Here is a 144,179-nt window from a genome sequence, read left to right as displayed (position 1 = left end):
GACTTCTGTACGGGAAGAGTTGCAATTATTTGTCTTTAAAATCTCCCTCATCCCTTCTTCTTGAGAGACACTTCAACATTTTGCCTATATATATATATATATACATACATACATATACACACACATATTCAAGAGTTACTATGAGTTGCATTTGTGTTTTAAGCAAAAGGAAGAAAAGGCCCTTGCGTTGACCTATGCATTACATAAGTGAACCCCATGCTATTCCTTTATGCTTAATTTCCCTGCTAATGACAATAATTTGGCCTCTAACAAGTAGAGCCATGAAAATTTAGCTGATTTTTTTTTTAAAGACTATAGAATGATGAGGGAGAAATAATCCATTATTATTATTTTATCACCTGTGAGCTGCTACTAATTATTCTCCTTTTGTGCTCGGCACTATGCTGGCATAGGTTAAATTAAAAATGTACACAGCCCACAGAGTATTTTAGATAGCTTAAAAAAAATAAAAATAAATTAAAAATCAGAGCAAATATAATTTCTGAGTTCTGAAAATGAAGTATTGAGTCACAAAGAGGCTTTGTGATTTACTCAAGGTCACCCTGGCGATCTGTAGCACAGCCACAGGCTGCATCCGGACCTCTCATAGTCAATACCTTTTCATCTGTGACCCATCCTGCAAATTATGAAACAAAGGAATGTAGCCAACAAGCAAGAATACAAGATCTGAGCAACTCCAGTGGGTGTTCAATGCTTATAAAAGTACATATATATAGAGAGAGCTCCAGGTTCCTACACTCTGATTCATTTCAGATCTATCACCGTTAATAAACCTCAAGGAGAGTACTAAAATATGTGCCTTGATTGCTACAAGGCTGGGATTCCTCTGTTGTTTTGTTCAGTTAAATCATTTATGAATTCAGATCTGGTTAGAGACGCTTTGCATCTGATTTATTTTCTTTAAGAGGAAAAACCCAAAACTTTCATGGTGAACACCACCAAAATTATTGATGGTCACAAAGGAGAAACTGAGGCACGGAGCAGTTAATGACTTAGCACTGTTATGTGAGCATCCTGAGCCTGGACTCAGACTCAACCTCAAAATGCTGCTGCTTGCTCAGAACCCCAAAGCAGATGGCGCAGCTGGAACATCACCATACAATGCCCGTTTTTCATCTTGAATTCCACTTCTTCCATTTTAAAGGAGCAGGAGAAGAAATATAAAGAATAACAGAAAGTTCCTTACAAAATAAGCAGCCCTGCTCTCACATACACAAGTGATAGCTGGCAGTTTATGTTAAAGATGAAGAGTGTAGAATTTGGTTTCCCTTTAAAACCAACTTTGGGAGATCTTTATGTCATTTTAAGTTCGTTATTAAGGGATGGTAGGAACAGATTTTTTTTTAATTAACTTTATGTCCCCTGACTCCTCCTCAACTGCTCCATGTACTTTATTACTCACGTTGACTCCCTGTGACCATGACCCAGATTCTCACCAATGCAGAGATTTGATCGGGCAGAGCTGAGACCATGGAGAAGCAAGGGGAGCCTCCCAAAGACACATTGGGCAGCCGCACCAGGCTTGACTTGATGGCTTAAGTTAGAGCAGCCCAGTGGATCCTCCAACTCCATTAAGACTATCAGTCTGATTGAGACCCAACAGCACATGAAAATTTGGTGCCATCAGGTTTTCCATCTCTTATAACACGCACCTGTACAACAATATACTCACTTGGAATTCCCCTGTGCAAATAACTGCCATTGATGGTTAAAACCTTACTGCTTTGCATCGTCTGGGAGAGGTAAAATGGAAGAAACATGGGAAAACTTTGCTCTGCTAGTGTCCGTATTAAATAGCATTTTAATCATTAAAACTCAACCGAATTACTAACAAATACCACCTAGCATAAATACAGGGAACAAGACTTGGCCCAGAAATAACACCCTCATTTAAATGAGCTACTGAGAAAATAGAGATGGAGAAAACCCTCCATCAGATTGCTTTCTAGCTCACGCTAAGAATCACCAAACAAAATGCCAAATGGAAGATCAAATCTGAACTGCTATATTTAAATAAAGGAGACAAAAAGAAATGCTGAGGGAGGCAGAGAGATCTCAGTGTTTAAGGAAAAAAAGAATGACTGAGGTAGATAAACAGCCTGGGTATTTAATGCCAAAATAATGTTTAAGGTTGCAGCCCAGAAACAGTTAACACACGGCAGAACACGCTTTAGAAATAAATAAATAAATGAATAAATCCGAGCCTTCCTATTCTTAACCAAGACAGCTCCCATTCAAAAACGTTTGTTTCGTGCCATTGCTTTGCTGTACTTTCTCTAGGTAGGGTCATAAAAAAAAATATATATATTGTACCTTAAAAAAAAAATAAATAAATGTACTTGAATCTATTGATTTCTGCTGTACTAAAGCCCCTGACATTCCAGCGCGATGAAGATATTGCTCTGGACCCTGTGTGCCTCCTCATACTTCTCCTCTGCTTATGAGGGTCTCTAAGGATGGTATTAAAGATATTGTAGTTCCCACTTTCCGACTCTGGGATATCAGCGAGATTCTCCTGTGTAAAGAATAATTATCAGCACTGCTGTTACCTCTAGTAAGTGTGTAATTACATGCTCTGTTTTGTGGGCTGTAGGCTGTGCAATTTTAAATTATACAGTAATGACAAATTCTCTCTTTTTCACCACCTTCTTCCAAATAATAATAATAATCATCATCATCAACATTGCAATGAAAAGAAAGAAAACCTTCTCATGTTCCGATTGGCAGCTTGCATTTGGTTGTGGATTTTTTTTCCCCCCTTAAGATAGAAAGGGGCATTGAAATCTAAAGAATCTACCACAAAACAGAAGGAAAAAAGCTGATAGAAAGGGAATGAATAAAAGCAGAGAGATGGGGAATATAGAACAAACCTTAAGAGAGAGGGGAGGCACAGAAGAATATTCGATTCAATTCATCCAACAGAATTTAGCCTGCTTTTATTGGAAAATCTGGTCGATAACAGGAGCCAAATGCACACTGAAATCCTCCAGAAATGGAAAAAAATTTCTCTTTACAAGCCCTAAATTGAGATTTCTTTGCAAGAAAGAAATCGGCACTCGGTGAAGGAAATTAGCCTGACCATGATAAACAACATGTAGTGCAAAGTGCGTGTAATCAGTTCAAGAGATCAGATGTCAGAGTGCTCCCTTGTCTGTCCCTGGATCATCACACCAATTAGTGATTAAATATTAAAACAAGAGCACTGTATACATGCAGAGATCACTAGAAGCTATCCTAAGAGTGGTTCTATGCCCACACAGACAAAGGCAGAAGAGATGTTCAGCAGTACACTGAGCCTGCTTGGAAAAGAGGGACCACCACCAAAAAGCAACAAAACCCATCAGCAGCAATGCCAAAGCATCATTTTTTCCTGTGCAACAGGGAGAAGCTTTCCTTCCTGAACACAGCAGCAGACCTTCAGCTTGTTTGTTTGGCTTCAAGCAAGTTAAAACCAGTTTATACTTGCTGAAAATTTCTAAACCTATTTTTATTTCCCTGCTCTGACTCTATGGTTTACACATACAACCACATTCCCTTTGGGATAAGACTTAGGGAGATTACCAGGGAGAAATGCAAAAGAGAGGCATACAAATACCCCTCTGAAACCTATAGGATTTGAATTAGATCACTTCCATAGGTTATTCTAGGGATGAGGCTTGCAGGCAATTCTATGGAACTGGATGGTTAGGAGACAGTCCTCACTGAAGCTGGATAGGAAAGCTACAAGATAGAAGACTCATTATGATATTATCCATTATGCAGGCTGCTTTTTATTTCCAAGAGTAGGATGCTGGTTTTGCTCCCATGCAATCACATATATCCACATACCGTGTTGCTGTTTACAGTAGTGTTTCCAATGATACTATTCACATGAGGAAAGCACCTTGGGTCAGATCCTAAGAGCATTCAGGTATTGGGGCAGCTGTCCATCACGATAGCCCTACAACAACGGAAACCAATGGGAGTTTCAGCATGCAAACCATCAAAGAGTCTTTAGAAGTAGAAACTCACAGTTTCGTTTGCAGAACAACTACAGAAGCCTATCTGGGACCCTTAGTCTGTGTTTCAATACTCAATATACTGAGAACAACTTGGGCTTTACTTCAACTCCATCCCAATGTCTTATTAGGAAATCACTCCTCCACTGCAGCACAATTATATTACTATTAAAATAATAATTTTAATGTTAATTATTTTTTTTCTTTTCTTTAGTAGGGGGAAGTAGTAGAAAATGATTTCCTTTTGCTCTATTTCTTGTGCATCCTGTAGGACTTAACACGGGACTCCAGAATGAGCACTAAGAGATTTCTTCTCCTCCCCAATGTTATAGGTCTTTTAGTGGCTGTGTCGAAATACTGCTGACATGGGAGGCAAAGGGCAGCTTGGAATCAAGTCCCATTGAAAGTCAGTTGGATTTGGGGGGCTAACGTGCCTTGGAAAAATACTCTGCATTAACATCTGTGGGACTAGTTATATACTTATGTGAGTTATTGGATCAGACTCAAAAGACAAGCAGCGAGCCCTAAAAGAACAAGGTGAGGGATATGCACGACTGGGACATGAAAAATAGGAATTAAGTCAAGCGTGCAAAATTGTCATTAAAATTTACCAGTCCAGGGACTAAATATATGTCTCTCCCTTACAAAGCCTCATGGAGAAAGTCTTGTAAAAATTAATAGGCACTGAGTCAATAGCAGTCTACAGGAATAAAATAGGGTGCTATATAAATTACTCTAAAATCTACAAGGAAATGTGAAGTTTGAGACTTCTATTTTCTTAAATAACAATATTTTAAAAGCTTTGCAATCACAATAAAAGCCCAAGGTAAGTTTAGAAGAGGAAATAATTTACAATTAAATATCTTGGAGATACTGGAAAAAGTACTATTGTACTTGCCTTAAAATAAAACATAGCTCGCCTATAGATAGGATTTTACTCTCAAGTTTGGTCTCACTTAAATTTGCCTGGTATTCTACCATTCTTGATGAATTCTGGAGGAAACGGCATCTTTAAGCCATTAACATAACCTTGTTAGTTCTGTTCTGTGACACAAGAGTAGTTCTGCATTGGTTTACCAATGGCTACTTCAGACCCGTGATAACGCTAACATTTCACTATAATTAATGGATGAGACCACAAGGAAAATGGTTCAGATCCACTGCAGTAGATGCCCACATCCTTTCCAACCAGAAGTCTGACAAAACTACGGTGTGCTGTGAAAAGTTACCATGCCACACAAATGGAATACCTTTCCCATGAGAGCTTGTTGTCTGTCGCAAGAGCTATTTGAGAACTCTCTGGATGATGCACTGGAAAATAATCTGCTGGGAGTGCTGCCGCATCAGTGGGAGGGAATGGCCTGATTATCTAACAGGTGCTCTCCATGTCTAATAATTAAACTCGGGCAAGGGAATGAAGGAAACAAAAGGAACACAGCAATATATATTTCAACCTGCCCACACTTCCAAAAGGTTCCATGCTCCAGCAAAGGCTGCCTTGACTGAATGCCCAACCTAATGCCAGCCAAGGACGTTTTGATAGATATCGTATTTGAGCATTAAGTACTTGAGTGTTTGGAGAATCATAAGCAGGCAGTAAATGGAAACCAAACCCTAATGAGGCTACAAAAAAAATATGAAAATTACTTCACCTGGTGCCTCATTTCCCCCTTTCTCAAAACAAGCTCGACTCCCTTGTGTCTTGGCTGCAAAGCAATGAGATTAAAGCACAAGTTAGAAGCCGTGATTCGTTCTTGCAGTGAATGAATTGCAGACAAAGCATGCTTTTGGACTTGTTCTGCATGGCCATAGGTTAAGTTATAAGCAGCTTCTGTTCAAGGTAATCTGGAGACTCAGCAGCTTTCATGATCAACGATACATAAAGACATCACTTGCCTCTATCTACCTACCTATATAGTTTGACCATTACAACAAGCACAAAGCAGTGATTTGTTTCACTACATCATCAAGAGGTTAGTTAGCGTACGTGGCACATTCGAGATCCTGTTGAAAGATGTCCCATAAATGCCAAACATTATTCACTAATAAATACCTTCTATATGCACAAGAGTTGTTTTTTTAACTCTTCAAAAATAATAAGCTGTTTCCCTGCCTGTTCTGCCACATAACCATAGAGATACTGGGTGAGTTTTTTCTATAGCACCTCTTCAAAACTTGTTAGGACAGATTTGGCTCCTCTATTTCAGCTCAGTTAGGAGGAAGGCTGTGAAAGTTCAGCCACGGTTGAAATTTTTTCCTTTCAGAGGCTGAACGTGATCTGATCTCTCTACAGAGAGTTTCAAAAACCATCATCATTCTCCCCATCCTCTACCTGGAGAGATTTTTGAATGGATCTCTTCACATAGATTTTAATTGTCAGTGAAAACCTGATTTCTGAAGCCAAGGTAAGGTACTGAAGGTAAGTGATCAAAACACTGCCCCTGTAATAAATCACTGTAGTCCAGGTCACGGTTTAGAGTGTGAATGCAGCGTTCAATAAAGAAACACACTCCACCTTTCAGCTTCAAGCCGACCCCAGCTAATTGACCTCATTGTGGTCCCACCATTAATCATTCTGGCACAAAGGGGCAAGAGGCTGCTCCACTGCATAGACTTGCACAGGGTGGGGGTAGAAATAAAAGGTAAGAGGAAATCATAGACAATTCTTCCTTAATTAACTCATTGGATTTCCTGCTTTGTTGAATGTCACTATTTTACCAGTAGGATATGAAGAACAATATGAGTTGTCTGTCCAGTTTGTGTTTGCTTAGCCCACAGATGCCCAACACAGCAAATGAGTAGATGGGGCCATCTGCCCGGCACCAAGTGGTACAAAGACACAGGAGAGCAAAGCAGTGCTACACGGTTGTTTGAATACCCAGAGAAAAATCACACCCCTCACTCACAAATCCTTCAGATATTCCCAGCTCAGTTCTATGCATGATCCTGCTGTCACATTATGGCTAAATCTGCATAGGGTTTCTTGTAAACCCTGTCAAGGAGTCTTGTGCCAGCCCACAATGGGAAACAAAGGATCCAACCCTGCCCTTGCCAACACCAGGTCTTGGCAATTCAAGATTTAAAGACATTTTGTTTGCAGCTATAAGATATAATATATATATATCTTATAAGCAGCTATAAGATATATAAGATAAATTTATCTAATAAGTTGGAATAATCATCTGGAGACCTGTGGCCACACTCATGTGACCACACTCTATGATTCTATGAACACACAACTGTTGAACATTTGGGGGGAAACAACCCAACAAAACATCTCACTGAGCTTGCTCAACTGAACAAGCGTTATGATACTGCAGACATTTCACAAGCCTTAGAGCCCAATGAATGCACAGATTTGGAATCATCTTCTATCTCGAGCAATTGTTATGGTATTGGGGTATTAGAAAGTCACAAGTCAGTATTTCTGCAATGTCAGATCCCTAGTCTTAGCATTTCTGAAGATATGCTCCAGCCTTTCCTGAAACACTCTTCTTTCTTTCTTCATCTTTCTCCATTTACATTGAGTGAATGCTTGAATGCCTCCCCGCTAGCAATTCAAAAGAAAGGACAATCCCCTTGGAGTGTGAGACACAGAACCTATTAATAAGCAAATGGAAAGAGCTGGCATATATTCCTCGTTGTTTAATTCGTCAGCCACTAGAGTCTGAAGCATTTCTCTCCAGGGCCTCAGCCACGTAGAGTCAGTGTGGGAGATGACTTAATGCTATTGTCTTGAGCAAACTATCTCAAAGTCTCACACACAGCAAGGATTCGCAGGATGAAGGCACTCATTTAAACAGACAAGTCTATGTTTTAGGGGAAACAAGCCTTTAAGCCTATACATGCTGCCCACACCTGTGCAAGATTCAATTGTGTGGGTGAAAAGGAGTGCAGAGCTTTAGGGAAATGACACGCTCTGCAGAACTGATGAACTGTGTGAGGATGACTGGTGAGAAGATCAAGCCCTTATCCCCACCTGGAAAACTATCACTTCAGTTTGTGCTTCTGGAGCTGTCTTAACCCTCTCCTCTCTTTAATCTGATTTTCCCCTTACCTTCCTGCAATACTGAACTGTCTGAGCTTATTACAAGTCAATGCTGTCTGATACTTAACTTCCTCACTCCCAATCTCTACTTCGGAGGTAACAGAGCCAACTTTTCTATTGCATTATAATGTGCTAGATTATTTTCATTTGGGGAAAAAATAGAAAGGAGAGATTTACTCCACTTATGGCAAAAATTAATAATTTCTTTGCCCTCATGCTTCACAGATTTTGAATAACTACATCTAGGATCTGATCCAGAGAAACATCACTCGCAGGGGAAGGAATGCTGGGTTTAAAATCAGGCAGAAGGAGAGACATTGCATTAAGTCCTGCTCTCAAAGAGTTTTCCAGCTTACAAGAACTTTCACTGCCCTATATGAAAAAGCCTTTTTCTACCAAGCAACAGGAAATGTCAACACTGGTGGAGCAAAATTATAGCACAAGAACCCACTGGAACACCCAACTGATGGGCCAAATGCATTGCATCCATCTAAGACCCAACTCCTGCTCAACAGGTTGATTACTTCAGCTTCAGTCCCTTTGGCAGTTTGCTGCATTCCTGCATCTAACAAACCCAGTTTCTCTATGGGTACTCCAGAAACCTGTGAAGGAAAAAATAAACAAACCAACACCACCACCCAAACTAACAGCCAACCATCTGGATAATTCCCCTCAGAAAACACTTCCCCCACATACTTGCTGCGTCTCCCTAAAGCTTCTGTCCTGGCTCTTCCCACTGTGTGTGATCTGCTGTGTATTTAAATTCCAGTCTCTGTGACAATACTACTGGGTATAGCCTGTACTTAAATCGTTTACTTGTCTTTCATATTGACACTTTCTCAAACACAATCCTATCACACAAGTGCTTCAGTGACACGTTGAATACATAACAGACTCCCCAGCGGACACTGGTCATTTTAATGTTGTGAACAGCTCGTCACACCTTTCATCTTCCTTCCACCTTGCTGCATTTGCTATTTCTACTGCATAAATTGGGGTGACCGCGGAATGACAATAATCTCACATTCATGCACCACTTTTCATCCCACTGGATTCCTAAGTGATTTACAGATTTCACATATGATTCACTGCATCATTTCTGTGACAGAACATGGGCTGAACCAGAGCTCAGATTAGGTGAAGCTATCGCCGTTTGAAATCACGGGTTATGTTTTAGGAAGAGAGAATTTGAATAACCCCATTGGAAAAAAATACACCAGTCAAAAAGCCCCTGAGAAAAACAAAAACCACAGGAATCAAAATTATCCTAACTCTTTAGGACTGTTTATGATTCGTGTTCAAGCAAATAATAATAAATAAAGAGCAAATAATACTCTTGGCAGAGTAGTTGAACTGACAAGAAGGAAAAGCAGATAATGAAATGCGTATACAAACACATGTGCTATTTACTGTGGGTCTATTTTATCTTTATGTTCTGCCTATATTTATATATATAGGCACAGGCATTTGAGTGAAGAAATATATCTACTTATATTAATATTAATTCATGTACTTAACTGCGTATAGCAATGGGACATGAACTGAATTCTCCTGATGGCCATTATAAAAAATAGATGTAGCTCAGATCTGGAACACACAAAGAACCTTTCATGATGAATTTGCATAGAACACTGAAAAAAAAATTACAGTTAACTCCGAGTGTGTTGATGAAAACAGTCATAGGAAACCCATACAAAAGAAGCCAATCAATCTGAGCAAGCTCCCCACTTACTACTGCTGTCTCCACATCAACTTTTGAGTTTCATTCAGTAAAATAAGCCAAAATTGTCCACGTGTAAGAGTTGTAAGGAATCAATATCATTTCAAAACTTCATGTCTGACAGAAGGCGGGCATGTTTTCAGATAAATGCTGGTGTGAGATTTATTGCCTCACGTGGCATCACCAGGCCAACAGGATAACTACACTACAACAACCTGTGGTGCAGTCCAATGAGCTGCTTTGCCATGCAAAGTGAAGCCACTAGTTTTACTACTGTTCTTGAATATCCAGAAATTACACATTTCTTCATTAAATCCAAAGACCCCAATTCATTCTGCTTAGGTATTCATGTGCCAACCTAAAGAAGTGTTTTAAGAAAAAAACCATATACTGCATACAGATACAGTCCCATTCCCAAACAAGGGCAGCTGGTTTAACACACCATTTGCTGAACTTTTACAGAGAGCTACCCAAAGCCTGGTCCAGGGTTAGCAGAACAAACTCAAATCACATTCACTTAAAGCAGAAGAGCTTGGAAATTGCCTTAGGGGAAGGCTCAGGCACTGCACGTATGTCATCAGCACAGTGGAAATAAGCAGCCTTTAATGCACTTCAGATTTTCTCAATGATCTCAATGTGCTGGCTTCATCAATGTTGGAACATGTAGATAGTTTTTAAGCCCCTCATTTCAACTTCTACAGTCAGCCAAAACAGGAAGAGTAATGAATGGCGACACTGCCCTTAAGAGGACCAAAGTTATTAGCCTAATGCATCGGGAGGAATGATGCATTAAGACATTAAGAATCAAAACAATCACATTAATGCTTGACAGCGTAAGGAGGAAACAAAAGATGAGAGCTGTAATACAAACCATATGGCTTAATAACTAATCTCTCATTTAAGCACCATTATTAAAACACCTCCTAAATGTTTAGGCCTTAACGGGACATCTCAGCATCATTATTTTACATATTTATCCTTTTATTCCCTCCTCCCCCAGTCTTCTCCATTTCTTTCCTCTCCCTAAAAATATTTTCTCTCAAAAGATCTTCGAACTGCTTCTCTTTTCACAAAGTCCAAATCCTACGTCAACCCAATTAAGCCTACACAGTCATAATAAATGAGTGTTGTCAGTTAGTCTCACTTGAGACACAAACTGTAGCTAATATTACTCAATATGCAGATGTTTTCTGTCTCTTTCTGTTGGAAAGAAGAAAAAGTATTATTCAGATGGATTAATGATAAATTGCTATTAATATGAAGAGGATATGCTACAGGATGACACAAGGTTGCAGAAATGTCAAGTGGAGATGTGTGTGAACAATGAAGTCCACTCAACATGATGCGTTCCAGTAATTTATGGATTGCTGTGTTTCTGGAACAGGCCAGCCAACCCTTCAAACAAAACAAAACAGGTTGCATACAAACATTAGACCCTCTTACGTGGGTTCCAGCAGATCCTCAGCGTGCAGATGGTGCTCAAACTGATTTCAGATGGGGACCTTTCAGATGGGGGCCCTTCCAGTGGAAACCGCTGGGCTTGTTTTCAACTCTTAGGGAAGCTGTTGGGAGTTGCAAGTGCTCTGAATTCCTGAAAACAGTTTGCATCTGATTCTAGAAAGCAAAGTGGCTGCAGTACAAACCCAATGGTAGTAGCTCAAATGAAACAAATGAAGATAAACTCTACCCAAATTATAAGAATTACCCCCGATGTGTTTTCAGCATCCTCAATGATATCAAGACCAACTTCAAATATCAAAAATTGTCTCCAAAAATAATCAGAATTTGTTTGAAAACTATTCTTTGATTTTATGCTCCTTTTTCTATAATCCTTGGGGTCCCTTCCAGCCCGAGCTGTTGTATGTTACTATGATTCTACAGCTTTCCCGATTTTTCTATCATTATTTCCCAGATCAGTGCATACCGCTAATGGCAAAAAAACTCAAAGCTGAATTTGAGGTATTTCAAAGCTTGGGAAAGCATTCAAATCCCAAGTCCAAGACTTATCTTCAAAACAGAGAATGTATATTTGAGTAACAGATGCAGAAAGAAACCACCAAAACAGGTCTGGGAAAGCACTTGGAGCAATTCTTTTTTTTTTTAAACAGTATCTTTAAATTTATTTTTAATTGAAGACATTTCTCCTTGGAGGAGGGATTTAAGAGGAAGAAATACATACCATTCTGTACTGCACTATTGCTCAGCCAACATTAAGGCGGAATGCAAATAATTCCAAGTTCTGCAAGTCTCCCACAAGAAGAATCAGAAAAGACCTTCAGTTTGCTTCCTCCTCAACTACCAGCTGCTGCATTCTGTACTTTACCAATCACATATTCCTACTGAGCAGCAATATAAATGCTAATGATTATGATCATTCTTTCCTTTGTACTCCCCCCATCCTACAGTTAAAGATTTCTGCAGTGTAACCAAATGCACGAACATGTTTACATTAGAGCCAATATTTAACTGAAGACAGAGTGGCGTTTTCATTCAAGAGCAGCTTGCTGGAAAGCACCCAGAACTTGAAATTTTGATGATGGGTGGTTTTCTTTTCCTCCCCCCACCCCCTTTTTTTTCCCTGCATTGTTTTCAAAGTAACTTAATAGGGGTTGAAATGTTATGGAAAAAAAAATATATATATATATCAAATTTTCAACAGAAACAAGCACTAAACAAAGAAAATCCATTCAACCAATCTTGGCATGAAAGCAGATGCACCAAATGTTGAAATTCCAGTTCTATCTGCTGTTCCATAAACAATAACATATTTCACCAAAAGCCAACTTCAATCAATCCTTCTCAATGAGGTTTCAATAACTACCTTGGGCTGATACTTGTGCTGAATTAGAGTTCTCCAGGCTGAAAGCAGGACTTATCATTTCGTCTCTGGATTAGGTGTGCAACTCCTCAATTGTGTAAAATTGACCATAATTTGTTACTGCAGTAAGTCATCTATCTTTCAACATTTTAAGCTTCTTTTCTGGACAGAGGGAAATGGATTTGATTACAGCTGTTGATAAATAAATACAAACTATTTGTGGTTCTAAAAATGAGATACTGTAAATCTTAAGTTATAATGGTGTCATTTGTAGCAGTTACGGGAGAGTAGGATCATTTACTCAATGCACAAGGGGAAAAGGTCCCATAGCAAATGAACCTGAAGATTACCTGCAGGGTCACAGACTTCTGCATTACTTACAAAACATTACAAAACAAGCTCCTTCATAGAATCTTCTGAGTTGGAAAAGACCTTTAAAGGCAATTTGGTCCAACTTCCCTGCAATACACAGGGACACCCACAGGCCCATCCAGCCTGACCTTGGGTGTCACCAGGGATGAAGCACCACCACCTGTCTGAGCAAACTGTTCCAGCACCTCACCACCCTTATTATTAAAGGCTTCTTCCTTAGGTCCAATCTAAATCTCCCCTCTTTCCACTTGAAATCATTACCCCGTGTCCTATCACAACAGACTCCGCTAAAGAGCCCATCCCCTTTACATACTGAAATACATACAGGAATCACAAAGGAATTATGGTTCCAGACTGCATTAAGAAAACACAGAAAAGTTTAGATCATCTTAATTTTTTCTTCACTCATTTTGCATCCTCTCTTTGGAAAGAGTTGGCTAAGTGTGTCAGTTTCCTGCCTTAATTGGAGTCCCTGTCTACTGAGATCTACAGTAAGTAATAAATAGATTCTCACCTACCTACTTTCTGAAGCTATTCAGAGCCCACCTGGGCTACCGATGTTCTTGCTTACAATGGAGAATAGAGAAGGAGCTGAAGGATTTGACACTGCCTGAAACAGACACTTAATAAATAGTGCTCTCTTGAAATGATTAAAACCAGCTGGTCTCAGTAAAAGAACGTAGAGTTTAACTTGGGAGGCTGAAATAAAGATAAAGTCAGAATAAATTCATCTTCTCTACCCAGACTCACCGTCCTCATCCTGCCATCCTGCTCCCTCCCCCCCCCCCCCCCCCCCCAGAACAGCAAACCTGTTTTTCATAACTGTAAAGAGAAAGAAATAATAATAATAATCCCGGAATTCCTACTAAAAGAGATCAGCCAAATTTCAGCTGTTCCAAAAAACATGAAAACCATTTGAAAACCTTCCGTGTCTCCAAGAGAATAGTAATTCCCAGCATTTGGCTGCTTAGCTTCAAAAACTGAAGGAGGGCGGGAGGGGGGGGGGGGAAGGAAAATTTAAAACACAGGAACAAGATTTCCAGTCATGAGTGATGATTTTCAGGGACCCAGACTGAAATACACTGAAAAACACCTGCCTGACTGATAACCAATTCCCTTTAAGAAATGTCAGATTGGAACAGATTCACCTAAAGTGAATTTTATATTTATTTCCCACTTTGGAAAAAGAAAAAAAAGAAAAAAGAAAAAAAAATCTGAGCTCTGAGATCTTCCATTAAAATAACATCAATCTTTTTTATCCCTAAAGGAGTTGCAAAGTGTTTCAGAACCGGCGCATAAGGGAACCTCTGTGCTCAAAGTGAAGTCCAGCTGCCACTTGGGTGATGAGCAGCAGCTGCCAGACAGCGCACAGCAGTGCTGCTCAGCCCATTTAGCAGAGCAGAGCGTGTCAGCTCAATGGAAGCACAGAGCAAAAGGAAGAAGTTAGAGCATCGTTAACGAGCATCAAGTTTCACCAGCACGACAGGGCCAGCACCCGTACTTATGAAAGGGTTTGTGAAGATCTTCAGTTCTACAGAGGGATCGGTATGGTGCCTGTCTTACTGGTGGGGGTCTAATACTCGTACTGGTAGAACCAGCACTGCAGTAACCCAATGCAACACTACTATCAGCTCCCCAGGTAGTGAAAGGCTGTCTATGGTCAGACTGGAGTGCATACAAAAGAGCTCAGCACACACAAAACAAGACCAAAACAAACCTTTCCATTCATGTTTATGGGAACATTCACCCTCTTGGCCAGGAGCTGAACATATCTATCAGAAGGGGCACACCTAAAAGATACTGCACAGTTAAGGAAACTCAATGGTTTTCTGCAGAAGAGGTTTCCATCCAAGGCTAAGAGAACAAAAGTTGTTTTTCAGACAGAATGCAGTGAAAAAGAAAAATAATATTCTTAGAACTTTCAGCGTTCTAGAAGCTCATTTGTCATGTAACATGTGATAACTGACTTGAAGAAACACAGACACTGGCTGGAAAAACCAAAACCAAACATTAATTTTTGAGCTTGTGTTCAGGTAGGGGAAGAATGTTAACACACGCAGGCAGAGAAGGAAGGAGTCTGATTTTTCTTAGTGATACGGAGCTAGAATGATCCCTCCAATGATTTAGCAGCAATATACTTGACATTAACCTCTTTAGGAAAGCTGCTTCAAAATACTCAGAAGTTCAGAATTTAGTTAGGATGTCTGATGGCCTTGAATACATCTCACTCCCAAGACACTGGATTTATTCTTTTATCCCTTTCCCCAAGACATCAATGAAAATTATGCACCCATAAACAAGGGAGAGGAACAGCCTGATGTAGCCTACAAAAAACACACTGCCTCCCTGCTCTTCCTTACCCATAGCATCCCTGCTTTTGCAGGACAGCTCTTCCCCATGTCTTCCAGAGTTCTTTGTTTGATCCAATGGTAACAGGATTTGTAAGAGGGGAATCACCCCCTATTTTTTCTTCAGTGCTAGATCTACTTGTCTCATTAAACTGAAGACTGCAGGAACATGGTGTGTTGTCTTAGATAACAGGAAAACGTACTTATTCTTTCCCAAAGGAAAAGAGCTACCCACCAAACCACTGCATTTTATATTAAGTTTGATTAATTATTATTATTATTTTAAATGAAGGTTCTATTAAGATACTTAGCTGAAAAGCATCAGCACCTTTCGTTACACAACCTATTTGCTGGGAAGCTCCCATATGCCTTTCAGAATTACATGGCAAGCATGAGGCTTCTCTGAAAACAACAAGTCTATGTGTGCAAAGGACCCCACTTAGCTCCATCGGCTCCATTTCCCAGTTGTTATCTAAAAAGAACAAAAACACCAGTACTAATTTTTACTGCATCCATGAGGGTTTAGGCTTCCAGTCGCATTCATTTTATTAGGAAGCGGGTGATCAAATTCCTTGAGCAGCCTGGGACATTCTGAAAGCAACATTTTCACCGCCTTATAATGAGAATAAAAATCCCAGTTGGTGAAAGTAAAATACTTGTAAAGGACGTGTCACCTCCTCAGCTGCTGGGGTTGGTTGAAGGGTTCTTTAAGGGTTCCCTTCCGCAGCCACTTAACAAAACGACGCCTTCAGCGCCATTCACTGAAGTCTCTATTGGTGCCGAAGTCTACGGTTCAACTCCTGCCAACCACCTGCTGTCGTGGTTTCTTTTCACAAGGACTCTGTTAGGGTTGTTAATCTGGGGGGCAAATTTATGACCCATTATGCACCACTGTTAGAGCTGAGAGCCAAAGAATGAAACCAATGAGGCTGACTAGGAACAGGTCCTAAACATGTATGCTTTCATTTACTTTAATAAACCAGGGTTTGGCTCTGGCAAAAATAAATAAATAAATAAAACTCTCTCTTCTGTATATTTAAAGCTGTTTGTAGGACAGAGCCCAAGTCCTTATGTCACAGATTGGGAAATTGAGGCAGAAAGCTGCATAATGACTTGCCTAGAGCCATATAGGAAGCCTGTTAAAGAAGCAGAAGTAGACCCTGACAGATCCACATCCCAGCTCTTCTTATTAGGCTGGCAGAATCTTACAGTCATTGGAACACAATAAATAAGCTGTGATGGACTTAAGTCTCAGATGGAACATGTTCTCAATGCAAGAGCAGAACAAGTGCTGAGAGAACATCCTTGTCCTGAAAAAACATCCTCCAGACAGAGAGGAAGTGGGGAAACCGAGGCAGAAGAAACGGTGAATGCAAAAAGCAACTGCTCTACAGGAGATGCAGAACAGAAAGCAAACTCCTCTATCCACTGCTTCATCAGAATGGCAATAATCCAATCTGAGTTCTGCCTGACTCACCAAGGGTACAAAACAGAAAGGAAGAAGGGGGAGAAGAGCAAGAAAAAGAGGAGAAAACACAGAGCAAAGAGAAAGAACTTCCACCCCCCCCTCCAGAAAACAAACGTATAGAGCCTCACTAGTGCTGGTGAGAGCAGCACAGCTGTCCCAGCAACAGGGCAGACCTCCCACACCTGACGTGTTGCAGAGCTTACCAGCACTCCATAGGACTATCAAGAGACTGCAAATCATGATGCCAGCAATGCTCAGCCCGACAGGAGTGAGCCCCCTGACATGCCATTAACGGTATGAAATTAGAACACCAGCCTTGATTTATGGAGGCTGGATGATTCTGTGTCACTCACTCACTGTAAATCGATTAGGAGACAGCGAGGTCCTATTAGAGAGATGTCATATTCATGCAGTATTTATTGCCTGATCTCACAGAAGCACATGGGGAGACCGCTAATTGGGATCAGCCTTCCCAGGGACACAAGCCCTCAGAGCCACCACAGCTCCTAACAGAGGGCTGGGACACATGGGAGGGAGGTGCTCTAAGGTGGGACCTGCAGACAGAAGGACCTGGGCAGCACGAGCCACTTCAGATCTCATTGCTAATTAGCAACAAGCTTCTAATTGCTTTCAGTAGGCTTTGAATCAGGATGAGCAGGTAGAGCTGGCAGCTCCCCAGAGCCAGAAACCTGAAATAGTCACCGGAAGGTGGAATCCCAGCGTGGCTCGTGCATTGCTGCAGCCACATCTCTGCTTATGGGGAGAAGCTTTTCAAACCCATTTCCCATGTGTTCTACCTGCTTACCGCTGTGCGCGAGCGCCAAGAGGATCTGCACGGAGATTTTCATCTTCAAAGAATTTTGCAAACCTGCATCTCTTTGCCACGGCTATGGAAGGATAATTACCATCAAGCAGACAGCACGGATTTGCTTAAGTGAAAGACTCTCAGTCTAATTTTAGGGATTTGAACAGAAGGCGACACTCCAGCTGGGAGAAGATTTCCACCGAAAAGGATTTTTTTTTATGATGAAAACCAGAGGGTGAAGGGGGAGTTTCACAACATTATTTCCCTCCTTTTCCTAACCTGCTCAGTGAAATACACACGGGACACCCATTGGTAACAGCCATTATCACTGAGGGAACTGCGATGGTCCCCGCAAAGGCTGTCAGCAGAATGTGAACCAAAGACCTTCTGGAACAAATACAGATCCCTGCCAGAGAGTTTAACAGAAAGCTGGTGAGCCAGGCAGCACAGACAAGAGCACACTTTACAAGTTGTTTCCATGAGGAATGGTTCAAACTGGTGGCCAAAAAGTAGAGAACCTTTGGGGACAGCAAACGCAACCACAGCACCTCAACCTTGCCTTTCCTATTAGTGAACAGCCCAGCACAGCATAGTGAGGAGCAGCCATTGCCTTTATGTTGTTGATCATCCTGGGTTCTGCTTCACACAGTCCATTAGTAATAAAGTCCACTTTTTAAGGGCAAGACAAAGGTAGAAAATTCTCTTGCCAAGGAAGGACAGTTATTCATCCTAAATCACTGAAATCAACTCTCTGTGGACTGCACGCTTAAACTACAAAAATAAAGTGAAATTAAATCACCAAAGTGCAAAATACCGAACAACTCTGAGTTACACTTTGAGTTGATCATCTAAGAATAGCTACACCAAAGCAGGGAATGCTGGAGGAAATGCTGGGCAGAATTCACCCCCTCCTTCTCACATGCATCGCAGCAATGCGCCCCTTTGCTTTCCCTCTCCTTGCAATGTATGCCAAGAAGAAATGAGACAATGGACCCAGGGCAAGTGTCCCTTGGTGCCCATCCAGCTCTGTTCCAACTCGAAGAAAAAAATATATATATATAAATTCAAGTTGCTTAAAAAACCCCAAACGAGTATTTATAGCTTCCTGACAGACTGGATTGCATGAAGGTTTAAAATCACTGCAGTCTGCCTTCCCTTCTGCTTCTTTTCCCCCCTCCTAGATGATGAAACTTGCAGCTCTTCAGGGACAGCCATTGCTCCCCCCAGATCCAGAAACAATGGCTGGCATCTGAAGACACCCCTCACTTTTAACAGCACCTTGCTGTCAGCATCCCGAGCTGTCAAATCACTCTGCCTCTCCCGTGGCCATCTCAGGGCTCTGAGTTCCATTAGCAAGTGTTTCTTGAGCAGCCCTGATTTAGAAGATAGTGGAAGGCACAAGAGGAAAGCCTTCCAAGTAGTAGTTTTAAGCGATAGAATGAGCATGAATCCTGGCAAAAGCCACGGTGGGACTGCCAAGAAATTCTATATGATGCAGGTGCAAATAGTTTTTTTTCTTTCCCCCCCCTCTTTTAATTCAGACTCATTAAAATATGTATTTTGCAAAGCAAATTAAATTAAAACATCTGGTATGTAGGGGGAAAGGCTGGGGAGGAGGTTGAGAGAACAAGGCTAGGCATGCGTGTGCACACACATACACACACACACATACTATCTTTGTTTCCAGTTAAAAAGTGGATTTGAAGGCCCCGGACTTCATCAGGATCCATAATTGTGGGAAAGTAACCTGAAGATGCCAAACAACAGGAAATTACCAGAAGAATCTGTCAGCACAATCAGATGCTATTTTCATTGTTCTTTGGCAAATTTATACACAGTCGGGAACACCTGGGCTGGCATGCAGCCCGGCTTTGACTAATTGCCAGGGGAGAGGAGCAGTCATTTGTCTTCAGTGGGGTTTCCTACGCTCGCTCCTCAAAACATGTGGTTTCACTTTTCCCCCTCTCTCTGCAGGAAATGGCAGGACAGTGAAACGCAGAATAAATGAGTTCGATTCCAAGAGGTTGCCTCCTCAGAGGCCACTCCAAAAATAACTGTCTTGTGAGAGGCTGTTAATAACCAAGATTCTATATACTGTCTTCAGCAAACAACATTTCAAAGGCACACTGTTCCTTTCCTCTCCCCAGACCCTATGTGCATTAAAAATGTTGTGGGGGGAAAGAAAAGGGAGGGAGAAAAGGAAGAACCTCAGCAGTTAAGAGCCCTGTATATATTTTTGTGGGGAACTCGCACTCTCTTCAAACTGCCCTTCAAGACTGCACCAACCTCAAGGAAGTTGTTTGGGTTTTGCTTCGTAGCTGAGCAAAACATCACTACACGTTTCCAGCATTGCTTTTGGATGAGCACGTGACTGTTTGTAAAGCAGCCACATCCATCCCAATGGCCGTTTGTTGAGGCACTCCTCTTAGTTTTACATTAAGGATGTCTCCCTCCAAGTCACGCCTGCCATCCCTGATCTCAGTAGGGTCACACCTATTTTCAACAGGCAGTTGTTCAGACCCACGGCATTTGGTGGGTCTGAACCCACCAGGTTATCAGCATGAAGCCACCAACCCCACCAAGGACTCTGCTGAGATCTGCAAACCCACTGTTTCCATGCCCTGCACTTCAAGGATCCATTTCCAACTCGCTACTTCTCCAAACAAATACTTGGCGCATGTGTCTCGTATTAAAACACCAAGTCCCTTTCCAAACGCAACTTTTGAAACAGATTTTAAAGCGTTATGACAGACAACAGGAGAGTCCCTGCAATCACCTGCATTATAGCTTTATCTCTGCCGAGACGTCGGCTTTGACATGCTAAGACTGCACTTTAAAAGATCACCTCTTTACAAGAACCACCTGTCTAAAGCGACAGCTTTTCCCTTTAACCTCAGAACACGTTTTTAAGGTTAGCATACCACTAAAATAAATAAATAAATAGAATCCCACCGATTCTTAATAAATCCAGGCCAAAACGTCCCCTCCACACAACAAAAGCATTTTGTGCATCTCTCTTCTCAACCTGATTGCTTTCTAATTTAAATCACATCACGCTTCACTATTTTGGATGGCGTTATAGCAGCGCGCTTCGTATTGAAGCGTATATTCAGGTTTGGTATATTTTCACCTGCATCTTTGTCCATATCCCGCAATGATTTTGCATCTTGGCACTCTGACAGCAAAGAATCAACTCAAAGGGAAAAAAAATCCTTAAAAAAAAAAAAACATTTAAAACATACAGCAGATGATCATTAGATTGGGCAAAGGAGCTGAAGGGGAACATTTGGGTTTCATTTGGTTTCGGTTGCAGACTCCTTAGCAGGGCAGAACTGAACTGTAATTCTAAACTGACCCACCTCTCCTTTCCTCTCCTCCACAAAAGGTGAAAAAAGCAATAGAACGCTTTACGATACGCAGCACATTGGTTACACTGCAGCACTGATAGAGTTCAGACTTGGCTTATTTTCTCCACGACTGAGATGTTTTGACATGTTTATTTGTTTAATTTGTTTATTTTGACTAGCTCTGATTATAATTGGCAGCAATGAGCAGAACTAACATTAGACAGTGTCTTAGGCTTGTTGGTAACAATAATGCAAAAGGCACGTGAAGGCAAATTCTCCAAAGAAGTGACAATAGAGAGAGTTTGGTTCAGCTGCATTGTGGCTTTGCTAATAGGTGCTGAACAACAGGCAGAGCAACGCTGGAAATACACACTGCCCACTGACTTCAAATCCCTACTGAAATGAACAGGAGAACCTCCAAAGCAACAGGATTTGGACCAGAGCATCACTGTGAATATTGCAGTGCAAGGACAGTGAGTGCCTTCACCCTGTGGTGTGAGGTACACTTGCACTCACAAGCATTACAATAAAACAAAAGCTCCTCAACTCCAGAACCAGACCCTCCATTGGCTGTTTATTCCTATCAGCAAAGGGAGCCTCATCAGCTTCATGTGGCTTTGAGCTTCATCATCACTACTCCCTTGCACCAGAGCTATGATTTTTAGGATAACAAACTTCTATGTTTCGTTGTTGTTCATATTTGTAGCCACTGAAATGAGGGGAGAAGGGATTGATCTATTCAAGACACTGTGAAGCATTTACTTCAAGCCATAGCAATCCAAGTGTTTTGCTTCCACTCAGTTATAAACAGCATGTATTTAAACTGTCAAAAGCAAGGATATTTTCTGAGCTGCTGCATCCTTCACACAGGCTATTCTGCCATGATATTGCAGCCCATATGTTCCACGATATCACACTTCTCAGTGCTACCTAGGTAAATGAACATGCTAACAAATCCCCTTCTGTGCATGTAGACAATACAGCACGTGGGGGAGAAATCTGGACCCAACCGACAGAGTTTGCTTTCCATATCTTAAGGTGCTCTGTGCAGGTGAAAGCACCCTACCCTTCTAAGCTTCTCCCCTGCTCCCTACCCTAAAACAGTATGGCAGACCTCAAGACACAGCCACATTCTCAGCATCAGAAGATATACTGAGTGCAAATGCTATTAGAACATCAAGTCATTGCCCTGCTGAGCAACCAAAGCATTTCCTGAGCTGCTGAACCTTAGGCAGCATTCACAGTCTCTACCAGTTGGACCCAATACACCATCCACACCCTTCCCATGGCTCCCCCATCTCTGATACTCCAGAAAGGTGCATTGATATCCAGCTAGGAGCCTGACACTTAAATTCAGAGTCCAAACGTCGTCACAGCACAAAATGTGATGTCAAACATAAGAAAAGACCCTCGAATTCAGTACATTTCTTGGTCTCACGAAATCATTGCTTTTCTTTTCCTAGAAATAGGCATTATTGCTAAGCAAGCCTGCTGATGCCCACTGGTAATAAAAGATGTAGAAAATAAAGGTAAAAGGCAACAACTAGCTTGGTAACCACACTGTTTAAATACAAAAATTCATGTCCTGACAAAGGTGGTAATAGCATGGAGAAAAAGCAAACAAAGCCTTTGAGCAACTGACCGGATTAAATCTGTATTTACCATATTGAACACAAAGGTAATTTCCCCCCCCCCCACAAGAAACCTCTCCAAGAAAAGCAAATCATCTACATATCCCACCACTAATTAGCCAGGAAAAGCAAAGATGCTGCTTTACTCATATTTTCAACAAAATATTTTCTCAGTGTGCAGCATGTCACATTATTATGTGTGAGACCATATGTGTGGCAGTGCAGGGGGCCAAGTTAAGGTTCTCACGTTCACACCGAGTGCTACAGAGAGTTCACCACATGGAAAGGGGTTGCTTTTGATACCTTTGCTCACTTGCTTTGTACTTTCCAATTATTTAAAAGGGGGTTGAATATCTGCTTCCCTCTCCACCAAGCCCTGTCTTCAGTTTTGGGGTCCCTCCAACCACTATTTATAATACCACCACCACCTGGAACTACACCAAACAAGTGCAGTTTGCACTTGGAGTCAGTTGTAGCAGAAGGCAACAGGCGTGAATACAACAGAAAGATGAAATTAAATTACTTTAGACTCAAAAAATAGCAGAGACACCAAGAATTTCTTCTCACATTAAGACAGAAAGATGAGGGCCTACTGAGGAATATACTGTGCTTATTCACCTATAAGCTGCTTGTATTTGGAATAAGAGAAACAAAATGGAACTAAACCTTAACATGTTTTCTGTCTATTTTTTTATGACAGCCACATTCCTCTTGCAGCAATTATTGTGCCTGTTGGTTAAATATATAACAAGTTTATTCCTTCTCTTTAAAGCATTTGTGCAGAGCTAATTGGAAGGTAACCATTTTGCAGTTATCAGAGCAGTTCTTTGTATTGGGGGAAGCTTCACCATAGCTGTGAAACTTGATGTTTCAGTTATGAAGTCAACACTTGTACAGCTCTGGTCCTATTGTGGCACTTCCCAACCACAGTCTGTGCATTTACATGGCAACTACACTTCTTACTCAACAATTACCTCTATTCCATGTAACTGGAAGGTTAACAACATTAGAAAATAAGGTACCTTGTTTTCTTTCTCAAGGTACCTTGGAATCTTGTCTTTATACCCCAATAAAAGATGATGTATATGCCAAAAATCACACTTGCTCATAACGTCAGTGTACCTGTACAGTTTCAGAGTGTACCATTACTGTGAGCTTCCATTAATTGCAACATATGTACAGACTCTGCAAGGACAGTGCAGTTGTAATGCTGGAACCCATCTGTTAAGGGCCCTGAAGGCACAATGTTCTTCTTTAGAGATAGAGGAGGTGGCTTCCCTAACTCAGCCTGCAATCACAACTCTATGAGAGATTATACCTGAGGTAGAAAAGCCAAGAAAACCATATTCATCCACTTCCAGATCTCCAGCAAGAGCCCTGTAGAGAAAAGATGTGCTATACACATAGGTCTGGAGTGAGCCCTTCCAAAGCAGCTCCTGGAAGAGCATCAGGTCTCCAGCTAGAATCAGGCTATTACTGCTAAAAGGCTTGAGAGTCCCTCATAACTTCCCCTGACCACTACAGTTCTTCAGACTGGACAGACTCAATCAAGTAAATGATGTTTTGATAGCAAGATGATTCATACCTCCCTCCCATCACTGCCTGTGGCAGAAGGGTTGGAACTTGTGACTCTTGAGGTCCCTTCCAACCCAAGCCATTCTATGACATGCCAGCAGATTTAGGTTGGAAGTTAGGGGGAAGTTCTTTACTAGGAGAGTGGTTAGGTCCTGGAACAGGCTGCCCAAGGAGGTTGTGGATGCCCCGTCCTTGGAGGTGTTCAAGACCAGGTTGGACAGGGCTCTGGGCAACCTGATCTAGTAAAGGCATATGTTTGGTGGTCCTGCTAGGCAGGGGGGTTGGAACTACATGATCCTTGAGGTCCCTTCTAACCCGGGTCATTCTGTGATTTGTGATAAGAGGCAATGGCCTCAGGCCTACACAGAGGATCCATTGCACAGACAGCTATCGCTCTATAGAGGACAGTGCTGAAGTCCACCTGAAGACAGAAGCACAACAGCTTGGAGGATGTACATCCCTCAGTAGATAAATACCTTTCAGAGGAGTTACAGAGAAGCTATTTCTCATATCGTTCATGCTTTTGATCCCTCAATACCCACTATGGCATTTTGCCACCCTGCAACATCTTTCCAGAATCGATGTTTTTACGCTCCCTTTGCATATGACCTTCTAAAAAGGCAAGCTTACAAACAAGCTAAAACCCCAACATCTGCTCAGAAACGGTGCTCGTATAACAACATTATGGTGCAGGTCTCCTAAAGAGTTTCCACAAAACTTTCATCCTGTTTTTGCAGGTAGGAAATGGGGACTGAACAAAGAGGCATCCACCAAGGTCGTATCTTAAACTGCTGATGAGCTGGAAATGCATCTTTGTCTCAAAACATCAGATGACAGACCTTTCCAAACAATCCTACATGTGCAAAGGGGATAAAATACCTGTAAGAAAATTTGTTCTACTGGTGAGCTTCCCAAGGGGGTTTGAATGACAGAGCATACAACACCTTGACAGTGCCTATTTAAACAAAGGAAGCACATTGTACATGTCTCAGACATTTCTCCATAGAGTTCAAGGCAGCAAAGGTCACTGTATTCTATACCCTTAAATAAAGTAACTGAGATAAAAGGAAGGAGCCTAAACTGGAGGCTGCCTGCTGCGATGACAGAGCTCTGTAAGTAGCTGTCTGTTGCCATCTAGTGGATTAAAAACATTCGACCAAAATCAGAGCAATGAGGATCCTCCTCTCAAGGAAGTTCAGTATCTTTCCTTCAGACAACCTTTGAACCCCAGTTCCACCATCCCTCCAGCTGCTTGCTGTTTGCTTGAAAGCTAATGAGCTTTTTGTTGTTGGCTGAAAAAAAATCCAGTGAAAGAACAGCTTGGATCAAGTAGAGATTTCCCATAATTTGTTTGAAAGAGGTTGGGGGAGAGAAGGGGAAAGGATGAGACAGAAGGATAAACCAGATTAAGCTCTTACACTGCATGGCAAACAAAGGGTCTGCTTTACAATTTCATGGGTCAAGCAGTGGTAAAGGGACGAACACTCAACGAGAAGTTTAAAAAGGCACTAAATTAATGTATGTTGGAAAACCAGATAGAAGTTTTCCTTTGTCATTAACAGTTGTGACTCAAGTTACCTCCTGGCTCTTCCCCTCCCGCTACAGTTTACCCAGAGGTGAAAGTGCTCAGTGTGATTTATGCAATGCCAAGCCATGGGACTACGTTGACTAACGCTGTAAAACAGGATCTTTTTATGCCTGGCAGCCCTTTTCGAGTCACAGGTTCATAAGAGTGAACAGCAAGAGAAGGAACCGGGAACTCTGCCTGTAGGAGTTGTTATTCCTAATCCCACCCTTTGAGATTTATGCATATTGGCTCAGATCATGAGATCGGACGAGCTCAGCAGCCTGCCAATAACAACAGCTCATATATTTGCATGGCTTGCCATGCAATCCAGAAAAAGCCTGCCTCAGTTTCCCCACAGAAGCAAACACTGTTCCATGCCCAAGTCTGAAAATCAGCACTTCAAAGCAGTAATTTAGCAAAGTTTTGGTGATCTTCGCTGGAACATCTGCCCTATAACTCCATGCTCTGCTCAGAATACAAACACACACAACCCCTAATTCTTTACCTGGCAATACTAAGCAGGATTGGCTCATGTGGTTTATTTGATATTTCTAAAGCACTTCTGGCACCGATTACCAGCATAAAAACTGGAGAAGCCCTTCCTGAGTGCTTCACTACCCTCAAACGACATGCTGAGAACACACAGCGTGGTACCATTAAAGACAGACCTTAATTTGAAATGACCTGATCAGCACCACTACCTATTAGCCAAACACTGAACACCTACAGATCTCTAATAAGTGTATTGACATCTGACACTGATCGTCTTTTCAACAGAACTTCAGTTAAGGAAATTAACATCCAGTGGACAATATAGAAGTAATAGGGAAAATGTTTTCCTGTTATACTAAGTCCCCAAGCAATGGTGGTGATCATTTTCAACCCTGCTAACTGAGGGCATTACTCTATGAAATGAAGTCTGTGGAATCAGTTTCCTTCCTTGGCTTTGATGCATGGCAGAAGGAAGAAAAGTCTTTGTGTTCTCAGCATCCTCAGTCACACATCTTGAGGTGCTGAGCTGTTTGGGTAAGAAATACTCCCCAATTAACATACAAAACTGCACTTCCTCATTGCAGACTCATAAAGAGGCACTGAATCTACTCCAAAGGCACCAGCTGGAGAACTAGAAGCAAAAAACAATGTGATGTTGTGGTCCTACAGCAGCATGTGTTCCATGGAAGAAGTTGAACCGTGAGCCCAGACCGCTGTAGTGAGCTGGATGAATAACCCAAACCTTCCCCCATACTCATTTGCCTTTCAGATGCTGTTGTCTGTTTGGCAAACCAGGCTCTGACTTCTTAGAAGGGCTCCTGACTTCAGATCTGGTTCCTATAGTCTTACTGCAGAGATCTCCAAGTGTTCACACAGCAGCTGTTGAACCAGTGCAGTTTTCAGCTGACCGCACATAGAATAACCTTCAAGGATTCCGAATTACCCTAATGCTTAAGATTACACAGTTTGAAAAGGGAATTGCCACCGATATTTCAACTTAAATTCATCAGTCAGATTCCTCACTTTGCTTGGGATAGATTGCATTCCTGGCATGCGTATTTCCACGTGATTAAAGTGTCCAGGAACATTTTCAGCTGGTAAATCAGCAAGGTTTTCACATTGCTCCCAGAGCTCAGGGAGTTCTGTCACCCTCAGCCTAAGCTGACACAGGAGCAGGAACCCAGCTGCACAGCATCTCAAGGGAGCAGACCACGAAGTAAAACATCCTAAGGGAAATGCTTTTTTGTGACCATAGCGAGTTCCTCGTTGATGATGCATTCAATATATACAGGGGTCAAATGCACAACCGGATCCATCAGCATCAAATGAAGTAACTCGCTTGAATCAGGTAAGTCAGTTTGCACTGCTGCAGGATATTAACCTCAAAAACTTTAACCTGGTGTTTGTGCACACCAAACAGAGCTCTTAGCAGTGCACGATGGCCATAAGTTCCACCAGTTGACTTCCCACATGCTGGCGAGTACAAGAAATCTAATAAGTAAACCACTGTGGCGAGACCTCCAATGCAATTTCTGCAGATGTCCTGATAAATATCCATTTAGGCAGTTCTCCAAGCATACGCTGCATTCAAAACCTTTGCAAGACCTGCTCTATTGTTATTCTTCTAAACTTCATCCAGTTTGGGACACGAGGCATTTAAAGACCTTTCCTTCCCCCTCACCCCCCCCCCCCTCCTTTTTTAAAGTGCAAAGTGAGTGATGTGAAGGGGGAGAGATACATTAGAAACCCACCCAGCCACATTTATTCTGCTTTGTATCATTGCAAAAAGGAGCACTAAAAGGCCGAGTGGAGCTCAGCCGACTTTTTTTTTAATGTACTGTAATTTCTCAGGAAAACGCTTTGTGAAAAGTAAGCAATATATCCTGATGTATAAGTATGTAACCATAGTTTTCCCCCACCATGCAAAACATCTGTGACCTTACATAGAGGTCATCACTGCAGCAGTGTTTCTCTTTACTTTTAAAGAAATGTCAGGCCATTTTTTATACAAGACTTATGACAGGGTGCTGTTTATTGTATCACAAAGCCACTATAACTCCAGCGCAAGGAAACTGCTATTATTTGGAGAGTATATATCTTTTTGACTTGCAGTAAAGATGAAAATGAGAAGGGTCTTTTCCAGAGAGGGCAAATCAGAAACCCCCCCACCCCCCCTTAATGATACCAGCATCTTCCCCACATCTGAAAGCAGAATCATTACTGGACTGCTGGGTCTGATTCAAGCTCAGATTTTATACTGGGATTTTTCTATTAGGCCATGCAGGGTTTGTGCCCATCCTTCATTTAAAAGAGCACCCAATTCCTAGTTTTTTGAGGTTTCTAAATAGACAATATCATTGCTTCAACCATCAGACTTAAAATCCCAGCTCCCTGCAGCACCGTTTGTTTCCCTCCCACACTACCTTACATTGAATCAAACTTTTTGTTTCACATGGAAAGCAATGGAAAAAATAAATGCCAAGGACAATTAGGGGCAGAAAGGGGGGAGAAAAAAAAATGATTCCCAGTCACCTCTATTTCCTTTTCACCTTTATCATGATAAATTGCTTGTGGCTTTTTGTGGTAGCTCTGATTCGGTCTTAAGTGAGCAGCACACAGGGGGGCACCAGGCTGGGAGGGCTGCATCTTTTAAATCAGGAGTCTAACTGAGATCCTAACTAGTTGTGTTCATTGAAGGTCCCTCGGTACTTTTTGCAAGACTAACCTCTGTATCCTGGCCAAATTCCAGCTCAAGTAATTACAATCCACTTTCCTAAATACCCCTCTTCTTTCCCTGCAGCACTTTCAATTGCATATGAAATTATTCTATTATCTAATTATAATAATGCCCACAGACTCCTGTCAAGCTTAGGGATTCTGTGAAGTGCTATAGAGAGAACAGATGCATACACAGTCCTCTGGTTTCCCAGCAGCACAGCATGCAAGTGCTGAGTGCTGGGACCACCTTACCATGACACTGAAATGCAAGAGTGAAGAGCAGAGTTCAGTCTGAAACACAACAGCAGAACAACTGGAAAAGGTGGAAAAAAGGAGAAAGTTTCGGGGGGAAACAAAAGCAAAACAAGGCCAGATCCCTGCTGGTGGTGTTATTTCTGCTCTGTATCTCCCTCCATAGTAGTTAGATGAGAAAGTTCTTCCTAACCGTTCTCCATCACCTTTGAGATGCTAAAACAGAACTAACTGCAGAACATTCATGACAAAACAACCCAGTAACACAAAGGGCAGGATGAAATAAAACAGACAGAGATATGTCAACAACCCTATTAAAATGTGGTTCATTGTTATTAGAGAGACTCATTTATGCGGAGAAGAATCACTTGTTTGCTGTTTTCTACTGTCATTCACCCTAAGTCTTATGTTTTTGTAGTGCTATGAAGATATCCCAGCTTAGATTTTTGTTGCTTGTGTACCTTTAAGCACAGGTTTTGAAGCGCGTAGGCTTATAATGCTATAATTTAACTTCAACATTTTAAAATAAAAATGGCAGCAGGATGCAGCCAGCATATGCTATGTAGTCCATAGAGGGCAATTATTAATTTCCCAGTGGATACCTTTTCTTATGGTGACTGGCAGCACTGGGGCTTTTTTCTTGTTGTTTGCTTTCTTATATTATTATTATTACTTGTGCCTTTTATTTAAAGCATTACTAGATGTCTGTATCTCAATACACCTGCTGTGCCAGTGATTACACTGTGTTTAATGGCATGTCTATCTGGGGAGAGCGTAGCCAAGCATAAGAGGGGACTGCAGAGGACAGTAAAATGGCTGTTGAATTTGTACATCCCTGCATTCCATTAGAGGAGCTGTCACCAACCTGCTAGGGCCTGGCAAGAGCCACGGTGATATCTGAGCTCCTGCCCTGATTCTGACATTAATGAACTGCTGGGTAACTAAAGGCTGAAACGGTGCAGGAAAGAAACCAATGTGAACTCTTGAAGAGGTAAAACCAGACCTAATCTTCTTCTGTTGAACACAATGGATATAAGGATAACACAACAGGAATTACAGCACCTTCTTGTGCTAATGAAAACATTTCAACAATGAATTTCCAAGGTACAGCAAGCTCATCCATAAAGATGTAAGTCATCATTACAGGGCAAAATTCACCAGTGTCTGAACAGATTCTGGCACTCAGCAAATATGAATGAGGAGAAAGGATGCAGTGTCAGAGCCGTGTATAACCCATGTCTACAGCAATGGCTTTGCCATTGGTCACTTCAACACTTGGGATTAGTCCCTTGCCTTGGAAAGATCAAATCTGGAGATAGATGGTTCCTCATTTCAAACAATCATTCCAGTCCTCTGTAGCTACATGTTCAACAGAGGGCTAAAAACACCACGCAGCACCAAAATCCACCATTAAAAAAATAATATATATATAATTATCTTAAATGAAAAATGAACAAATCAGTGATTCTACCATACCAAACCACTGTTACCCCAAATATTTCCTCACTGGGCATACTTTGAGTATAAATATAACACTTTGAGTATAAATAATACTTTGAGTGGACCCACTCACCTCTTCACAGTACTTCAGGTCAACTGATTTGCCATCACCGCGAACACAATCGAGCATCCGTGTTTTGATTCCATTACCACAGACAGCCTTCTCACTGAGCTGACGTGTGCTCCAGTCTGGAAATAAGGAATTCATTAGGGTAGCAGACATCTTAGATAAAATAATGACCCTATCTCTCATTTAATTCTAATTTTGTTGACATAAAATAATCCCCATAGAAACTTTTACACGTGCAATTCTCATGGAGGGAGGACGGCTGCTACTTGCTTTTGGAAGCAGGCACTGCTCATCTTCAATTCGATCTACATAGATTTTGTGGAAATAACAAAATGATAATTTAATTAATTTCCTGGTGTTGGAGCATGAGCACTAACACCAATTTCTCAACTGCAGGCAACAGGGTAAGGTCAGTAGGAACTCTACTATTTCTTTCCTAGGCTGGAGCTTCAGCTTTGCAGGGAGAGTCACACAGAGGCACATTTTTATCTCTTTAGAGCCCCACTCATTTCAACAAATAGCAAATGAGATGAAAGGATCAGTTTCTGCAGATTCACCCCAAATATTTCTCCTCATAAAGCTGTTCTTGAAAAGCAAAAGGAGACCCAAGTTCAAATATAGCAAGTCCACACAGTCGTAAAAGACAGGGAAGTCTCATAGACTACCAAACACCTACAATCAGAGCTGGGAGATAAGGTCCGCATTACAGACACCAACAAAAGTCAGTGGGAGTAAAGGTTTAGTGCTCATAATGCTTGGACAAGCCTTTATTAAATAAAGCATTCCATCAACTGCATCATTTCTAAGTGGCCTCTTGTCATACACGAGGCTGAAGTAGTTACTGAAGAAAGATCAAGGGTTAAGCTGCATGCTGCACAATAACACAAGGCTTTAAAAAGAAATAATAATAAAAAAAACTCATCCAATTTTTTCTTTTCCAAATTAAATCAAGAACATTCATAATTAGTTTTTACACCGGAGACATCTAGTGGGAAATGAAAGAACTGAAAGAGCCATAAGCTGCCTTCGCCCTTTCATTAATATTTGCTCCCAAATGCAGGTCAAATAAATCTAACTCACAGTTTGAAATGAGTAGCTTTAAAACTGATGTATTACTTTCTGCTCGGATTTATGCCACCCATTTTGGATAATTACTCCCAATGCTTTTTCCCCATTGTATTCAAAGCTTCTTCATAAGAACGAAACGAAGTCGGGCTCCTTGAGATCTCTTCTGCTTTTAATAACTTCTCATTCTCCCCCAGCCCCTCCCCACCCTCCAAGATTACTTCCACCTTTGCAGTCTGAGGCAACTGGATTTGTGCTGGCAGACACCTTGCACTCATTTATATACAGGGTTGGTTCCATTAGGATAAATTGCACCATCCAGGCACGCAGTAAAAGACAATCCTGCCCCACGTCCAAGATCCTATGAACATTTACCCATGTGCTTGAGTTTATACACTGAATAAATCCACTAAAACACGTGTGTGAGCCCTATCCTCACAAGATTTATGCACACCAATAGGGTTGCACATAGAGCACAAAGCTAAGCACGTGTTTAAGTCGTTACAAGACTAGGAATGAAGTAGGGAAAGGGTAAAAATGAAAATACATGCACAAAAAGGTGAAGTAGCTTGCCCAATGCCATCAGTGTTACATCCAGGTGGCATAAGGCAACAACTGTCCACAGACACCTGAACTAGTTCTAAAGACTGACAATACAGAAAGCAGTTTAGTCCCACTAGCATAGCAGCCTGCTCAGGCTAATATACCTACCAGGCATAAGACCTAATTAGTCTGAGCAAAGCATCATGCCAACACAGCTCTACAGCTTTTAGAAGCCAAACTAAAATAGCTATCACCGAGGAGCATCAGATTATGCTTGTTAATGGCACAGAGAGCACCAGTAGGAACAGAATTAGATCTGCCTTCCTGCTCAGTGTTTCATTTTGTGTCTACTGTTCTACATCAGTATAAGCTGTGGCGAAGCCACCCTGACAAAAATCCACCATAGCGGAATGCCTGTATGTCTCAGTGTGAAAATAAAGCGAACCTAAGGGAAATATCTACCAACTTTTGTTTGAAGCATTGCAGCGTAGAGAGGAGCAATGTTAAGAAGTCAACTGCTATAAGATTCAATATAAGATAGAGCTTACTCAGGGTGTTTGGGTGCTGCAAAGAATACAAAAGTCTTTAAGCATGAGCTGCCTATGCCCACATAGATGAACCTAAATACTCAAAGTCCTTTCCCTCTGTTGATATCTGCAGGCTTTTAGGGGTTTCTTAAATACTGTGTAGCAAAGGAGTTAAATTCTACTCTTTACACAAAGGGTGCTTCCTTTTTTTTATTGGTTTCTGGTTCCTACATAGAGAGGAAATTGAGAGGAACACAGTAATGCCTGTTTGTAGACTATATTTAGAGTTAACAATTGCATAATATTGAATTAGCCTGGTGCTGACTTTGTTTAATTATTTGACTTCCAAGATATAAGTAACTACTTAGCAATGGCTTCTCCCCCTCAGTTGCTCTCTGTAATATGTGAACCAACCTGCTTCCCTCCCCATCAAGGCAGCATAGACCCAGGTGTCTTTAATCAGAGATAACAGACCCAGACCCTTTTTGCAGCTGGTGACTTGCAGAACAGAAGGAGAAAGGAAGACAAGATGGTTGCCTGAATTCAGCCCATCTCAAACCCAGCAAGGCACAAAGAAATAATCTCATTAATGCAGTTCTTAAACTAAATCCCAAACTAAAGCCATACCTTTCCTTCAGTTATTTTACAGGCAGCACATCCTGCACAAACAAAAACACGCTCTCTGAGGGCTTCAAAACCCAATTTAGTGCTTTGCTTTTGTCTTCATTGAGCAAACACCCCAATACTCTGCTCTCCTAATTGCAGTCAGGTGCTACCAAAGTTCATCAAGTCTGTGGCTGGTATAAGTATTTCATACTGAGATCTTCCACAGAGTGTTAAGTGAAATTTCATAGGTGTTTTACAACCTTTCAAGAAGGAAAGGAGCCCAAACAACCTAGAAAAAACAACTGAAAAGGACCCAACTATCAGAGTCAGGGTTCCTTTTTCCAGATGCTTTTTAATCAGGAAACTAACTTCAATGAACACATTCCATTAAACACTAGGGTTAGACCAGACAAGGAACCACATCACTCAGATAAACTCCAGCATCCACTGAGGAGAACCATTGTAGGAAGAAGACAAGCATTATCACTGTTATCTACAGCTTTCCTTTAACACAAAGCAATATTTAACCCCATTCACTGAGCATAAAGTGAGCCCCATGGTGACAACACAACCCCCATACAGCACCCTCAACAACAGGAAGCACACAACTTCTACCGTTAGCTATCAGAACTATAATTATTAGATCATAAAGCCAAAGAAAAGACAAAAACAAACAAGAAAATCCTTGAAATGAACTTACCCTCTGCAGACCCAGTGCCAACCTGACCTGTGCTGAGGAGGAAGCAGGCTATAACTAGGGCTGACGAACAGCACCTGAGCCCAGCCAGCCCCACAGGTGGCTCCTCAGCCCACAGCTCAACAGTTCCCCTCCTTTGTGAAACAGGTGTGTTTGGGCTGATCCCATATTTGTGCAGGGAAAGAGGTATTTTGCTTTCTAAACTTCAGTATATCTGGAGCTACGGTCACTTCTGTTGTGAAGGGGAATGCTGTGAATATTTTTGCAGTCCATTTGGGGTTCATCGCAGTCATTTAATCACTGTGGTATTGATTCCCACGCACGTGTATATGTTTCTTTACAAGGCATTGCTCTTTGACCTTGCTAAATGTCTGAAAGGGACAAGCCAGTGTGTCCCATTTTTCCTTCTCTCTGTGCATTGTGCCTGCTAAATCTCTGCAAAGATTGACTGTACTGAGGTGTGGTTTTTGAGCAGCACTTGACAGAGGAAGTGCACGCCCTTGGCACTCATGAAAGTCTGATTTCTCTACTTGTTTATTTCTTTGCTTGCCTTCAGCACATTTAGCGAGTAATTGTGAAAGGAAAGCAATCCCAGAATTGGAAGCTCTATGCTATTTGAAAGGTTATATATTTGTGTGTATATTTATATAGAACAAACAACAACAAAGCAACAAAAGATCATATTTGCTTGCTTTTCTCGAGAGATTAACTGAAGTCCTGCAAGCTAACAGCAAAAAACCACGATGAGTTAGAAGAGGGTAAATGGAAGGGAAAATAGGAATGTTTTAGGTGTGCGGGCTTTTTCCTCTTGCTGAAGAGAGGAAATGAAATTAGTTCCTCTGTTTTGATTCTTCCTCCATCACGATGGGGCAAATGTTATGTATTCCTTGTCCCCACCTGCTGGTAGCAGAGCTTTATGTATTTCCTAAGCAGGAATGTAGATGTTTGAAATGGAAAACCAAGCGGTACGGTGATGTGAAGGAAGGGGAAATTTGAGATAGAGAGATCGAGCAGCTTACTGAAGTGCAGCTTTGGCTGAAGCAGGTAAGATGCATGTGGCACTTGGGCTTAATCGTGAGTCGGGCAGGCTATTTTCCACAGGCCAGAGTGACTTGCAGCTGCCCTGAATGAAAGCAGGAAATTGCATTTTGGCTATTTATAAACTGTGAGAATGAAATAACATGCATACTGTATGCCTGTCCCAATCCCCATCTGTAGGGTTTTACGTATCTCATAACCCCCAGTAGATTTTCCTTCTCATATCTTATAAGGGCACTCTCATTGTACCAACTCATATTATCGTTCAGCATAATTACACTATTATCTTCTACTGTATTAAGCTGGAGAAGTTATCTTTTGGGTCGTAGCTGCTATGCAACTCAAGTTGAAGTTGTTCAAGTAGGAGCCAAGGATTTTGGAACCAGTTGGCTGCTTCCTCTGCATTGAATTTGTTAGCAATGTAACAATGAATGGCAGACATAAAATCCTAACAGGGCTGCAACTTACTTACAAGGCTCAGTTCTCCTGGACTAATATGAAAACAAAGCATGCAGTCTTCTGTCAAGCCAATGAAGCAAGGATTCTCTCAAGTCAACCCAGTCTGCACGTAGCTTAGTATGAAAATATTTCAACAAATCTGTGACGCTGCAAGACAGGTGCTGTTGCAATCAAAGCAAATGGGTCTTTTCCCATTCTAAACATGGGGTTATTCCATCAGCTAAAGATTAATAGCACATTTAGCTTCATGCTGCAAACAAGCATTAAATTTAGGTTGGCATTACAGTAAGATGTACACATACAGGCTGTGCACCTTGTAAGGAGGGTAGCTTGGATTGCAAGCAAGATCCTACATTTTGAAGCATTGCTGTTCGTTGCTATTCCCCAAATGAGTCCCCTATGAGAGTTTACAATGAAGCACGAGTTGTTGCCCAAGTGAGCTGTTCAAACAGATTATGGCTGGTAATATTCCCCAAGTTGAACGCTGTTAACAAGAGGCTCCGGTGCTGCATTGCTGACCAGCTGGGAAAAAAATGCAGTTCCTACCAGATATTGTGAAGTTCAGCTTTTCAAGGCAGGGAAATTCCCATAGGGATGGGAAAAGCTATGGCTGATGAGCACATCCATAAAAATAATAAAGAAGTGCTTGTGATTGTGTCAAAGATAATGGCAGGGAATAAAAAAGGTTTTATACATTCAATTTTTGTGCATGCAATTTCAAACAATATTGGCCAGAAAGCTTTCAGCCCAGGGCTCTCCATGCACTGCCCAACAGGACAACCAATGCACAGCCATGAGGCTGGGCATGCTGGGTGCACCATTAAACCAGTTAGATCAAATCAGAGTCCAAAAAGAAGTGATTACCTCCCTTCACTTAAACATCTATTCTTTCTTAATAAAGTATCTCAGGCATTAAATTTCAAGCCCAGTGTTTTCAGGGATATACGGGTTATTTCCAAGCCGAGCTATTACTAGTGAATGCGGTGACATTAATATGAGTAAATGCAGGAAAAAGGATGAAATAAAACATATCCTATTGAAGGAAATGAGAGCTCCTTAAGAAAGAAAAACACACATAGGAAAGACGTGGGCATATCAGGATACAAATGGGACACTGGGGAGTGCCGGATTCCACAAGCATGATGTTATTGAAGTGTTTGATACCAGAGTAAGCACCTGCAGATATGAATTACATCCTTGTTCAGACCACTAACATCGGAGTACTGACATCTCAGGAAGTGCTTATGTTATATTTCAAATCCCACTGCCAACTGCATAAATATCAAATAAATCAATCATAGATATAAAAGACATTATCTTAAGGACTTTAAAAAGCTGAACAAGCCACCTCTCTTCTGAAAGCAGCACCGCCCTTAAATCATTGGGGCTTTTCCTGTCAGTCACACCTGAACAGCAATAACATGAATGCTGCTGACCATCAGACATTAACTACTTCACCTCTGTACACACAGATAGAACTGGTATAGAAATAGTTAAAAGCAGCAACAGTTCACTGGTTGTGCCTGAGTGGTTGGCACACTTTCCATCACCTTCAAGAGGTGGAGAACATCTCATTTTACACGTGTAGAAACTGAGGCACAAACCTATGAGATGAGCTGCCTGGTATCAAAGAGCTCCAGAATGTCAAGAGCACAACAAGTGCAGAACTCACTTGTAATACTTACCACAAGGACAGAGCAGAGCTGGCAGCCTTTATTTTCAGTGAAGCTATTCCTGATCAAGGCAGAAAATTCAATGTAGAAGTGTTCTTAAGACAGAAGAACGTTTTGTCCCATGCAAGTAAGTATTAGATCAAGAGTTAAAATGCACTACAGAGTTAATCTCATTTGAAAGAAACCTTGCCATCCAACTGAAAGCATCCATTTTGCACTGAAAAACTCAGGTCTTGTGCTTCTGCTCCAGTCTTAATACATGTAAAACAGAGTGGAAAATATACAAATATTGAAATATAAAAAGAAACAATATGCAGTGACATTAATTTGGTTTTTAATAACTCTTTGAGCTTTAATAAGATTTTACTTGTGTAAAGGAGATCTGGATTTTAAGAATGCCTTTCATTTTAAGAGTTTCCCCATAAGCTCTTATTAGATTAATTTGTTATTTTTCTTTGCTTGCCATGGGAGTCTTAATTACCATTGCTCCAAATACAGCTACCATCCATCTTAATCAAGCAGGGACTATTTGGCCATACTGCTAAATCATCTGGCTCAAGGCAGTTCTAAGAAGTTTGTTCTGCAGTGAAAAAATGGCCGAGAAGGGAAGCACAAGTAAATGTATCTTTTCCCTTCTTGTTAACAGCAGCAGGAAGATTAAGTGACCATCCCACTAAAAATTCATAGTTCAGAATTGTTAAGAGATGCATTACGAGGCGTATTCAGGAGACAAGGAAAAAAAGCATCTGCTGCAAAGGACAGTTGTTTAATTGGAATGGGTTTGTGCCTTATAACTAAAGTGTTGTAGAGCCTAAATGTCATTACTGGAGGTAATTTTACTCCTAAGGACACACATTCTCCACAAGGAGGTAATTTCTAACTAGAAACACTTGTGGGACCTCCATCCTGCAAGGATTTTATGGGGAAATGCAGGAGCTCTTCTCCAACCTCATAGCTGCTTATGCTGTGCAAGGGACTGAAATCTACTTTCAGAGAAGCACCCACACTAGAAAACACTAACATGACTTGTCACCTGCTCCAGAGATGGCATAAGACTCGCAAACCAAATACCCCCATCTGCTACTTGGATGCAGTGGGAATTGCCCTTGTCAGAACTATGCACTGTTATCAACTTTGCTGCATTCATCATGTGGCAGAAATGAGTCATCTAAATTTACATCAAGATTTGGGACAACAAGGCAAAGCACTGATGTTAAAATCACACCCTTTCTGTATTAGAATACAGTATCACTCATATATGCTCACCTGGAGCATGCAGCAGCCAACCCAAGCGTGTCCATTGATTTCAGTTTATCTCCTTTTCCAATCATCCATTATCTACTCTATGACTTCATAACCGGAATCCAGCAATAATATTCACAGAATAATTAGTGTGCACATGATTACGTAATTCCAATCTATTTTGGCAGAAGAATTTTACAATCCCATGCCAATTTCCAGTCATCAGTTTTACTACCAGTCCCTCAGCAGCTGGACCAGCTTAATGGTCCTCCTTGTTATGAACAGCTAAAGTCTGCCCATTCTGTTGGGTTTTGTTTTAATGAGAATAAAACGTCTTTTAGAAAGCACAGATATCAAACAAGAACAGGGAAAGCATTTCTAGGGCTTGACCTTCCCTTTAGCCCCTTCCAGTTATAGAGTATCACATCATTTGATAGGGAGGATACATATTTAATTAAGCTTTTGCTCCTTTTTGATTCCTAAGGAGTGATTGAAGGTGTCTGACAAAAGGCTCAGGATACAAAAATTGTCTTTTTGTCCATCAGCCAAATCCAGGGTAGCAGAACATGTTTTGCCCAAGTAACCATGGGAACATGACTCAGAAGTACTGCCTCCTTTCTAGCTCAGCTCCATGCACCATTTGGGCCACTGATGAACCACCAGCATGCCCTGCCCTGGGGCATGTTTGTTTAGGAAGTTATTCTGGTAACATCTGGCTTTTAAGTTTTATTACATGAGTTATGTATTTTCATGCCCCGAAATGTAATTGTACGAACTGAAGATGAAGAAATTGAAAGTTTCCTAATCAAACTTGCACCTTGCGTAGGCTTTCAGATGTTTAATTTGTCTGAAAAAAAAAATGCAGACCTTTTGTAGAACTGCAGGCTTACCAGGTTTAAAAGAACAATTCTACAGAGTAGAACTGATTGACTTGCATGACTTAATATAAGGAGCACATTTCTCCTCGTGCTATTTTCATTTGATAAAGGAAACCATATCAAGCGCCTCCATCTTTGATGCAGAACCATCCTATACACAAGAGGTAACACAAAACCGTTGCAGCTCAGACGTTGTTTGCAAGGCTGCCTTCCCACAAATCCACCCAAATCCCTCCATCCTCCGGTCCTTCTCTGAGGTTCCTCTCATTTTAATCCTGAAACAAAAACTAATTCCAAAGGAAACTTTCGTAATTAAGATTTTGTTAACAGTTTGCATACGAGACAAATGTTCCTTTACCCGGAACTGCAGCAGTCAAAAATGAGACGTTCCCTTATCAGAGTTCAGTTCACAAGATACAATAAGGGGGGAAAAATAAAATCCTGTAATGACAAAAACAAAGAAGTTTCAAGTTTCTTTAAAAAAGCCTAACCACCCCCTACCCTCTCTGTTCAGCTGCAGTAAGGTGAAAGGCTAAATGTGGACAGAATGGTAATATGTAAGCGGTTTCTAAGCTTTCTGGTGGGAATACTTAACAGCATAAGTATGTTTCCCCTGGAGACCTTCTCCACCATTTGGTCCAATTTCTTACTCCAAGAACTGAACCAATTCATGATGTAATGCTCCAGGGAAAACATTCCTCTCGAAAAAGAGTATCTTCCTAGGGAGAAGTTTGAAGAAAACATCTTAATATTGTTTAAACAGCTTTTGGCACAGTCATCCTACTTGCGCTGCAGTCAATACTGAAAGCAGAGAAAAGCACACTAAAAATATGGAAATGGAAAGTTTTAGGATTTAGTTTAAGACTTCTCTCCAACTACCACCTCAAGTGTCTAACTCTTGCTGATCCTTAACGGAATAAGAAAAAAAGACATTTTCAGGAGCAGAGGTTTTCTTTGTAATAAAAGAGGAACAATTTGTAGCTTTGGCTATTCTGTGTGTTAGTGTGAAACCACATAATTAATTCTGCCTGTGGCCTTATCATTTGCTTTAACTCCTATACAAGAGTGCAGTCCCAAGGCACTTAACACCCAAACTCTGGTTGTGCCTTGAACTTTTAGTGGCTCTACTCAGAGGCACTACATTACAGGCATTAGAAGTTCCTAGAAGCAATGCTTCCATTTGCTTAACTGCCAGCATCTTGTGTATACATATATTCTCTGTGCTACCAACTGCATTGCTTTTCTTTTTGGACCATCACTCAGCAAACCAACTTGGCACATTCCAAACCAGGGCCAGCAGAGCACAGTGAAACGGGAAAACTCAGCAAGGTATGACAGATGTTCATCTACTGTGAGAAGCAAGCGGGAGGAATGATGCAAGAGACCAAGTACATTTAAGGTTTATATTCTCTAGCTTCTATTACATACTGCTCAGCATTAAGTTATATGTACATTACCTACTGGTTATATAAATCTTACAAACATGCCATGAGTACTCACAATTTTTTACTTGAGGGGAGAGCGAAAGGACCTTTTTATTAATCACTAATCAATATTAGTAACCACACAATTCCTTTTTCTCGATAGCACACATGAAGATACTGAACATCTCCAAGTCATAGTTCAAATACGAATTCCTTTACTAACTTAGATTTGCATTAATGAATATTTACTACCAAAACTCAGTATTACTGCCCTTCTGAGCATGGCACTGAGCACATTTGTTTGTCCAAGTATTTGTAGAAGATTGGCAAGTTATTTATGGCAGAACAAAGTGTGACTTCAAAAGTACCTTCAAGTATAACTCAGTTGCTGCGGCAGTGATATTAGATCTATGTTTTTCATCCTGGCGCTACAACAGTGGCAAATAAGTGAAAGAAACAAAGCACAGAAATTGAGTAATGCTTATTTAAGATCAGCATAAAAATCAAACCCTGACCTTGGAAGGACCCAAAAGCTCAATCTTCTGATTCGGAGCGTATTTAAATTACTCTGTCATTAAGGCTTTCAAGGAATGCTCACTATCAGTTCTAGCAACTTCAGTCTTTGAGATACCTTGTTTGTAATCTTCAATGATTTCATCATCATGATTTCGAAGATGAGGGTCATTTATCTACTTAAAAACCTTTGGAGTTTTGTATTTTATTTGCACAAAGGGATTTTTGCTTGGAGGGTGGGATTGCTAAGAATGGAAGATTTGTTTGCAGGGCTGGCAGGGAGGTGTTGTCCAGGCATGGTGTCTGCTTTAATAGTTTGTGCTTTCAGTTCTTCATTGTTACAATACCTGAAAGGCCTCTGGGCATAGATGTCTAAATTTGAAATTATTATTATTAATAATAAATACGGTTGCTCAAGCTGTAAAACACATTGCACAACGTGAATTATCTCAGCAACACACAGCAAGGTCTTCACTGAACTGACTGGCAGTGCCAAAAACCAGCAGTAAGCCTCCACCATAAAGAGGGTATTTAAACTAAACTTTAGTGGAGTTGGAAGCCAGTCCGTAGCAGGTTTCTGTCAAGAGGTTTTACTGCTGGTTTGCTGGGTCTCATGTTTGCAGAATTTTCAGTTTCTTGGTAGACCCTAAACTTTTAAAGCCTTGAATCACAGCTATTTATCACCCATCGGGGAGCTACATAAAGTGTGTTTTCCTTCAGAATGACTATTTTCTTTCTTTTTTTTTAAACCCCCATTTAAAAAAAGAAAAAAAAAAAAAAAAGAGCCAAGAATATTTTTTAACATTTACAATATATCCCAACCAACAAGGATTCTAGAAAACTAAACAGTACGAACTGCAAAAATTAATGCCACCTGCAAGCTGTAAATATGTGTATTATTTAATTCTTTTCCAAGTGTTTTCTTTGGCTGTTACATTCAGCTGAACAAGGCCTAAAAATTGTCAAACTGAATTCTTGTTTAAGAGTAGAGCTTTAACTACTGCCAGTTTGAGTGAAACACACATCCAGGTTTAGGGAATATGTTTTGTTTGTTTTGGCTGCAGCGCAGGGTAGAACATTTTCCATCCCATCCGAATGCAGTCAAAAAGGTTTTGAAATATTGCACAATAAAAGCCATTCATTATATCTGTCTCCTCTCCCTTCCAAAAACAAAAATGGCTGACCAGTTCCAAATCTGTGCAGGGGGCAGGAAGATGGGAGTCAAGGGGTCACTGGAAATAACCCAAGACTAACACCAGGTTTTTCAGGTTTGAGTTAGGGAATATGTTCCATACCCTCATTCCCACTGCACATAGGTTTTTCTTCTTCTCCCTGCAAAGCCTGGTTAAAGTAGTTCATTGCTCTGTTATGCACAATTTACAGGACTTAATTACAAAACTAATACATTAGCCTTCTTGTCTATAAGTTAAAGGCACAACTTCATCTTTTCCACAGGGGCGCAGCAGAATTAGACCTCACCTTACTACAAGTCACAACTGTGATCTGCACTATTTACCCCCTAAGCTTACATGCAATCTGAAGGAATATTCAACCAACGCACCGCAGTTTGTTTTTTAAACAGCTATTTCCATTGTATACATACCTGTTAGCTTGAAGATGAAATTTCTTTCACTGCTCACTCCTGTTCCTATGTGCTTAAGCTATACTTGGCGTACTTCAGTGGCTTTATTTCTTCCTCTCTCCATCTCCTTGTATGCAGATCTAACAATGCCTTTCTGTTTGCTTCTTTGTGCACAGATCAGCTCATCACTAATTACTTCCCTGGTCTTAGTGGACTGTGAGTGCTAGAGGATGCAGAGTTGGAAAGAAGAGCTACAGCACAAAAATGTACAGTTCTCAAGAACCACGCAGTCATCACAATTAAATGACTATAAAATAGCAACATTTATATGCAGCACGGAGGTGTTTCAATATCCACTTTATCAAATCAGTCAGAAGCAAGTAGAGAAAAATAAACCAATGATGTAAAGGTTTATTTACAATTAGTTTAAAGTGCAGCTTACCGGTAAATCAGAAAAATGGCACAAGTTGTTCTCATTGTTTATTTTCCCAGCTTATAATAACTATCAAGTTGTGAAAGTGGTTTTAATTCTGTTAAATCACACATGAGAAAACTTGAGAGCAGTCTCCACCTTTTGTAACTGATGTTTATCTTAAATATGGCAAAATACGGGCATTAAATAATGACTGGGAAAGGATAATATAAAGATGTTACTCTAACTTTAATATATTCTGAAGAAAGGATGAAACACCTGGGCTGTGCAGCATGGAGCAGAGAAGGTTCTGGGGAGAGCTGATAGCATCCAAAGGGGCTGTAACAGAGGACTAGCAGGGTCTGCAGTGACACGGCAAGGGGAAGTGGTTTCAGACTAAAAAAGGGAAGATTTAGAATGGATAAAAGGACATTTGTTTTTGTTTTGTTTTAAATAAGGGCAGTGAGGCACTGGCACAGGTTACTCACAGAAGTGGTGGATGCCCCATCCCTGGAGACACCCAAGGTCGGGGGGTGGGCTCTGAGCACTGATGGAGCTGCAGATGTCCCTGTGCATTGCAGGGGAGTTGGACTCAGTGACCTTTAAGGGTCCCTTTTAACTCAAATGACTCTATGAAAACATGTGTTCTTTGCATTCTTGACTCACTAACATAACACAAATTGATGTACTTCTGCATAGTCAGCTGACTATCTACAAACACATGAAGACCGTGCTTCCTAGCACAGAGTAAATAAAACCAATATAATAACTCTTACTTATTAGTTACATCATAATTACATTGGACTGGCAAGATAACCAGCCTTTCTAGGACTTACCACTTGTTCTCTGTTAATCAGACCATGATCGTTTTGTGGCAATCTGCTAAATACAGTTCCTTGGCAATATACTCAGTGCTGGCTGTCACCATACTTGAAGTCATTTCATGTCTATGCAGTGCAAAATGTAAGGCTGGTTAATACTCTGAAACAGAAAATGGCCTTTTGTAATAACCCTCTTAAGAGAGAGAAGAAACCTCCCTTTGGAAGAACAGGGAGAACAGTTGAGAGCTGAAAGAGACTGCCCAACACCATAGATTTCTTTAGATCCCACTCTAATTCTAGTCTAGTCTGCAGTGCTGCTTCACTGATTAAACTAAAACAGCTCAGTCTCACACTACTGAGTCTGAATGACTGCCACTACTAAAACTGTGTGTGGTATTAAGTGAATAAACTAACCTCACAGGGCAGAACGCCACTAAAATTACTCCAAGTAGTGCTGCAACAGCTGAAAACTAGAACTACAAACTTAAATATCTTGAACCTGCACACAATATACCTAAAGATTAATTGCTTTACCCTTAGTCAAAGTCAAGAGACCAACTTGAGAAGTACTTCTGTCTGCTGAATAAGGATTGTGAAGTTGTTGGGCCTTCAAAGGCTGATGGTAACTCTGAGAACAGCACTGTTCACTCGGTGGTTTACATTTATGTGTAACAGCACAGCTACCAAATCATAGGTTCCACAATTGCTGGGGTCAGTAGAGATGCTTTGCCTCAGAAGAACAAATTGCACAAGAACTGAATGTTTAAAATACTGGGACCATCTTATTAGCCTTACTTGAAGGGCTCTTCCCTAAATTCCCCAGTTAGTTCCCTTGCTACACAGCCCTCAGTGTCAGCAGACCTCCTACTCCCTATTCCATGACAGATTCTAGCTCAGGCCTTCCCTGTTAGCCAGTCTCAATTCACTTTGTAACCCTAATCTCTAACAATCAGCAAACACAGCCAGAAGGGACCTCAAGAGCCTGTCCAGGCCCCATCCTTACCCCAAGGAAGTATCATATGTCATTTCAGACTGATATTTGTTTAAACCGTTCTTAAAAGCCTCCAGTGATAGAGATTCCACAGCTTCCCAAGGCAATCTGCTATCTCTGGTGCTGGAACTTCCACTTTCCGCTTAACCAGATATTTCCCCAACCCCCTTAATTTTAAAACATCTATTGTACTATTTGGTAGAGTTACAAAGAACCAACCATTAACCTCCACCAAACTTCTGCATAACTGAAGACTTGTCTCAAGTCCTCTCCAGATTAAACCTAGTTACTGTAACCTCTTATTTTATGCAGGTTCCAACCTCACCTTCATGTAATCAAGGCAAACTGCCATTGGGTACGTGGGATTCAACTCTTTGTGCCAGGAAGCAAATCCAACCTTTGTTTTTCCTTTCCTTAGCCTGGGCTCTTCTACTTCTGATTCTCTTTTCACTTCACATCTGAAGTGCACTTACCACATTCAACCAAGAAACCTCAGGGGAAAATGCTCTTCCACTGCTGCTCTGAATGATGCATAGGACAGCAGCAGCACAAAAAGCAGGTTCTAGGCAGATTAAGTTTTCTAGTATCACACACGCTAATTTACTGCCTTCTCTCCAGGATATCTCAACGCTTGATCTGACTGTTTAAGGCAGATATTCAACCTCTGACATCCGCAGCCTCAAAAGCTTTGCCTTAACATGTGATTTAACAGGTAGATCTTAACATCTCTGCTGTATTTTTAAGTGCTATATGATTTCCACATGCAAAGTCATACCTGAATACAGTGCATGTTTCACTTCTCTAGTACTAATTTCAGTGCTTAGTGTAGTTGTTGTTTTGATATTTCTGAGTGTTAAATGGTAGCAGCTATTATTACTAAGTTCTGATGTCACACAGCATCTGTTCAAAGACTTATACATTATATCCTCAAAATAGTTCAGCTATGACCACAAAACTCATGTCAGAGTGCCCTCTCCTGGTAGGCCAACATCCTGCCATCACAGCAAAACAACCCGAGTAACTATTGCCATCTCGATTCCAAACCCAAGCATTGCATATTGTGACACAAACACAAAGCCCAAAATAAAACATAAGGAGACTGTTTTGACAACTTCAGAATGTTTCTATAGCAGATGAACAGCAATTAATTAGTGAAGTTTCCTTCAAGTTGCCTTATGAGTTCTTGTCTCAGGAAATGCTGATGATGTCTGTAGAGAAAAGTAAAACATGCATAAAAATGAAACTGTTCTGTTTGCTTTTAAGCTTTATAAAAGCATCCAAGTTCATGAAATATTTTATTCCATCTCAATAATGGTAAAAACAAGGTCACAGAAGAGATCACTTTCAGCAGGAAGCTCTGTTTCCTGAAAGGTGGCACACAGGTATTTCACCAGGGCTGAAACAGAACGGAATGAGAAATGAAAGCAACAGCAACTGCTTAAATAGGCACCTACAATCATCACTTCTTGTTTTTACACTGTTCAAATCAAAAGTACTGAAACAGTAAAATGACAGGTGAGCTACTGAGTATTATGCAGTGTATGCACAGCACACACACAGATTAGAAGTGGCCAGCAATGAAACACAGCCTCACTGTATTGTGAATATTCCGCTCTCCTCAGCCAGTTTAATTTTTTTAATTGTTACATGCAATGCAATTTTAAAATGTCTTTTGGTGGTGGTGGCTTTTGATTGGTTGTGCTTGTTTTAAACCAACCTTTTGGTCTTTCCTAGACCTCAGCTGTAGCAACCACACCCTCCACAAAGTCAAGCAAAGTCCCTAAGCATTTGGTAACAGCTCTGCTGCCTCACACTCCTCCCCTTCCAGTCAGAAGTTGTTTCTTATTTCCTGAAATCTAAATTCTTTTATGGCATTTTTGAAACGTGCAATACAGGTTTCAAAAATAATTTACAAGGAATGACCGATCACAAGGGAAATATCACCATGTCAAACAATTCAAGCTAAAAGGGTAGACTGTAGAACATTTGTGGCTTGACTACTGATAGAAATTCATGTTTTATTTGATTAGACTAGTGTATGAATTAAGCTAATGTATGAAAACACATAAGCAAAGATGTAGACCACAATGAAGAGCTTATGTCAGAATGCAGTTCATCATGGGAGAAAAAGCTATCGCTGGGTTACCTGCCATGACTGCCTATGGACCAACACAGTGAGCCCAAGCTGGGTCTTCCATGCAACTCTGACATTCAACCATTTTATTCACCTTAACTAGCAAAATCAGCTCTAAGTTCCTCAGGATATTAATAAGGAAATAACGGGTAAGAATTTAAGTAGAATAGAGAGTGAATATCTTATTCCTAAATAGAACTCACAAGAGAGAATATAAGAATCTAATACTGACCTTGACTTAAGAAAATGAGAGGTAGTTGAAACCTCACTACGTGGTAACGCTGTTTGGAAGAGGTACATTCATTTCTTCAGAGTATTCTTGGTTACTGCTGTCTCTCCTGTATACAGAATTTGTTATGCTCCTTTTCCTGGTTTGAGACCAAGTTCTTGTTTCTGGAGGTATGGATTCACAAGTGCTTTTCCTCCTCCTTCTGCAAGGACCACCAGCAACACGAAGAGGTTCACTGTTCTCCTTCCCTGATTCTGCAAACTGGATGATATTTTCTTCTCCATGGTGAATATTCTCAGATTCTGTAGGGACAGATGTGCTTATTCTTCTCCTGGTTTTACAAGCAGGTGCTAGCAGAGAAGGGTTCTGCAGAATCTCATTGGTTACTTCAATCCATGCAAGCCCTTCAGTTTCAGCATTGTTCTGTAGTCTCATGCTGCGTCTCACCCGACTTGTTTCACTGCTCATACTTGACTTTCTTCTCAAAGGCTTTTTTAAGGAGTTACTTTTTAGCTGAGGAGCAGATAAAATTTCTTCAACATCAAAAGAAGAAACTGGAAGATCAAGTTCAGTCGTTTCAAAATGAGACTTTTCTATGGGAGGAATATACACAGCACTTCTACTTCTTGGTGGTCTCCTTCTTGAAGACCTTGTCGGTGGACACTCAGTTCTTTGGAGCATCTCATGTCCATCAGTGTCCTTTTGGTTCAGAAACTCCAGCCCTATTAGCCGCTCTTCCTTGCTTGGGACATCTCCCTGTAATTCCTCATGTTCTATCAAGAAATCACATCTTGTTTTCTCTTTTAAACATGCAGTCTCTTCAGCTTGTTGGAAACAGTCATATATATTGAGAACATCATTTGTGTCTGGCACAACCTTTGGAAACTGCAAAAATAACCCATACAAAATTTGTTTCAAATAGCTGATAATTAAACAAGCACTCTAATTTCCTCATTAAGTTGAATCACTCTCAAAAATGAAAGCCAAACAACTAAAAAAAATCCAAATTCGTAGAACCCCACATGTTGGAAAGAACGTGCTCCAAAGAGGGGTGCAGTTTATGCTGCTTGAGGCCTTCACAGCTGAGTTTCTGAACTCCTTCCAAGGATGCAGATTCCATGACCTCTCTGGGCATCCTCTTTCAGTATTTAACAGCTAATTTTTTTATTCCAATTTCCCTAAAATCTTTTTTTTATTTTTTTTTCCTTTTAATATAACAAAACCAAGCACAAGACTTATTTTCTAGCACTAACATTAAGTAGATCAGGTACCTTATTATCAGTACCAGAAACAGATTTCAGATCACCTGAAATACTGTATTGCTGGGACTGCCCTCTTCCACAATATCCAGGTCCTCAGAGCTTGGATACACATCAACAACAGGGATGTCTGTCTCTCTCCTTCTTTCAGCCACTTGCTCCTGTTGAACATCATTAGGAACATCCCTGGGTATGGAATGATCTAAAAATACAAAGAATGACACACGGTTGGTTACCAGTTGTGAATGTACAAAATCAATTTCTGAAGTATTACAGCAAAAAGTTTCTGGTATTTTACTCACCAAACAGAAATCTACTAAATAAGCATTTCACATAACCAGCATTAATAAAAGATCTCCCCAGAAAGCTGCTGCACATCACATTCCTATTTATCAGTATCCAGTGAAAGTATAGAATCTTTTTTTGTGGTGAGCTTCCCACTGGAGCCCTGTAAGAGTTAAATTTATGCAGCTGGAGGCTAATAATCTGTTAGATGCCTCGGACTCTGTTATTTACGTCTACTTCATTCTACTCCAGAAGCCATTAAAAGTGAAAAATGCATTCTGGGCTCTTTATCTGTGCACAGAACTGAAGGTAGCTCTCAACAGTTTTGTAAATAACTATGAAATAAAAGGAAAGGAATGACTAAGGCAAAATGAAACTAGAGAACACGTTACCTGGAAAATGTGCAATTTCCTTTGGTGAACTTGGAGATGAGGCACCAGAGAAAACTTCTGGAATCTCAAGGATAGGACTCAGAAGAGGTTTTTTTGAAGCCATTTCTCTTTCTCCATATAAAGATTTTTTCACTTTTCTCTTTCTTCTCTTTCCAAAGGTTGCACGTTTTGTTTTCTGAAGAAATCAAGAGGACCACATTAGAGCACAATGCAAATACAAGGATGCTTTGTGATATTTTCCAACAAGTAATCTGCACCATTACTGGATTTCATGGAAAATATTAATCTCCCTACAAATTATGTCCTGCTTGTTCTGTTCTCTTCACGTTAATCTAAGAACTACAATATAAAGAATTATAAAGATCTGTTTTTTAACTTAACCCAATCAGGAAATCAAGCAAATGAGTTTATCAGATTAAAACTATAGTTCCATTTTCAAGTGGATTATTTGCTTTCCTTTCCAACATGCAAAAAAGCTCAAATACTTCAGATGCCTCACATCTTTGTAACAGTAAAGCAAACTGGTATATAATGGGGAAAGTTCAAAGAATTATCAGCTGTGTGCAGTTGACAAGAGAACCATAAACTATCCCTGAGGTCTCAAGGGTTGTGCCCTTCACTTCTGAACTATCTTCTTTACTCTACATGTATCGAAAGCCTGCCAGTCCGCCCTAACAATATGGGTGTGATAGTAAGTCAAGGTAAACAAGACAGATATGATGAGGGAAGAATTGGCAGCAACAGGAAACAAAAACAGCAAAATAATCAGGGAAAACATACAAGAAAGAAGACTAATTGTGTGAGATACTGGGACAGAGAAATAAGGGTAGTATTCACCAACTGCACTGGGCTGCCACTTACTTGCTTCTTTTTGGCAGCAGATACAGTCACACTCTTTGGTCTCTGAGGTTCATTCTTCCTTGGATTTTTAGTGTCTTTAGCATTCTTAGTGCTAGTTGCTCTTGAGATGCTACAATCAGTCCCCTCAGAAATGGTGACATACTGTTGAAGAATAAGAATTTTAAGTTATTGGGGTGAATGTTTATGTGTAGGTACATGTTTGTTTTTTCAAAAAAGCAACACAGTGCAAAAGCCCTAAGAATCCCTCTGTAATTACATGTCAATGACTGAAGCCCTTGATCCCATGAGTGAAAGCCTATGGATATATATTCAACTCTTCCAACTTCTCATAGCTAAACTCACTGGAAAAGTTCCTGCAACAGTTAACATTTATTTCCATGTACCTGGATGTCTATAATTCTCATATCTGAGGTTGCAAAAGCTCTGATGTACGTCAAGAGGTATACAGAGATATCCTTGTTGGAAGAAGCAGAGATAACAAAACCACACCATTAAAGAGCCTCACCTTCCTTTTAGTAGAGGAGCAAGTAGTTTTCACATCTGATTTGTCTGTTTCTGTTTCTATACATGAATAAGAATATTGGTTCAGATCAGCAAAAGTCAGTCATATTTTGAGGAAATTATTCACACCATTTTAACACTATGCACAGCATGTTTAGATCTGAATGCACATAAGGGTTATCAAAAATGGCAAGATAAAAAAAAACTTGCTTTACAAAATATATCAGAAGAAAATAATAGTAACAAATTAATGAACACTTACAAAGCTTTCTCTGAGAGACAAAAACACAAATGCATATCCTCCTTTTTATTTTCTTATATATTTGCTTGCTGTTTTAAAACCATCCAAACCACAATATCATAAAATCCAGATAGTAAGCCCAGTTATTTAAAGCAGTAAGCCTGATTAGATTGGCCACATGTGTGGAAAAACACAAGCTCAAATAACATCCAGTTAATCTGAACAGTAGGCAAACTCTGGCAGCTACTGCAATGACCTTTACAGGAAAGAAAGAGCATTTAACTTCAGGCACAATATGTCCTGTGTTGAACAAACAAACAGAAAAACCCAACACAATTGTGTCATCTCTCAATTTTCAGATACAGAAAGATGTACTGCCTAAGTGACAACAATACGAGTCAAGGATACCTTTTGTATTTTCAACAGGTAAGAGCTTTTCTGCAACAACAGAGCCCTCTTGTAGCTCCTGAGGAGGCTCAATACATTCCTGTAAGGTTGATGAAAAAAAGTTAATACATTGAACGCTCACAGATTGTAAGAAGCTGTTTTTGTAGTTATAAAGAAAACAAAAACTTACATCACTGCAATCAAAGTTTGGCTGAGTTAATGGTTCTTCAGTGAGCCCTGCCCTTATGAAAGGGCTGTCATGATCTGACCCTGAACGGAAGACTGGTTTTGATCCTTTGCGCACTGGAGTATTTGCAGGCAAAGTTTTATCAAATATTTCCGGGCTGAGATCTTCACCAAAAGTCACTTTTTTCTTCTTTGCCCTTTTGGGGCTGTACTGTTCACTTTTCTCTATTGCAATAAAATACACCGACAACTTAGCAGACTTCAAGCAGAGTTTTCACAGAGCAAAGACTTTTCAAGGCCTTTTTACAGGTCTTAAGATTCCTTTAAATAATCACCCACCAACCAAACAAGAAAATAAAACCCTTAGACATCAACTCTACAAGAATTTTTAGTTTAGCAATAATACAGTATCAAGAAATGAGAAAAAAAGAAAGTAGAAGTCTAGAGAGATAGCTGGTCTTTTCAAGTTGCAGCTGGTAACTGTAACATCTAACGAATTACAGTCATTTTTTGTAATATTGGTATCAACATCAGTATTTTTGGTATTAAATATTTTCTGAAGTGTATTTTTTTTTTTCCACAATAACTTTTATTTTCCACTTCACACTATATGTTACCACTTAAGAGCTATTTCAGTGGTGGCTAATCCATAATATCTTTTAGATCTCACAAATCTCTTCCAATTTATAGAACAACAGAAGAAAATAACACAACAAAACGGGAATCAAACCTGTTTGCAGCGCTTCACAGATGCGATCAGGGACTGTGAAAGATTCACTTCCTCCTCTGTGAACAGCATTGTTTGAATATTCCTATCAAACGTGATAATAGCGTCTATTAAATACCATTCATTTAAGGACTGTCCTTTTTCAAATCAAGAGAAAATAACTATCTCTGAAAGCAAAATTTATAATCAGTGCAAGTCTTTAACAAATCTATTTGTTGAGTAAAACTTAAAAGCATAAAAATGGATCTTCTCATAACAAGAAAGCTTCAAACCAACCATGACACAAACAGACAATCACTGATAACCATCTTCAGTGCATACAAACAGTAAGAAAGCATCTTAAAATATGAATCAATTTCTACTGTGATGTAAGTTAATTAACCAACCTTCATGCAATCCAACAGTTGCTTCACCGGTGTTTTCTTCAACACAGATCTCAGCTGTGAGCCACTCTGTGTGGATTCGCTTAATGAAGCATTCCTTGTTTGTAGTGGTGTGACAGGCAGCTCGCTTTCATCATATATTCCCACAATTAGTTCTTCTGCAAAATTAACCTTTTTCTTGCTTTGATCTGATATGACATTACTTCTGACTTCTTTACTGATATGGCCAGGGCTGAAATCTTCAAGGCAAGTACATATGAAAATTAAAGAAAACATTTTTAGTGGTGTTTCATATTTATTGGCTTAAGGGAAGACCTAATATTTAAAATCAATTAACTTACAACAGCCATCTTCCTGAAAAGCTGTAGATGCTTGTGAGAGTCCACAGAAGCCCGTCTTCCCTTCAGCTTCTTGAACTGACTTAAAAGTTCTTTGAAAGATATCCATTTTGCTCTTCAGTGACCTGGCAAACTGACAAGGACTGGCCTGCTAATAGAAAATCAGTGTCAGCAGACTCTTCTTCCAAGATGACATGCAATTTTTTTTAGTTCTTATCTATACCTTTGGCATAAAGTGCAGTGAATGCAGATAAATGAATGCTATTATAAGTGAAAATAGACAAAAAAAGAGATTCTGGACTCTACAGAAACAAAACCAGTATTCAGTTCTCTATTTAAAAATAGAGAGAAAAATAAATATAAATAAAGGAAAATCAACAAAATTAAGGCCAAAGCTATTTCTTCTACTTCTTCCTTGGGTTTCTAGTCTCTTTCTGCCAGCAGGTGTTAAAATGGAAGACTTACACACTGATCCCTAGGGGAATTAAAATGATGCATCTGACATTGAGAACAACCCTCACCTGTGTAAAAGCTTCTTTTTGCCTGCTGCTCTTCTGCTGGGCAAGGTATTGAATGAGGGTGTTGTTTTCTGGAGACCCCCGTGCTCCAATGGCTGATCTTCGTCTGAGCTTTAGTGCAGCTGGAGACTTTGCTGAAATGGAAAAAAAGAATACAATGAAGATGTACAGCAGAACACTGTTTTAATGGGTTTTGTTTATTTTTTTTTCTTTAAAGGGTGGTTTGTGTTATTTCTGGAAACAACCTTATTTAGCTGCACGGCTCAGAAAACTGTCAGAGAATCAAAGAATCAGAAAAGACCTACAAGATCATCCAGTCCAACCCCCTTGTGATCACTCCAGCCTTGCCTTACCTGTAGATCCATTAATGAAGCTTTCTGGAGTAATCCCAAAATCAGCAGTTGTTACAGTTGCAAAATCAACACTTTTTCTCCTCTGTTTCTCTGATAATCCACAATAGGATTTTTCTTCTGCTTTGAGCCTTGCAGGCGTTGAGTAGCACTCATCTCCCAAAGGCACGGGTCTACCTGAAACATTCTCCTTGCTGCTCAGTGGCTGGGCAGCTTCACCAACCACGGCCCTTTTTGGAGTATCTGAGGTGCATTCTGACCACTGATAGCTCTCAGCATCCCCTGCATTGTGGTGCAATTCCTGCTCTTGGCCTTTGGTCCCATTGCTTATGTTCTCTTTCTCAGATGCCATTTTGGCTTTGGGTTCAGTCACTTCGCAAACCTTCCACTCTTCTGATGGGGATCTCTTCAGTCACTGCAGGATTTCTGCTTTCATTGCCTTCACCTTCCAGCACAGCATCTCTAACCTTTAACCACGATGCGTTTTAAGCCTGTAGAACCAACCGAGTTATTCTCTTTGCCCTCCAATAACGACAGCTCCCTGCCAAAAAAAGGACAAGTTTTAAGTCATTTGATAAGGAAAACAGCTCTGTGACGATGTGAAATGACTGCAGATACAGATATTCCCTTGGGGGGGGGGAATAGGAAAAGCCTTATGCTGAGCACACACAGAAGCATGGCTATGGGTAAGGAAACACAGGCCTGAGCCTTTACTTTGTGATAAATGGATATGATTAGCGTTTAAATTCGCGTTTTAAACACAATCACATCGCAATTGCGTTACATGAACGGTATAAAGGGGAATGAGGAGGAAATTCTTTAGGAAATTCTCACATCTTTCGCACTCGGTTATTCTCTCAGATATTAAAGCTGAGGGAAACAGGTTCAGGAAGGTTCCACAGCAGCAGCTCACGAAGATACGCGTTGAGTTCCACAGACGGACCGGGCAGTGTAAGGCAAGAACGGCCATACAAGGCAATACCAGAGACCCCCCCCCCCCCCCCCCCCCCAACCCCTCCTCAGCGCTTCCCGCTCCCCTCAGCCGCCATTCCCGCCTCTCACGTTCGAACCGCGGAGCGACCGCTGACCGTTACGCGCCGCGCCGCCACTTTGAATGCAACGGTCGCCGCCACGAGCCGCGCCCGCGTGACAGCGCGCACCAATCGCGAGCGGCGTTTTGCCTTCAAGGACCCAACTCCTGGTTTTGATTGGCTGCCGGTAGCTCTGCCCCCGCCCTCGACCCGCCCACTCTTAGTTTCCCCGCCCCTCCGGCGGGATGCGTTTCTCATTGGCCAGCGGCTTGACTGCGATTGGTTATAATTCCCGTCGCTCAGGGAGCGCTGTCTTCCGGGTTTGACGGCAGGAGGAGCGGGGCGCCGCCGGCGCAGCATGAGGCGGGTCACGCTGTTCGTTAACGGCAGTCCCCGGAACGGGAAGGTGAGGGGCGGGGGTTTACGGCCTGTGGGTAGGCTATGAGAACCTACACGTGGATTTCTGAGGTGTTCTATTTTCCTCTGCTTGGTTTTGGGGCCGGAGGGGCTGTGGCCGTGATTGGGGTGGTGGGGTCTGGAGTTGGGGTTGGGCCTTGGCCTGTGTATGGGGCAGCACTGGGCCTTGTGGAGAAGCGCCCTGAGCTTCTCTTTGTGGTTCTCTGCAGTTCAGCTCCCCTTTGGTGATGCTGTGCTGATAGAAACGTGCCCTGAACAGATGAGGGATGTGTTGAGGCCTTCCTGTGCTGTGCTTTCTGTTGGGCAGCTGATAAATAACCCTCTTTCTGCTCTGCTCAGAGCTGTGAGGCAATGTCTATAGTGATAGTAAATCAGGCTTTATGGCTCAACACTGCACTGGGATGGCAGCAGCCCTATTGTGGTTTCCTTCTCTTTGCAGGTAGTGGCTGTATATGGCACACTGTCAGATTTGCTGTCTGTGGCGAGCAATAAGCTGGGAATCAAAGCAACCAGTGTTTACAATGGGAAAGGTGGACTCATCGATGATATTGCCTTGATTAGGTAAGGTTGATCCCGTAAATGCCAAATCATGGATGGAGATTAATAGCCTGTTAATGCTCTTAATGAGGACTGGAGCACCTTTCCTATGAGGAAAGGCTGAAGGAGTTTGGCTTTGAAGACTCCAAGGAGACTTCATTGTAGCTTTTCAGTACTGGAAGGGAGTTTACAAACAAGAGTGGGGACTGACTTTTTACATACTGCAATAGGAAATGGCTTTTAACTAAAAGATGAGATCTAGGTTGGATGTTGCTGGGTGGGGGGAACTGGATGGGGCCCTGGACAGCCTGATCTGGTCAGGGGCAAGCAGCCCACAACAGGGGGATTAATGGTCTTTAAGGTCCCTTCCTAAGCCATTCTATGAATAACAAGCACTTACCATAAAACCAGAGATTTTTTTTTGAAAAAGAGACAAACTATGGTATGGTTTTGGCTTCATGTAACACAAAGTCCCTCAAAGTGGGGAGAAAAGGAACTATTTCATAAAATTAGAGCTGCTAAATATCAGAAGTGATCCCTACCTGGCTGATACAAGTCTCTATTGGTAGCATCTCTAGTGCAGCTGGTAAAATTGCAGTCATCTGGAACCTGCAAAGTTAAGAGAACAATCAGATTCTTAATTTTAACTAATGGCATCTGATTATCGTATACCTGAAACTAATCAGGAGGAGATCCCAATGTCACTTAGATGAACAAAAAGCTGTTTAATCTTTTTTCCCCTGTTTTTCTTCCCCCTGCCCTCTCCCCTTCCAGGGATGATGATGTTCTGTTTGTCTGTGAAGGGGAACCGTTCATTGGTAAGTCTTTTAATTCTTCAGCCTTCTGGTTACATAGGCAGATAGTAACAGACAAGGGGGAAATGGATTTAAGCTAAAAGAAGGAATGATTAGGGTAGCTGTTAGAGAGTAGTGAGGCCTTGGCACTGCTGCCCAGGGGAGCTGTGAGTGCCCCAGGCTGAGCTGGATGAGACCTTGGGCACCCTGATCTGATGGAGGGCAGTAGCAGGGGATGGGTGGGCTTTGAGGTCCCTCCAACCCAAGCCATTCTATGATTCTATGCTTTGCTTTAGTGTAAATTTTGATTTTTCTGGTGTTTTCAGAAACCTGTTACCATGTGGAGGATTCAGAAACATTCACAATTCTAACATCTGTGTTCTCATCACCTGTGTAGATCCTCAGACTGATGCAAGACCTCACGAAGAGCTAACAGGGGCACACACAGACTGGTTAACACTCAATGTTGGAGGTCGATACTTCACCACCACACGGTAAAAATGGGGCTAGTTGAGCTGGAATTACCTTCAATAAGGTTGCTATAGTAGCTGGGCTGTGTTCAGTTAGTGAGACTTTAGGTGCTCTCGAGAAAGAACAAGAAAAGTCATTTGCTATGGAGTAGGAAATCTTTTGCAGCTTATTTTAGTGTTAGACATTTGTTGCCACCATAAACAGTTCACATATGTGCTGACAGTGGTGAAAAGCCTGAGCAGGTCTGCATTTATCCCTGGAACATTTCAGCTAATGAAGTGCTTTCTTATTTAAAATACCTTTGGTACGCCTTAGATCAGAAGGGTGCTTTATCTCTTCTGAAATCAAATTAGTACAGAGTTGGAATGCATATTGTGCACCGTTAATTACCTTCAATGTGCCAAGGAAATGCATTCCTTTCAGCAAATGGGTCTTGCAGCAAAGCTTTCCATTTGAAAAATAAAACTGCACTGCCTTTATTTTCTAGGAGTACTTTGGTTAATAAAGAACCTGACAGTATGTTGGCCCACATGTTTAAAGATAAAGGTTAGTATCTCAAAATAAAACTCACCCTTTAAGCTAACAAATCAGCCAAACAGGTAAAAGGCACTATTAAGTTAAAGCTCTTGTTTATGTCTTGAAGTATTAAAAGTATGTTAAAGCATCAACGCACAACATATGATCGTTTTCTCTAGTTGTCTATTTAACCCTTGTTCATATAATGTTTATCTCACAAATGGAAAATAGAACTCCTATCCAGAGCTAATACTTTATAGAGCCTTTTTTTCTAGCTTAGACTTTTCTGGCTGTTGCATTGTCAACACCAAATGAGATGTGTTTACCAACCAAGGGCGAATTAGTGCTGCTTTTACTCTTGTAATGGTTCTTAGGCACATCATGAGATGTGTTTAAGCTATTTATAGCAGGAAGGGGTTAGATGTAAGGGGAATTTTCCCTTCCACTCCTATTTTCCTTCCTTTTCTCTAAGAGACGCCCTTTCATGTGGGAGGTTTCAATCCTGTAACCCCTTGGTGGTAACAATCTGAAACTTGAAACAAATGCTTTCAGATTTAATTACGTGTATTTTGTGGCAACAGATGCTTGGGGAAATAAGCAAGATCACAGAGGAGCGTTCCTAATTGATCGCAGCCCAGAGTATTTTGAGCCTATTTTGAACTACTTGCGACATGGACAGCTCATTGTAAATGATGGCATCAATCTGCTAGGTAGGTATTACCTGTATGATCTCTCCTAAGTTAATATTCTCTAAAAGTCTAACTTTGCCTTGAGGTAAACATGATAAAATCACTGGGGCTTGTGTCTGCTTATCTAAATGTTTGATATTTTCCTATGGAGAATTTATTCTCATACAGTGCCCTGGATTTGATATCTTAATACTTATATTTGAAATTCATTTTTTTTCCCTTTTTAACTGGAAGTAAGCTGACTTCTCCTCTGTCCCATTACGATGTAATGTAATACGTATGGCTGACAGTTCTATTAGCTCATGCATTTGTTAGGCATTTCCTAAGGTTCAGCAGGTGCTCTGTTTATCTCTTTGTTACCGTAGCTAAAAGAGTTATGACAAACAGGGAAAGTCAGTTGAGTTGGCAGTCCTCTGATAATAAGGTTGGATTAACCTGAAGCTTATGTTCTTGGCATGGCTGTACGTTGCCTTCTCCAGTAAGGGAAGAGTGATATCTCGTTTAATGGCTCTGTGTAAATAACAAATAACTGCTTTGTTTTGTTAGGTGTTTTGGAAGAAGCCAGGTTTTTTGGTATCGATTCATTAATTGAGCATCTAGAAATAGCTATTAAGGTAACTTGCTTGCTTTTATACATGAATATGCATGTCCTGCTCTTCCAGGCAATATGTAACTTAGTCCTATCTGTATTAGCTTGTAAACAACTCTCTCAACAGAACTCACAGCCAGCAGAGGACCACTCTCCTATATCTCGAAAAGAGTTTGTGCGATTCCTGTTGGCAACCCCAACCAAGTCTGAGCTGCGATGTCAGGTGTGGAAATGCAAACTTTTGCCTTGATCTGTTTGGGCTGCTTTTAGATCAGTTTGTTAAGCTGTTCTATTTAAATGTAGGATGCACTGGAATAACTAAAGTCAGTGCTTTACAGTTTTGCATCTGCATTAGTCTTATGTAATAGAATAGGTGCTTTTGTTGTGTATGTATCTTTGTGTGTGACAGAGAAATAATGCTCTGAAGTGTTCTATATTCAAAACCTTTTGTAACTTTTAGGGTTGGTTTTGGTTTTAGGGTCTCAATTTCAGTGGAGCAGATCTTTCCCGACTAGATCTTCGATATATCAACTTCAAGATGGCTAACCTAAGCCGCTGCAACCTAGCCCATGCCAATTTATGTTGTGCAAATCTTGAAAGAGCTGACCTCTCTGGATCGGTGCTTGATGTAAGAATTGTTGGGCTTTGGAAGGTTTGGGCTGTCCTGTCATCATAAGGAAAGAGGGATTAGAGCAAGTTGGGGAGAGGGGAGGAGGAGGGTGTGGAATTACCTGTTCTCCCAGTGAAGTGATGGCAGGTTCTTACACTGCCTCAAAACAGTAAGGCTGTTGTGCTTCAGTAGATTCACATCCCAAGCATAAATGAAGACTACAGTCTGACTGCTCCTGGCATTGTTCAATTCTGCACTTGCATGAATTTTACTGATGCATTTATTTCTATCAGTGTGCAAACCTCCAAGGGGTGAAGATGCTGTGTTCCAATGCAGAAGGAGCATCTCTAAAAGGGTGCAATTTTGAAGACCCATCAGGCATTAAAGCTAATTTGGAAGGTAAGAGATTTTTGTGTTAAGTATTCCATGGAAACTGAGCTGCATGCGTTTTAAGATCCATATGTTATGTACAAGATTGAGCCCTGGTTCTTGCAATTCGTGTTTCCATTAGAAAAGCCATATATATGATGGCAACTGTATAATCATTATACATAGATATCAATTTACATAGCACGGAACAAGCATTCCTCTGGAATCCCGTGTTTCTAACAGTTCTTCCTTTGTAAAAGTACTTCTGTGTTGCAGGTGCTAACCTGAAAGGTGTTGACATGGAAGGCAGTCAAATGACAGGAATTAACCTCAGAGTTGCAACGCTGAAAAATGCAAAACTGAAGAACTGTAATCTTAGAGGAGCGACTTTGGCAGGAACCGATTTGGAAGTGAGTTGCAATTCATTTTGCATGCTAAATGGTCAACTGCTTGATTTCTGGGGATTGCTGGCATTCAGCAAATCCAAATCCAGTTGTTATTGTGAAAAGCAACCACTGTCTTACTCTAGTTTTAATTGTTTCTTGTGACAGAGAAAGGAGATGGAAGTTATGCAGAAGCCACGTATGCTTCTATAAATGCATTTAAAGTTTTTGAACCCCAGGTTCTGTGTGTATGCAACTAATGTTTGATCTCTTTTACTCTTCAGAACTGTGATCTTTCAGGTTGTGATCTACAGGAAGCTAATTTGAGGGGATCTAACGTAAAAGGAGCTATTTTTGAAGAGATGCTGACACCTTTGCACATGTCTCAGAGCGTCAGATAGGGAAAAGAATACGCTGAAGAGGAAGGAATCAAAACATGGTGACTTCCTTCATGTCCTCCCCTTTTAAGTTAGAAGTATTGGTTATTAGACAACTTATATTTTTAGTGCCTAAGTAAGCTATTTTGATTGCTTCTTGGGGAGGGAGCTTTAACTGAAGAGGTAGAAATAGATAAATAGATGCTGTTTCTACCTCTGACCAGAGTGAGGAAGTGTGTGGCTTTTTGTTGACAAGCATTGCCTCACTTTGGAATTCATTTTAATTTATAAAGCACAATATATGCAATTCTATTTATTAAATCTGTAGCTGCAATATGAATAGAAAATGTTATTCATGTATAGTAGCATCAAAGTTCAGGTTTACAGTTAGGCTAACTGTAAATACACTAGTTTCTTCATTCATGCACAGTACATTAAAGGAAATGACGGTTTAGATAAGGTCCACAGGATGTTTTCAGGTACTCTTCTGGGTTGAAAACAGTAGTTAGCTGTCATCACAGGTAATATATTGCCTTGTAGTAGTTAGGATTCAGGTATAGAACAGCTTTATTATCTTCTAAAATGGGCTGTGGAAGCTGCTTCCACTGAAGGGATCTGCATGCTCAGCAGATTGGGTTATAACAAAACAATCCTTGTTCAAAACTGGGATTGCTTATTTCATCTTTTCCAAATTAGTATATGATTGCACTATCAATTACAGCTGCTAAGGAAAGCTTTCAAATGTCCTATTCATTCCCAGCCTGGAGTACCTGTAGATTTTCAGTCATTCTTGGTGGGGAATTAAATGTACATAGGAAAATCCAATCCACCTGTCACAGCATCCACTCCTTTTTCCCTGCCATGCCTCCAGTATATGAATAAATGGCACTTGTTTCCCTTCCATGTACTATGCAAATACGGTTGTACACTGCATCCTTAACTGCATGGGCATAATCCTTTCCCCAGCCAGATCTCTCTCAGTATATCGCTTTGGGCCTGCTTAAAAGTGGCTGTGAAAGCCTCTTTGCATGGGCTGAACTGCCCTTTCCACAGCTGCTTTACATGTGAGCAAATAAGGAACTATGTGACTTCTGCAGTGCAGAAAGCCTGACAGCATTTCATAAGGTGATGGTGCACTTCATCTCATAAGCTGTTTCCACTGTAATATCAAGCTGAGTTCTCATCTAATGTTTATTTTATACACAATCAAAAAGCACATGAAGAAACTATACCAAAAAAGGTACATCAAGAACTCTTACCTCAGATGCTTCTTTAAAATACCCCAAAGTTAAAACTAACATTGAATCTATGGAAATCAAGCTGTTACTGAAATCCAGAACAGATGCATCCTAAAACTTACAGAACACGATCTGCTAGCAGTGGTTTGAGTTCCAGTTACTTCGGTGCGTTGCTTCTTAGATGCAGTGCAGAACTTCCCATCCTCTGAAATCATATTTATAGTCTCAGTGGTTGCTATGAAAATGCTGCTTTGCCGTCAGTCTAGAAAGGTTAGTTTAGGAACAGTTTGTGATGTGTTTGGGGGAGAAGTGTGGGATTATTATCAAGTTGGGTTTGATGATACTCAGGCATAACATGTGAACTTCCCAGGACTCCAAATCCTACAGCCCTGTGGTTCAGATTTGGGATTTCTTTTCTGAATTCCTTGGCCTCTTTAATCTGGCTCTAGGATAACACCCTACCCTTGGTCAAATACATCCATAGGGAATTTGGTTTTTGGAGTCCTGTCTCCCACCTCATCACTTTCACAGAGTGATGTATATGTTGAAGAAGAAGATTCCTAGGGCTAGAGAAACAGATGAATTATTTTTCTTTATCATATTTTGTAGCTAGAAGTAAAATATTGTATGGGAAAATATATTTTCATAATCACTGTGTATAAAATATATTTGAACTTTCACTGAAGCACTATGTTTTAAATAATCATGGCACGTGGCATCATTCATTTGCAGATGATTTTAAGGTACCTCTTTTGCTATGACAGTGCTGTATGAATAGCCTGAAGTGGCACATTCAGAACGTGCAGGTTCCAACTTAATTCAAACTGCATTAATAAAAGTGGGAAATACATAAGTGTCTTTGTCTTACTTGAATTTTACTTAGGACAAGAAGTTAGAAAAGATGCTGCTGCTTGGATACAAACTATAGCTGAAGTTGACTTTTGCCTTTCATGAGACCCTTAGCCTGGATTTGTATGTGCTCTCTCAAAAGGACTACTTAGTGTATGCTTGATTACTTACTTTATGAGAAGACAGAAGTTTAGACGTCCCTCTTTTTGAACAGGCAGTTTGTGCTCTATAGGAGAAAGCAGAAGGTTTTTATGCTCAAGAATAAAGTTTACCTGTTAGAAAAGCAAGAGATTTAGGAGGGAAGGCTTACTGCAATAGTTGATTCATCCTGTTTGAGAACTTCTTTAACCATGCCCTCTCTCATCTTATTTCAACTTGTCATTCACCAGCTTTGTCCTCACCCATCATATCTGCTTCATGAAATAACCTGGAGCCAGAAGTCATTGAGCACGGTATACATAAATATGTGTACTGTTTCTGACCTGCTTTCCACATCAGAGATCATCATCATGCAGTGCAAGCAGCTCTGCTGCCCCACTTGTCTTAGAACGATAGAATGGGTTGGAAAAGACCAAAGGATCACTGAGTTCCAACCCCACAGGCAGGGCCACCAACCTCCAGATCTGCTGCTAGGCCAAGCTGCTAGTAAATGCTACTAGCCCAGGTTACTTAATAAATTCTAAAGCATTTCCAGATGAAAACACTGTGCTCAACTTCAGTCTAAATAAAGGGCTGGTGATTTCAGTCTGATAAACTCTGTGATAGAACACTGCTAATACAAACACAAGACATATGGGAAGTCAACATCTAGGAGCAATTCTGGAGACTCTGTGCCAACCATATTTACCAGTGGCTGAAACTGAAGAGAGGTCACGTCCAAAACCCAGCTCTACTCTTTGATTTCTTCTGACTGAAGCTCTCCCAGACCTTGGATCAGACTTCCACGTGGGCTTCACCTCTGCCAAAATCAGAGTCCTTTGTTGGCTTCTATTAGGGCTGTAGAAGTATTTGTGGGCAAATAGAACCAGCTGTAGTCTTCTCCCCAACCTCCCACATCCTTTATGTAACATAGGACCATGGCCCAGAGTTGAACATGAAACAGGAACAGCTTGCTCACCACTGTGGTTCCTTCCTGATGTGCTTCAGGAGCAGCAATAAGGAGACCCACTGAGAAGCACGGCTGCTGGCAGACAGCAAGGACAGGCTGGCAGACTTGGCTTCAGATGGTGGGTTAATAAGAGATGCAATTACCTGGCTAAACGGGCCCCTTCTTTAAATGCCATTTTTCAGGATAAGCAAAATCTTGTGTGTCCTTTCCGCTATGCAGAGCAGGGAAGGAAGCAAGTCATTAAACAGAAAATCTCCCTTTAAATTTCTCTCTCTCCTTTTTAAGGTAACTTTTCTCCCACTGAAACCAACTATTTTCACAGCTTGATCAGCTTGTCAACCGAACTACTGCTGGCTCCTCTTGCTGTGAGTAGGTGCATTACAGCAGGAAGAATTACTCTTTGCTAAAGTCACTAAATCCTTCTTCCAACTATTATTAAATTACATTTAATCCATTAATCTCAAAAGAGGTCACGGGGGCAGGAAGAGAGGATGTTTAAAGACCACTAAACATGATACACCCAATTGCACATAAAACAGTTAAGAGCAAGTCAAAACAGTGGCCAGGTGGATTAAAAAAGAACATATTTCTGCCATCAGAATTATTGACTTTGACTTCTGAATGCAGATGGCTGCCATGACCTCTTCAAAACATCTCAAGAACAAAATAGCTCCAAAAGTGTTTTGATGCCTACTTCACACCCATACATATGTGTATCTGTATATACATATATATACATCTGAATAGGATTCTCCACATACATATATACAGAGAGTCCTATTCAAGCAAGAAGACATTGAAAGACAATGTATTTTTCATTGGGGCAACAGCAGCCAGTTAGGTTTCAACGTCAGGTTTACAGCCTCTTAAAAGGAAAGCTGTAACCTCTATGGCTCCAAGAGAAAACAGCTGTAGGTAGGAGCTACACCCAGCTGCTCCAATTATGTGCTTTACTTCTTTAGAACACGACAGCAACTTTAAGAACAAAATTGCAGTCTGTAGGATAGAATGAGGTGGCGTTACCTGCTGTGAAAGGCTTGGTGGTGGGGTTGGCTGGATATAAAGGGAGACAACAAGCCAAGTCACAGGACGTTTTCCAGCAGGGAAGAGTTGGAGTGATTCTGCAGCCTCTCTCAGCAAGCAGGTAATGTGCTTGAACTGCACGCCATGTCTATTTCACCTTCTCAGTCCTTACAGATGCTCACATTGGAAGGAACTTGCATTAGAAGGCACTGCAAAGAGCACTTGGTATAGAAACTGGCTACACTGAACCCATCTGTCAAATATCAACAGGGATTTTCAGTGAACCTTTGAGGTCCAGGCATTCCTAAAGCCCTGAAAGGGTGCTGTGACCCACAGTGCCACCGGGGTGCAGGAAGTCAGAGATGATTCTGTAAGACAAAAATGGAGCTGTGATGACACAGGGTCAGAAATACACTTTGTTTTCTCATCACAGAATGGAGAAATCCGGGAAGATCTTGGTTGGTGTTCTCCTATTTACCACGTCTGTGGCAATCTGCTTGGCTCAACACTGGTCTTACGGCCTGCAACCAGGAGGAAAAAGGAACGCTGAAGATCTGGTGGAATCATTTCAAGAGGTAGGTTCAGGACTGTAAAGCAGCTCTCATTTTTGCTATGATCCCTTATCTGCACTAGAAGCAAGCAAAAAGCCATATGGCAGCATTAGAGGTGACAGACTGTATTATACATATATAGGTGTAGACCTTGTGTCAAGTAGGAACTGGAATGGTGGTATGGTGACAACTGAGAGCCTTGCACACACAGCAGCGCTTCCATAGCAGACAGAAAGCTTCAGCAGTTTGCTCTAAAGGAGGGATAGAAGTCTGATTCCAGGTCAAACCTGATTTCACTGTCCCTTGTTTGAGCTGCCCTTCCCATCAGCTGCTCTGTGACAACATCCATCCATCTCCATGAGAATGTGGCAATAGCAGCTGGTGCAGGATTTGATGGCAAGCGTTTCTCTGAAGGACTCAAACCACAAAGCAGGTGGGAAAGGTTCTGTCCACCAATGGCTTTTCTTATGCTTTCTAATATTTCACATGTACTCCCCTTGTAACTACAGTTCCAACATTCTACAGCTGTTACAGCACATGTGTAGCATGTAGGAAAGAGGTAAAAGCAACCGTGAAGTGGAAACTTTGCCTTTAACCTGGGGAAATTTGCCTTAGGAGAAATATCTATTTTCATGAAGGCTGCATTTGTTCTCCATTCAGATTGCAGACGAAATGGAAAACCTAGGGGAAGTGCAGGAGGCTGAATGCCCTGGCTCATACCAGCATCCCAGGCTGAGTGATCTGAAGGAAACCATGGTAAGTAACATGTTTTTTCTCTTATTGCTGTGGGAAAATCTCAGACCAGTCCAAGCTGGGAAAGCAAGGGATGGATGGGTGCAATTGGTAGGGGAAAAGAGGCAGGAAAGCTTAGTTCACATGTGGCAATCCCAACTCTGCATCGCTCTCAGCTATGTCCAAGAATATGACTACATTAATCTTGATGCTCCCGCTGTAACTATGTCATTACTTACTGAATTAAAACCAAAATAAAGTCGAGCATGTACTTCATACAAATGTAGGCAGCATTCGCAGATGCTTAACTTCAAAGGCACGCATTGCCATCTGAAGGACTGAGCCATATGGAAGTGCTGCTCCCAAGGTCCCAGGACTGGGAAATGTATTTTCCATTAGATGCTCTAATGCAATGACAGCAGAGACTTCACATACACACGATCTGCCACAGAAACAACACTCTCAAGCAGAAGAGTGCTCTTCAAACTATACAGCAGCACCTTGACCTGCCCAGATGGTCCTCACTTGCTGGGAAATATCTCTGAGTTGTCCTAAAGTTGAAACACTCTTTCTCCATTAATTTTTGAAGCCCAACGACGTAACTCTCACCTCTAAATACACACTCAAACGCTTAGTTGGCATATCTTATTCCTGTGGTATAGCCTGAAATGTGTGGCCTTCTTACTTCTAGCTGTTTAATGATGCTGAAAACAAATTAAAGCTTTTCCAGATGTAGGTTTTCCAACGTTAACACATTCCTGAAGCTGACACGGGAGCATTATGCAATCAGTGTCAGGAAACAGACCAGCCCACGGAAACAACTTTTCAGGTTGCCTTCATCACTTCCTGGAGCTGCTGGTAGTGAGCAAAGAGATATACTGAGCTGAGATACAAAAGGGAAACAAGGATACGCTGAGCACCTCTACCCAAATCACCTTGGGCTTTCAATTCCGAGGGAACAACATAAATAGATGCACAAATAGAAGACCAGATCCATCAGGATGTGACACAGGAACTCGTGTTTCCATTCAAAAAGCGCTAAGGGATACAGAGATGGGAACAGGACAACTGTCCCACCCTGTAGCACTTTTGCAAGCACAACTTTCTTGTCCTTGGTATCTTAACCAGCTGCTTAAGTTGACGGAGACATTTTGCATAGTGATGCTTTGTGTAAGTTCATGCCAAAACTGAGTGTTCTGCAGCTGCTGGGCTGCCCTCTAAGAGCTGCTGCGGCGATGGGCCCCTCAACAGATGTAAAGCTGGTCACGCACTTTGGGATGAAAAGGGCTATTATAAGTGTCAGTTACATTATACTGCACGATCAGATCCGTGGGCAGGTGGCAGAAAGATCACGTCGGGTCAGATTTATGTCATTCTAATCCTCCTTCCAACAGAGACCTCAATAAGAATAAGTTAGCATCTGAGCAGGCTTTAGGATTCCATCATCAAAGTTCTTTCTTCTCTTTTAAAATAGTATGTGGTGTGTGCTTACAGGCAAGCCTGATCGAAGGAGAAGCCAGAAGAAAGAAGATTTAAATCCACAGCGCCAACAACAAACCCAGAATAAAATTCCAAAGCAATGTTGAAAACTGTTCCTCCTGCCTCTGCTTTGATTGCAATATGGGAATAAATACTGTGAAATTAGTTGGGAGTAGTGGGAGATACCGTCGTCAACACATCTTGCTTGTAGGTATAAGAGAACACGTTCTAGTCCAGTGGTGGGGAATCAACTCTATGGGGTTGGCTTTGCTTTCTATAATGAAAAGCTGGCAGAGACAGCTTTTGTTTCACACCTTTGTGCAATGCCTGGGCATCGTCTGATCACGACAGTAATACGACTTTATTGCAAATTACAAATGATTTTACTGCTGGCATGGAATTCCGCTCACACATCAGCCGACCACACGTAAAAGAACTTCCATATGCTTCGTTATTTTGTTTTTTACTGGTTCACGCATAAAAACTACATTTATATTAAAAAAGGTATTTACAAACTTTACAATTGTTAATACATTAAAAAACAAAACCAAAGAAGTATACACCTTGCTTTACAGACTTAGTGAATCCTACGCTACTCACCCAGAGAGATGCAGCCTCCCCTCCCCATGCCCAGTTCCTACCCTTCCTTCAGAGCCAGTTTTAAAGCTGTCTTCTGATTCAACTGCAAGGGATGAAAAGAGGATTTGCAGTCTGTAGATGTGGCTGTTTCCTAACTAAACCATCACACCCAGGATCTCAAAACGTGCACAAGGATGTGTTACACAACACCCATGTTCTGAACTCAAGACAAGCACGCCCTGTGGTTCATCGTGCCATTTAAAGCTTTATAATACCAATAGGGAACAACTACATCCATTCACACCATGGATGCTGGGGTCATACCATGCCAGGAACCTCGCTCTGCTCCAACTGGGCTATCCATCTTCATATTAAACCAGTTAAATACACTCTGCAATGCCAGAGCCATTATCACTACATGTCCAACCTGCTGCTCGTGGGCTGCACAGCGTGGTGGGGATTGGATACAGGTTCTCAACAACTGCTACATGCACACAATGGCATTTCTGCTGCTGCGGATCACAGAGCTGCTCTCAGTGGAATCAGTGTCCTTTCCTAATCCAATAATCCACTGCAATGGAAAGCTGTCTGTTTCTCTCTTCCCTGATGCGGATTAAGAGCCTGTTAACATTTTTCAAGGAATTCATCACAGCGTGACGAGTTTTAATTAAAAGCTCCCGAAAACAAACGTTGAGCTTATTTCTCCAAAGGGGAAAAAGAGATTCCTCTCTATGACTTGAAATTCACCACTAGTCGTGGACAGCGTGGATTTGAGATGGGATCCAGATCTTGTCTCCTCTGCAGATTGCGTATCTAACTTTGTTTTATTCAAAGCTAGATCTGTATAAAAGCCAGTTTGCTTTCATTTCTGCTACATGGAGATCACCACTATGGATCAGTCTGGGACTCCCATTTCCAGTCCTATGCTTCTAATGGCACTGAGAGATTAGGAAAGCTGATTCTCATCTTGAAATGAATTCATGAGATCTTAAACAGTCTCTGAAGATTAAATATCAGAACTTGTAGCAAAGAGCAGAACATTTTAATTTATTTTTCCTTTTTAAATCAAGAGGTCTGGTGGGATTTTGCACTAAATTCCCATTAATTACAACCAACCAGGCCCTGTGCTTACCCACACCATAGCAATCCCATCCTGTAGCCCTATGTGGGCTCTGCTGACTTGTATCAGCTAAGAACAGAACTCTTCACAGTCAGTAATACACTGAAGAAAACTCAACTCTTACCTGTGAGTTAGTTTGCACAAAGGCAAGAAAAAGGGGAGAGTTCCCAGCATTTCCAACAGGCCCCAGAACAACAGTAAGACTAAAAATCCTCCCAATCTTCAACTGTTGGCATAGAAAATTTGCACAGTATTTTGGGATACTATCAGCTGCTCCTTTCCTTGCGGTGAGGTGATGTCTCACAATGACATCCACCACAATGAAAGGAATGAGCTGCAGGATGCACCACGAGAAGCACCAAGGAGCCGCCAGGTAGGATGGGGTGAGCTATTTGGGGACAGCATCCCCACTGCTGGCTCTGTACTAAAAGCTGGGTGCAAATAGTTCAAAAGCATCATGGAAAAGATCATTAAAGACTGACTGGAGAACTATTCCCAAGGTCAGGCTTCCCCTCGTGAAGTCTTTCTGCATGGACTAAGCTCCCTGTTGCACGAAAAATACCCACTGGCTGCACAAGGTTCATCTACAAGTTGAAGTTAATAAAGCAGATCAGAAAGGAAGGGAATTATGACTCAAATGCCACTTAGAACTGAAAGAACCAAACCAGATCACTGTGCTGTTAACCCATGAGTAGCCACTAGCTGAGCTTCCTGTTGCCTTACCAAAAGCAAACATGCTCTGGAAAGGAAAAGCACCTCAGAATGAAGGAACATGCAGATGCAAAGACAAGGCACTGAGTTACAAAAGGTGGTGTTAAGGTATAGGTTTCTATACATCTCACCCTACAGCTCTGCCTTAATGAATCTCTGGCTGAAGACAAAAAGCTCTTGTTCAAGCAAAGAGTTTCAGCGGATCCTTTAGTTTGTGTGCGACAGCAGCAGAAAGAAGAGGGTGCTTATAAGGTGAGGGAGAAGTGGACACAAATGAAGGATGAGAAAACCCTGTGGTGTTCCAGTCGGGCAGCATCTGTAGTCAGAAACATAATGCAGAGCTGACAAGAACTACAATGCACTGAAGGGGCATTGAAACATGCTCAGGTTGTCCAGAAAGGTTTCAAAGATCTCCCCTGAGAAGGCAACAGCCCAGAAGACAATTTTATGTGAGCTATAGTGAGCACAACTGTGACTGCAGTGCAACTTCCCCGGCGTCTCCATCCTGCTCTGTGATGGGAATCTGATCTGACCCTTTAATGAGTGCAATCTGCTTGCAGAGCTATACACATAGCAAAATAAATGCAGCTCCTGCAGGTTTCCTGTACTGGAGTCACACAGAAGGCAAATGAACACATAAGAACAACAGAAAGGGCAACTTTGGTCCTTGCAGAAGGAATAGGGTTTCTTTCTTTTTTATCTGAAAAAGAGTTTAAACCTCATTAAAGCCCATCTCCACCAACTTTAGTTTTTCAGTAAGGCAATAAAATTCATTTAAATCAGGTGAGCAGAAGATTGCAGCAGTGGTCTGTCTTGTGAGCAACTTCCCCTGTAGGGTTTTAAATGCATCTCCATATATCGTACCCAATAATCTGGAGCTTAGTGACAGTGACAGGTAGCAAGCAATATTGTTTGCTGGAAGAAATAAATGTGGCACCAGGAGGCAGTGACAACTCTGGGGGGATACATAAGAAAGTTGTAATTATGCTGCTTGAAAACATAACAGCAAAGTTCCTAACAAGGAATGAGTTCTGAAACAGGGAGTTTAGGAAGGTCCTGCTCCACACAGCAAGAAAGAGCAGCTGATGCTATTGCTGGAGTGATCTAAATCATTCTGTAGTAGAACAGACCCAAAATGCACACTACAATTGAACTTCCTTCCAGCTTCAACACTGCACGAGGCCCATCTGGTCCGTATGGAGTAAAGATATTTGTGCTCTATCTTTGGTCACTAGGGAGCTGTGAGGAAAGGCAGGGATTTTATAAGGTTAAAAACCAAGATCAGGACATTTTTCTTCTTCAGAATAAATAAAAGACTGATGTTGACATCCTGAGAGAGCAGGAAATAAATAACTAAAAGAGAATAATTAAGCAGATTAATAACATACTTATAAATAATAGAATTATCTTGTTTTCCAAGGGAAGAAAAGCTGCAGATCCGGAATAATCCAAACAAAAGGAAGTGTGCTGGTTGATTGTCACATCTTCCACACATCCCGGATCCAAGTGGTTCCTTAAAGTCTGTGAACAACTTAGACCAAGGGAGGCTACAAAACAAAGTGCAAGTACTGCCCTAAATGGGGAGGAGGGGGAAGGAGTACGATGTTTATTTCTATTTGTGATGATCTGGCCAGCCAATATAAGTGTTACAGTACACACTCCATCCTCCCCAAGTTGCTGGTATCAATACAGTGCTGGTATCAACACAACCTCTAGCCATTCTGAGACACTCACAGTAGAAAAGTCACTTTCTACAGCCTATTCAAAAAGCATAAAGTAGCAACACAACAAAGGAAGGGATATCAACTGCTCCGTAGTGTTAAAACCAGAATCAACAGTGAAACTGTGATTAAGTACTGGCAAATCTAAACTCTCCATTGGGAGTGAGCAACTGCCACTACTTGAGCAGAGACGATGTAAGGCAGAATGTCTGCACTTCATCTTAAATATATATGATGAGTAGCAGAAAAGAGGCCTCTTATCCTGCTAACAATGCTCAGGTCTCTGCCTGCAATCACGAATCTTAGGAGACCACACATCACACACCGACACCTGACGCTGCATGGCTGTGATCCGTCTCACTTCATGCAAATCAGGGCTTGACTGCAGTGACAGAAGGAGGGATTTGTGCTTTAGCATAAAGCTGTAATGGACCCATGTGAAAATACGGCAGAACCCATCTCGTACCTCAGTAAAGCTCTGGTTTCAGATCACTACTGTGATAGTTTGACACTAGGAACGAGCTGCTGTAATTGCATCAGTGGAAAAAATTCAGGATAGATAAGACTAAGATAAGAATTCCAGTAGGCTGACTTCTTTCCTTCTGTGATTAGTGTCTCATTATAGGAAAGATAAACCAGAGGTTGGGAATACAGTTACACTAAGAGTTCCTTTTGCTGTTTCCCAGGGACAAATTCAATGGAAGTGAATGGAATGGCAACTGAGATCACTATAGTCTTTAGGGTAGAAAACCCCAAGCAAGTCAGTGAAGAGAAAGCAGCCATCTCTCTCTAGTTACTTGCTGTTAGACAAGCAAGTAATAATCCTCACTGCAATCCTTGCTCTGAAGAGAGGACACTGGATTTTCTGGTTTTTGGTGGTGGAGGGGGAGGTTTGGATTCACGTCTGCTTGGTAGTGGTGGAGCAACCTGAGAAGATAAAACGAAAACACACAAGAAAAATAAAACCATTACCAGGCAAGTTAAGACATTTTGCTCGAACCAAACAGAAGCAAAGCAAAAACTCCTGCGCTTCTTGATTGCTGCCTGCCCAACACTTGGGGTTGTGGAATGCTTGTTATTCTTGCCCAAAACCACACTAAATAGGTCCTTTCAAGTTGGCCCTTTGCTTGTTTCAAGGCACATAGTGGAAACACATGAAAAGCGAAGGCCAGGTGAAGAAGAAACTCGCGTGGTTCACCCCTTGTTTCGCTGAAACCACCAAGATTTCATGATTATTTTTAACCAAAGGAGGACACACTCAACTTTACATCAGCTGCAAAAAGAGCAAAACACCTCAGAAAACACTTCTACAAGCTCTCTTTACAGGCCCTTCAAATCCATCCCATTTGGCTATAAGCCAAAGTCAACGTTGTGAGCCAGAGCATGTTAGTAATTAGTTTTCTTACAAGACTCGAGGGAAGGGGGCTCTTTCATTAATCCTCTTGAACCAGCAACTCCCACAGCATCCCCAGGGCTGGCACATTTCCGCCATCCACCACCACCTACCTCAGTTACAATGCCCCTCCTGAGAAAGAGAGTCTATCTGCAAATGAAGGTCTGAGCACAAAACCTCCCACTCACCCTACATTTTCAAGGCTTTATGCCATTGCCACTGAGAAATAAATGACCAACTGCTGCATTGTCTTCCTGTGATGTGGAAGTGAAATACTTGGAAAGCGTCACCACTCTTCAAATTCACTATTTTTGGTGAGAATCCGTATCTTGTTACTTAGGTACTCCACATATCTCCTTTGTAAGTAACACTGGGAAAGACACTGCTGTCACAGGTCCAAAAGGAACTGTGCTGCACAGTGGGAAGCAACTACATTCATATCAGCAGCAACATTTCAGGGGCTGGTGAAATGATTTTGACACAACTGACGTCTCCAAAGCTGATTATCTGACATTTTTGCCTGGCTGAGGCACTTCAACTCAAGGTTGAAGCTCTGCTTTGAGTTCCAGATGCGTTGCTTTTCTATGATAAACAACCTTCCCAAGATGGGATGTTTCACTTCAAAGACCCAAGAATGCCATAAATAAGAAACTAAAAGGACAGACATCCCTGAGATGGGGCATGAATCCAAAACAGGAACCGATCGAAAGAGATTAAGTGCCCTTGTGTCAAATATGGATGAAGCAAGGAGTGGGATACCTCCCCAGATGACCACAGCAGACCCCCACACAAGAGCAGAAGACTCAACTATGCTACATAACCTTGTTCTTATATAACCCTTTGCATATGTAATAGGTGTGACTTATGCATTAGGAAGGTGTATAGTGAAAACATTTTGACTGCAAATAGAAGCCAGTGCAAAGATTTGGGGGGCTGGACTTATTCTGCACAGGGTGGAATATTTCCACATATCCATCTCTCTGACAATATGCAAACCAGGACCAGATTACTGTGCTATTTTACATGTTGATCATGTTTTGGATACTCTTCCCATTCTCACCCCCACACAGTTTGTGTAATCAAGGACATCACATTCACCACTTGAAAACGGGGCTGCATTTGACAGCTCCCTCTCTCAAAACTTCTTATCCTTCTGTAGTTTCAGGGGGGTGAACCAGTAAAATGACTAGACAGGTTCCAGGCAGCACCATCCGAGAAGCAGCTTGGAAAATTCCATTGGTGTCTTTCTCAAATGCTGCCTTCCAGAGAAACGTCAGCTCTCATTTCCTTACCTCCACAGAGTTCCTCGGGTTGCTATTCTCATAGGGTTTGCTCTTGGGTGGAGGTGGGGGTGGGGTGCTCTGCAGGCTAGCAGCTGGCAATCCATCTGACTGCAATGAGGGAAAACCTGGAAGAACAGTAAGACAAGCCATTAAAAGTAGGAGGAAAAGGAGTGGGGAAATGAATTGACCATGTATTTGTTCTAGCAGCTACATCCGAAAAGAGATGTCAAAGTAGAATCAAAGCTTTATCTCCCTTAAGTTCAAAATGCCCCAAAGAATTCTGTCTCCATCAAATGAATCTAAGCTTAAGTGAAAAATGCATGCCTGAGAGAACAGAAAATTGCATCCATTATCACATCTGCAACGTTCACTGGGGTTTCCTTTCAACCAGGGTCTCAACCTGAGAATTCACTTTGATTTTAACTCCAGCTGATGGGGTAGATAAGTACTCAAACTTCAGAAGGATTTCTGGGAAGCTGTCCTGCTACTAACAGCAACTAAAACTGCTTGCTGTGAGGTTCTGTATCCCTTTCACAGATCTCTCTTTACATATTATTCCCACATTTGTTTGTATTCCTGGTTCTTTCCTCCCTACTCCCTTACCCCAATAACTATCTTTTGTTTTAAACCACCTGTACAAGCTTTATGCTCCTTCACTTCATTGTTCAACCCTGGATTCTTAATTTATATCCATATAAGAAGATATTCAGCCTGAAACCTGCTCAGAAACCAAACAAAGCTACCACGCAGCATCGATGCAGTTCCCTTTGGTGGATTCAATACAGGTGTTCCAATAGTACCCTTCTCTCCCTCCCTTCCCAGTGAGGTGACCTTAGCAAATTAACCCATACCATTCAATTGCTGTATTACAGAACTTACTATTGGTCCTTGGGGTTTTGGGAGTTATGGGTGGTGGGCTCAGAGGTGTTGACTGCTGGAGAGAAGAACTCTGAAGCAAAGTCAGCCTGTTGTCTCCTAACTGAAGACTCTTTGGCCTTTGAGCTTTTCCTGACGTGCTCTGCTTAAAACAAAGAGTAAACAAAGCCTTTAGAAGTCAGCAAAGTTGCTGCACACGTATCAGATCATCAGACCTGTCACAAAGGCACCAACATGCTCCAGGAGAGCTGTGTGTAAGAGAGAAAGGTGCACTCAGGTGAAACCACAGCCCTGGCTAAGCCATGTCAAGGGGCATCCGCTGTGCTCCTGTGACACATTCAATCTTCTCTGGGACATCAGGAAACAGGTATCAATATTAAACTGTTTTTGATGACATCAATATATACAGTAAAAAGGGATGAGGCCAGGGAAGGAAACCTACAGCCAGTTTAAAGAACAGCTGGCACCCAGCATCTTTCAGGACCTCTTCCCAAAGCCTTGACCAGCTGACTGTTGAATGGCTGCAATGAAATCTACATATTGATGCTAAGGGGTAAACCAAACCACTCCAACTGTCACAAGTGATAAAGCTGTGCAGAGGTCCTTAGGTGGACAACCAAACACCACATTCAGCTTGGTGGCAATGCAGTGATAAAGTGGTTCTTTGGCCAGCTTGACTCAGAGTGCCTCCAATTAGCAAACCTGCCTCTTCACAGTGCTATTAATTAAACGTGTCAGTAAGACAAGAGACATCAAAAGCTTCATTCCACCATCTGAATTCCACCTCAATCCCAGTTGTCCAGGTTTCCTAATAGCACTGCAGGCCTGAATATAGAGGCAGCCAAAAGGACATCCCAGCCAAGCAGACAAAGGTGAAATTCATTCCTTCTTAACGTGGACTGGAGAGTCCTAAACATACCCAAACCCCTTTAAATATTATTTATTGCTTTACAGAGAAGGCTGTCACGCTTACACATGTAATTAAACTCCCTGAACTCTTGGAGATCAATTCTCACTGAGCAGTTCTCACTGCACAGAAGGGAGCACACATTGGTGTGCAGTGAATATAAAACAAACAGAGCCTGAAGCTGCTGGACATACAGTAAGCCTTTGGTTCCCTCTGGCTTTCTAGCTCCCACACAGCTTATTCAAGAGCTACATAAAATCACTCTGCCTGATTCCTGTGCTGCACTATGCAGACGTGGAACAAACCAGCTATTAAAAAAAGCTTTATGTGTACTTTGCAATGCTCTTCAGCATGAGTATAACCCTTAACTGCTCGTATACTTCAGTAAGCTGATCACACACGCAACGTGCCCTCAGAGGGATGGTGCGAAGGGTGGGTGTTCTGGTTTGCATCTCTCAGCTCTCTGCAAAGCAAAGTCTTGCACACATATGCCTTACTGTCCCAGGGAACCGGTCAATAAAACAGGCTTTCTGCCAGAAACTTTCCGTCTAGCTTTACTTAATGAAGCGATCAGCGGCTGACATCACGATTTGTGAGTTAAACCCATTTAATTCAACAGCACCATTTCCAAAGGGAAAGGGCCAGGGCCTCCTGAATCACTAATATTTACAATCCCGGATTTTCCTATCAACACCAAATGGCAGATTCTAGGACCACACTTTCCCCCTCTTCAGAAATAGACCCCAAGTGCTGGCATCACTGCTCAGACTTGATGGGAATTCCTCAGTCTATAGCAACATAACCCATTCCTCATGGATCCAGCTGAGATCTGGTCAAGGAAAGGGAATCAGAAGAGCTGATGAGTTATTATTAGTTATACAACTCGTGTTATATCAAATCCCTATCACTGAGCTACCAGCTTAAATACTAACATGCCTCATTGTTGCATACTCTCTGACAGTGCAGCAGTGTTAGCTGTAGGGGTATAATTCTCTTTTATTCCTCTTTAGCAAAAACCTTTCTCTATTAAGGAATAAACACTCCTGCTCTCATGCAGGAGGTCTGGAGCACAGTGCAGACGTGGAAAAGCTGTTTTGTTTTGATAGGTCATGCCAAGCTCATGACCTAACAACCAGACCATCTTTATCCAGCTCCCCAAACTACCAAACTGATGCAGTACATTTGATTTGTGCAGTGATGCTGACTGACAGCAGCTGAACATCTGGTTTGCCAGCTGCATTTTTGTGTGGGTTAGCAATATCTGCTTGCTCCAATACAAACAGAACAATTCTACGCAGCTCTGAGTGTATCGGAGTCCTCCACCTCCTAGAAGAAATGAGAGAACTGAGATGAAACATCAGCGCCTCATACCTCCAGTTTTTGTACTTTAAGTCAAACTGCAGTTTGGTCGGTGACACAAATATTCCAAATAAGAAAGCAGGAATTACTCAGATGACCAAAGCTTTTGGTATTCGAACCCCTCCCATTATTTAATGACAAGCACGGCTGAGAGGAATGGAAACACAAATCTCCTGCTGGGATTTTATTATTGCTATGCTTCTCTTGTTGTTGCCTTACCATATTGGAAGTCAGCTCCATTTCTGGCTCCTTCTCCACAATGACCTGAGACTTGCTGATACTCCACTCCTTCCGCTTCAGTTTGCAAATCCTGTTATCACCATCTTCTTTCACGGGCAGTTCCTCAGCTCTGGAAGCTGTTGATATTCTTCTCTCCAAGAGAGGCTCCAGAATAGATCTTCAGCCCACCCCAAAGGAGTGAAAAAACACAAAATATTACTCCATCATCAGATATTTTGTGTGTTGTCAAGAAGTCATTACCTCTTATTTTGCAAAACAGGTTACCATGAAAAACTGAACCAGAACCATGGAAACAAACCCACTCTAGCAAAGGCATATCCCCATGCAAAGGCTGACTACTCACCCATCTGAACCTGGCCTAGAGGAAGTGCTATCAGATGATGTGGAAGACGTAGAGACCACAGAAGAGGCCACAGATGTGACAGAGAGCCGTCTCAGCGTGGAAGACATGATGTAGGGCAACACGACAGAGCCTGACCTGCTTGGTTTCCTTTCAGTCAGTGAGGGAGGCTGCAGGGAAACACACCCGAGACAAATCCCACAGTGTGAATTCAGAAGCTGTACGGGCAGAGTTGTGTTTCTTTGAGGCAAAGCATCCAGCTACGCTTACCAAAGTTATTACACCGTACTGCTTCTCCACCTTCTTCTTCAGCTCTTTGAAGCAGGCTGTCAGTCTGTCATGCAGAGGCTTCAGCTGCTCTGTCAGCTTCTCGCCATGGATTCTTATTCCCTCTGCTAACAACGGCATCTGAGAGGAGGAACAACATCAAGATATGAAAAGGCAAATCCGATCTCCTGCTCCGGCAAGGAATCTTCTATGCATGTCATACACCTCATATACAAGCATAGAACATGAATCAGTATGTTTTAAGTTTGCAGAGGAAAAAAAAATGCAGTCAATGTATTCAGTTACTGACTCATAACTTGTGATACTACAATAACATGACCATCTGTTTGAGTTGTGTGTGTGTATTATCAAGAAATATGAACCCCATCTGTACATATAGAGATTGCTCTCACAGTATCTAGATGCATTTTCTCTCTCACAGTATCTAGATGCATTTTCTCTCTCAAAAAATGATGGAAAAACACCTGCACTCAACACGGTGCATCTCTATCTTTGCCAATGTGATACCTGTAGAGCGATCAGTTGCTTGAGCAGTTCAATTTTATCTTGATCTTCAGGATGCTCTTGAAGATATTTCTCTGTGAAAAAGGCCTGAAACAAAGGGAGAAGATGATTTAGACACGATGCTGTTTGCAGAGCATGCTCTTCAATGAAGATTTCATTCTACTGTCAGTGAAAACTGATAGGTCACAAAACTCCCCTCCTACTGTTATTGGCTTGAATAATCAAAGCTATATTACTTGTCACCTACATGCGAGCAGCAGAATCAGTCTCAGTGTTCTCACTTTGTTTTTAGCACTCAATGACCTACATCAAACAAAGATATGCAAATAACTGGAGTCTCAGAAAGGTGAACAGACCATCTGTTCCCTATGGATTCCTGGAGATCTAGCATTTAAGTCCTGAAGTACAACACTTTTACGTGGGATTTGCTACAAAGAGTCAATAGAAATAAGACTGATGAGATTCTAACCTGTAGTTTAGCACCCTCAGTCCACACTTCCCACGTATCTACTTTCAGAACAACAGAACGTGGATTGTGGATTAAAAGATGAACAAACACATAGAGACTTCCCCGGACTGAAATCCTACAACTGTGCCAATTCACACTATGTGCCACAGAGCATCGCATTGAAATGTATCACAATTCCCAGTCAGAAGAATTTCATTTTTCTTATCCTAGATAAAATCTCTAATCATTTTTCACTTGGTTTCAAAACACCTTCTCTCATCTATTTCAGCCTTTGCGTCTAAGTTCTGCACTCCATTAACTGGACTGCATGCACAAGTGTTTATAGGCCGAGAGGTAGGATTCGGCAAAGGGTTGATGTCAAGAGGAGGTGAGCCCATGGAAGGAGTGCTTGGTAGGTCCCAATGGGTTTTTCTTGAAAGTGTTCAATTATTGCAAGAAGACACATGTTAAAAATGCAGACTTTGGGTTTTGGCTACAATGAAAACAATTAAAAACTTCAGTTTTTTAGCCGCCCACAAAAGCCAAATGTTCTGCAGTGGTCTCCAGTTGAAATAGGAAAATGTGAACCAGAAATGAGTATTTCCAGATGTGGTTACAGATACTTTGTGTTTCCTAGTTTTAACTGCTTTCCCACTTTCGTAATTCTAAACTTTATGTCAACCTTAATTCATGAAATGGGAGGATTCGGGGCCAAATTCACTGCTGGTGAAGTATGCAGCTCTAGTTATGCCCCAGATATTCCAGACTCTCTCTTATTTAACTTTTTCACTTCATTTTGTGTGACTGCAACACGTTTGAGAAGAATTAAACATCTTTTAATGCCATCCATTCAGTTCAGTGTAATAAGCAATGCATTTCGTGCTTGGGAGATCATAGCTAAATATTGGGAATAAACAGCTTAAGTTAACATCACAGAAGGAAGGAACACACACCGTGTCAACCGAATAACTCAATAAACATGGATGAGAAACATTCCTTTTCTTTCTTTTCTTTTTTGCCCTGAAATATATGCTCTTTTCTACAACACTAGTGAGATATTATCTGCTGCCTTTCCAGTCTGCATTAATGGAGAAATGTTTGCTATTTGACTTCTGTTTCTGAGACTTGCACTGCTTGTTGGGCAAAGCACCTCACCACAATCCCGTATTATTACCACCAATGCAAATATGGCCCCAAAGAGGAGGAGTATTCCTTAACTCTGTGGCATTACACACCACTACAACACACCACGCTTCAATCCAGGCATCCAGCACTGAGGAAGTCAAGCTGAGCTACAGATAAACATGAAAAAGACCTTTTCATAGTTGGTGTATCCCCCCATGACCGCCGGGTCCACAATCCCATTGAGGAGCATGGAGAGGGGATGCACAGGAAGGCTCCGGTCCCAAACATGCTGTTGGACAATGTTGCTGATTTTCTCATTGGTGAGCTCCATCGTTTCTATGGCGTTCTCCAATGGGCTGATCTCTTCCTGGGAGAAAGCAGGAGAAGACAAATTAATGGTGTGCCCTACCATCGGTGGAGTCCTGAGTGTTGCAAGACTTCCTTCTATGAAAGATTACAGAGGGTTAAAAACAACCCATGCGCAGAACTCACTGTTGAAATCTGTCTGACTTCAAACCACTTGAGGATGCCTGGAAATGAATACGCTGTCGTGTAGGTTGTCCTTTCTATCCACATAGTCTAGAAGGAAAAAATTACAAGATGTAAAGAAAACACTGGTCTTGCAATTCAATCCTCTTATGCACTAGAGCATAGAACACGGGCTTTCAGCACTCAGCTGGCAGGATTTACACAGTGAGGTTCGTTTTCATTGACTGGGATGGAACCTGGTGGTTTTGCTAACAAACAGCATCAGCAAAGGCAGCAGAAGGCAGTTGTCTTCCACATAAACCTCTATTAGGGGTACGATTATGGTACATTTAGCCAGAGTTGGATGCAATATGCCCAACCACTACATGTGAGCCAGAGAATGCCTCACAGGGCAGTGAGGAAACATGCTATTAAACTGAATCCAAAGCTCAGTCTCCACTGTACATCTTAAAAGTTGTCCTGAAGTTGAGCTGATCATTCATAGTCAAATGCTGGCCTCCTTAAGGACAGCTACATCACCTGCAAGCAATAGCAGGCACCAGACCACACTCTGTAGAACTCGATCCTACATCAAGCATTTGAGCACAGGCACAAAATACTCAGTATATCACAGTATCTTTGCATAAAGACTGCAACCAACATGAAGTGTAGCCCTTTGTTCCTCCTACATCTTAATAGCCAACCTCCATTGCCACAGGTGAAAGAGAAATGGTTAGAGTGCTGTTCAAAACACCACTGGCAGAATAAGCAAAGGCACAAAACAGTTCACATGTAGCACAGACAACTGGGGCAGCCGGCACTAAAACTGAAGGACTCACAGCAAATTCATTCTCTGGATCCTTTTCTCCTTTTCTGAATGGCCGCGAGTGGGTGAACTGCTGTACCTCATTTGCTCTGTAGTAGCTACGAAGAAGCAGAGACAATAGTGAGTTTTCTCACCACCCACCTTCCTCACACCACTGTTTTTCTGTTGCCCCTCAAAAAGAATGAAGTTTAAAGTGGGCCAGGTTACAAGTTGACATGAAACAAAGAGACACTCTGACTACACTGAGAAAAACAGAGAGGAAATGTTGAGAGAAAAGGAAAACAAATTACTTCAAGATCTGCTCAGGAACAGGTTTGTCTTTGTAATTAGGTGGCAGGTTCATCACAGGCTTCACAATGAAGCACTGCACAACTGAGATGCTACAGTTAAGGATGAAAAACTAGGAATTCTTTTGGGAAAAGAAGGGGAAAAAAAGTGCCCTTTTTTTTAATCAAACATCAGATTTCTCAATATATTCAATATATTCCCTCTACCTGCCCAATTATTTGTCAGATTCTTCCAGGACAATGAAAATGCTGCCCATGCAGTTTCTAGATCAATAAAGCTAGTTGTTTTTAACACCTATACCATCTTCACCTTTTACATCTGTGAACCTCAACAGAAAGACAAATTAGTAACAGGATCCCCAAGCACAGTGTTATTCCTGCAATGTTCTGTTTAAAGGACTGCACTGAAGGCTTTATGTAAGCAAAAATCTGTATGGAAAAGTGAAGTACAGTCAGGTTGGCTCACATTAATAGACCATTTCTGTGAATCACCTGCCAATCCTACTCTGAAGTGGCAACGTTTTACTGGTGGGTAGGGTAGCCCCTCACATCCTTTACCGTATAGAAATATCCATGGTGGAATATTCTGAAAGCAAAGGCAAGGTCATTCTGCCCACTTTGAAGAGCCAGATGGATACCTGCCAAGCCTGACCCCAAACCACACAGCTACAGTTGATCAAGCACTGAGCCCAAGCTAATATACTCCTTCTCTCAGGAGAGCTTATTAGCTTGGGCTTTGTGCCATTGCTCAGCATTCTACACAGCTTCTAGCTCCAAACTGGTGCAAGAGCAGCCAGTCTGTGTGTGTAGGCATTCCCTGAGATGGTGTACAGTTCAATTAGCACCAGTACACTGTTATGAAACAACCAAAGGAAGCAAAGGGCATTATATCATACAAGAGCAGGGAAACAGATTACATGCAAAAAGAGCCCAAGACCAAGAAGGCTTCCAGTATAAAGCCAAACAAACATGAAATTAAAACCAACTATAGAACAGTCAAACCCTGCCTAATAGAACAGCAATTTGGGCACTCAAACCTCTCATCTTTTCAGATGGTGTTTGTAAGAGTCTGAGAAGAACCTGTACCACATCCAAGCTATGCAGCTGCTCCCCTTTATAATGGGGCTATGCCAAAGACCCGGAACCGAACACCCCCAACTTTTGGAAGAGTTCAGATCTGGATCCAAATTTTGCAGTTCAAGTTCATCTCGAGCCAAAACCATTAGAACAAACACAAACAGATGCAAAGGAAGTAGCTGAAACAAAGCAGCAACAGAGAAGGCATTTTTTGATACCAAGTTTGGTCTTGAATGAATTTTAATTTCCTATGTGGATTGAGTGCTTGGCAGGCTTAGTGTGAGGGAAGCATCTGGTATCACTGCTTGAGTTGCGCCTTTGTACACAGACTTTTAGGGCCAAAGTAGACCATCAGATTCTCTTCTTTGGCCTGTACAACACAGGCCAGAAGCCGAGCAGCTTGGTGTTCACTAACATGTGTCTTCCAGGAGCATATCTGACATAGAGCAGAAGTTATAAACAGAATAAGTTTGAAGCACCTTCCCTCAATTGCATGTGGGCATTGATCTACTCCTCACTAATCCCACAATCCCAGGAAGGAGACAGATCTTGAGTGTGTCAAAGCATTTTAGAACCAAAAGATACACTGTTTAGGAGAAGATTTGATCTCCTCTCCTGGAGGGGCAGTGCTGGTCATCTTCTCAGCACTAGGAAACTGGGTGAGGAGCTTCAGGTTGAAGTCTTCCCTTCGTTCATACTCCTTGCCACGGTAGATAAAAATCTTGTTCTGTGGGCAGCAGAAAATAAAACCACCAGAGAATTAACATCAAAAGCACTGAGAAGGAGCTTTCCAAACATGCATTGAGTAGTACCAGAGGTTTACATGAAAGATTTCCTCCTAGCTTAACAGGACACATGACAGAATAAACACAGGTTAGACTGTCAACACAGCAGCTCACAGGAGCAAGGCACTGCAATGGCATCCTCATATTTGCCTAGAAAGTCAATATTCCACACAACAGTGTTATGGAATATGCTCATGCTTTCTAGCAATTCTGCTTTATCCCATTTGCTTTGAACTGTTGCATACTTTTCCAGAATGTATACTGGGCACAGTTGCCATTGGTAAGCCACAACACCTATAGCTCACAATAAACAGTGCCATTGTTCCATGCTTGTTCCATTTACCCATCAGGAGGTTTCAACAGCGTGCCTGACTGACGGACAGACTGTCCAACTGATGGACAGACTGCCCCACTGACAGCCATTGGGTGTTCCTTCATTCAGGCATGCTTGGGCACACAACATAATGTGTTTTATGGAGTGCTCATTTCCCCCCATGCCTTAAGTTACACTTGCGGGCTTGTTATCAGAGAGCAAAACATCTTTGGGGTGCCTTACACAGACAGCAAAGACACAGGAACTGATTTTAAAGAGCAGAACTAAGCAGTGGGATTATCTTTCCATCCTTAGCAAAAGCCATTGTGTGATTGCTATCTTCTGGTACAAGACAACTGAAGGACCTGTCTTTGAGTTCTACACCTGGTTCTCTCCAGCTACCCCAAATGAAATGACCAGCCATTTCCAGGCTGGAAAAATAAACGTTCCCTGATTTTAAATAATAGTTGGGAAAATGTTCTAGTATGCTGCACCCTGCCCATCTGACTCACTTGGCTGGGTTCTCCTGTTACAGTTAGCACACATCCAGCAGTGCTCAGCAGCAACCTCAAACAGGAAGCATCTCTGCATTCTAATTCTTCTGCGTGGGTCCACACTCTCACTAATGAGCTTGAGAAATGCAATGAGCCCTGCCCTTAAAATGAAGTTCAGACTAAAAAAGAGATGGGTAAGCTCTTTACAAGCTGCACATTTTCTAACAACAACAATAATTCTGTTTATAGGGTACTAATACCAAAGGTAGATTCTGTTTAAGTTCATATGGAAACACAACAGCAAACCCAACTGCACTACAGTAACTTGAATAACAGTTAATACAAAACTTTAATAACTGTTAATACAATAAAAAAATCAGACTCTAACTTGTCTTTTATTCTATGCTGAAGAGTTTTGATGTACTTCAGGGATTCCTGTCTCTCAGTAGCATTCAAAGGACAAAAAGAGTTTGGCAAGTGAATCTTCCTGAGGGCTCTAAAAGTTCTGGATTTTAGGGTACCTACTACTGCAGGTGTTGAGTACCAAACAACTCTTACCCGGAGGAAAGAGGGGAAACCCTGACCGTAGTATCCAACTGCAAAGTACTCTGGTTGAGGTCTCATTGCTTTCATAATGTTTTCATAAAAAGTAGCTCGTTTTTTCTGAAAAAGAAAAGTCAGCATTTTCACTTCAGAGCGCTCAATGATGTTACCAGACTGCAGCTCACATTCCCAGTGACAAGTGCTGATCTATCAGCTCTCCCCTGCAGAATACTTTCGACCATTTCTTTTTTTGCTTTATAGACAATATTTATCCATTTACTTGGTTAAATATTTGGTCTGCCTGGGCCAGAATCAACTCCATCTCCTGGTCTGCAGAACAGTGCTGTGTTCTTTGGGATTCCAGAAGAATACTTGAAATCTTTCACTACAAATTAAAAGTAAACATATCCCAAAGCTGAGCAGACACAAATGGTGACAAATGTCAGAGAACTGGCACAAATAATACTGGGCAGATGATTCTCATATGAAAGGACACATAAAGACCATCTGGTTACATTCTTAGTGATTAAAAAAAAAAGTCATTTAGAACCAAGGCCATTCTATAGGTCTGCGTTGACGCACAGCAGTTTTACAGCAGGAATGACAAGGTGATGAATTTATGGAGCCTGATAACACGCTATGCAAATGTTAGCTCATTTGATTAACATTAAGGATGCCAAACATCTTCACACAATACTGTCATGCTAATTGCAAGGTCAAAAGCACATACTCTTAAAGACAGAAAAAAAGTTAGGCAAATATTCTTCTAATAGCCCCTATGGTTTTGTAGAGGTCAATATGTTAGTTTGTTTTCAACATAATTCTATCTGGGGCTTATCCTGCTCAATGATATTAATTTAAGCAGTTAGCAGCTTGCAAAACACATAGAGAAAAATCCTTACCAAGACGTTACTGAGTCCCTCGTAATCGAAAACCTTGTTTTCATACATGTCAGCCAACTCTTTGCTTAGCTGAATGGCTTTTTCCCACATCTCCAAGTAAGACGAAGGGAGAGAAGTGGGAGAAGAAGAGCACAAAGAAAAGATTCAGTTAAAAGCATTCGTCACCACGGGCAGGTCACACAAAAAATTCAGCTGATTTTATTACATCTTTTGTAATGATTGTCATAAGTCACACAGCCCATCCCACCACCAAACCACTAACAAAAGCCACTAGCCAGGGAAAGAAAGAAAAATACCTGTGGTTTTCTCATCTAGACAGCATTGAGAATAGGGCTAATTTTACAGATCTTTAACTAAAAAGGGAGCACTGAAACACGTCAAACAGGTGCCCTGCTCATGCTAACACTCGGTATATTTAATATAGCCTCAATCATCAAGGCTCATTATTCCCCTTAGGAACAACTTCTGGCAGCTATTTTCACCAGTCTAAGTACCAGTGAACCCCTAAGAACACCAAATAAACTCACTTTGCCCCTGTCGAAAAAGGAGATAATTTCTTGGTAGAGCTTCTCCTTGAGTTCCTGTTGTGAGTAGACATAGTAGCTGTCCCTCTGCAGCAGATGAGGGACGCATGGCATCTCAGACCACTAGCATAGAGGAAAACAGGCAAAGCTGAAAGAACTGGAATATGTGCAGATGAATAAATCTTTACATTGGACACACTACTGCATGGATGCACTCAAGACAAATCAGGCATCAATGCTAAGAGAGGGCAAGAAAGTATATAGTATCCACGACCAGTGGAAACCAGCTTATGCAAAACCACTTTAAAAACAAACAGAAGAAGGAAAAAAAAGAATGAATTCTTTATTATTCCTTTAAAACTCATCCTCTGGCAGAGGGAACTGAAGATGCCTACAGTGCATTACCTGGAGCAGCTCTGCATGGAGGAGGAGAGTATATGCGGCCTCGGTGAAGTTCTCACAGTCTGTGTGCAGGTCCCGGAGTTTATACAGATATCTAAATGAATGAAAAGCAATTGTTAACTTATGTGATGGGCTGCTGTATCAGCGTGATGAAAAACGAGGGAAGCAAAGGCTTCTGTCCAGGTCTATGAAAGGAATCAGCCTACCTGATATAAATGTCCTCTCGTTTCTTCTCTTTGTAAAAATTCTGCCAAAAAGTAGAAAAAGAAACAGTCCAACTAATGTAAACCACCATGGATTTGCATAATCATTGCTGGACAAGTAACTTATGGATCAATCTCAGCTGTCACTTTGCCTGCTAAGAGGTATATTATGCCTCAAATCATCATAAGATGGGGCTACAATTACCTCTAGGAAAAGGCTAACTTGTCCAAAGGTACACAATTACTCTTCACAGTGGAGCAGGGAATTAAGTCCACATCTCCCAAACTACCAGCTAGCCATATTGCCCATATTTCAGGGCCTTGGGTTACCATATAAGCAAGGCCCAGACACATGATTTGCTTCTGGATTATATACCTATGTTTTATAGCTGCCAATAAACAGTAGCCTGATGTGGATCCATCATTACCCAAAACGAACAAAGAATAGTATTTAAAATCCTAAAAGAATTCTTTTCATGGCCTCTTATGATATCTTTCTTCCTGGAGATCAACAAAGAAATTACTTTTCTAGTGAATTATTTTGCATGGCAAACTGAGGTCACCAAATTCATATCACGGCACCCAATCCACCCCAGGACCACAACACAAAAGCCAGGTCACTAAAGCAGCACCCACATCCAAACCCAGCCTCCCCCGTACCAGCACATTGACAGTGCAGCTCATGCGGTTCTCCTTGCTTTCGTCGTGCATGATTGTTCTGTAGTCCAGCAGGTTCTCCAGCAAGCTGCTAACCAGCCAAGCAAACTTTTCCCCAGAAGCAGACAGGTATTTATGCTTCCGACAGTGCTCCAAGAGGCTGTAGACAAAACCCAATGAGATTAAAGGCAATACACCCAGGTCAGATACTCAAAATCAAACAGGTCAAAGCTTGTCTTGTCAATCAAAAACAACCATAGCTACACTACAAACAAAGAGCCTCCATCTTCACTATAAAACTCACAGTTTCTCCAGCAAAATCTTGTACTGTTCGTCCCCTCGGCCGCCCTCAACTTCCTGGTCCAGTCTGGTTATTAACTCGTTTTCAAACTGAAAAGGCAATAAAAAACCTATTAAGTAGACAGCAGCTCCATAAGGCATGATCAGTAATGCTTGTGGCTGGCGATTCTGAACTACCATCAGGCACTGGTTTTACAAGCCAAGCTAGAGAATGCTTTCATTGTTAACCAGAACAAAAATGGTTAGAAGTCAAGACAAGGATTGAGCAGGTAGATATGAGTCCCCCCTTTCTCATCCTAGAAACACTGGAAAGTGATGCTCTGGAAAGTGATGCTCTGGGTAGTGCCTTCCCTTCTCCCCCACTGATCAGCAGTTCAGTTTTGTTAGGAAGGAAAAGTAACTTTAATGACCAGCTATAGAAGATAATGATTCACTCACCCTAAAGAAACTGCTCTACTACCACCAGTTAAGGGCCAGTCACTACTCTGATCATCGTAAAAGTTGTGGCTGCTAATTAAAGCAACTTCTCATGTAACTAAGTCCTTGTTCAGCCATGAAGATACATTCTGTTACATATGAGCAAGTCAAGTACATAGTTTTAGCTAAAACTCAATTACTGAGGTATAAAACATTCCTGTTCCAAAACATGAAGGATACCATAAATATTATATATACTGCTGGAACAGAAAATCCATGCCACATAAGCAGTTTCCTTCTATTGATTCCAAAAACCCCTGAGACCTTGGGGCTAACCATGTCAAACACTGAAGACCTCAAGGGAAGAAATATCCCAATACACACAGTGAAGCTGGGGTCTGAACTGGACCGAGTTTGGTGCTTAGGGAGATGCACATCACATCTGACAACAACCTGAAATGCCAAGGTGGCTGCCTCTTGGATGGATGTCTCCTACCCATCTCCAGGGAGAAGTCTGTCTACAGCATAACTAGAGGGTCCCCTGTCTGCCAACTGAGATGTTAAAGGTCTGATATTCCCAGAGGAAAAATGGAAGAAAAAGACCTTTGAAACTGCAGAGAAAAGTTAACTTTAGGACTGAAGAGAAGACCCTCTTTTTCTTCCTTCCTGTCTGGTGTTTTCTCAGTAGAAATAAAAGAGAACACCCAGAGAAATTAGCATAGGGTTGGATTTGGGTCCCATTCCCTGCTCTGTCAAATTACTTAATGATTACTTCCAAAAACATTCAGCACAATGTTTGTTTCGTGTGTTTGGTGGTGGTCTTTTTTTTTACTTCCTAGTTTGGTTTTCTTATGGTTTATTTGGTTTTGTTCAAATATTCTTGCCTAATGCACACTGTAGAACATTTGCCCTTAGCATATGGGGCTCCCTTACCATATGGAAGTTTCTGTTCCCACTGAAGTTGTACTCGCACTGCATCATATCAAAGAAGATGGGAATGGTAGCTTTCCGTAGCTCAGGCTCTGGGACCAAAGTTACCTCCAGGATTGGCCCTACCATTGCTGGAATAAACTTTATTTTGTGGGGACCTGCAAGAAAGTTGATGTCAGATACATCGTAATGGAACGTGGTTGCTTGAAGTCATGTGATATATTGATATTCAAATGTGCAAATGCATTAGTCAAATAAGTAACATAAAACACTGATATTTTGATTAGAAGGCATTTTTGTTGATAATATTTGGTCATCCACGTGCTGCAGCTCCAAAACTCAAACCTGAAAGCAGTCCAAAGAAAGAGAATAGAACTGAATTGCACGAATAATGTATATCACAAAGGCTCCCTGGAAAATCCTACTCTTGGCGTTCATATGGTAGAACTTCCTTTGCAAGGAATCTCTTAAAGATCATCTCACCGGTGGACAAGAAAAAGGATCAGCTTTTTAAGGTTAATTAGTGTAAAAGGAAAAGAAACTTTGTCCTCTTGAACAGCTGGACCTACATGTATTTCCCCACGTTAAACACAAATAGCTTACATAAAGAAATAAACTATTAGAAATCCAGCTTAACGGCTTGAATAAAGGTAATTCCTTAGATGGAACTCACCCAGATTATACCACATATCCCTTATTTTGAAGCCAATTTCCTTCCTCATGTCCCCATACCTAGAAAGAAGCAGAAGAAAAAGATGAAAAAGGCCTCATTATTGAAGTTACCTCTGCAAAGCTGATGCTCCTTAAAAATAGAAAGGTCTGGCAACTTCTTAAGTGTAAACTCACTTCTTGATAATTTTGCTGCGCTTGGCTTGTGAGAAGGTCTCCAGCTGGAGGGATTCGTGAGTGAGAAAGGCCACTGCCAAATGGAAATAGTTATTCCAGAGCTGTGGAAGAGAAACAAGTCCAAAATAGGAGAAGGCAAAGGAAAAGCAGCAAAAAAAAAACCAACAGAGATATACAGGTCCAAATGCTGTGGGTCTCACAGTTCAGTTAACGAGGAAGGTTACCAACAAATAGCACAGATGAGCCTGTCTTGGCCAAAGCAGGCAAGCCAAGAACATACCACAGTATCACAGAATGACCTGGGTTGGAAGACCCCCAAAAACCCCTTACAGCAACTCAAAATCTACCACTACTTCTACCTTGGACTTCCCAACCTAAGGAAGTGATAATAAGTAACATCCCATAGTAGTCAACTAGTCAAGTACAGTTCAGCTTTAGCCAGCAGACCACTCAGCTTGACCTTAGAACAGCAGTCGCACTGTTTTATGCTCACTGCTAACCACTGCTCTGTAATTCAGAATGCAGTGCACACAGCTGACTCTACGGATGTTTTCCAATGGCAGCAGTGGGATTTGCTTGCTCCTTATGCCCTTCAGGAAACACTGATGTCCAAAAGAAAACCGAGAAACAATGGAACTGTTACCTGGAGTTCAAAACTTGCTTGATCCAGGAAGATGCGGTTGAGCACGGAGGTAAATTGATTCACTGCCCGGAGGAAAACCCTGAAAGAGGTAAAAATATCAAAGAAAAGGTGGCTTTGAAAACAAAATAATAATGCTGTATTCTGGGTTTACACGCCTCCTAAAAGTAAGCTCAGTAGAAAAGAGCATATGTCCCTAAATGAGATTTGGGAAGTACTATTATACTTCTTTTGCAATAAAGAGACATTGAGGAGAAGCTGTTCCTCTGTTTCCAACCTTGGATGGAGGCAGATGAAAAAACAAAACACGTTTTGGCTCAGTCTGTATGAGGATGCAGTGTTGTTCCAGATGACAGCTCCTCCACAGCTCAGCCTACCCTCACCACTGATGCATTCAAATAACTTGTCACCTCCATGTCCTCCTCCACAACGCACCCTTATGACAAACTCCATAGCACAGGACAGAAATGAATCTGGGTTTGCAGGCCAGCACGATGAACCTGTGAGCATCCAAATCAGTAACGTGACTTAAAATAGCAGCAAGTACGTACCTGCTCTGCATCATATTCATGACCATCCAGTCAGAAGCGTAGACGTTTTTTCCAATTAAATCCTTAAACATGATGAATGTTTCCATCAGGAAGTCCTGTTGGAAAAATAAAAAGCACAGGTTGAAATGAATAGCCTTTTTATTTGCATGAACGTATAGGGAAATTCAACTGCAGTGATTAACTGCTGCATTGATTACCTATCAACACATTGTACCTCCTAAGAAGGATCTCTTACTGCAGGAATATTATTCCAATAACTAAATTATTTCTGACATCTCATCCATTCAATTGCAGAAGGAGATCAGGTTCTATGGAATTATTCCTGTTTAATTAAATCTACCTTTACTGTTCCAAATTAAGCCATGCTGTAATGAGTTCTGGTGCACAAGATGGATTGAAAAGCAAAACCGACGTTGGAGCACATGTATCCAACAACAGCATAGCAGCCCTACACAGAAGTACCTTCTATCAAGATGGAAACCCAAGATGGAAATTCATTTCTCCAAATATTTAAGCCCAATTTCAGAAGTACTTTTAAGAAGAGGTAATAAACAGAGCTTCAGACAGATGGTTTAGAATATGATCATAGAAAAGATGCATTTTGCACACTCTGCCTCCAACAAAGCCTGCACACCTGAAGTCTTTGGCAATGCCAAAGGATAAGGATAAAGGAGAAAGACAGGATGGGTGAAAGGAGATATATATATCAATAATATTGATCTCTCTGTATCGTGGTCTCTGCAGACAAAAATGCTAACAGTGGGAATTTAAATAGATTCCATTCTCTGCAAAGACAGCAGCACATCAGCACTCAAAAATAGAGGGACGCAAAGGTCACACGAGAAATCACCACCTTGCAAAGAACACCACCCCAAACCACAGCATGTAAAAGCCAACAACAAGCAATAAAAAGAAAGAAAAACGATTATTACAACAGCAAAAATAATGCAGCTTTGCGTTGGTATTATCACACGTTACCACAAACGTAAGCTTGCTTCTGAGCTTTACAAGAATTATAAACTGGTATTTTGGATTGATACCTCTTTAAATGATGTTCATGCAGCTTTACTTATTACACAAATTCACCCTCCTGATAGGTTTCTGTACACAGAAACATACAAGAAATGTCCCATTTGAAGCAGGAGATGCAGAGCTAAAAGGGTGAAACAAGATGCACCTTGATTTCTAACGAACCCTTCATAAAATACATTTATAATATATTAATATTCTATTATGTATTAAAAGCAGCTCTAAAACTATATGCTGAATGCTTCCTTTTGACTATCAGCCCTGTGGGTGCAGAAGTGTCAGAAATGCATGTGTCCTGTAGGTGGCTATGTTGTTCAATAAATTGCAAGCAATTCCAACCGCTCAGGGAACCAAAGGATCACCTTCCTCACCCAGAATGAATTACAGAGCTTTTTGAAGGGGTTTTGATGTATCTTTTACAGGAAGAACACAACTCCTGGCTCTTCCCCAGGCAGTATTTCAATAAGCAATCATTTTAAGTTGCAAAAGTAGGAGCACGAAGGTAAAACCTCAGAACGACTGCTCCTGACCTTTTACTTGCAGGGACACAAAAAGTTATTAAACATGCTTTTATCAATGCTACCAATGCTCCAACTCAGGCTCCAGAGTCTCAGCAACATCCATACCCATCCCCACACCCAACTGTCCACACCCAGCAAGGGTGATGTGAAAATATCCCTAGTGATTGTGGCTCTAGGAACATAGAAGACATTGCTAATGAATGCACTCTCATCAGTCTAAACTGAATACAGCAACTTGAAATGACCTTTCAGAAGGAGAAAGTAATTCTTTATGGACTGAGATAATCCCTTAGCCAAGCTGACTTACAATAATGTCCTGCTTGGTTTTGAAAGTATTGATGTAATGGTTGTAATGGTAGTCATTCATCTGCCTCAGGATGGCTGTCATGCAGGCCACAAAAATACCCTAGAATATGGGAAACAAAACATTTGATTACTTTTCTGTATTAAGCACCAAAGCTCAAAATGCAGCACGTGCCCCCAGGGTTCCACCCAATCAAATATCACTAGGCACAATCCTGCACATACAGGTCCTGGCATGGTGTGTCTGGCTGCTTTCTCCTCTCCCCCATACCAGTTCAATACCTCATTCTTATTCACCTGGGGGTTGCAGTCTGCAAGATAAACACGTCCTCTAAACATCAGAATGAGTATTTTCACATATGTGTGTGTACATATATATATACACATATATATGAATCACTACGTTTTTAGTTGATCATATCCATCTGTAATTTCCATGGCTGGTCATAGCAACAACCCGACCTTAAAGTTGTTGGAATGGAACAATTTCTATTCCAATACCCATCAACAGACAGCGACCAGAAGCCATGTTGGAGTGGCACAGAAGTGCTGCAAGATGTGATGATTTCATAAACCACTCTACACACCGAAACCTCCCAGGAGAATTAATTCCAATATTACAGAGGGGAAGGCAGTAAATGAAGGAAGGAAAAGGCTCTCACAATGTGTGGAGATTGTCTGTTCATTCCTATCACCGTGCGGTTTATTCTCCTCAGCAGGCGTTCCATGATCTGTTGGATATGGTTGGCCGTGGGCCCCTGGGGGTGTTCAAGAAGGAAAATCAGACTATTTTCTACATATACTGTTCAACAGAAAGCTCTCTGACATGGGAGGACTGCCCTGACAGTGCTTAATTGCTATCAGAGGATGCAAAGACCACAACTTACTATACAACAACAGCTGATTTGAGTACTGTTGATATAGAGAAGAGGTAATAGCATAATTCATCTCTTCCAGCTTCACTGGCTCACCCCAGCACAAGTTGAGAACAGGTTATTTTTTGAGGAGTTAGGGAAAAGAAAGAATTAACCTTAATTTGTACCCTTGAAAGTTCATGCTTACCACATCTTTCCTATCCAGCACTTCTAGTATGCTGCTCAGTAGCTGTGAGCTGGCCTCGTGGTCAGGCTTGTTTGAGTTGTCATCCAATTGGCCACTCAGCTGGTCGATCAGCAGAGGGAGAAGAGCATCTCTGCATTCTGAAAAGGAAACACAGCACCGTATCCTGTTGGTTCTTCAGCATTCCATATGAACAGGCAACACACTGCAGCTTTCTGCTCTTAACTTTAGCTCTGACACCAAAACATGCACTTCAATTCACTCTGACACAACGAGGGAGACAAATAATCCATAATGGTACGTGTTACACCAAACAGGTCACTCTCCTGCTGCTTTTTAAACCAATATGCTCAATCAGAATCCCACTGTATTTAACATTGCACAAGCACTGAACAACAAAGGTTTCAAGTCCCGAAGCCACAAAGGCAAAGAATACTTCTGTAGATGGATTTAATTGTGGACTACTGCCGATGATTGATTTAAATGTGCAAATGTGAAAGATAGTTTTGCTTGCAGAGGTGCACAGCTCCACAAAGGAACCAGAGAACCTCTATTCACTACTCACCAGGCTGCTTAAACAAATCGCTCTCAACAATCTTGGTCATGCAGTTCAGCTTCTGTCGAACCAACTGGTTGTCGGGAATACTTTGGATGAAGTTGCCGAAGAGGTTACTAACATGTAAACCACAAAGCAAACAGAGCATCAGCATTTTCACCCAGTGAGTTTCCATCCACACTTAACACTGCCTTGGCAAGTCGAGCAGTTTTGCCTCCGCGTTGAACTGCTGTTTTCTTATTAACTTATTTGCTACGAACTTAGCAAAGCAATCAGTAAAACTGAACAGTACCCAGAAAATGCAGGCAAAAGGCTCTCAAAGTAAAGCCTGCAAAAGAGATGTGACATAAAAGCATATAAATAGGAAATGCTGCACATCCTCCATTGCCAGTGTAAAATAATGATAGTCTCACACAAAATGAAAGCAGAATTTTGCACTGCTGAAGCCTGAAACACTGCTAGGCACAATGGCACATCCTTCCAGATGCCCCTTTCATCACGAGTGATGACTCATGTTAATCTGAGACTCCATTAAATTAAATTCCATCTACATTTGCTGTCTGCCTGCTGTTGAGAGCAAATCATCTGTGTTAGAACGAGGAAGCACAAAAGGGAGGTTCCTGATAAAGCTATGTATACCAAAGTGTCATTCATTTCTTGAAATAATACAACTTTTGTTTTCTGAGCAAGGTTGAATTGGAAACGTGCACATTTCCATGCACAGCTCTTACATTTTGGTTTCGAACAAAATCTCAAAGCTCATAAGAAAAGGCAGCTGAATGGCACAGTCTACTGTAAAATAAACTGAGCTCCTTCCAGAGCCCTGTGAGAAGCTTCCTATAAAATGATACAGTGAGCACATCATAACCAGAGCAGCTGTTTTTAGGATAGTTTCCCATTTTTTTCCCAGCAGATGTGTTGAGTTTGGAGGACAAACTTAATATGGTTACCTGAGTTGAACAGGGTCAAAGACTAGTTTGACATCGTTTATGATGCTTGGCAAATACTTTAAAGCTGCACCCTGCAAGAATGAAAAAGGAGAGACATAAAGCACACATGGAAACTGAGTGAGGTTGGGTAGTTCGTTCTGAAAGGGTGTAAATGCCTCAACAGCAATGCCCATGGCTCACGTGGCAAATCTAGCTCTATCAAGAACAAATAAGCAGACACCTGCAAAGATCTGGCATGAGATCAGATCTATGCATCCAAAAAGCCTCCAGCAACTACACAACTGCAGCACAGGGTGGAAGAGGTGAAGGAGGAAGGATTCAGAGCCAAGTTGGTTGGTTTTTTTTGCAAACATCCTGCAGTTCCAAGGATTAAGCTCCTTCAGCACGTCCACATACAGAGGAATATGTTAAATAGTTCCCACAATGGCTTTTATAGATGTAGCATTTGAGCACCTGGATGCAACTAAAGTGAGCCTCTGGGTGATGCTCCATGGCTGCTGCCAGCAGGAACTTCGCTTATACTAAAATCAAAGCTGGACTTCAAATGGCCCAAATACTCATTTGAAGTCTAGAATTAATCCTTCCTTTAAGCAGAGAAAGGCACACAGTTAGAAGTAGTGAAATAAACCATCCAGAGTACTCATTGCCTTTAGTAATTTAGCCAGGCTTACTGCACAGCTGCTCTGCTCCTCCTCGGAGCCCAAACACAGGTACATAATCCAGTCCAGGCCATAAAAACAAGCAAGTAGACAATCTAAGATACACTTAGGAACCATCTGCTTTTTCACTACTTTCATTTCCAGCATTGTGTTCATTTTTGCAGTGCTGTAACACTTGTATCACCATCAACCATAGGCTTGGCAATGGTGCTTGAAGAGTCTTTCATGCTACATCTTAGTTGGCTGGTGGCTTTCACCCTAACAGTTGTTGTCAGGTTTTCATCCAGAAGCTCTCATCTTTATTTGATAAACTTTATGGTTTAAATGCTTTTTTCCTTTCACATTCAGCACTACAACAGACGCTCTGAAGATCCTGGTGCGACTCATCTGAATGGGATTATGCACCTCAAAGCTTGATCCCTTTTCTGCCTTTCCCCAAATGTATCAGCTGAGGTAATAAAAGGCATTAGCTCTGCCTGCAATTATGCATACCTTAATCTTGACGGCCTCCTCTAAAGGACGGTCCATGAGGACATTGAAGGAGAAGAACAGCTTGCGTATTGCATCATTAAATTCATCACCATCTTCACTTTTCCCATAAAACCTATAAAAAACCAGAAAGGGGTGTAGTTACACACGTAAATCTAGGCTAACGGTCACAGCAGCTGAGATATGATTTTATACTTTGGAAGAACATCTTACAGTTATCTCCTTCTACAAAGAAATGAGTGCAAAAATGGCATTTGGGATTCTGCAGTTACTATGGGAGTAATTTCCTGATGAAACTTGTAACAGAAAAGCTGCATTTCTCTAACTGCCAATGCCACAAAATCTACTTAGGTTCCAAGAATCAAGCGGCTCATTTCTGTCTTAAAATGAGCTTCAATAAAGCTGAGGAGTATTCTCTCCAATGATGCTGATTGGAAGGACTGACTTCCATGAAGAGACACAATGAAGATGACGAAGCCTCACCTCAGGTACAATATTCTTGACTGAACGATGAATCTGAAGAGGTATTTCAAAGCTTTCAGAGCAGCAAACAGCAATTCCGTCTTGCTGGAGTCATCAGCATTTCCCACGTAACAGTTCAGCACTTTAGTGAGTTTCCTTTGGAAAAACCAAAAAGGAGAATAAATAAAGACAGAGTTAAATTTCTGTGCATGTTCAGCTTTCTTATTCCAGAGAGGAATCTAATGACCAGATAACAGGAGTGCTTCTCAAGCAACACTGAAGTTGCATAACACTCCTAAGTATTCCCCATCCAGTCTCTCCTGAATCAAAGGATGGGAATCTCACTGCCCTTCGAGCAAAATCCCCTTCATTAAACAAATCCCAGCACTCCAAGTGGCGTGTGAGCAATAGATAAGTATATGTCAGCTTTTGCACTTGCTCTGCTTCCCACACTACCAGCATCCAATTCCCTGCTTTGTCAAATTCTGGCACATGGAGCACACAAAGGACACCGCGTAATATCATAGTCCACTTGGCATTATGCAAATATCACATTGTCGGGCTAAGCTGGAAAGCAAGACAAGGGAACAACAAAGCTAAGATGTAGCATGTCCCATTAATCAGACAAAGAAGTTTATTAATAGTAAAGAAGTTTTCCTCTGGGAAATTTTCTTCAGGCTACAGGGAAGGAAATCATTTGCACACAGTGAGTGCAGCGAGGACAAGGAAGAAGAAAGCAATCCAGGAGGGGAGGACTTCAGAGCTTTGCTGTATCGTATTTCCAGCCAGAGGCTTCGTACTCAGGGCTGGGAATTAACACCTACCATTAAAAATAAGACAGGATTTCCAGAGGGGAAACAGAGTTTGGTTGGTTTTTTTTGCCACTACTGGCCAGAGTTTTAAATTCTAAGCTCCTTGTTGCCATGAAGGTAATCACTGTTGGGCTCAGGGGCTCCAGAGCTGAAGAGTCAAGAGACCTGGATGTTGCTCCCATCCTCTCTTCCAATATCCTACACATCCTTGGGCACATAACCCACAATAGGCACTTCAACTAATACTTCACTTTAAACACACAAAGTCACCACCCAACAGGACTATAAGCCTTCATCTGTAAGTAAATCAATTCTGGGTATCGTCAGCTTTTTCCTTCCTTGATGACTTAAGACTAATGATTGTGAGATGAATTCTTCAAACCGCTTTGAAGTCCTAAAATGCAACTGCTACAGGAAAACAAAATTACTCCCATCATCCTCAACTGCATTTCTGAAGGTGAAGAACTGCAAATTTGTTCTAAATAAATGGCCACCTACTTGAGACTTTCGATATGTAGAGCATAACCTGTGTGTGTTAACCCCCCATCATGACATTTGGCCCTTCTCTAAAGTTTGTGGCCACCACAACCTGCTTGCTGTCAGCAGAAGGGTGAGAGCAAACTTCACTTTAGTTCTGCTACCATCAGCCACAAGGTCAGCCACACATGGGTCTGCTTCTGCTCCCCATGGCACCATCCAAATATACTACAAAGACTGCAGCTGTACAGAGTACATCAAACTTCCTGCTGCTTAAAGTACTTTGAAGGACCTGAGTAGATAGCAGCAAGGCCAAATAGTTCCAGCAGCACAATACTTATTAGATCAGACTTTTAATGAATTTATCCTCCTTGATCAATTCCCCCAGTGACTTGCAATGACATCTTCCATACAAACTGACTGCAAGAAGTCTGTTTTGGATAGGAAAGCGGGCTGCAAAACACAAAGACCCTTTTGTAAAACACACACACGTGCACAAAATAAAGTGTGAGTATTACAGGTCAAAAGAGAGTCTGAATCACATGCCCTTAACGCAGCATTTGCCATGCCAGTAACGTCTTGTCCTTGCAGAAAAGGAGTTCTGACAATGGAAGCTTTTAACAAAGTAAAAAAGGTATCTGCAGGGTTTTTTTCTTTCCTGGAAGCAGAGGAAAAACAAAGCAGACAAAAAACAATCAACTGGGGTCTCTGGTGTTTTGACCACATTAGTTCCATTTGCTGTCAGTATCAGAGTGATGCTGCCTGAAGGTCAGTCTGTGGCTTTGTGGTTACCAACACTTACACGTATGCCAGAGTTGCACTGAAGTGTTTGTAAATGTAAGTTTCAAGTACAGGGTTGAAATGCTGGAACTTTATGTCTCCGATCAAAGAAATAATAAATACCTGCCAAAAAAAAAAAGAATAATTAAGAGGAGAGAGATGACACAGAGATGCACAGTCTTTACTGCCTGCAACACAACTTAGTCTTCAATCACATCATTGGTTTTGTTGAGTCCTGATTCTTGTTGATTTCTCTGTTTAATAACACTGATGCTACGCATGTCCATGTGCTGACTGAAGGCTGTGCTACGTGTAACTGCATCACTTCTCAGAAGGAAGGCAGGCCATATCAGCATTTAGATTGCAAACCTTTACAGAGAGTGGAATGTACCCCATGAAGCAACAACAGCGACACAGGAAGCAACACTACTTGTAGTCATTACATGACACTGCTACTGCATAGGATTAAAAAGGCTGAAGGCTGTTTTTTTTAAAGCTAACTGATTCTTTTCAAGCTGGAACTTGAGACTGTGATCACTTGTATTCCAAGGTAAAGCTCAGTCCTGGTTAATACAATGACACATACCAGAGCTAGGGCACCCTGTCCTCACTGGCCCCAATCAAGGTAAACTAGATATATTTGACTTCACTTTTTTTCTTCAACCATCAAGTACATACTTGTTGATCAGCACCCAAAAGCCACCAAGAAGTCACTCACCAGTGCATCAAACACAAGGAAGTCATAGGTTTCATTTTCTGACATTTCCATCATTATGTTGAAAAGTGCATCGAGAGTGTCTTGCAAAAACTAGAGGAATAAATAGCAGAAAGAGTCAGAAAAAAAGCACTATTTCTGGAACACTGCACAGGAGTCTGTTCTTTTGGATCGTGTTTTCCCTCCAGCCTAGCTCAGTTGAACTGTAAAAGTCATGCAGAAAAGGTCATTTTTAAAGGGATCTCAGCCCTGTGTTCATTCACATGCTGGTCATGATGACCATCCCATTCTCAGTTGTAAGAGCAAGGAGGATCTTCTCTTATCATTTCTGCTCTACTGCCTTTTTAACCAGCCCGTTGTGCAAAAGCACAACCATCCAGAAGAGCTATTTAATAAAGCTTGCATTAAGCTAAATCCACATCATTTCAGTTTGCACTGGACCAAATCAATGGCATTTGTAAAACATCATGCCCTACCACAGCATATAGAGGCTGGTTTGCAATGACACAGCACTTTGCTTTAGTTGCTCAGCAGGTAAAACCATGGCCTTGCATAATCTGCACTACAGGAAATCTAAACTCCTGCGCAACAAGGAGACTCGAATCTCTATGTATACCTTCACAATTTCTCCTCCTTCCACCTCCATTAACTTCCTCAGGTTGTGGGCAATGTTCTGAGAGTTGGAACGCCAGTTCAACAAACCCAGCAGGTCAACTAGCAAGGACAGAACATCAGCAATTAGAAACAGATTACAACAACACAGCTGACTTAATGGCTGCAGAGCAGTACAGAATAAGTACTAGAGCTTATTTTTAGAATCAGCTTACAAGGAAAAGTCACACTGTGTGGTACAGAAAATTACCTTGAGGTGGCTCTTTTGTCTTGGCAAGAAAGTTAGCTTTGCTATTAATGGAAAACCTTGGTGGAGTTTGATAACATAAAGCATATATATATACATACTATCTATTCAGTAGATAATTTTGCAGGATTCTCATTCACTCAGCAGGAGATACATCAAGTCAAGACATTTATAAGAGTATGTGACTTTTCTTGTGCTTTGCTCTGTGTTTGCTTTAGAGCAGGAACTCTAAAGCAAATAAGGGCAATACTGATGCCAACAATGCTGGGATTGGGCTGTCACTGATGAGTGAAGCAGCAAGATTAAAGTTAAAGCACTAAGCTCACACGTGCCACAACACCACAGGCATCTGCAGGGAGAAATTGCCCTTTTAAATTCAAATATACAGCATGATACCACTGGGATGCTAATACAAGACCTACCATTCTGGGTGAGTTTGGTAGAGCAGATTAAAGTGGCAATCTGGAAGCTGTCTTTCGTACTGTCTTTGTTGGGTGTAAAGTTGGCTAGATGGTGCAGACTTTTCCCTGAGGGGGTCTCCTTCTCCTCCATTTCCACTTTTGTATAAGGAAGAGTTAAATAGCTTTTTGCATCTTCCATTTTCTTGTTATCACCCTGTTGGTTGACCACAAGAATAAGGAGGGTTATCTCACACGCTGAGCACATCTCTGAACTCTTGCAATTCTCATCTCATATATTACCCACATAAACACAGGGATGGCCACAGACGGCTTTCAACACATTTTCATGTCTATAGTCACTTACTTACATTGTTTGGACTTCTAACTTTAAGGAATAGAAGCTGCCCACACATTACCAATGAACTCAGCTCTTTGAGAGAGTGAATCAAGCCACACAATGCAGGAGTTCAACCCACCCCATCATGCTGTAGCCTTCTACAGCGATGCATTAGCTTCTTCCTCTTGATGTGATGAAAGGCACCACATCTCTCTCCCTGACACACCGATCTTCTAAATGAGGTGTTCACCAGGCCTGTTTGCTGCTTGTTGTCCAGGTGAATAGCATGAAAGGACGGTACATACACACACTAGTATGTACCAGATTTGTGCCCACCAAGTCAGAAAACCAATCCCTTAAAGCTGTGCTGATGGTAACTTACAAAAAGAGAATACTCTACCATCATCCTGAAAGTAATTACTTAACATTTATGCAATGATACAAGAGTGTTTACATTGCTTGGAAAGAATAAAGTCAGTCAAAAGAGACACTTTCATCAGTTACACCAAAGCGAGGACTGCCTTATGCCAGAGCTACCTTGTAAATAATCAAGTTGTGTTTGCCATCCTGTAGTGTTGTTCCATCTGCATTCATCAGTTTCACAAAGCCCATGCCAAAAGCCCTCTCAGACTTATCCCTAGCTGTAAGTAGAAAGCAAAAGAAAACCTATTAGGAATTATCTTATGTCCACATTGTTCATAATTCATGCAGCTTCTTTAAGTAGCATCATGACAATATAATTTGGTAGAGGTAGAATGCCTCATGATCCACAGTAGAGTTTTTAAGTCTATAAAGAGCTTCAGCTATTTATCATTGTTTCCAGTGAAGTCCCAACATTGCAAACAAGCAGAATGAAAACATTACACCAATGGGAGAAACTCAGAAAGTCTCAATGGAGTAGGAAGAGTGCAGGTTTTCTCTTTGGATACTCACATTCTTGTGATGACCGATGACGAAAGGTGAACCTTAAATGGCAACGACTGACTTCCTCTATTGCAATGGATACCTACAAATGATAAGACATCATCATCAATTCACAGGACATTATGTTTTCAAATTAGTTTTATATGATTTTAATTAACTGATTTTAAATGAGGTCTTTTTTTTCTGTGCAAAGAAGGAAGATTAGAAATGATGCACTCTTACCTTTACAGTTTCATACCAGTATGGTTGCTTGACTTGATAATAAACTACAGACTTATACTCAGAGACACCTTCGTAACCAGCACCAGGATGGATAGCTTTCTTTGGAAAACAAAAATAAGGGGAGAGGGAAAAAAGAAAAGGTGAGGTCTAGAATAAAAGACAATGAAAGAAGGTTTTTTGGGTTGAAAGAGTTGCTCAAAATCCATGCTTTACAGTCAAGGGAACTGTGTCACTTTTCTTACTCATATCTGCTAGTAACATAAAAAATTAGTGACTTCAAATGTACTCATTGGGATCTCCTCTAATCTCTCTTCTCATTATCATGCAGTCCTTGCATACAGCCATAGAATGTAAAAGATCCTATGCACCAGAGCTACCACCTATCCAAACGAGCAGCTTTGTTCTCTCCTGTAAAGGCCATCATACCTCTTGGAGATTGCCATCTTCATCATGCACAGACATGGTGACTTCTACATTCTTAGGAGTCTTCTTCTTCCCTTTGTCAAATTCTCCTTGTATCAGGGTGACGTAAATATCATTTCGAACATCACCTAAAATCCACAGCACTCAATGAGTTCTTCTTCTTGTATGGAGGGTCACAGAAGTTCCCCAGTTAATATTTAACATCATAGGGTAACACATCATCCTTCTCCTCTTCATAGCTACTAATAGCAGATACTCATGGCACCCAACACCACACTATCTCACCTTCATCTCTAATTGTAGAAAAGTTTCTACAGTGTACCACTCTCTTTAAGAGACCTCTGCCTTTATGTAACACCTTTTTACATGCAGTGGGATGTATAGTTCTAAAGCAGTTCCAAATGGATAAAGCAAAGCAGGGTCAGAACCATAAGCAACAAAATTATCTCTTTGACTTTGAGAAAAGATTTGGAACATCAAGACCAGTAAAAACAAGCTGGTTTTAAGCCATCTTTGATATAAATCTGTTCACAGCAGAAATTCCAGAATTTCACATGTTTTACTCTACAAAAGAGTGAATGAATATGGGACCTACCAGGAAGAATGATCTCAGGGAATCCCATTTTGCGAGCCACAGCAGTCGATCTGTCTACAAGGTGGGAAAAATCCTTCTGAACCTGAGCTAGGTCACCAGGGAGCAGCTTCAGGGAGACCCAAAGACCTAAGGAAAGAAGAGGAACATTCACTTACTGGGGGTAAAAACCAGACATATAAGGAAATAATACATTGAGAAAACAAAATGACATCTGTAGCCAGAAAAGGAGGATTTAATTTCACTCAAGTAAGAACAGATCCTGTTTTTAATCTCTCTAGCTCCCAAAGTGCTGGAATACCAGCCATTAGTACAAAGATCATTGGTTTAGCTTGGTGAAGATAGCAAACTCCAGTAAACATCACTCTCTGGACTTTCATGAGCCATTTACTTTCCTCTGTAAGCAAGAGGAACCTTTCCCCACACCAGCTTTTCACGTCCTGTCTGACTGCTGTACCTTGGCCTTTATGATTCACTTCCTTTGCAGCGATGACTTTGTTGAAGACAGAAGTGAGGGGCTCATTTTCTCCAATCACATGGGAAGTTATCAGCGGGGACATAATTAGCTGTCGCTGTCTGATGTATGTTTCCATGGCAATCCTGAGAACAACAACAACAGACTGGGAAGTGGATAAACTAACATCAAGCACGGGCTTTGTGAGACAAGGGCTGGCCAACAGCTAACTGCTTTCTATGTAGTGCAGTTATTACTAAATTCAGACTTTTTCTTCACCTGCCTAAAACAACTGATAAAAACCCATCTAAACTCTCATCAGTGCTAGTCTAGGATTAGAATAAGTAACACGTGCCTGCTTAAAAGCTCTGTGAATACATCTGTACCATGCTGAACCAGCAGCCTTCAGGACAACCACAAAGGCAGCCAGTTCTACTTTGTTCCTTTTTCCATCCAGACTGCCTTGTAGAGCAGCTACAGCTATTCAGAACTGTGCAGGAAAACTGCTCAGCATGTGGGGTCTTTTGGTCCCATTAGGTGAACTGTCTTCAGCTGTGCCTCAGAGTTGTCCCCAGGAGATTATGTTTATTAATAGCCTTAAATTAACATGATTAATGACACCACAGAGTGTTGAACCTGTCCCTAGCAAGCACAACTAGTGAGCTTGGATCTAGAACCAGACTACACTCCTGTTCCCACACCATCAGTAATGAACTAAAGAATAACATACAAACATCCCCACAGACTCCCCACCCCTTTAGAGTTGACCAGATTTGGGTCTAAACTCAATCTGATTATAACAGAGAAAAATAGGGGGGTGGGAGGGGGAAAAGAGACTCGTTGTTCTGCAAATTAAAATACACCCTTATTTGCAGTCTTGCAGGTGCTAAAATGGTAGGGACATACAACAGTCTCCCCTAAAAATACCTTGCAACAACATAAGCTACACCAAATGGATCGCTATATTTAGGACAGTAATAAGCTGAGTCTACCCAAAGAAGCTCCATTCTAATTACTGTAATGTGCTGAAAAAGTGAGCAATGGGAGAGCAGGCAGAGCACACACAGGTTCTAGCATTACAGAAATGCACACCACAGTGGGGCTCGAATTTCTTTTCCAGGAAGAGGGAGAAATCTCTTTCTTGACTCTTTTCTGACTCACCCTTACCAGGCAGCCTGGAAAGCTACAGGCTGGCAATGCCCAGGGAGCCACATAATGCTGACCACAAGGAGTTGTGCTCCCTGCCTGCTCAGGTGCTCCTCAAAATCTTGCCTCACTTCCATAAGAGTTTTTAAGGTCACATCTCCCAGACCCCACATTATTTTGCTCTCTGCTCTCCTTTCTTCCTTCACATGGTAGATATCCCTACCAACTCCAACAGCACCGCCAAGACTCCCTAAGTAACCCACCGCATAGACATGTATATCCAGGGGAACAAAAGCATCAGAGGACTGACAAAAATCTTTTCCTCCAACAAGCTGACTACGGCCATTAGCTAATCTATTTGTAGAGACCTTGGTAAGCTGCCAGGCTCCCATACAAATTTGTCCTTCTTTGAAGGACAAGTGCTTTAAATGAGCCAGATATGTGATGAACTCCAAAGCGTAATACTTACTGCTGAAATGGAATAAAATGTTGCTTTTCCTCATCGTCCACCTTCCCATGTATGATATCTGTTATGTCCATCACTGCAACAACACAAATCCAACACACAGTTCTGCCAAGTGGCTAAAGAGAATACAGAGAGAGCTCTCCCTATCAGAATGGAAACAATAGCTGCTTGTTTTGGTCCAATGCCACTCATGACAGCAATGCAGAAGGCCGCTCTCACCGTTCTAGACTTTTAAACAAGCATGTTTTTATCGATGCTTAAGCCAGCATATGGGAGTGAATGTGAATATTCTCTATGATAAAAAACAAACCAGCCACAGGTGGGATTCGGGCATTTCAAAGCAAGAAAAAACCTTCCAAACATTTAGTTTTCAAATGCTATTTTGAAACTGTTTTCCCCACAGATCTCAAGCAAGGCTCTTCACAAGCGATCACAGCAACTGAACAGGAATTGGATGTCTCGTTCACCAAAGCTCCTTTGAAAAAAATCCATCTTTATCCTATTAGGTGTGAAGAGCAAATCCCTCTTTTTCAAAGATCTGAAAAGTCCACTGTAGTGACAGCAGCATCTTTTCTATTTAGGTGGAGACAAACCAAAAAGCGAGCACTGACTGTATGTCACCCTCATAGATGTGAAGACTAAAAGATCTCAAAGGAGTACCGAACAGCTCAGCATCGTACTCTCAGTCCTCAAGAGATGCTGACATGAAGGGGTTAACAGGCTTTGCTGGCATACAGCCTATGTTTCCTAATTCAGCTTCCCAACCACTGAACCATACTCTTCTTTCCTGTGTCTGAATTCATCATACCTGCCACACCAAAAGGTCTCCGGAGCCCACACGTGTGTTTCTTCCCATCTTTCAGCTCCATATGCCCCACTCTCACAATCTGACACACCAAGCTGATTTTGGGCCTGATCAAATCCGAACTGCTTAAATCCTGGGAAGTTATTAAACATAAAAGTTACATCAATCTGCTTTATAAACGGGGGAGAAGAAGACAGAGAGAAAAAAAGGCTTTTTGTTTTGCTAGGCTGCATGCATTTAAAAGGAAATCTACTCTTCAAAAAGTACTTTTCAGGAGCATTCCTCTGAGGCCACCCATGAGATCTTAAGTGCCTATAAAACCAACCTAAATCACACCACCTCCAATAGAAGCAGAGAGGCAAGAAGCAAAAAGAATCCCCAACTCCAGTGTCGGCAGTGTGGGGGAAAATCTCCAGTCTGTAAATACAACAACTTACAGTAAAGACTGCTTGAAGATTATTTAGCTTCTCAATTTCCTTGGGCATCCCATTACTGCCCCAACGAACAAGGTAATTTTCACTGCAAATGAAGCAAAAAAAAGCAAAAAATCAACATCTGACATTCCTATTATTAGTATTTTGATCTTTTAGGAGCACTTGAAAAGATCTGCCAAAATATTCTACATTCTGAAGAGGCTGATTTCACTGAAGGCATAGGAGGAATGGGTATTCCCAGTTACTTTCTCTTGTAACTGTCTATATCTCCACACCTGATAACTTCAGTGATGGAGACAGATGGTGCCTGACACCTAAACCCCTCCTTATTCCTCCTCTCTTCCCTGACTGGCACAAGTTAGCCAGCTTTTAAGTGTGAACACGCACTAACCTGACAGAAAACAACATCATTAAAAGGGAAGCAATGAATCAAATGCCTCAAACCAGTGAAAACAACAGGGAAATCAAAGAACATAAAAGAGACTATCTGGGATAGTCTACTGTACCATAGAAAGTCCCAGCTTTAACAAGCAGAGTGCAAGTGCTTGTGATCTTCACTTCTTAGTTGAAATTAAACAACCCCCTTCCAAATCACTGCTGGAGCAGCAACCAGAAGAACTGAAAACAGTTCTCTGCTGACTCTTGCTTTCTAACTTGCATTGGCTTCTTCAGAATGACTAAATTGCTCACGTATATACAAAGAAGCCCTACACCCTACCTGATGAATTTGGAGAGATCGGGGTCATAGAGGCTCATTAACAGCTCTGCATCTTCTCCAATGTTACAGACGAAATTCTTGAAGTTCACATAGAGGCTGTATGTGTGTGTTGTGTTAAATATTGGCTGCCCTCGGAGTTCCAAATTCTGTTGCAGGGACTGCATAGAAGAACAGTACTTCCATTAAAAACAACATAACACATGTTAGTTCTGCTGCCAAAATAGCACAATATCCCTAAGAGGAATGGATTAAATACAGCAGGTACTGGTTCCTTGAGGAGGGTAAAGCCAGCAACAAGAGATGTACCTTTTCTTCCTGGATTCTTTCATCAATCCTTTTGGATGCAGTTTCATGGGCTTTGAAAAGAGAGATTGTGCTGGTTTCATCTGGGTCCAAGATGTTCCCATTGTCATCTCGTACAACCAGGTCCAAACCCAGGATCCTGAGTAGCATGCAAATCAGAGGACAAAGGCAGCAACACAATATGTAAGAAGCAAAGGTGACTGAGAAAGCACAAATGACAGATCAAGCTGTGGGCTGCTCCAGGCAGCCAATATTCATTGACACTGTTCCTTCTAACAATCACATTAATGGTTTTCCCACCCAGAAACAGCTTCCTCATCCCCCAGTACTCAGTTTTCCCAATAAAGGGAAAAATAATTAGCCATGTAACTTTATGCTAAGATGACATCTTCCTTGTTCTCACTTAAATGTATTTAATATAAAATGGTAATTATTTCTATGAAGCTCACGGGCTGTGGCTAATCATTATTCTTTGCCGTAAGCCTACTTCTTAATTGACTTATTTGACCTGAATCAAGTCTGACAGGTAGATAAATGAGTATTGGAGACAATCCCTATTCTGTATAAACCAATGAAAGATGTAGTTGTGGTGGCCTGTAGGATTGTATTACTCAATATTTGCTGATAAAGCAAAGGCAAAAAGTAAAGCCTGATTCAGCACCCTTCTTGTGTGCTTCTTTACATCACTTTGTATTAATGGCCACTCACACCCATCCTCAAAACACAGTTCCAGAGCCTGCAGTGGGATGTGGGATGCTCCCCTGCCCTCTGGATGTGTTTTGGAGGTTTACCTGTTGCCATAGTCAATTTTTGCAGTGACTTTCTTCTTGAGTTCAGCCAGTTCATCTTTGGGAAGAGTCCCAGATAGTATCTGTGATCTCCACTCTATCAGGCTATAAGTCAATTGCTGGACATGTCGAAACTGCGTTGTTTTGTTATCCTAGAGGAAGAAAAGGGACCATTTCAAGCTAATAACAACCTGAAAACTACAACTTCAGATAAGCTTTGTCCTCTCACCTTCTACAGCCTAAAGAAGACTTCAATTATTACACATAACAGCAACAAAGCACAGCAGTATTTGAGATAAACCGCCAGCATCCACACACTGCTTCAAGGTTCATCTCCTACCCACCACTAACTCACACGTGGATTGCTGTGCCCATGCCTGACCTCCAGACAAGAGTCTCATGGAAACCAGAGTAGCTCTGTCGAAACACGATAATCTCCCTGACTGGAGCCTATCAGCAAATAAAGGTGAAGATTATCTGCTCTTCAGAGCACTCGTTTTTGTTTGCATTTGCACAGAACTTCGTGCAATGCAGTCTTGAATCACACAATGCTTTCAAGCACCAGCGCAGGCAGAATGGCAACAGAGGTTTCTGAAAGGTCTACAATTGGTCAAAGCCAGAGACCAGCCAAATAATGCAATAAGACCAGGTGAATAAAGGAAGCTTCCCAGTTACCAACTGCCCAATCTACCCAGGTATTCATTTGACTTTGCCATTCATCTTTTGTTATGAATGCAGCATCTGTAATTATCAAGTGTCTAAAAGGAGATCGAAACCTGCGTTGTTAAGTTTCCTTCTCCCATTTCTACTGTCATCATCTTTGATTAATGAAAATACTTTGAATGCAATTAACTGGTTCCAGCCTCTTGAAATTAGTTACCCTACTGGCACATCTCCTTCATAGAGCTTGGGATCCCAAGCCTGACCGTGTAATTACAAAGTGGATAATGATGCGATAACCATATTTGCAGCAAAACATGCTTAGATAAGAAATAAAGCCTTTCAAAGCATCATCTGTCAGACAGAAGAAGGAAGTCAGGCCTCGTCCTCACTCGATCACCACTCAGTTAGCAGGGCACTACAACAATTCTGACCCACGTGGAGCATCAAGGGCAGCTCATTTTCAGAAGGAAAGGGCCACAAATCGACTTACATCATCTTTGGTCTGCTAGGACAAAGTTTATGGTTATACAGCTCCAAAATGGTCATTAAGAGTGGGACTTTTTTCTACCAGCAGCTAGCAGGAACTGGTCAATTGTGTACTGCCGGGACAGTCACCAGCAGCTGACTAATGGCAGTGTGTGGTATCAAAGCTGTTAATGTTTAACTATGAGATCCAACTGCTCACACACACCTGAGAGGCTGACTGAAGTCACTGCCCTGTTCTGCAAAGCAGACAGAAGATGAAATGACACTAATTTTGCCCCATAAACCCAAAGAGAGCTACGAACTGGAAACCATCTTCCATTGGAGATGGGTGAAGGTGATGGAGAAGCTGGGTTAGTTGATAAAGGTGTATTTTGGAGACCAAAAGTGCACTGTTAGCTTGCAGCCAAAGTCACCTAAACAGATGGCAACTTGGGTGAGCTTTTAGAGAAGCTCATAGTAGGCCTCAAGTTGGCAGTCAGCTAAACCTGAGTTATCTCTCCAGCTGTTTACATTTGTGAACTGCTATTAACTAGCCCAAGCTTAGAAGCTCCCACCCATGTCTGTATTTATTTGCAGTAGATATACCCAACAGTACAACATCTGCAGAAAAACACAGAAATTAAAGGGAAATAAAGCACTGCCAAGTAAAGAAATCCTCTGTATTTCCTTTCTCCCTTCAATTATCCCCTTCCTCCTCCAGTGGTGTCCTGTTTTTTTATTCTTCTTTCTTTCAATGCACACTGCAAGGGAAAATAAAATAAACCCATTTCAAACCACAACATTTTCCAAGGCTATTTTAAGACTTAAGTTGGTTAAGCACAGGAACATGAAAGATTTTAGGATAAAGAGATTCTGAAACAAGAAATGCATTAGAAAACAAAAACAACAACCACCTATAAATAAAGCCAGGATCAAAAGTCAGTTTTCACATGGTAATAACATCACATACACTGTCTCATTAAATGAAGGGGGTGGAACGAGTTTTTGTGGTTTCATAGCCCACAAACAAAGAGTATTTGTGGCCCTATAACATTTTCAATAGGAAAGCTCGTTCTGGATACACCGAATGGTTAGAGCTAATTTAAAATAATTCTCTCATCTTAATTAGAGTCTCAGAGCACACAGTACGATGCAGGTTGAATTCATTACTGACCAAAGAAAAATCGTTTGGCTCTTCTTAGCGTGCCTTAATAATCACCTTTGAAAGACAGCAAGTCATTGTGAACGCCAGCTTCTCTGTGCAAGAATTTCAGCTCTCTTAGCAAAACTACCAAATCCGTGCATGAAGTTGGTCTGATTTTTCCACAGTAGCTTTATCAAGTGGCCAGCCCACTAAACAGCTCACCATCCCAGCTCACTTCTCATCCCTTGACTTTTTGACCCATAGGCACTCCATGGCAAGGATGAGCCATTCCATTCAGTATTTACACTATGTCTAGAAAAACAGAGTTTCTACTTGTTAAACGTTAAAACAACATGATGATTTCTCACCTAACTTCACTGAGACATCCTGCCCTCATACAGGACAATGCAAGGCAGGAACCTTTATTCAGGTAGTGAACTGTGACTCAGACACACAATCCCAACCAGCTGACACGATGCTGAGTGTGTTGTGCCAGGTCATTGCTGAGAGTCAAGTCTTCATCAGTGCTGCATCATCACCCCATTATTTATGTACAGCAAATGCTTTGTAGCATGGAATAAAGCTCCATTCCCTCTGTGCTCACAGATCTTGCCTAGAGGAAGGCTGAACATTTTCAGCCTTTCTTAAGAGCAGAGATGGACACACAAGTTCTATCTGCACAGACGGAAATAAGCTTTTAAAAGACTTGCAAGCTGTCTGCATTACAACCTGAATGGAACAGCCCTTCTTCCACTTCCTCCACCAAATACCAACCATTGAAACAGACTTACCACGTATAACTTGTGCCAGATAACTGCCCACTCCCTCAGGGTGGATGTAAGTTCTTGCCCAAGTGGCAATTCACCCGGAATCACTGTTTCGTGTTGTCTAAAGATGGAGAAAACAGAAAAAAGTGTGTTACAATTAAGATCTGTAACCAGTCATAAAACATCCTTCAGTGCTAAATACATAACTAGAGAAGCAGCCCAGGTTTTCATACAATTCACTCATGATGCCACAGTTTCTACATTGCTCAACTGATTCTCCAACACATCATTATCTGTTTTTAATGCAAAAAATGATTCCAATTTCTGTCTCGTTATGTTCAATGGATCCATTCCAGCAACTCAATGCTAAATGGACAGAAGTTCTCAGCAATCACTGCCTCCAATAGTAACCTGGCCACATTTACTTAAGGAAAAGTGCCTTCTAAAATCTCTTCCTATTGCAACTGCTGTTCTCCTCACGCTATAATGTTCACAGAATCCCCTTGTAAGAGTCAAATGAGGAGTCACTTCCTACAGTGTTTTCCAAGACAGGAAGGAATTCACACTCCTGCTGACTCCTTGGCTGTGAGCAGGAACACGTTATGATTTGCACGAGTCCCCAGAGGGCCCCAGTGTAACTTGTCTGTCCTGTCTTACTACTAACTTGTCTAACAGACCTCTTTTATTTTTGCTATTCTCTTGCCTCTTTGCCCACAGTTGTTTTTGGGACCTACCATGAAAAAAAAGGAGAAGTTATGCAGCTCCAGAAGCTTAGCACAGCCAAGCAACAACATCCACATCAACAACCACTAACGTTTCTGTTTTCTTTTTAAATACGTCTTTAAAAACTACAATCAAGTGAAACTGTATTCCTTTGGTTCTGCTCTCAGTGGCATATCTCAAGAAGCTCCAACCTACCCCCGGTCCTTCACGGTTGCCTCTTTTAAGTGGATGTATGTTTCTGGGAAAATGCCCTAAAAAGAAATAAACAGAATAAGTTAAAAAACCCCAACAAGTCACACTCTAGCATATGACATAAGTGCATTCAACAAAAACACGAGGGAAAGGGGTATGAGAACAAACAGTAGAGCAGTAATCATGATGTTTACTGTTTACCCACAACAGAAAGGTGTTAGGTCAGCCAGACAGAGCATTGCAAAAGAACTCTGTCAGTGTTTAAGCCTTGTATTTGATGCTCAGTTAGTGAGAAGTGAGGTCGTACCTTCTTTGATTTATTGCGGAGCGTGTATCCTCGGTACCAGCCTGTCAGAGAGAAACAAAAACAGCTTTTTCCTATTTACAGCAGTTAAGTACACACTGTCATTCTCACTGCAATCCTACAGCATTAATCTCTTGATCTTGTTCGCTCAAGGTCTGCTACTGAGCAGACATTTCTGTTGTTTGTAGGAAGCTTGGTCCATAGACAGAAGGCTGCACGAACTGACAACCTCTATTTGAGTTACACTGATTGGGCTGAATACAACATCAAGCCACCCTGTGCTATACATTTCAGGAGTGACAACCCTTGCTTATAAATTCCCAACACAGAATTATTGCTTGCAGCATCTGACAGATGAGCACAGAGGCAAATACAGCTATGCACACACAGCTCCTGGTTGAAGCATGTATGCAGCAGAGTAACAAGCCCAACTCCATCACCACCACCACTCAAGGATGGAATTCCAGAGAAAGTGGAATCTGCAATGAATAAGTCTTCAAGGCAGCAAGTTTCCTTCTCCTCTCGGATTCTGCAGCATAGGCCCAACCTTGCAATACTTAGCAAACAATAGGATAAGCGGTATTTATCTTATTATCAACTGGAAGGAGTCGTTTTGTACAAAGATCCCTTGCCCTCCCACAGCCAGACAGCTATCTAGGGAAAGAAGGAAAAACATCACAGTTTCACTCAGTGCAGAGGTCTGCACCACGAACTACACCCATGACTTTGATTCTCTTTTATTGCTCTTAGCTTCTCACCCAGCTCCTCCAGCAGCTTAGCAGCAGCACTGTTATGTCTTGAAGCTATTTGGCCATCTGGGAGTCAGATAACATTTGTTAACACAAATGTGAGTGTAAGCCTCGCTGTTAGGAACAAACTCCATACTTCTGAAATCCAATTCTTCAAGGCCAGAGCCAGCCAAAACCCCAGATGCAGAAGATAGAGAGCTTTCAGGTGAAGGCTGTTTCATGCACAGACAGCCTTCGCTGAATGCAAGAAACATTCTGACTTCAAACAGGAGGATAAATGGAAGAATCTTCTAGACGACAGAGCAGAAAGGGAACTGTAGTACAACAGCCCTCTGCTAACTCACAAAGATGCTCCTGTGCAGTCTGACACAGGGAACAATAGGAAGGAGTAAGATTTTCCAAGTCACTGCTACCATTATACAAGAGCCTTTGGACAACCCTGACCCACTTAATTCCCTGCAGAACACACCAAGAGCTGCAAGGATAACTTACACCTGAAAGGAAAACTGAATGAAGCATCCCTGAGCCTTTCTTGCAAAGCCAACACCTTGATTAAAGGGAACTTTATTTTCATTGAGACTTGTGTATCCAGATAAGAACAGCGATTAGAGGAACAAAAACCCACTTTTATTACACCGGAGCTACGTTTCTAAGTAGACATCATTAGCATAAGAAGAAATAGGGAAGTATTCTTTTAAGAACACCAGCTCTCAAAAACACAACCTACAAATATCTGGGAACAAAGCAAAAGAGACAATAAGTCAGAATTGTTTCCTCCCAAGCAGACTGAATCCTAAGGATTTAAGATGAATTATATCTATGGGAAATCATTTGCTTTCCCCAGCAATTTATGAATCAATTCTTTCAGGTTGAAGTTTCAGAGTGGGACATCTCAGGTTTCCTATTCTAGAACATCACTCCTGTTGAACAGCTTATGTTGAACCAAGCAATAGGGCTGAGCAACAGCCTTCCTATAAGAAACACAGATATGAAATACTCCAACAGTTTGGATCATGCAAGATGCATCCTTTTCAATACAGCAGTTTTTACTGACAAAATCAGCTCCTATGTTAGTTGTATTAAGCATTATATCCACCTCCAGCCCCAGACACACTCCCCACTTTGACATATATGAGTGTAAATACTAAACAGTCTGCTGTGCCACAGTGACACAAAGAGAAAGAGAACAGATTGCTGAACAAGCAGCTTGTCATAGCAGCGATACTGAAGAAATTCTGTACAAAGAGTCTCTTCCAAACTGATGCTGCTTGTGAAAATGAGCACAGACACAACATTCTGAACGAAGTAGGTACTAGATCGTTCTTTAATTAAATGGCTTTGTTCCATTCTTTCATCTATCACCTCCTTTGTCTTAGATCAAAGAACTAATTGGGGTTAAAAGCTACTTATTCTGTTCTTGTTCCAGCTGGATTGGTTCACCACATGACTAGGCACTGGGCCTAGTATAAGGAGGAGTGAAGATAAACAGGTGTGGTGTAAAACCAGGAATGAACAGCCAGAAGGGAAAGCATTTCCTCCTCCAACAGTGCTGCCTTGAGTTGCTGCTGAAATCTTACCTTGGCAAACCTCTATCAGGAACAACAGAGATGTGTATTTTTAATAAGTGCATGCAGCAACCATTGCACAGCGAGCTTTGTGCATGGGAGAGGTATCAGAAGTTCAAAACCTTGATCTGAAGTTTGCACTTTAGAAATGTTGATTTAGTATCAAGAACGCAGAAGGTGGTGATGCACTGGAACAGGTTGCCCAAGGAGGCTGTGGATGCCCCATCCCTGTTGGCATCCAAGGCCAGACTGGATGTGGCTCTGGGCAGCCTGGTCTACTGGTTGGCAACCCTGCCCATAGGAGGGGGTTGGAACCAGATGAGCACTGTAGGCCTTTCCAAGCCAGGCCATTCTGTGATTCTACAAACTACTGAGTAGTGGGGAGTGATTTATAACCTACCTTCATACATCTCCAAAATGTGAACGGTGTCACCGACCTGCAGGGAGAGCTCCACATCTTGGGAAGCATCGTAATTGTAGATTGCTAGAAAGGAAGGAGATGGGAGAGAGTTGAAAAACACATCAGGAGACCTGGATGCAATCAGATTCCGAGATCTCGTGTCTTATCAGTTATCAAAGGCAGAACAGGATTTGCTAACTGTAAGGTTAGTAAGCTATCCCGTACATACGGCACACTGGAGGAGCGTGCAGCACATCTATGTCCAGATTTCATTATTGGTTCCTGCAAGCTTCAGAAACTTCTCACCAGCCCAAGTCAGTCTTTTACCTGTAGGAATAAAGGCCCATGACACCTGCCCAAAGGTCGCTATTACCCCAGGCAAAGGCTTTGGATCAAGTAGATAATTGTCACTTTATATTGGCATTTCACAGGGCTAACTATGACACAGCACTCACAAGCATAGGTTGAACACTATAATATTCTGTCACATGCATAAGTAGCATTGTGCTGTACCAAACACTTCAGGCTCTTTGCTACCAATGGCTCTTCCCAGACAGGAACCAATCTCAGTGTGAAAACTTGAGATTCTCTGCAAATTTAATCCCCACCGAAGATAAAGCTAATCTGAACGCTTATCGGATTTCCAGCAGGAAGAGGATTAAGTCCAGAAGCTTCTGAACTGCCTCATCTCTGGAACTTTCCTTCTAACTAGCAAAGCAGAGCCGTCCTCGGAGCTTCCTCAAGGCCTGACAAGGCAAGAAAGCTGAAGCTGAATTTGCTTTCCATTCATCCAAGTCAAAAAGGTGCATAAAGCAGCAAGGAAAACGCTTTGCTGCGGTTGAATGAATGGATTAAATCAAGTCACATTAGACCACTCCTTTTTCAGAGGACTTGGGATACATTCATCTGGCTTCACAGGGTTTCTATGCGAAGAACTGAACATTAAACACAAGAACGTCGGGAAATTCACATCAAGTGCCTATCAGTTCCATCAAGATGAGGTGCATTGCTTCCTGGCCAAGATCCAGGACAAACAAATGACTGTGGCTCACCACACCGGAAATTATCTCACATATGCTAACTTTCTTTAAAATGCTGGAGCTATAAATAATCCAGGCTGACAAGCTGTGAGAATCCCCTGCAGGATCTGAAATAAACGCCGATTGCAAACAGATGCCCTCACACTACAAGGGCACTGCGTTCTCATGGTGGCCCTCATTCATGCTGGCCATACCCTCCAATGCCTGCAGTGATCCACATGGCATATGTATAACATGCAAGATGCAATCTATGACACAGTCATCCAGAGGGTTACGGGTGTGTTACTGGACTTTTGCTCCTCCAGCATTAATTACTCCAATATCCAAGTTTCCCCTCCCTCCCCACAGCAGAGCTGTGAGCCAAGATAATCAGAACGGACTGCTGAGCTGCATCTTCAGTTCAGACACCGAAAGGCCCCAGAAAAGGCCCAAAAGTAGAAACTTCCATCGATATTTTTGCAGAAAAACCTGTATAATGTTGAAGGGCAAAGTCAAACACAAACAGGAGGAGCTCAGAGTATTCCATTGAGCTCTAGAACGTATTGACAGATGCTGAGGTCACGAATTAATTGGAGAGAACTGGTTAACGTTGAATGCGACTCAGTTAAAAAGAAACCAATCTGCTAGATGCAGCAAATAATTCTGCAAGGATTTGCAGAGGTCAGCTTAAAAGTGCAGCGCCCAACCCGAAGGAGAGCAAACTCCCTGCAGCTATTTCTCCTGCTGCAGTAACTCTGCCAAATCACTCCTAGCCCTAAAACAGGGCTGGATGGGACAGTTCCAAATCTCCCCCATGTGCAGCAGGAAGCAGCATGCATCAATAAAGCAATTCAGGCTTCCTAGATGGGGACACTGCAGTGCTCAGGAGGTGTCGTTCCCCAGATAGAGTCCAAGCATCAAAGCCTATGGACAGACACTGACAATGCTGCAGTACTGGCAGCGTTAGGAGATTGAAACCACAGCACCTCAGCCAATTTCCAACCCAGCTGATTGCATTCTGTCCTCTGAAGTTTCCTCCTGTGGTTACAACCAGGCTGTCTCGTTTTCTGTCTTTAAATATTGCTTGGAATTCTAGTTTCATGGCTATGCTTTGCTATTTAGGAATGCACACATGCTTATACGTACAGAGATTCCTACGTGGGATTTCTAGCCTTGGGTTTTTTGGGGACAATCAGATGTTATATAAACGCAAGCCTGTATTTTTCCATCAAGTGCCATTTCAGCCCCAGACAAAAGCAGTCTGAGCAGCACCAAGTGCCCAACAGAAAGGTGGGCGGGCATCAGACCAGCCTTTCTTTGGAGAGCACAGACAGCTAATTCAAAAAGCCAAGAGCACAAGAAGAGGGAGAAGCAACGCAGCTCCCTTCAATTCAGATACCAAAACAGCCATGGGAGAAAAGAGCCACTGCAGCTCCTTCTCTCCCCCTGCTTCCCATTTCCCATCCCAACAAACAGCATTTATTAGCCAAAGGAACACGCTTTCACCGCTGTGCATCAAAGAAAAGCAAGATTTGTAGCATCTCGCTTTGCTAGATTGAATTAAACAAGAAGGGCCAGCGTACATAACCGTTGGGTAGGAGTTTTTATGTGCAAGGTTATAAAAGACAAATTGCTGGCATATTTTCCCTGGGAGCTTTGCTGTTTGCAAGTGATGCTTCCTGCTGCTTCAAGCCAACCCCTCTGAAACAGTCCATCCGCAGCTATTTGAACTGGTTTTAGCCTCTTCTTCATCGTGTGTATTTAATCTGACCCCTTTTCAACTTGAAAGAGGAAGCAGCACATAACAAATATTGTCATAGCATGAAAAAATAGAAATACTTCATAGAGAAACCTGACAGTGCAGCAAGAAGGGAAGAAATAAGGGACTTCTGCCCCAGAATTTGTAGGAATATTGGATCATAAATCTTTTCCCTTCAAGCCAAACTTGCTGAGATTTTGTCCTTTGAAATTCACTTCAGAACAGTAATTGTTCCTTTTATGATCCCGAAAGAAAAGAAGCACTGAAGTCTTAACAAATTTATTCCGAAGAAAGAAACGGGGAAAGAAATCATGATGTAGGTAAGAGATATTGGGTTGGTTTTAATGACCTTTGGCTACAGGCAACGCGTGGCATTATTTCACTCTTGTGAAGGAGTTTGTTTAGCAGAAAGTAAGTTTAAGAACTATTTATTTTGGCTGCGTGTTCAGCCCTTGCACTGCATTGGCAGGGAAGGGCAGAGCAGCAAACACTGGCACTGGTTTGAAGAGGGCAGCTGATAACTTTATGGCTGGTGACAGCAGCCAGAGTTATGTAGGGGGAGATAAGGAGAAGCAGTTTTCATGCTTGAGGGCAGAAGGCAAATCCCCAAGACAGAACAGGAGGAGCTTCACCAGCACTGTGCAACTGGCAGGGAGGGCTGGATGTCAGGCCATGCTGCTTAATGCAGGGGCATCACCCATCAGTCATCACCAGCAAGAAGGGCTGCCTGGAGCAAAGGACGCCTTGGAGGCAGCCAGGGCTTTCCAGCATTGCCATGTGAAGGCCAGCAGTGAGTTTCTGAAGGCATGGAGTTTGATATGGGCCAGCACAGCATGGGGTTAGGATGGGAAGAGCAGGTAGAATCATAGAATGCCTTGGGTTGGAAGGGACCCCAAGGATCATCAAGTTCCAACTCCCTGCTACAGGCAGGGCCCACCAACCTCCAGGTCTGCTACTAGCCCAGGTTGCCCAGGGCTCCATCCAACCTGAACACCTCCAGGGATGGGTAGCAATTCCTCTCTTTTATTTGCAAAGAAACCAAGGACAGACAAAAAAAATCTGTATGCAATTAATGTGAAGATAGCAATTAAAGATGAAAAGCAACTTTTAATTCCTCGACCCTTTTTAACCTTAAGACCATGACTCATTTGCAGGACTCTCTTCTAAAGGAGAAGCTTAGTTACAGCATCTGAAGCTAAAATGAAGGAGGCAGAAACTGTTGCATTGCATTTTGCGTGTAATTCAAAGTAGAATAACTTGCTTAAACTCATATGAAATGTGGATTATTGGCCTGGAAAGCACAAACCACTGCAAGATCCGTTATCTCTTGCTTGGCTCAAAATAACCACCCCTCCACCCATCAAAAAGACACGATAACAGCTTCCAAATGCCACTTCTCTGAAGCCTGCCCTCACCACTATCTGATAGGAGAGGGCTGTGCCTTGCTTCCTCTGAACAAAGACTTGCATTCAGTGCCGGAGCAATAAGCAGGCTTCATCTCATTACATCTTTCAACAGAGGAGTCAAAAACTACTGTATGGAAACAGAAGCATGTGCTTTTATGCCGCACCAACCCAGTGTTAAGAAGCAGCATTTAGGCTGGATGGTCCCATTTGGAGAAGCCTGGTATGTTCTTTGTTGCCAAGACATATCCAAAAAAACAGTGGCTTTATTTAAAAAACAAGGAACTGCCCAAGGAATTAATTCTTATTGGGAACAAAGGCTTTTTTGATGTCGGAGCAAAAACTTTCTTGTAACTGCCCAGGAATTTGTGTCTGAAGAATTGAAAATAGCATAATTAAGATTTATATGTCAGTTTGAAAAGGAAAAAAAATAACAAAATGTGGTTCAACACCGTTATGGAAAAAAAAAAAAGACTACTCCTGAATTGGTTGATGCTGACATTCAGTCTCCATTCCACAAAGTCCTGAGTGAATGCTTAGCACTCTGAAGGCAAATAACTCACAATAATGGCATTATTTGGATAGGAATGCTTCTGTTATCAGCCATCATTAGGCTTCAGAGTAAACCATCTCATGAGCTTGAGGCAGGCTTTCAACATGGGGCACCACTTACTGTTCCGAGGTTGACCTCACAAATACATTTGGAAGGATTTTTACTCATTCATAAAAATCCTTCTGAGTTCGCTTTAAAATGAGCACTAAAAATCAGCTGAGAAATTAGACAAGATAGACAGGAGAACATGGCATGACCTAAGCTGAAGTCTCTGTTTCTCTATTGTTTCCCTCCTTTTGAAGAACTTTAAGACAACAAGAGGATTCACACGGTCCTCAACATGCTTCTGACACTCAGAATTCCATCCTAAGACTGTCAAAAACCAAACCCAAAGAACGATGGTAGCTGCTCACCTGTCAAGCTCAGAAAGAAATGCCATTCTAGATGCACAAAAAGCATGCTAAGACTAATAATCCAAGGCTTAGCAGAGTCTGCCCTGCACAAATAGTCACATTGCCAGACTGGGACTGGGAAAGATTCTCTCTTTCGGTCACGCCATCATCAACATTGGGATATTCCTTTCTCTCCCCACCGCAGCCTGTGGATCATATGCCAGGATCAATGGTTTAATCTCTTAAAAGTCTGCTTTGCAGAAACCCAATTTAACAACCTCAGCCCATGGGAATAGGAATGGCTTCACAAGCATTACACCAGCGTTCCAGCAGGATTATCTAATGGCCTCTTATGGCTTTCAACTTCACCGACTTAAACCACACTCCATACCACAACAGCACTCTGCAGCAAGTGGCAGACCCAAAGACAAATCAGCCCGTGGATTTTAATTAGAGCTTCTCAGTAGCTTCAGATCGGACTAACTGAGATAATTCAGACCTGCTGAAGCAAAAGACATACAAAGAAAAAAGAATTAACCTCCACCTTTTTTTATGTCTCCAGAATTCCCATTACTCATCCTCTCTTCCATTATTTATAGCAAATTGTTTATACCACAGAAGCTGCCTGAAAGTAAAGGAGATTCTGTTCTTGTGGTACATCTATACTGCAATGAAGGACAGAGATATACATCCAAAACATAATGCTTATTTGGGTACCAAGTAACAATGTCATCTCAGCTATACTGAAAAGACTTCAGAGTCAGTTTTCAGCTGATCAGTGACTTTTCTGGGCTTACTTTTCTATCAGTGGCTAGGAGACTACAAAGCATTGGTTAAAGCATAACAACATGCTAGATCAGTTTGGGCAAATGTAATGCCACAATAGCATATCTGTGTCCATTGGAATGAGCATATATACAGGAGTAGCCAACCTAACACATCCAAGTGCATAAGATGACAATGCAGTTTGTTGGGTCTGGAAGGTACTCCATGACTTTGTGGTTCAAAATGCAGCTCTCACATCTACCTGGTGTGTTAATTACTTCTCTCCTTTACCAAGATATGCATTCAACTGTTTTTATGGCAGCAACCTTCCAAAGATGCGGGATGCAAGACAAGACTGTTCCTTTTCATCTGCTGGTGAGGTGCCGGAACCAGACACCAAAGGACAGGTGCCCTACAGAGCTTATAATGTTAAAGGGTGCTCAATATTATATGAAGGTGCACATCTTCCGAGCCCTGCGGGTTTATTTCATTTCTTTGAAATCTGAGCCATAGAACATGGACTGAAAGCTCCCCAAAATGCTCATTTACAATCACATACAACTGCAAATGAATGTTACCAAGTCTGTTTGTCATAACCCGTTCTTTATCTTTCAATCCTTCACCTTTGCAGCTTCCGTTCAGGTTCAGAAATCAGAGTAACTCCTGAAACAAACTTTTCAAGCAGATGCATAGAAACAAAAAACCCAACAAGCAAAAGCCATCCCTTGATAAATGGGACCGCTCAGCTAAATCCCAACTTGAAAGCGTGAGGCACTTTCAAAAGAATTAAGTGAATTTGCCACTGGCTTTAAATTACTGTCCTAGATCTTACTGGGCAAAACATCAAAGGAAAGAAAAAGAGTACTTGGAAATACTACTGTACAGAATGTAGTGTTGCTATCTAATGAGTTTTCACTGTATGCATAACTTCCAGGGGGAGTGAGGACAGAGATGAGAGGTGGTCTAATGAGTAAAACACTTGAGCACGGAGTCCAAGTGTGCCTACAGGCTCATCCTCACCATCAAGTTCACCTGAGTTAAAACTCCAGCATTGCATCTTGCTGGCATCACACCTACACACAGCGACTCTGAACTCAAGCTGAGAGACCCACAGGGAGAATAAAGCAGAGGGATTCCATTCCACCAGCTGCAAACCCAACTCACCAGGAAGACAGACACAAATTTGTGTGTGAGTGTTCCCAGGCCGCCGATAATTTCCCCTTCCCATCCATGAGCTCAGAAAGAGACAGACGAGCTCTGCTATAATTTGCATGAGCTGAATTCATAGCACGTCCTGGCCCTCTCTATTTCAAGAAGGAGGATATGCTGCCAAAAGCCTCTCTGCTGCCAGCAGACAGCACCTCTGTGCAAACTCCCCTGAGCTAAGTCATGCTGGCAGGGCTGAAACAAGCAGCGTTTCTAATAGGGATAACCACAGGGATTTCAGTTTGCCGCTGTACCTTCAGCACTTCCCATCCCATGTAGATCACTCTCTCATCGTGGATGCCTGTGGTTTCATTGATTCACAGCTACAGAATGACCCAGGGCCCATGTGGCATGGTGAGATACACAGCTCCTCATTGCCAAAGACCTTCCATCCCAAGCACTTTCATCTTGCCACGTGCCTCAGGTAACGAGCAAAGGGAAAACAGAGGCATAATGGTGAAATAAGGAACGAAGAATAAACTTCTCCCAACTTTCCTGTAAGCAGATCGGCCATAATTACACTGCACAAGTTGCAAGGAGATGAGCAGTTTGGAATCAGGTACCACGTACAACAGCCTGCCATTCATTTTCTTTATTACTGTATGTAAGATCCATCTCTATGCAGCCTTGAAGCTCCCATTACACTGTCAGAGCACTGAGAATTTAAGTGCTGCAAGAATAAGGCCTTATTCCTTCTCTAGCCTATTCTTAATACAAGCTAATTACTGGTATAAAGAACAAACAATCTTTCCAAGCAAAATGGTAACTATTTATGACGTTCAGAAACCATATTAGAACTATATAGCTGAAACTGAACTGTTTTATCACTGAGGAGGATTAAAGTACCAAGCTTCCCAAGAGCATGAAATTATTACTACTTCTACTGGAACCCAATGAACATTTTGGACAGATTCATCCATTTCCAAACCAAAGTCCATTTTTATTGCAGCAACACCTCCAAAAAATTGAGTGTAAGAAGTGGCTAAAGACTCTCCATGGAACAACCACAACTTGTTTTAGATCCATCCCCAACAACGTGCCAGACACCCATCCAAGAGGATCGAGAGGCTGCCAGAATAAGTCATCCTTTAAACTGCATTCCCTCCTCTACTCCTGCGAGATCCTTCTAGGAGGTACAGTCTGTACTGTACCAAAAAGACATTTATTATCATCTAGGCTGAAAAACTGTGTTTGCAACTGACCCAACGAGCACTCTTAACTTCTTTAAAGCCAACTATGAACTGTCTGCCTCGCAAGCTGTCCAGCAATTCCTATCTATGTTTTCCAGTTCTATTAACACTATTTTCCTGGCAAACGCACTAAAATTAATTACATTATTTGAGGTATTCTACAATAAATGAGATGCAGTGGATGTGAAAGCTCAGCTCTCATGTGATAGCAAGGGGATAAATGTGTTTATGACTTTGGACTAAGGCGGGTTGCATTTGGCCATGTTTGCATCTAACCATGGTAGCATATACAGGATCCTTCCCCAACAAGCACTTTGGTTCCCAACTGCAAGGCTGGAGGATGTGGCTCTGGGCAGCCTGGTCTGGTGGTCGCCAACCCTGCACACAGCAGGGTGTTGAATCCAGATGATCATTGTGACCCTTTTCAACCCAAGCCATTCTATGATGCGTGGCAGCAAATAAAGTCCCATAGCAAAAGACCTGCAAAAATATGCAAGAGACCAGTGTGAAATTCAGAACCACTCACAAAGTCACCACCAGTGGATGCAGATATGTACAGCCTGCTGACACCTCCAAACAATTAGGCTCACACCTTAATTAACAGGAGATGGCTCAGCAAAAGCCCCTAAAGGCAAGTGGCCATTTGAGATACCTCAAAAGAGCAGATCTGGAGGTTTGTTCATTGTTAAGATGCCCAGACCCTGAAAAATCAAGGCTTGTAGACATGTTTTAAGCTGGAAATCAAAGAATTCAAGCACCTCAAAGATGCTTGTAGAAATACTACATCTACTTTTCAAAGCAAGAACAAGGCAAGGAATGGTTACAAGTCTTGTTCTTGTCAGCAGTGCCTTTGAAGTCCACACGATTAGTTTCACAGGGATCTAATTAGGAAACAGAGTAATCACTGAAAGCGAGAGAAGACAGACTCAGGCTAACATGGATTAACAAAAGAGAGGAAGGGCTCTGGAAGCAAGAAGTCACACAGTCAACTCATAACACCAAATAAACTTCAGACACAGCAGATTAAAAGAATCCATTCTTCTACACAAAGCTGAGCTGTTCTGTTGGGGTAATAGAATTTCTATCAAGCTGGAGCAAAACTTAAATTAAAAACATACCAACGTGTAAAAAACAAATCTTGGGAGAGAACTCAAGACTCTCCCAGAGCCTTCTATATAAAGACTTCCCATGCACTGGATATGCATGCAGACTCTGAGCACAGAGGAAGTTCCTTTTCAGAGCCCTGCAAAGAATGCCCGTACAAACAAATCTGGAAGCACACAAGTTTATTTTTTGTTGAGTGAAAGCCACTGGAAGGCTGCAACTAAACAGTGCAGAAATCAAGAAGGACAGCGTGAGAAGGCTGAGCCTGAGAGCTTGCAAGAATAGAAGTTGAAATCATTTCAGATCTGCTTGTTAGCAACTAGTGCAACGTGCTTTGCTGAATGAAACAGAAGAGTATGACAGCATTGTCGTGGCAGTGAACAGCCCTTCAAATCTGCTTGAGTTTATTGCTAACTTACATCAAAATAAACCTTCAACTCAATAATACTCGTGTAGGGGTTTGCAATAGTTTGTTCCTCTTCCTTCTCCCTTTGAAAGCAACATCTCAGGTGCAGCTGATGTGAAGCAGGGCTGAATTTCTACCTTAAGATCCTTAAGCACACTTAGAAGTGGTAAAGGTAGAAGAGCTTTCCTTCATGTTTCTATGTATACCTTTCTGGAGCCCTCCTCTCCATGGGACACCACCCAGCATACTTAAAACTGAGCAGCAGTCTGCAGATAGGGCAGCACAAAGCAAGTTGAAACAAATAGGACATTTGCTCTAATTTGACTACTATCAGCAGTGCAACTCCTTTGATCACAGTCTGTATTTCAAGACTGCTTTGCGGGAGATATATGAAGTTTGAACACCAAGCCAATACCTGATGGCCAAACGCATCAGAAGTGATCGCAAATCAAACCCATTAGTAAGGAAATCATCTTCTGCAGCACTCTCTCTTCCTCCCTGATCCTTTGCATTTCTGCTCACATAAATCACAACTGTAGCTGGCAGGCACTGGTTTACATTTGAAAAATTACTGCCATTCCTAAGACATGACGCAGCTGATTGTAACTCAACCACCACATGGTATTTCAACAGAGTAAATACTTCTTTGCATCAAGAACAGTCCTATGTGCTGCTCCTTGCAGCATGGAGAAATATAATGTGTTTAAAAGGGCGCTAATAACTACAAGGGGTAATTATCTGTCAGCTTACCAAAAACAAAATCTATTTGATGCACTCCCTAAATAAAAGATGACTGCAAATGAAAGGCTGCTGATATGTGCCTATAACAGGTAGTTTTCTATTGGTAATGTGGCTAAGGTATTTTAGCCATAGCAAATGGCCATGCTTCTATTGGAACTGGGTCCAAACAAGCCATCCCCTCTTGAAGGGTCACCCTTGTGTATGCAGAGTGGAAGAGTGGGATGAGAAAAGGCCATGAAAGCTTGGGAAATAAAGCTGCTCCAAAGTTGATCTTCTTTCCTTCAAAATGCACCAGATGAACCCAAATACTTTGTATGGAGCTGCAGAACTGCTTTGTTCAATCAGCTTCCCTCCAAGCCAATGTTTTCTAAATAGAACGTGAATGTGATTTAGCTAAGAGCCTAAACATTACAAAAGCACACAGAATTCATTGATATACCTCACTGACCAGTGAAGCTTTTGCAGGCTCATACTAATATATGAAGTTCCCTGGGCCGGCTTACAACAGCACTGCTTGTTTTCTGTTATTGTACAAGGTAAAAGGGGTCCAATGGCTTTTTCTGATAGCAGCCTGGGTTTATACTGGATTAGAACAGTTAATGATTCCACAGACTTCAAACTGTCACATAATGCTGCCCAACAAACCACCAGCAGCATCTTCATCCCTTTACAAAGCTGAAGCTCCCAACCTCAAATCTGTTTATTGGGTTGAAAATCCATTGGGAGTGAGAAACTGCGAGTCATTTGCATCTCATGTATGTTTCCTTTAGGATGCTGTGATTTCTGATTTTGATGTTTTCCCATCTCTCTGCTGCATGCAGTTTCAAACTCAGCCCATACACCATCTGTATGAACGATACTAAAGGCAGCAGTCTCTGGGTTTAACCAACTGAGAACAAAACACCTGGTATAGGCAGCAAATCCATTTGAACCCACAAGTAACAGACCTATAGACTGATCCAGATCAACTATTCTGAACTGCAAATATTAGGCACATGGCACTGAATCACGCTGTTAACTTCTTGGAATTTCTTTGTGTTTTGGTATGATTTACAGGGTTGTATTTTAAAAATGCAAGCAGTTCCCTATTAGTTTCCAAAGCACAGCTTGCTAACAATCACAGCAAGTGTCTGTTGTTTCTAAAACCAATGAACTTTCTGTATTTATACTTCACAGCCATCAACCTACCCACCCTAACAGCAAATGGAAGTTCTTACCCTCTAATGGCCTATACTTAACAAGTCAGTGGTACTCCCCTCATTAAACCACCTTGATAATTGGGACTAACAGGCAGCCTGGTTAGCAGATAATTGGCATATGAAGCTCACAGTTTCCTTTCGATCCACATCAGCTTCTTGAAACTGAAGTATCAGGAGAAAAGCTTAGTGCCCCTTATGTTTCCCAGACTGAAGTGGATCCTTTTCCATCTCATGGGATCACAGAATCCTTGAATGGCTGGGTTGAAAAGGACCACAGTGCTCAATATCAACCCCCCTGCTGTGTGCAGGGTCACCAACCAGCAGCCCAGAGCCACATCCAGCCTGGCCTTGAATGCCTGCAGGGATGGGGCATCCACAGCCTCTTTAAAAACCCTACCAAAACAACCATATACACCCCTGGTCTATCTATGATGAGCAGCCCCTACTGTTATTTCTGACTGTCAAATTAAGCACAAAAGCAAAGAGGTTTGGCATCTGGGTGCAATGCTTCAGCACAGCACAGGTCGTAACAGTAGATGGGAAAGTGACAAGACTGAGAATACCAAATTGACAGAATTAAGATTCATTAACACCGCGTATCAAGAGCTGCCTGACAAAGTTTGTCGCTGCATAAATAATTCTCCCTGCTGCCTGTGGGTTAACCCTATCAGCTGTGTTGTGAAATAAAGGAGATGGACTCCACGTCAGTTGGGTCCATGAATGCATCCAAAGGGATACAAGGATCAGCTGGCAAACACACAGACCTAAGCGGAGACTTCCTACCAGCACATCTTATGGTTGGCAACATAAGGGAAGAGGTAGTTTGTTCTCCACCCTGCTTACTCACCAGCCAATGCCCTTTGTGGAGTGGAGCTTTCATAACCAGCAGTTGGCTCAGGCCAACAACACAAGAAATATCACCCTGGAAGCAAGAAGAAATGTTGACGAGGAGTGCCTCTGATTCACCCTTCTGCCCAAGGCCATTCTTCAGGTGGAAGAGCCTCAGAAAGGTGTGTTTTAAAAGCAACAGAAAACAACAGGCATATCAAACACATCTAGCTCAGCCATTCAGATTGCAATTATATAGTTTGCTTGATTATAATACCAATATTTTTTAAGCCTGATGTCTGGAATAACGCCACCAAGTCACACACGTGCTCTCCCATGTATAAACAGGCTGTTCCCTACCCAGAAAGAAACAAAGTTCAGGCTGTAGGATATTCCACACCCTCCCTGTTACCTCGATAAGGAACTGCACGCAGTTCCTCGGAACTTACTTAGCCAAAATGAACCTGCAGTCCTTGCAGAGCCACCTGGAAATCAAGTCACTTCAAACTCAATGTGCAGGATGGGGTTCTTCGCTCTTAAGCTCAGAGACTGAGCAACCAACCTCATAGGATTGGAGGGAACCAACCTTCTGCGTGCTTGCAATCACTCTCCTTGCATCAGTTGTTCAATGTGCAGGGCACAAATGATCACCCCCCTGTTAAAGTGATCTATAAGAGCTGAAAACGACTCTAAGGAATTGTTCTGTGTCATTAGTGGTTTCCTGCCTTCTGCTTTGCATCCAAAGCTTGCAATCGTGCTCAAAAAATGGTGTGGTTTTCTATTTGTCACGCTCACACGAAAACGGGAACTTGTCGGTAGGTTTGGTTCCTCCTAAGGAAAACGGAGCCAGCATTCAGACATCCCCTATGAACCCCGAGAGGAGGGCAAGGCAACAGCTCAAGCCCTCCCTGCTCCTCTCTTTAAGCTGTTAGGATTCCCCCCAGCCCCCAGCAAGGCTGTTACAACCTTCTTAACCTGTCATTGCTGCTTCCACGCGCATCTCCTTTTGGGGCTGAGCAACACGCGTTATCTGCCGCTCTTACAGCGCTGCAGAGGCAGAATCACAAAGGTCAGCCCTGAGCTCAGCTCCGGAGCAACCCGGGAAGCAGCTGAAATGCGGACCGCTGCCTTTATCCGTACGGGTCCAAAGAGTGAATAGACCGCAATCGAAACTTGAAAGAGAAGAAACTGAAAGGTGATGGATATCCAAAGGAGGAAAGAAGAACGAAGGGCTGCAGCAGGCACACCGCGCCGGGGGAGCCGCGAAGGGAATGGGGGGGCAGGGGGGGTCCGAGCTGAGCTGGCACTCACCGACCCCGTACTTCTCCCTCTTGGTGGGGATCCAGCGGGCCATACCGGCGGCCGCTTCCCCGCAGCTCGGCTCAGAGCGGCCGTTCACCCTCCTCCCCTCCGCGCTGTCTGAGCTCCGCCATGCTACGGAACTTCCCGATAGCCGCTCTCAACTTTACTGCCTCCCCGCAGAGCCGAGCGGCACAGAGGGAGGGGAGAAGCGGGGAGGGGGAGGTGGCTCGGTTCGGCCCGCCCCGAAGGCAGCGCCCGCCCAGCCCTGGGCTCCGGTTTGTGCTTGCAGATGCTGCGGGGCTTTCAGACGGGTGTTTGAATATTAAACAGTGAATCAGTAAGAAAAAGAAAACAAAAAAAAGCAACAAAAAACAGAAGGTTTGTTTTCAAAGAATTCCAAGCATTCTTGTGTTCTTGTTTGAGTTGGCACCTGATGATGTCAGCCTGCACTGAAGTGCGGTGAGCTGCGACTTGATAAAGTGCTTAGAAGTGATAGGGGAGGGAGGAGCTGTTTGCCTACCTGGATCCTGCTGTGCAGGTCTGAGGTTCTGAGTTGAAGCAGACTGGTTGGCTTCCAACGCTGTGCTGTCTGCCAGAGTCCCACTCAGTAACACCCACTGCTGATACCCTTAATTAAGCAGCATCACTGCAAATCACACCCGTAGATGTCGTATCTAAACTGGGGGTGGACCTGAGTACATCCCGGTCCTTATGAGTTCCTTATAACCCCATCTGCATGCGGTTGGAAGTAATGAGATCTGATCTCTGTGCCTGCTCATTGCAGTATGCCAGTCTCCCCCATGGCAGGTAATGCAAACTGTAAGCATTCTGAATAGCTGAAAACACAACCACCTGTTTACTTGCATCGAAGCATGAAAATCCAAGGAGATCAGTTTTTTCCATTGCTTTACATTACAAGTGAGGAGCACTGGGGATGGCTCTTGTGCTCAGCTGCTGCATTGCCCTGGGCAGGTCACTTCATCTGAGCCCCTGTTGCATCCCTTATGCATCTTAGGGCAGCTTTCCATACTACAGCCTCTCCCATCTATGCTTCAACTATATTTAATTTGCCTTTATCTTCACTGGCGCCTCTAAGTGGTGGAGAAATATAAATAATAATTAATTACTGGTAATTTACACTCTCCAATTAATAACCTCGATCCTTGCCAGCCTGACATGTTCAACATCAGTGCACTTGATATCACTACACACCACATGTACCAGCATCCAAACACACTGTTGCTTTTTAACAATACCTGCTGATCTTGTCAGATGCTCAGCCTTTGTTGCACAGCACATTACTTATCCAGCTGTGATGCACTGCAATGTTACCCCCACTGGAAAGACAAACCCTGTTCTGAAGTGAGGTGCTTTGATCCCAAGGGATATTGAGATATTTTTCCTTTTACTCTGGAAGATTCACTTGTTCCTTATATAAGGTTAATACTGCAACCACTCCAGACCTTAATACAAAGAGCAATGCAATAAAGCTAACAAGGCAATCAAAGGGGTGATGGCTATTCTGAGCTCCTCTGATCTGATACCAGACTGTCTGGATGAGGCCATTTGCAACGAGTGGCAGAGCAAGTGAAACAGAATAGACTGCTTTTCTTGCATCACCCTGCATTCCTCTCTGTCCAGGGAACTCTCCATCCATCCATTCTCCCCTGGAGTCCTGCTTTAGCAATGCCTGAAGAGTTCTTCATGTAAAAGCTTCAGTACTTCAAGCCAAACATTCCTCACTGCAGTTCAAGCAGCCATGTGCATCCTAGCACCCAAACATACTTAAAGGGAGTAACTTCACAAAGAGCAAAAAATATATATAATATGTATATCTTTCCTTGCTGGTAAAGTTTGCTTCCTTTCCTTTTTACTTATGCTGATCAATGGTTTTCCATAGCATCACACCAAATAAAGCAGCAGCTCAATGAGTGTCTTGGAGATGACCAGAGAGGGACTGTGGAAAGTGGCTGGATCTGAGGCCAGAATAGCAAAGTGTTAAGAAGACTGTGACATGAGTTTTCAAAGGAAGACCCACATTGTGGCTGCCAAGGCCTTTGGCTGCAGGTTGGAGAGTCTGCCAGCCTAGAAGCTTCATTTTACTGTAAGATTCCTGTTGTTAGAGTTGAGCTCGCTGAACTGAACCAGTATTTTCCAGCCCAGGTAAAGCAAATTCTTGGCAGCAAATGAAAAACAGAGCAAAACATGAAAGACAGACAAGCAGCAACTAGAGTAGCTGCTTGCTTTTTGTTTTTGAACTGGAGATAGTTGAATGATTTGTTAAATACAATGATTTGCAAGTGTTGGGGGCACAGGAAGCTTCAGCTACCACTGGAAGCAGGTTTTGTTGAGGAAAGGCTTTTATTAACCTTATCTTACCAAATGTTTTTCTTTCTATCTTTCAGTGCTTATGTATTGCTTGTTGTATACTATGTTATATTGCTTTCATAGCTGCCATTTACCTCCCAGCTGGAATAAATCCTTTATCTAAACTTAGCATTTCAATACTTGAAGTTTCTAAAGCACTGTCTCACTGCATCCCTTGCTTTGTGGCGTAATTAGAGATGAAGAAACGTGATTCTAGTGCCCTCCTATGTTCCAAAGGAGAACTTCAATAGCTGAAGAATGTGCTGATCTTTCACTGGGTGAATAGAAACAGCAATGGAAAGTTTTTCCTGTGGTAAGACTTAGAATCCAGGCAGGTGACTGCAATAGTTCATCTTACATAAAGAAAAAGGTGACACTTGGATCAAGCAGTTGACACTCTAAATTAAGAGAAAGAAGAGAAACAGTGGAGAAAACAATAATAAAGCTGTTCAGCACAGTACTAAGTGCACGACCACACAGCAAAGAATAGACCCTTCTATTACAATTCAAGCCCTCTGTTCGTTCATGTTATAATTCAAGCCCTCCGCCTGATGAATGATCAGGTATAAATCAGAAATGGGCCCTTAATTTCCAATCACTAGCAGAAGTCATAAATAAAAAGCAATGGAGGAAGCCATATATGCAATTAAATATGCAAATACATACACTACAAAAGAAGTTTTTACCCATCTGCCTGGACGTGTTTTATCATGCAGCAACATTTTGCTTTATCTGAAGATCTCGCAGCCCAGATATACGTATATATAGCTGACTATTTCACTGCATATTTTGTTACCCAAATAAGGCGAATGTATAACAATACTAGCTTGCATTATCACATTGCCAGGGCATGTTGTTGTTCTGTTAAGGCAACAGTGAGATTTCTAAGCAGCTTTCCAACAAAACCACTGATTTCAGCAATCTTTTTCTTTCCTCAACCAACACAGCAGTGAGAAAGTGCAAGCATTCCTTACCTACATTGAGCTTTACAGCTGCTATTTTGATTATCACATAGAACACTAAAGTGCAACAAACTCATACAGAAATGCCCTCTCCTATTTAAGACTAAAGAAAAAGCAAATGACTGTGAATCGTTGCAAGATCCCTCTCTTCTGCAAATACAATTTGTTCCGTCTTCCTGCAATGATGGAAGGAAACACTTCCTTCAGTGGAAAAAATACATAGCAGCTCTATGCACAGCCCATTGACCCAAGGTCTAATGTGAATGGGTGTTCCCTGTCTCTGTTTTATTTATATACAGTGCAGATCACTTCTTGAGGAGAGAATACAGTATTTCTATGAAGAAGGCAGAGGAGCAAACTCCTGGGAGCTGCTAACTGCATATGATAAAACCTGTCATCTTGCATGATATTTTGGGTCTATCATATCATATCAAGGAGAGCAGTGGGTAAGCAGTGTTTCTGAGAGGCCCAATAGGGGGAGAAGATGTTATGTAAAGTGATTGCTTTTGTGCAAAAATCCCAAAAGCAATTATGGAGTTTTCTTTTGCAAAAACTGATACATGTCTTGGGGATAGACCCATAAAGGTATTTAGATGCTTAATGACATGAAAGGTGTCTAGTAGGAATTTGCAAGTACCTCAAATGCTAAATCCTGTGGAGTAAGTTTGGAGTCTTGGAGAGGTCAAGAGGACTTTACTCCTCCTTATCAGCAGCAACTAGCAAGACTAGCAGCTCCAGCATGGGACAAGTCTGAAGCCACAAAGTTATGCAGTTCCACTGGATTTCCTCCACATCGTCCCTGCATTTCTTCAGTCCTAATGGTGCAGAGCTGTTGATTTTGGTAGTTACGCACTACTGAGCTGGGCTAACACAGCACTGAATAGCATAATCATTCATTAGACTGGCTTATCACTGTATTTCTCAGGAGGAATTCCAGATGAAAAGTAATCATCTCTGTTTCATGATTTGGTGTGAAGAATTCCAAAGCCATTTGAGTGCTGAAACCTGACTCTTTTTCAATTAGACAGGAATGGGGACTATAACAACCCTTAGGCAGCTTTGGAGAAGTTTGCCTTGATGTGTCCTTAGGTCAGCTGAACAGGTTCTGAGTAATCAGTTAGTTGCTGTTTCCATTTTAATAGCTTTGTATTTTTTATGCCTGAGTTTATTACAATTTCAAAGCGCAGTTTCCCTACCCCTCCTCCACCTATCTCTTATTAAGGATTGATAGAAGAATCTTCCCATCTACTCCTGCATTTTCTCCAGATGGTAATCTCTTCCTTTGTTCAGACATGAATCCCAGCCATGCAAATCAAAGCACCAATCACGCAATCAACTTCTACAATTGCTGCAAAACTCCAATGAGGCAAAATACGTCAAGGAAGGTGCAAATGTAAGATGGTGTCTGTAACACTTAAGAGAATCTCCACTGCTGTATGATGCATGGAAACATTCACTTAATTGCACCAATACAAGCAGGATGATACCTTACTCCTGCAGGTTCTGCTAAGTCCCAAATTCAATACTCCTGATATAAAATGCAAGGAGATACTGGGCCTCACAGGGTACAGCATCCAGAGATCTGGCTTTAAAACTGCTTTCAACTGTCTTCATCATCTATAACTCACCTGAGCCCATTTACTGCTGCCACATGCACAGAGAAAGAACCCCATAGGCCAGCATTAAATTCTGCTCTTCAGCTCCTGCATGAGCTACCACTGGAATCCACGTTAGTAACTCAACCAGTGGACGTGATCTTCAGTGGATGCAAATCAGCACAACTTCATTGAAATCAATTGCTTTGTTTGCTTATCACACTTCGTGCTCCAAACATTGGTCTTAACACTTACAAATAGGGCTGTGACATTAATTTCAGTTGAAACATAACAGTTGGGTGATCTCCAACTTGGGATAACAAGACCCTTCCCAACAGCTGGATATTAAGGAGTTTTGTCTTGCTTTTGAACCTCTCTTAGAAAGATGAGCAGAAAGCATAGGTAAAGGTTATCTTGCTGTTCCCTTTCTCAAAAAGATTGCTGCATGGTTGATGAAAGGTTTCGCAAGCCAGCGGCCTCGGGTAAAATGCTCAATCAAAATTGCTAGACTTAAATTTGGGACTATTTCTAAGGGATAAGAGAACGAGCAAGTTTGACAGAAATAGACTTGAAGCTTTTATTGCAAAATCTGTGAAGATAAAGATCTCTGTAACCTTGTTCTGTCAACAAGGGATCTGAAGAAGTTACCCAAATGAAGCCTGCCATAAAACTGTGAGCAGCGTCAGCAGAACATATCAGCTGATAGAAGTGAGCAGTCCTTTACTTGGTGTTTCTATGCAGATTTCCATGAGCTGATGTTGTGCCTGAAGGGAAGATGCAGATCTTCAGTGCGTGACTGAAACGGGACAGAAACCTCCATAAGAAATAATCATTATGGACTCATGTGACTGGTTTGGTAATGCATTAGAGATGAAGAAAGGAAGAAATGTGTGCTTGCGTCAGTGTTGTACCTACTTACATATTGGGTTGCTTAGAACTCCCTCAGTTACTGATGGGAGCTTCACAAATTAAGAATGAGCAAGATGCAAGCAACTCTTTCTTCACAACTAAATCCATTTCCATACTTCACAGTAAATCAGCCTAAAGAACAAGTACAAGAAAATTCAGAGTATGGGCTTAAAGAAACCATTTTCACTTTTCTTTTTCCTAAAGGGACATTCTAAATCATAGAGAACAATTTCAATGGCAGCACCATTTAGAGCTAGATTCCATGACTAATTGCTGTGAAGTGAGGAGCAAAATCTCATTTCTTTCTGTCTATATTAGAGACTTGTTCAGAGACTGCAAACCAAAGCTAAGGATTCCAGATTCCCATACTGTGCTTTGGCCATTTTATTTTACCCATTAGCTATTATATGACAAGAAAAAATGAGGCTGGAGGAGGAACCTTCACAACTGCTGGGTTCATTTATACTCCTGTCTCACACTGGTACTGGTCTACCAAACAGCCATGAACTGCTAACCCTTCTTTCATCTAGTTTCTGGTTTGTAAATGGTCACAGGGTTATATTTTTTACTCCTTTTTCATTATTACATTGTGAAATAGTTATCCATTTTCTACCATTGTTTCTATACAGTACAGCAGCTCCATGAATGGTTTGGAACTGTGCTAAGAGAGCGCAGAGTTCTGCTAGATTTGGAACAGCAAAAAAGCATCCCCAGGGCAATATTTGTTTTATGACACCATTTCACACTGTGAATATCTCCTTTCTCCTACAGGACTGAATAATTGTTGTGGAGATAAACGTTGTGTGGAAACATATAGCTGATAAAATACTTTAATTTCAAGTCTAACGTACTGTGGGGTTTGTTATACTATATTGTTCCTATTTACTATGGAAAATTAAACCAGTTTTATCATCAGTGAGATGCAACAAAGCTCAGTTAATTTCTGGATGGGAGAACATGTTGCTGCTGATGTTGTGGCACTCTTCACCCACCCATAAGAGATGCTTCATTGCAAAAGATGAGAGGATAAAAGATTACTGTGTCTATAATTACTCCATTTACAAAGGACGGAACAGCAAGGAACGCTGTAATGAAATCTGGTTTTAGCACTCTACATACATAGAAGGGCATTTTGCAACATTTGAGTTGAAAGATGAGGTACAACAACGGATATAGTTGGGTCAAGTTGGCGGTCTGGTACCTTCAACAGTTACTTTGCTTCTTTACACCAGTAGGAAAAACTCAGCCTGTTTTCCTTCTATTTCTTTCCTACTACATAGGCCAGAACTCTCAACTGGGGCCGCTATGGCACAAGTACAATAGAACAAGGAGCTACCAAGAGGCTTGCAAACTCTCATTCTGTATTTTGCTTTTGTTCCAGTGATCCCACTCCTCCCTCCTCTTTGAGATCATGTGAAAGATTAAAAGGAGGAAGCGCTGGCAGGCATTTTCATTAAGAATCACTGACTAATTCCAAAGTGGCTATTAGTAGAAGCCCTCTTGCAATGCCTGTGGTATCTATCCATCACAGATGAATCATGGATATCGACTATTTTATATTTTAATGCAACTCTTACATCTTTAATGTCTGAAGAGCTTGTTCCCGAAAGTGTCCTCAGCAGGGAGCTTTGTGGTCAAATTTAATCAAAATTTTCAGGGCTGGAAATGAGCTTCCAATAATTCTTTGGATTCGTGAGCAAACGTCATACTTCCCTTCAGCAGGCTGCAATCAATAATTCCTTGCTTAATAGCAATACTCTTCCTTCCTCTGCTCCTGGGAAGTCTCTATGTTGTGTGTTATCACAAATCCAAGCCTCCGACTTTGGCTGTTAGGATACCACAAAGGTAGAAACACCTCCCTAAGTTGCATACAAGAATAGAGTGTTTTAATCCCAAAGATTTCAGACACCTGCTTTGGTGTCTTTGGACAAAACCAGCACAGAGATTTGGTTGGTGAATGGAAGGTGTAGATTGAGATGGACAGAGTACAGCAAGAGTAGAAGAATCGGATCGATCCCACATCAGTGCCTATATTTACTAACAGGATTTGATTAACTTAAATAAGGAGCTCTGAAATCTTTAGAGGAAATGCCCTGAATAAGCACTAAGTTTTACGTGATGCACACTTGCTAATAGAAAATAAAGACTATATTTCTGATGATTCAGTTTCATTTGCATTGGGATAAACGAGGCCTATGAATATTTCATTCAAGCACTAAGAATCTCTCCATGCATCTAATAGTGGTTCATTTTAAGAGTTTTATCTTAAGCTTTTTCTTCAGCTTTACTCCTTTTCTCCATTGAATCTCCCTCTTTCTGGGGAGACTATTTAGAAATAACTTCAAAAGACACTGAAAGTTTTGTTATGCATTCAAAGAGATATACATTCATCTGTCACATATGTCGACCTACAGGACAGCGTGCTGGCTCTATGCAGTGTATCAGCTGCTTACAGAGATGGGGAGCTGAAATAATAAGCACCTATTAGCAGAACAGTCCATAGGTCTGAAGATCTCCAGCACCAGCCATTAAGCTCTCAGCTTACATTCCACTTCTCCCAGCTGTGACGTTACTGCCTTCTTCCTCTGCCTTTCATGAAAGGGGCACAGAGCCTGAACACGGTCCTGCCAGTAACATTCACAGACACCTTCTGTTGTCTCAGTGCTCCCATAGCACGAGGTTAACTCTTAACACAGGGTCCAACGGATCGTTTCATCCCTTCAGAGGAACAAAACTATGACAGCTGTTGGGAGGGAGAAGAATCTCAGCTTAGAACTGAGGGCAGCAGAGATCATAAATGGCCGAGAGCGAGGATTAATGGCAGATGTATCAAAGTTGAAGAAGAAAAAGCCTCACTAAGTGCCAATATCAAAGGAAAGCACTGGGACAGAGGGAGGGCATTAGAAATCGTTTCTTTTACAAGGTCTGAGCGTACAGCCCTCACAGGAGTCGATATGGAAGCACAAAAAGAGATCTACAAACGTTTAATCTCAAGGGAAGTCCTCAAGGTTACCGCAGTCCCGTTTGCAAGTAGATGCTGTTACATGTTTGAAACACTAGATGCCACCAAGAGATCAACGTGGGAAACAGTTTGCTCTGCAGAGCTCAAAGCCTTCCGGACCCCTTTATGGCAAAGCTGCAGCACAACTGGGGCCAACAGTCTGCTCCCTTTGCAGGAGAAAAAGAAAAGCAGTTGAAAACTGTTCAAAATTCCAAGGGATTGCTTGATTCCAACAAAGCAAACTGAAGGTAAACCTCAGAGCAATGCAACAAATACCTTCTGCAGACTTCTCCATATCCTACACCATCCTCGTTATATTCTGAACACGCTGCACGCATATTTCTCAATAAAACTTCATGTTCTGAGTCACTGTGGGAGCCCAAAAGCAGCAGCAGTAGGTGAGGTGAGATAGTGCCAACTGAGTGGTGACTCACTACAGCGCGTTGCTCTATGGGCCCTACAGGAAATGAGGACCATTGCTTTGCATGGGATGGTTTTTGTGCACTGCGGAAGACAGCGGTTCTGCCACTTTGCTATGCACAGCAGTTGGCAGCAACTGACAAGGAGTCACTTGTTCCTGTAGGAAACAGCTCGTGCTGTGCTCAGACCCATGCCCTCAGCATGCAGCCACTGCCAGCACTGTCTGTAACCCCCCCTTGTCTAGCTGGGCTAAGCACCTTGTTTGCATTTCTCTCTGCAGGCAATTGAAGACAGACTGTCCCTGCAACAGCATAATGCAGCTCACGCCCAAGGAGAACACGGTGACAAGGCACTATTTTCTGCTGCTCTGTGCCTGGGCTGACGTCAGATCACTGTTGCCAGGCATTCAGGGTATGCACAGTGCCTGTAGCAAAGCAAAAGCAACCAACCAAGCAATAGAAAACAAAATTACTTGCTGGCAAATAACTCTGTAGTAGGTGAGAAAAAGGTCCGTTTTCCTGATATTCTGGATTTTAATTAGTGAGTTTAGCATAGAAATCATATAGGAACAGATTGCCAGCATGCTGCTCAAACAGTCCTCTTAGTGCTCTAGAAACACTAATTTGTTAATCAAAACTGCACTGCAAGAAAGGGAGGAAGACTTGATTGTATTATTTCTTTACTGACACTGAAGACTAATCTTAGCAAGACAACATCTGATCCAATGCCAGCTCTCATGGTGAGGGATTAAACACTGCAGGACTCCAAAATCAGACCTATATTCTTTTATAAGCCTATGCAGTAGCACAAGTAGAGAGATCATAGATGATGGCCTTTAGCCCAGACTGCAGCATAACAAACGACAAAGAAAATTGCACCAAAAAGATGGAATATTTTGTTCTTAAAAGCATTGTATGTGTATGCTTATGTGCAATCTATAATTACTTGTCTGAAGTCTGCATGAGAAAACAAATGAGAACGCTGGATCTCAGCTGCTGTCAGTCAGTCCCACTCTGCTGCCTTCAGTGACATGCTGACACCTCTCAGGTCTTTGAACCTTTCTCCCATATTAAGACATAAATCCACCAATTAAGCAGCCAGCTCCAAATCTATTCAGTTTGGTGATTCAGCTCTTTGGTTTCAGTGAGTACCAGATGGGACGGCTGATTCATAGGTAACAGTTCAATATATTGTTGCAGGGAAGGAAAGCAGAAGCGGATTTGATTTGCAATTTGACAAAGCCATCCCTGGCCCTATGAACATGGCAGTGTTTGTTTCAGCTCTGCATGGAACAGGCAGATCTCCTGGGGAGGCACACCATTGTTTTCTCTGGGCTCTCTGCATTGCTACTTCTAAGAAGGAAAATTCATAGGGCTTTACCTTCTACTTGGCTACTTCCAGTTTTTACCCACTTAGGAAAAATTCAGTTAGGTTCCTTTGCAAGCCATAAAATACACTGTAGGGAACAACTCAATTAGCTACAGCCCCCATCCTGAGTGGGTTCTGCTCTCATACTCACATTTCGGTCAGTAGGCTTACTTTCTTAAACAAGTCTTCCAACCTTATTAACAGCACTGTTTAATAGTACAGTACAATTAGCCAGTAAATCTCTACTGACAGGAAGAGAACAGCGGTTCTATTACTTGATCTCAGATGTGATACAGAGCACTTGATACAGACATTATTCCCTCCTTATAACACAGAGGAAGGAATGCAAGACAAATGTGGATCACCTTGAGTGTTATTGAAAGAAAATGCCAGTACTGTGAGTCCTGGCAGAGTCCACTTGAGAATCAAATAGAGTTTATACCTCAAAATGTTCCAGATTTCTATTTACATCAGTTTGGGCAAGTTTCCTTCTCTGAAATTACATCAGATTAATGCACTCATGTGATGTATTGTCTCATGATTCAAGGCTGCCATGGTTTTACATGAGTATCAGCTTTCCTTTTCTCCATCCATCACCAACAGGAATAGTGTTTTAGAGGCCAACAGATAAGGTCTCTTCCAGTTCTTTCCCTGTTCACAAAATCCAGTGAGGAACTGGTCACAAATAAAGCATCTGCTGCTATCTTCTGGTCTTAACTATGCTGTAGGATTGATACCCAGTGTATCAGCTACTGAGCCAATATGTCTATCAATCACCCATCAGTTTTAAGCTGAGAGCATTCCTAAACCTGTCACTGATAGTTACAGTGAGTATTTTCAGGCTTTGGAAGGATCCATGCTGTTATCCCAACTTCAAGCCTTCACGTTTCTCTTTCAGAGAAGCTGTTTTAGTTCTGGACCCACCTGCTGCAGAACACTGCATACCCTGGAAAAGATCATTTGGAAGCTGCCTGTTTCGATCAGGCAGGGCTGCTGCCTTCCTGCGGGCTGACACTTGGTGGCACTACAGTTCAGCTAAGAGAAAGTAAGGATAGAGATGAATCAGCAGCATTTCACTGCTGGTATAGCTGATGCACTGTGTCATCTAAAAGGGTTTGCGCTGTTCCAGAGGTAACATTGCTCAATGAGCTTTGAAGCCTGGCTATGCACTTCCTCTGAAAATATATGTGCTCTATAACTCTAAGTGAAATGCCAGCCACTCCATTTTCTGCAGTCTCCTCTGAAGACTCTGCAGGACTTCAAATAGAGAACTCTCACGGCATTGGAGGGGATTAAACAAGTGCAATCTCATTTTCAGCGCCAGAAGTACTGTGAACGCTTCACAGATGAGCAGAAATTACGCCTGCTGCTTTAGAATTATAGAGGCTGATCTTGCAAACTGTCCTTAATATTAACAAGAAGCCTGATTAGTTTTCGGTGGACTTCACATATTCTGCAGGAGCCCATGCATACAAATGCGTTAGCAGCATGAGTCTGTAAGAATAAGCAAGTTGCTATTAAAACGATAGCCTGAATTATTTAAGATGTGGTTAAGTATCACCTTTTGATTTCAATGAGCAAAATAGTTGTTACTGCTTCAACAGGGTAGAAAAAAAAGACCAAGTCGCGGATTCGCATCATGATCAAAAGTTCAATTAAAAGGAATAGATCTGAGTGTGAAACCACAAGTACATTTAGTGACATTGGAACTCTCCTTATAGCAACACCATATGTCAGAGAAGTAATAAATTACAAGGTAGTTTAAAGAAGACACTTTCTTCAACACAAAAATAGCTGTGAACATTCTCTACTAAGTTGGTGATACGCAAATTCACAGGTTTTAAATATGATAATTCTGTCCTAGATGGATGTTTATATATAATGGGAGCAAGCACTCAGGAGACTACAGAAAGCTTTGTGCAATGACTTTGTATGTGGCTCTGGAGCTGCCCAGTGCAGTACAGTCAGCACTGCAGTCCTGAAGGCAGAGGATACCGTTTCAAGATCTCTTCTTTTTAATCCTCTAACACCTCCTCAATACCTTAAGAAGCCTTTTATGACTGCAGGTAAAATAAGCTTGAGGGACTGTTAAAAATCTCAGGGATATTCAACAGCCTAATAATCTCCTTTCTATAAGTGCCAAGTCGATCCAGTATCATTTAGCAATGCATTTGATGACGACGTGTAGTTGCTAACAGGGTAAGGATAGCACAGTGTGCCCGAATCCCTGCTCAACTCCTTTTTATATGCAACACAACCTTTAAGCTCACTGAAAGCACAGAACTGACAAAGTTTCCAGTCTGAGCGATGGGTGATAGAACTGGAGATGTGTGCTACAGCAGGGTTCCCACCCTTCATGGGCTACTAGTCAACTTCAGATCAACAGCCATTCTTGTGCTATCTCCAATTATCATAAAATAAGTAGAGTTAACAAAAGACAGACAGAGCCCAAATTGAACCTCACTGCAGCAGAGACTGCAGCAAGTGGATTAGACACACCCTATTAAAGATGCAGTACATCATTTCTGCCCTTCAAGCTTACTTTATCCCCTCTGCTGCAATGCTGTCGACAAACACAAAGCTTAACCCTTCCTCTAAGCAAAGAAAAGCAGGCATTAAACTGTGTGCTGTTTAACCTCAAAGCACCAGGATATGAAGGATCTATATTCACTTACCTCAAAATCTCAATACATGTGTATATAAAAGCATCTTTACATCAAGTAAAGAATAGTTTGGCTTGTTGCTTTACACATAGGAAGTGCTCGCTGCAGAGGAATAGGGTTTGCATATGCCTGCATGAGAATCCCAATTGCTGGATGTTTATTGCAAAGATCCAGTACGAGGCTTGCATGACAGTGCAGTTTTCCCCCAGTCCATCTGTATGGCAAATCTTTGTTTAAACTTTATATTTTCAACTCACTGAAAAAAAAAATAAATGCATCTTTGGTGGAAAATGGACTATTTGTAAATTCAGGTCAACCCTCAGTAAACAGTTCAGCCAGAGGAATGAAGGAAAAGTAGAACTTTGTTGAGGCTAAAGCAAAGAAATACTTCCTAAAGGAACTCTTTAAACTCTCCATTTCACAGCTGACCTGAATTTCTTCCAGCACAAATCCATCTATTACATTCACATCTTTATCTTTGATTGCTCTTCTTCCTCAATGCTAAGTTTCCTATGCAAAGGCTTCAGGAAACAAAGA

General features: G+C 41.7%; 4 protein-coding genes across 6 annotated transcripts; 2 read left to right on the top strand and 2 right to left on the bottom strand.

The window, feature by feature from the left end:
• Positions 1 to 46,499: 46,499 nt before the first annotated feature.
• Positions 46,500 to 54,998, bottom strand: CDCA2 (cell division cycle associated 2). Of its 2 annotated transcripts, none has more exons than XM_072357184.1 (14): positions 54,847 to 54,998; positions 54,016 to 54,553; positions 53,666 to 53,796; positions 53,148 to 53,295; positions 52,810 to 53,045; positions 52,427 to 52,508; positions 51,701 to 51,921; positions 51,532 to 51,610; positions 50,887 to 50,942; positions 50,382 to 50,522; positions 49,521 to 49,695; positions 48,891 to 49,045; positions 47,588 to 48,469; positions 46,500 to 46,617 (listed from the first exon to the last, which is right to left on the bottom strand). In XM_072357184.1, the coding sequence occupies exons 2-13, from the start codon at positions 54,362 to 54,364 to the stop codon at positions 47,624 to 47,626; spliced, it is 2,619 nt and encodes an 872-aa protein (XP_072213285.1). In that variant the 5' UTR covers positions 54,365 to 54,553; positions 54,847 to 54,998; the 3' UTR covers positions 46,500 to 46,617; positions 47,588 to 47,623. The 2 variants fall into 2 exon arrangements, with proteins under 2 accessions (XP_072213285.1, XP_072213286.1); XM_072357185.1 differs by having other exon boundaries at positions 53,148 to 53,292.
• A 360-nt stretch (positions 54,999 to 55,358) lies between these two features.
• Positions 55,359 to 62,876, top strand: KCTD9 (potassium channel tetramerization domain containing 9). 2 transcript variants are annotated; one of them, XM_072356926.1, is made up of 12 exons: positions 55,359 to 55,449; positions 55,900 to 56,021; positions 56,772 to 56,815; positions 57,189 to 57,285; positions 57,750 to 57,808; positions 58,360 to 58,488; positions 59,014 to 59,081; positions 59,184 to 59,279; positions 59,535 to 59,684; positions 59,960 to 60,065; positions 60,312 to 60,445; positions 60,703 to 62,876. In XM_072356926.1, the coding sequence occupies exons 1-12, from the start codon at positions 55,402 to 55,404 to the stop codon at positions 60,817 to 60,819; spliced, it is 1,170 nt and encodes a 389-aa protein (XP_072213027.1). In that variant the 5' UTR covers positions 55,359 to 55,401; the 3' UTR covers positions 60,820 to 62,876. The 2 variants fall into 2 exon arrangements, with proteins under 2 accessions (XP_072213027.1, XP_072213028.1); XM_072356927.1 differs by lacking the exon at positions 55,359 to 55,449 and adding an exon at positions 55,458 to 55,511.
• A 1,952-nt stretch (positions 62,877 to 64,828) lies between these two features.
• Positions 64,829 to 67,890, top strand: GNRH1 (gonadotropin releasing hormone 1). The gene is made up of 4 exons (XM_072356925.1): positions 64,829 to 65,134; positions 65,447 to 65,588; positions 66,225 to 66,320; positions 67,791 to 67,890. The coding sequence occupies exons 2-4, from the start codon at positions 65,448 to 65,450 to the stop codon at positions 67,830 to 67,832; spliced, it is 279 nt and encodes a 92-aa protein (XP_072213026.1). The 5' UTR covers positions 64,829 to 65,134; position 65,447; the 3' UTR covers positions 67,833 to 67,890.
• A 250-nt stretch (positions 67,891 to 68,140) lies between these two features.
• Positions 68,141 to 130,538, bottom strand: DOCK5 (dedicator of cytokinesis 5). Its single transcript, XM_072356924.1, has 52 exons — positions 130,367 to 130,538; positions 116,491 to 116,574; positions 113,780 to 113,820; positions 113,476 to 113,531; positions 112,582 to 112,678; positions 109,522 to 109,670; positions 108,734 to 108,869; positions 108,428 to 108,585; positions 107,713 to 107,794; positions 107,279 to 107,408; positions 106,474 to 106,546; positions 104,862 to 105,004; positions 104,408 to 104,533; positions 103,816 to 103,940; positions 103,390 to 103,488; positions 103,177 to 103,249; positions 102,781 to 102,884; positions 101,928 to 102,120; positions 101,263 to 101,360; positions 100,650 to 100,739; positions 99,954 to 100,054; positions 97,884 to 98,018; positions 97,404 to 97,515; positions 96,253 to 96,323; positions 95,312 to 95,418; positions 94,750 to 94,886; positions 94,350 to 94,445; positions 93,692 to 93,790; positions 91,835 to 91,929; positions 91,287 to 91,365; positions 90,644 to 90,744; positions 90,471 to 90,529; positions 89,801 to 89,955; positions 88,455 to 88,540; positions 88,154 to 88,310; positions 87,497 to 87,537; positions 87,294 to 87,384; positions 86,892 to 87,011; positions 86,365 to 86,454; positions 85,478 to 85,582; positions 83,913 to 84,054; positions 82,254 to 82,335; positions 81,977 to 82,061; positions 81,162 to 81,248; positions 80,860 to 81,036; positions 79,100 to 79,183; positions 78,575 to 78,712; positions 78,308 to 78,474; positions 77,944 to 78,121; positions 75,462 to 75,600; positions 74,592 to 74,707; positions 68,141 to 72,833 (listed from the first exon to the last, which is right to left on the bottom strand). The coding sequence occupies exons 1-52, from the start codon at positions 130,407 to 130,409 to the stop codon at positions 72,732 to 72,734; spliced, it is 5,634 nt and encodes a 1,877-aa protein (XP_072213025.1). The 5' UTR covers positions 130,410 to 130,538; the 3' UTR covers positions 68,141 to 72,731.
• Between the last annotated feature and the right edge of the window lie 13,641 nt (positions 130,539 to 144,179).

This window comes from Excalfactoria chinensis, chromosome 25 (genome assembly GCF_039878825.1).
Source record: "Excalfactoria chinensis isolate bCotChi1 chromosome 25, bCotChi1.hap2, whole genome shotgun sequence".
Lineage (NCBI taxonomy): Eukaryota > Metazoa > Chordata > Aves > Galliformes > Phasianidae > Excalfactoria > Excalfactoria chinensis.
This window is presented reverse-complemented; position numbering and strand designations above follow the sequence as displayed.

Coding starts and splice junctions, on each gene's coding strand:
- GNRH1 (XM_072356925.1), top strand. CDS start 65,448: ATGGAGAAATCCGGGAAGATCTTGGTTGGTGTTCTCCTATTTACCACG. Junction 65,589..66,224: donor TGGTGGAATCATTTCAAGAG/GTAGGTTCAGGA, acceptor TTCTCCATTCAG/ATTGCAGACGAAATGGAAAA. Junction 66,321..67,790: donor GTGATCTGAAGGAAACCATG/GTAAGTAACATG, acceptor GTGTGCTTACAG/GCAAGCCTGATCGAAGGAGA.
- DOCK5 (XM_072356924.1), bottom strand. CDS start 130,409: ATGGCCCGCTGGATCCCCACCAAGAGGGAGAAGTACGGGGTCG. Junction 89,956..90,470: donor GGATATGTGGTATAATCTGG/GTGAGTTCCATC, acceptor ACTTTCTTGCAG/GTCCCCACAAAATAAAGTTT. Junction 84,055..85,477: donor GTTTCCCCTCTTTCCTCCGG/GTAAGAGTTGTT, acceptor TGCTGCCCACAG/AACAAGATTTTTATCTACCG.
- KCTD9 (XM_072356926.1), top strand. CDS start 55,402: ATGAGGCGGGTCACGCTGTTCGTTAACGGCAGTCCCCGGAACGGGAAG. Junction 55,450..55,899: donor GCAGTCCCCGGAACGGGAAG/GTGAGGGGCGGG, acceptor TTCTCTTTGCAG/GTAGTGGCTGTATATGGCAC. Junction 56,816..57,188: donor TGAAGGGGAACCGTTCATTG/GTAAGTCTTTTA, acceptor TCACCTGTGTAG/ATCCTCAGACTGATGCAAGA.
- CDCA2 (XM_072357184.1), bottom strand. CDS start 54,364: ATGGCATCTGAGAAAGAGAACATAAGCAATGGGACCAAAGGCCAAGAG. Junction 51,611..51,700: donor CAAACTTTGATTGCAGTGAT/GTAAGTTTTTGT, acceptor TCAACCTTACAG/GAATGTATTGAGCCTCCTCA. Junction 49,046..49,520: donor GGAAATTGCACATTTTCCAG/GTAACGTGTTCT, acceptor TTGTATTTTTAG/ATCATTCCATACCCAGGGAT.